General features: G+C 44.2%; 1 protein-coding gene across 1 annotated transcript; it reads right to left on the reverse strand.

Moving 5' to 3' along the window:
* Positions 1-6,376: 6,376 nt before the first annotated feature.
* On the reverse strand, positions 6,377-112,889 carry LOC126348386 (esterase FE4-like). The gene is made up of 6 exons (XM_050002354.1): positions 112,596-112,889; positions 98,680-98,943; positions 82,094-82,303; positions 53,125-53,477; positions 31,678-31,929; positions 6,377-6,749 (listed from the first exon to the last, which is right to left on the reverse strand). Exons 1-6 carry the CDS (start codon positions 112,887-112,889, stop codon positions 6,452-6,454), a joined length of 1,671 nt encoding a protein of 556 aa, XP_049858311.1. The 3' UTR covers positions 6,377-6,451.
* Between the last annotated feature and the right edge of the window lie 31,290 nt (positions 112,890-144,179).

Here is a 144,179-nt window from a genome sequence, read left to right on the forward strand (position 1 = left end):
CTTCGATTGCAGAAGGATGGGGAAGAATAAATGGTTCAAATGGCTCTGAGCACTATAGGACTTAACAGCTGAGGTCATCAGTCCCCTAGAACTTAGAACTACTTAAACCTAAGGACATCACACACATCCATGCCCGAGGCAGGATTCGAACCTGCGACCGTAGGAGTCGCGCTGTTCCAGACTGAAGCGCCTAGAACCGCTCGGCCACTCCGATCGGCGATGGGGAAGAAAACTGGCCGTGACCTTTCAAAGGAACCATTCCGGCATTCGTCTTAAACCTTAACTGTTGGGTTAGAGCATAAGTCAGCAAAATGCGAGCGGGCGTTACCGTCGAACAGCATTACTTCACGCTGTCTTCCTGGTCGTTATTACTGGATTGCGTCTGCAGACGTCTCAGTCGTTGACAATAAATGTCAGCAGTGATGGTAACACCTCAGGGAAGCAATTCGTAGTTCACTAGACCGTCGCTGTTCCACCAGATGCATAACATCATCTTTTGTGAATGCACGCAGGTCTTCGTACGGGGAACTGCTGCTTTGTTTGGCCTCGACCGCTACTTTCTTTTCCTTATGTTAGCATAAAGACGCCATTTATCGTCACCAGAGACGATATAGGATAGGAGCGGTTGATGTTCTCCACGAGCCAAATGATAACGAGCAAGCAGAGATGCACATATGGCCGCCCTCTGAATTTCGTGATTTTGATTTAGAGCATAAGGTACACATACACCCGATTTTTGAACCTTTCCCACTGCATGCAAATGTCACAGGATGTCGGAATGATCACAATTAATCACACTTGGCAGTTCTCGATTACGTCGACGTGAATCGTAGTGGATTAATGTGTTTCGACGTTTTTCATTCAAACCTCCGAAGGTATTTCTGGACGCGGACAGTCACTAACGTCAACATGATCCTTCTTGAAACGAGAAAATCATTTTGTTGCTCTGCTCTGTCAATGGAATTATCCCCACACACGGCTCAAATATTTGTGGATGCCTCCGCTGCTCTTACGCCTCCAATTAAGTCAAACAGAACAATATGTTGGAAATGTTCCGATTTCTCCACTTGGCACCCCATTTTCTAGAGCCCACAGCCCCACCCATTAACTCCAAATGACAAAGGACAATGTGTAAACTCACACTGCAATAGTGAACTACGTATAAAAATTGGCAATCGATAAATCACCTACATCTACATGATTACTCTGCAATTCACATTTAAGTGCTTGGCAGAGGGTTCATCGAACCACAATCATACTATCTCTCTACCATTCCACTCCCGAACAGCGCGAGAGAAAAACGAACACCTAAACCTTTCTGTTCGAGCTCTGATTTCTCTTATTTTATTTTGATGATAATTCCTACCTATGTAGGTTGGTTGTAACAAAATATTTTCGCATTCGGAAGAGAAAGTTGGTGACTGAAGTTTCGTAAATAGATCTCGCCGCGACGAAAAACGTCTTTGCTTTAATGACTTCCATCCCAACTCGCGTATCATATCTGCCACACTCTCTCCCCTATTATGTGATAATACAAAACGAGCTGCCCTTTTTTGCACCAGAATATCAACATGCACAGCAAAAACGCACTTCCTGGCAGATTAAAACTTTGTTTCGGCCCGAGACTGGAACTCGAGACGGTTGCCTTTTGCGGGCAAGTGCTTTACCAACTTCTTTATTTTTTTTCATTATGTTCGTTGTTGATCGTTGTGTTTGGTCGTTGCGGACGTCACATGAGATCCGTTTAAGTTCTTTGTTGATCCTTTCACTCAGTTCTTTTATTGCAGAGGCGAACCACCTCTCTGACCGAACACGCTGGGCTACCGTACCGGCGTCAACTGAGCTACCCAACCACGACTCACGCCCCGAACTCAGAGCCTTAATTCCGCCAGTACCTCGTCTCCGACCTTCCAAACGTCACAGAAGCTCTCCTGCGAAACTTGCAGAACTTCATTCTAAAAACTCTCTGAACTTACTCACCCAACCTAATATTTAGGGAGATCACGGAAAAACTGAATCTGCACTACCGGACGGAGATTTGAACTGCTGCCCTGACGATCATGACTTCAGCATCTTACTAGGTCTCTGCTATTTAAAGAAAGTGGAAGAGAGAGATAAATCGGTTAGCCGTGAGACGTAGAATTATAGACCATACAGTTTGTGGCTACATTGTTAGGAACTATCTACAAATCTTGTATCCTTATGACCGTCCTTGGAAATGTTTTTCTCTTTCTGCACCTCCATGTAGAAAGCGTTTGGTGTTATCAGAATGTTCTAGGAATTTCGACACTTTTGTCTGTAGTAATGTAACTGTAGTATCGTCATCTGCTTTACGTCGAATGAGGCTACATTTATCCCGTTATAGTGTGCTCCTTCCTCTTCTTTTTCCTCATACGAGTTCTGTTTAGCGAGGACGCTCACGATATTTTTCGATACGAATAGCTGATCGTACAGTATTGATGCATCGCACTAGTTCCTTGAAGTGAACAAACATAAGGTTATGACTGTTATATCAAGTACAGGTCATTAGATCCAGGGAGAAGCTACAGACTGAATTGAGCCCCCCTGAGACAGTGGCGCAGGACCGTGCCAACCTCGAGCACATACGTGACAGAGCTGCCACTCATCCAGCTAGGACTAAGACTACAGCACGGTGTCCCTAGAGTCGGGTGGACACGTTAGCACCTGAAATACAAAGGAAGATGTAGTCTAAGTTCCTTTCTACTGAAGATGGGCTAGAATCATCGGAGAGTTGCGGTGCGGCCTGGCACCACCGCATGACCCATACTCCGTCAGCGGGTCTGTTTTGGGCGGACCTCATGTTCAGAGGTCAGACAATGTCTCTCGTTATAGAAGACTGTACGAGTGGTGTGCAATATCTGGAGAGGATACTAGGTTTCACTGGAAGGGGATAATGATTTTGACTTGGCGAAGGAAGTGAACATGAATGTGAATTAAAGATGAAACACCGACAACGCTTTATACGTTGCTCGGGAAGGCAGACTGATTGGTTTTCAAAAAGGAACCCATATCCGAAAACGTACAGCTAGGTTTCTGGAAGTGCATCTTAGTCCTAGAACGAATGCTTCTGACTGTTCCGATTCGTTTTGGTGTGTTAGTACAGGAGGTATGGAACCCTTTAGCCATCTGTGTACTGTGAATGGGCGACATAAGCCTAATAACATTCCTCCGCATGCCCTGCATTCCTCCACACAGCCCTGCTGCGCACGCTACTGTGAACCTTGTGTGGTCTGTCAGCGCAAAAACGTTGTTGATAGCAGTGTGACAGGTACCAGTAAACAACTGCGGAAGTGACCATCAAGATGCTTGCATACGGCAAAGTGGGTTGCAATGGGAGAGTTGCTGCAAGATTATATGCGGAACGTTTGCCAAACAGATGCACCCCTCACCATTCCACATTCACGGACATCTAGCGACACCTCAGAGAAGCCGGAAAGCTACACGTAGGTATTTTCTGCCTGAGGAGTTTCCGTAGTATAGTAAAGAAGTAGCGCCTTGTGCTTGGTATTTGCGAATACTGTCCCCAGTCTACTGTCTGTCTCCCGGTAGGTGACTGAACTCTAACACTACAACTAGATGTGCTGAAGATGTCTGAAGAGGACACAGTCACCAGCACTCAGCAGATGGCACAAGTGCCGCACACTGGTAGAAGTGTCGTGTGGTGCGTTGTCCACGAATACCAGCTACATCCATATCATCTGCCATCTGCCGAAAGTTCAGGCATTACGGAAGGGGGACTACCCACGACGGGTACACTCTTCTCACTGGGATTTACAACAGTGTATATTTCATCCATAATTCCCAAGCTTGATGGCATATTCAACTTCCACAACATACATGTTTGGGCAGACAAAAGTCTGCGAGCACAGGTGATTCAAAATTATCAACACAGTATCGGTATTAGCATCTGGGTCCAGATAATTAGTGACTATGTCGTTGGGCCATGTCTACTGCCAAAAAGACTAACAGGACCACCTATCTTGTATTTCTTAGAGATATTTTGCCTACCCGACTGGATTTAGTACCACTAAATATTCGGATTAACATTGTGACTGCAACACACAGGAGTTCCAGCACACTTCGATGTCGACGTGCGGAATCACCTCAACGCTACATCTCCCAGATCTAACAGCTCTCAACTGTTTTTGTGAAGTATGAGGAGTATCGTGTATGGCACACCTGTAACGTCAGTAGAGGATCTCATTGCTCAAGTCCATGGAGCGATTGAAATACTGTAAAGGCAACCGCATATATCTGCTCATGTGCACAATCCTCAGCACAGCCGATGTAGGCTCTGCATTCCCGGCTAGTTAACGGGCCGTTCCTTTTCCGCCACTCTTCTACTGTCCCTTTCTCTGTCCTGTCTTCTTTTATATATATATATATATATATATATATATATATATATATATATATATATATATATATATATATATAAAAGCACAAAAGTCAAGCAATACCAACAAATCACGACAACCCATCTCCCAACAAACGTCATGCCAGAAGGAGAAGCGCCTTAAGGGCGCTAGAACTTCGAACACGGCAGAGGGTTCAACCCTCCACAATGTGCGCGGCGGCATTGACGTGTTAGGTGCACAGTTCCAAGGCACTTAGTAACGAAGACAGCGTGATGAGCTACTCACGCTGGGTTCATTGATGTAATGTGGAACGCACATCTGTCTCAGGCTTCGACGCTCTCCAGCGCCCAAGCCGTCTGTTTCCAGAGATGGGTTGCTTCTCCAAAAACGAAAAACTTATCAGTATGCCTTCCCACACAGCATACCAAAAGTTATTGGATCTTTTTTTCTTTTTGAGAGGAGGATACCCTTATAAGGGTGAACATTTGTAAAACCGAGAAACTGGACGACGGACTCCTGACTGGAAATGGAGGAAAAAGGTCCTATTAACATGTCTCCAGAAATGTATCGTTGCCACGGTAGACGGCGCTGACAAATAAAAGTTCCTTTGACTATGTACCGTGTTTTCCTTGCATGTTGCTATCTGTGTAACTGAAACAGAGCACTGTGAGCAGCAGACTGGTCCAGTATTCATGTCGCTAACAAGCCAAGATGGTATTTGAGTATGGCCAAGTAGATGTAAACAATGGAGGGAGAGCACAGCTATACCAAAACATCACACAACATTCCTAGCCCTTTTTCGGCGTTTGTGTGATCATGAGTCCTTTCACACAGACGAATATGCAGAGAGGCTGTAGACTGCTGATACACCAAATTTGGAGGACCGGATTCCACAGAATACTGAGACGAAGCATAGTACATGCTCCAGGCAAGTTTCTCGCCAACATGGTGTAAGCCCAAGTACGACTATGTTTCCTGCATGACAGATACTATCCCATCACTGTGATGAGTCCAAGAATTGTCAGCAGCAGATTTTCCTCTGCGGAAACGATATTGTCGGCGGCTATCACAATTGTAGGATTTCTTTAATCAGTTCTGTTTACTGACCACGCAACCTTTACCAGAACTGGCATCATCAGGCTACAGAGTCGTCATCTGTGGGCTACAAACAATCCTCAGGGAATGGTTGAGGCATCTAATCAGCATCGTTTCAGCATCAATGGGTGGACAGGTATTCTTGGTGACCACAGACTTGGACCAGTTATTATTTCACAACGCCTCGACGCAAGAATGTACCTGGACTCCCTCCGTAATACTCTTCCCAGGATGCTTGAGGACGTGCCTTTGGCAACAAGACAGGTAATATGGTTTCTGCATGATGGAGCACCACCTCATTTCCGCATTGCAGTGCACCGACACCTCAACATCTTCCCCAAAAGTTGGATTAAACGCAGAGGCCCTTTAGCATGGCAAGCTACATTGCCGGACTTAAGCCCTGGATTTTTACCTAGAGTTGTGTATGCTGAACCAGTCCCTGATATTCAAACTCTTCAACAAAATGTTCACGACACCTGTGATGCTATTGGGAGAGAGGCTGGAATGTGCCAAAGAATGCGGTAGTTAATAACGGGACTTGTGAACACCTGCATTGCATCCCATGGAGGCCACTTTGAAAATCTGTTGTGACGTGGATGCGATGCAGCTCTTTACTGTGCTCCGAGACGATCTGTTGTCGTTGCACGTATAGCATCCATTTCCTGACACACGTTCTTAGGAACTTTTTTCCTCCATTTTCAGTCAGGAATGTGTCCCTGCAGTACATCGGTTTTATTAATGAACACCCTGTATAGATTCGACTGATGATTAGCGGGATTTTACGCCACTCCCTACAAAAGAAGAGTTGTATTTCCTTGAGACACTCTGAAGAAGAGTCCAGTGTCTTACCACTGCGCCTCCTCGCCAGTTGCTGTTCTTTTCCTAATAATAGTGTGAAACTCTTTGTTGTGTCCGATCTGCACATTTATTAGTCAGGCGGGTAAGCGAAAGAATGTGGTAGGCGACCAGCGCGCCCATCACAGCTCCACCTTGTCGTCCTTCTCGCTGAAGCAGATGCTGTCCCAGAGGTGCATGCGCTTGAGGAAGGCCGGGGTGGCGGTCGTGAGGGTCACGTTGTCGCCGATGACGTAGAAGACGACGGAGCCGTCCCTGGGCAGCGGCCGCCACGGCTCGGGCAGGAGGTCGCTCTTGGTGGGCGTCGGGTTGCCCGTCGCCGCGAAGTTGGCCAGCATCAGGCCCAGCCGCTGCAGCGTCGTCATCGCGCCCTCGCTCGGCCGGTTGCCCGGGAACGGGATCTTCTGGCGCAGAACGTATCTGGTCGCGGCAGGTGAAAAAGCGTGGACAATTTATATCATCAAACATCACAAAGAGTGTTTACATTGATCTAAAACATGGCTCTGAGCACTATGCGACATCTGAGGTCATCAGTCCACTAGAACGTAGAACTACTTAAACCTAACTAACCTAAGGACATCACACACATCCATGCCCGAGGCAGGATTCGAACCTGCGACCGTAGCGGTCGCGCGGCTCCAGACTGTAGCGCTTAGAACCGCTTGGCCACGCCGGCCGGCTACATTGATCTAAGCTGTCAAAATTTCAAAAGAACTGCACATTCCATGTACATCCACATTTACAGGTTGTCCACTAAAGCACTTCCTGATTTCAAAATTAAGCGATACCAAAACAAAGAACGACAGAATGGCGCAACAAACGGTTACTATGAGAGCTGAGTTTCGTCTGACGTATACATTGATGACGTCATCAACAACCACCGATATTTCGACAGGAGCACACCTGCCATTTTTAAGGCATACCTCAGTAAGTAAGCGCTGTGCAAGAGAATTTAAAACCTCGGCTTTCAGAGAATCTCTAGAAAGATAACATTCACACACACTGTAAACAATAGCGCCATCACAAATAGAATAGCAACTGAAATCACTCAACAGAGCAAAGTCCACTGGACCTGACGGGATACCAATTCGATTCTACACAGAGTACGCGAAAGAACTTGCCCCTTTTCTAACAGCCGTGTACCGCAACTCTCCAGAGGAACGGAAGGTTCCAAATGATTGGAAAAGAGCACAGGTAGTTCCAATTTTCAAGAAGGATCGAAGAGCAGATGCGCAAAACTATAGGCCTATATCTCTGACATCGATCTGTTGTAGAATTTTAGAACATGATTTTGCTCGCGTATCATGTCATTTCTGGAAACCCAGAATCTACTCTGTAGGAATCAACATGGATTCCGGAAACAGCGATCGTGTGAGACCGATCGCGCTTTATTTGTTCATGGCAGACTCTGCAAGAGAGGCGCTCTGCATCGCGGTGTAGCTGGCTGTCCAGGTTTCGAGAGGGTGCGTTTCTGGATGAGGTATCGAATATATTGCTTCCCCCTACTTATACCTCCCGAGGAGATCACGAATGTAAAATTAGAGAGATTCGAGCGCGCACGGAGGCTTTCCGGCAGTCGTTCTTCCCGCGAACCATACGCGACTGGAACAGGAAAGGGAGGTAAATTCAGTGGCACGTGAAGTGCCCTCCGCCACACACCGTTGGGTGGCTTGCCGAGTATAAATGTAGATGTAGATGTAGATCAAAGATGGCCGACATCAGAATTTATCGATAGTGAAATTAATAATCTACGGGTGAGGTAGCATCAACTCTGTCCCTCTGTTTTTTGACAAGGGGGAGAGCAGAATTCCATGTAGAACTTAATCAAAATCCACCATCTCTACTTATACGGTAAACAGCTAATTTAATTTCAACAGCTTCCTTAATAACATTATCCCAACAGCTGGAAGTGCATGCAAGAATCTCCGTGTAGTTTTATTCCGCATGATAACCGATTCCAAGACAATGGTTTTCAATATCTGATTTGCTCGGCTTTTGTAAGCGTGGGTGCCGCATGTGCTCAGTACACCGGTCCTTCACAATCCTGACAGTCTGATCAATGTAAGTCAAGTCACAACCCCAACGAATACTGTAGCCACCCACCTTACGCAAACCAAGATCATAGTTTACGGAACCTAAGGGCTCGTTGGAGGTCGAAAAACACACTTCACGTCGTATTTCCGCAAAACAGACCAATCCTCTTCGAAATTCTCCCTATGTCAGGCAAAAAGCCCGTAGACTTTGGTGACACCTCGGTATTGTCATCACTCACCCGCTGCACAGTTTATCGATAGTGCAACCCACGTCTGATCTGTGTTTCCCTATAAACATTCTAACAAATGGTGACTTCGAGATGGCCTAACTCAGCTCGAAAAGCCTCAGGATGCGAGATGACCTGAAGCTTGTGAACCAGTTCACGGATTGAAACTTCCTGGAAGATTAAAACTGTGTGCTGGACCGAACTCGGGATTTTTGCCTGTCACGGGCAAGTGCTCTATCAACTGAGCAACCCAAGCACGACTCACGCCCAAAGCTCCCGAGTTCGAGTCTCGGTCCGGCACACAGTTTTAATCTGCCAGAAAGTTTCATATCAACGCACAATCGGCTGCAGAATGAAAATCTCATTATAATTCACGGATTACTCCTTCACGTTGAGCCGGATGGCGACAACTAACACCTTGCAGATACAAGTGGTATGAGTAGGATTCCTATAAACTGCATTTCCCAACTTTCTATCCACCTTCCTTGTGATCAACCCATCAGGGAAGGGAAGGCCGCCATCCTTTCCCACCTCGATCGTGAAACAATTTATTTGAACACTTGGTATGGTGACTGTGAAAGCTGTAAGATTTTTATTCAGGGGTTTCGAAATAGTAGTTACAAATTTACTGACAGACAGCTGACACACTGTGCAGCTCGTATCAGTGTGCAGAAACAAATTCATCGTCTGGAAGCGGTCTTTGCAGTCATATCAAAATCTTTCCCAAATGTCTGCCCTTCGTAATAGAGAGGTGCCACAAACGAACAATCGAATTTGCAGTCAATTTTTATGGTGTGTCAACGAAAATGGATTAGGTTGCCACACAGATCGACAATTCAACGTCGTTCAGCGTGGTGCGATATCGAATAAAACAACACGTTACTGTTACCAGCAACTGTTTATAAACGTCTAAAACGCGTTTCAAAGGTTTAAACCTCTATCATCAATCGCACTTTTGTTTATTAATTTGACACATGTGTATAGTGTTACAACTTTGCGGTAACCTGTGGCGCTGTCTAGTACAGAAACAAAACACTAATTCAGAACATCATTCTGCGAGCTCTTTGATTAAAGACTGAACATAAATGTAAATATCAAAGCCAAACTACTCAAATACAATACCTCTAGTGGTCACAGGGTTCTTTCTCTGTCGTAATACACCACATATAAAATGTCACACTCTGAAAACAAAGATTATGGTTAGAAATTAATATGCGGTTACAACGCTTAGAAAAACAGAACCAATACTTCAAAGTACAAATAACATATAGCAAAACAAAACAATTATTTCGGAGCAAGTCTTAAAGCCCAGTGGTTACCTTTGTTTGAGTAGGTGAACAGATATGTTACAATAAGTACTCCAGGTGGTACACAAATCCTTTTCTCTCAAGTTCGTATAATTTAAATGTTTTACTCATTTATGTAATCAGGTAAGAATTTGAAAATGTTAAGTGTTTATTATGTTACCAAGAGTGCCACAAATATACGTAAATAACAATTCAGGTTGGGATTCAGAGACAGAGAAAGAAAAAGTGACAGAAGAGAGCAAAGTTTTCGTTATGCCACATCTGTGGGACTTATAGGGTCACATCTGTTACATGTCGTAGATCAGTGAGACCTGAAGTAACACTTTGATGAAGATTCCAAGTATGCAGATATATATACTCTTGCTGGCCAGTGTGGCGGTTCTGGGCACTTCAGTCCGGAACCGCGCGACCGCTACGGTCGCAGGTTCGAATCCTGCCTCGGGCATGGATGTGTGTGATGTCCTTAGGTTAGTTACGTTTAAGTAGTTCTAAGTTCTAGGGGACTGATGACCTCAGAAGTTAAGTCCTACAGTACTCAGAGCCATTTGAACCATATATACTCTTAGTAACAAAACAGATACATATAACGCTGACACGAGTTACAGACTATTGGTTTCTGGGTAGATCTATTAGGTTCAGTGATATAGGAAATTCAATTTTTCACTTAGAAAAATTAAAGGAATATGTACATAACCAAACAGATTCGTGGTCAATAGGAAGGAGGCAATGTGTTTTTGAGTGGCGGGGATAGTTCCGGTAGACAGTAGTTTCCATTGTGTCCCAAAAAATTAGTCCATTCTTACGCCTGTAAATTTTGGATAATCTAGCTTAATGATTCTGTTCACGAAGAATGCCGTGAGAAAGCGGCTGCAATATGGTCCGGGCCCACTTTGGTTGGTCAGTCTTTCAACACTTGATGTGTGCCGACTAATTCGTTCAATATTGAAATATAACGTTCACTAGTTATTGATTCTTGCACGAAAAGGCTGGTAATTCCTCTGCTTGCTACCGCAACGGAAAGAGTAACTTTAGGAGGATAAAGTGGTTTCGATTCACATAAAAGACAATTTTCGAAATCCCAAAATCGTCGGTTCGCGAATCCTCTTATGCTGAAGTGTGCTTAATCTGTGAACAAGGTGCAGTGATTATCAAGATCTTCATTATCAATCTTTATGATACCCTAGTTCGGAATATCGGCCCTTTTTCGCAACGCGAGTTCGGGTACGACCTGGTGACTTTGGATTGTTTCTCATTATTCACAGCGTGCTGGAAAGTGCCAAGCCAGTCTCTGCTGCCATTCGTCGGACAGATATCCTCAGATCTTGCTGAATGAGTCGAAAAACTGAGGTGACATTTTCAGGAGAGGCTACAGTAGACCTGGGCCCAAAATTCCCCAGTAGATCATCAGCCACACTACCTGGCGAAGACCTAACGAAAGGTTTTCGCGTCGGATCCCGCTCGAACATTAAATCGCACTTTAAAACTGTGCTATGTAGCAGTAATACTGCCACGTGGAATACACGATTTAAACATCTTCATTCGGTACACTAAATTATCACGTTTCACGGTATTGCAGTGCCTGGGTTGACAATATTCCTTTGCATACGTTCTTCTTAACAACACGGACACTGTAATAACATAATTAATATAAGACAACGACTTTCAATTAAAGAATGTCCTCTCTTGCACGGTTATTACATGTGTGTGCGAGTACAGGCTGTCACGAAGGAACGACAACATATGGAAGTTTGGGTCTGGCTTTGAGTACTGCGTGAATAACCAAGCATTAAGGCGCCCTCTCAATAAAGCGGGAGTCCCAAAGTTACAACATCGTTATTCCCTTATACGGCTCATGGTTGTTCGTATTTGCTGCCGAGAATACATCTGACGTGTTTCAGGTTTCAACGGTGGAACTGATCGCTATGGGTTTCGGAGTACCACACTACTAGCCATTAAACCTGCTACACCAAGAAGAAATGCAGATGAGAAACGGGTATTCATTGGACAAATATATTATACTAGAACTGACCTGTGATTCGGATTTCGAGCAATTTGAGTGCGTAGATGCTGAGAAATCAGTACCCAAACAACCACCTCTTGCCGTAATAACGGTCTTGATACGCCTGGGCATTGAGTCAAACAGAGCTTGGATGGCGTGTACAGGTACACCTGCCATGCAGCTTGAACACGATACCACAGTTCATCAAGAGTAGTGACTGGCGTATTGTGACGAGCCAGTTGCTCGGCCACCATTGACAAGACGTTTTCAATTGGTAAGAGATCTGGAGAATGTGCTGACCAGAGCAGCAGTCGAACATTTTCTGTATCCAGAAAGGCCCGTACAGGACCTGCGACATGCGGTCGTGCATTATCCTGCTGAAATGTAGGATTTCGCAAGGATCGAATGAAGCGTAGAGCCACGGTCGTAACACATCTGAAATGTAACGTCCACTGTTCAAAGTACCGTCAATGCGAACAAGAGGTGACCGATACGTATAACCAATGGCACCCCATACCAAACACGCCGGGTGATACGCCACTATGGCGATAACGAATACACGCTTCCAATGTGCGTTCACAGCGATGTCACAAAACATGGATGCGACCATCATGATGCTGTAAACAGAACCTGGATTCGTCCGAGAAAATGATGTTTTGCCATCAGGGCACCCAGGTTCGTCGTTGAGTACACCAACGCAGGCGCTCCTGTCTGTAATGCAGCGTCAAGGGTAACCACAGCCATGGTCTCCGAGCTGATAGTCCTTGCTGCTGCGAACGTCGTCGAACTGTTCGTGCAGATGGTTGTTGTCTTTCAAACGTCCCCATCTGTTGACTCAGGGATCGAGACGTGGCTGCACGGACCGTTACAACCATGCGGATAAGATGACTGTCATCTCGACTGCTAGTGGTACGAGGCCATCGGGATCCAGCACGGCGTTCCGTATTACCCTCCTGAACCCACCGATTCCATATTCTGCTAACAGTCATTGGATGTCGACCAACGCGAGCAGCAATGTCGCGATACGATAAACCGCAATGGCTATAGGCTACAATCCGACCTTTATCAAAGTCGCAAACGTGATCGTACGCATTTCTTCTTCTTACAAGAGACAACACAACAACGTTGCACTAAGCAACGCCGGCCAATTGCTTTTGTGTATGAGAAATCGGTTGGAAACTTTCCTCGTGTCAGCAGGTTGTAGGTGTCGCCACCGGCCCCAACCTTGTGTGGACACTATGAAAAGCTAATCATCTGCATATCACAGCATCTTCTTCCTGTCGGCTGATAATCGCGTCTGTAGCGCGTCATCTTCGTCATGTAGCAAATTTAATTGCCAGTAGTGTAGCTTAGAAGTGCGCTTCTTCTGCGCTGACAGCGGCTGGAGCGTTTCCGTTACTGCCGCGAGCCTAACTGTTGTTTTCCCCCTGGGAAGAGTAGGTGATCTCGCTGCTTTCATGGCGTGTTGGTCCTGGAGCGCTGTCCAGCGCGCCCTCACTGTCCTCTGCTGCTTCCTGGAGTGGAGACAGCTTTGGGCTCGTCGCAGGTCAGGCTCTCCTGCTGTCAGTGTGTACGGGCGCGGACGTCGGAGCAGAGGGCCTTCTCGAGAGCATGCAGCGCAGGCCGGTTTACACGGCCCGGAACGTCGCGCGCTCAAGTAGCTCTCAACATCGATGCCTGCCACAGCTCTTTCACCTTGACGAGTGCGTTGCCGGTCGTAGCCACTGAGAGCTCGCGTGGTCGCCCGCGCACTTCACGCGTGTCTCGGAGAAAGGGCAGTGGCGTGTAATATGATCCTCCCTTTGGCAGCGAAAGCACTGAGGCGAACTTCTCTTACGCCTCAGGGGCTCAACGGTGACTGCTGCATTGGCCACCCACGTCACCTGCTACATTTTCCTGTTCTCCACTCTATATAGAGCGCAACGAGAAGAGACGGAGACCCCTGCTACTTGGGTGATTTGATGTGCACCATCGACCGCACATCAGATCCAAGTTTGTCAAATTCCTCTTTGATGTGGTCAGCTGCAGCACGGAGCGGATAGCGCTTAAACACCGCCTTAATCAGCTTTACCAGGACGGTCGCGTGGATGTAGAACGGCAGAGAGAGATGACCCATCTCTCGTCGTCTTTGACAAATTCTCGCATTTACCGATCTGACTAAAGCCCCTATGTACTTTGTTCTTACATAAAATCAGGAAGTGGTTCGAAATGATCTAGTCAGTCACTCTGTGACCGTAGTGGCACCGAAACGGAAAATGGCAGAGGCACAAATAATAAAATGTTCCGGGCTATTATCCCGTGTTCGAATGAATTTCGCCTTAAAACCCGACGTTTCGTCCCCATCTGTTGAGAACATTTTCAAGGGGGGTCGTAGCTTTGTTTAATGTCCTATTCACACTCTGGCTCGCTATTAGCAACAGCAAAATTCCGCTACCGCGAGCTTACGCGCAGTGGCGTGACGTCACAGGTTTGAATAAACGAGCACAATTGACCTTTGTCGACTTCCATTATCCGCTTTTGTTTCCATCCCATGGTGGAAGAGTGGTACACATTTTCTTCAGCATCGAACACGAAATGTCATTCAGATTCACGCCCTCCTTCTTCCTACTGAAATTCCTGGGGTGTTTTGCAATATCTATGGCCTCTTTATATAGCCTTTCATGATATCCACTTGTGGCTGCCAGTTCTTGAGCCTCATCAAAATTAATATGGTGGTCCCCTGGCTGAAAGGCATGTTCCGCGACAACTGATCTGTCACTCTTCCCTCTTCCGCAATTGCCCTTGTGCTCTTACAGTCACTTTTTGACAGATCTTTTTGTAGTAACCACGTACACCTCCGCACAACTACACAGAAACTTATAAATTCCAGTTTCTTCCAGCAGTAGGCGAGCTTCCTTGGCCGATTTCAGGTGACCTTGTATCTTCCATCTAGGTGTGTAGATTACCGCAATGTTCTGCTTATTCAGGATTTTTCTTATGCAGTCGGTCACGTTCTTAATGAATGGCAGGAAAACTTTCGATTCCACCGGCGCTTGAGCATCGCCATACCTCCTACGCGGTGGTCTTATAGCTCTTTTCACCTCAGCGAACGAATAACCATTCTTGAGCAATGCATTGGTGAGATGTTTTAATTCTGCGTCAAGCAGCTCTGGTTCGCAGGTTTTCCTTGTTCTATCCGCCAACGTTTTCATAATGCCTCGCTTTTGTTGTGGGTGATGGTTCGAATCTCGGTGTGGATAACTGTCTATGTGCGTGGGTTTCCAGTAAACAGTGTGCACCAAGCTACCATTTTCTTCCTTGAAAACTAATATGTCAACAAAATTTGGTCTTCCGTTTGCCTCCACCTACGTGGTAAACGGAATGTTCGAATTGATCCCGTTCAGGCGTTTGTGAAAGCCATACAGTTCCTCCCTGCCAAGCCACTGTGGAACAAACGTATCATCCACGTAACGGAACGAGATATGCGGTTTGTTCTTCGCAATTTCCAGTGCCGGCTTCCCGAATTTTTCCATAAAGAAGTTCGATATAACCGGGCTTAAGGGGCTACCCATAACAGTTCATCCGTCTGTTCATAGAACTCTTCGTTCCATTTGAAATACGTGGTTGTGAGATAACATTTAAACAGTTCCGCAACAGCGGAAAGGAAAATTCGATTCAGCTGTTGCAACACTTCATTGAGTGGAACCATAGTGAATAGCGACACCACATCGAAACTACCTAATACGTCCTCCTGTTGTACCATTATGCCGTCTAATGTACTGGTAAAATACGCCGAATTCTTGATATTCGAATCAAACCGGCCCACTTACGGTCGTAATAATGGTGAAACATCGGGTTTTAAGGTGAAATCCATTCGACCACGGCATAATAGCCCGGAAAATTTTATTAATTGTGATATTTACAGCCGTGAAAGTTTATATTTTGCAAATGACAGAGAAACGAGCGTAGTACTGAATTCGGTCTTCCGACATTGTTTGACCGCGGCAGATCGTAATACTCAAAAATGGCTCTGAGCACTATGAGACTTAACTTCTGAGGTCATCAGTCCCTTAGAACTTAGAACTACTTAAACCTAACCAACCTAAGGACATCACACACATCCATGCCCGAGGCAGGATTCGAACCTGCGAGCGTAGCGGTAGCGCGGTTCCAGACTGTAGCTCCTAGAACAGCTCGGCCACAAGGGCCGGCAGATCGTAATACTGTCCATTCTTTCAATCACCGCTTTGTAGTGGAGAGGCATCAGTACCACGTGAGGCATCTCTAAGATTTTATAGAGATTGTATGAAACAATTTGTTCCCCTTCTAGCAGCTGTTTGTCGTAGGTCGCTGGAGCAATCCCTAGCGACATTAAAATAGCTCAGTCATTCCCGTTTTCAAGAAGGGCCGTAGGAAAGGTGCACATAATTATAGGTTTCTATCGTTGATATCAGTCTGTTCTGTAATTATGGAATATACTTAATGCCCGTGTATTATGACTTTTTGCAGAATGAAAATCTCCTCTATACAAGTCAAAGTGGATTCCGTAAACTGAGATCTTGCGAAACTCAACTCGCTCTGTTCCTCCATAAAATCGAAAGCGATGGAGAAATCGCCACTCAGGTTGATGCCATGTTCCTATTATTTTGGAAGGCATTCCACACTGTCCCGCACTGTCGTTAGGTAAAAAATGAGTGAGCGTACCGACTATCGGAATAGATTTGTGATGTGATGCAAGACTTTCTTGCAGACAGAACTCAACACTTCGCTCGTAACGGAAAAAAATCAATAGATGTGTAGGTAACTTCGGGAGTAACGCAAGGAATTGTTACAGGACCGTTGTGGATTAAAATTCATGTATAAACGATTTAGTAGAACGAGTCGATGACTGTTTAAGGCTTTCGCAGATGATGTGATTGTCTATAAGAAGGTAGCGACGTCAGAACACAGCCTCAACTTGCAGCAGGACAAACGCAGGATCGATGAGTGGTGCAGGAATGGCAGCTGATCTTGAACGAAAATAAATTTAACATGAAACCCTGGTTCAGGGCTTCCGTAGCATCGGTGGTTTCATGCTAAAGCCACGGGTACTCAAAAACAAAATATATAAAATGATGAGTCTCGACAGAGACCATAGGGACCCAAAGGATAAAGAAAATTTAACAAATACGCTAAAGAAGTAGTTTACTTAGCACTTGCTAGATCGATTCTAGAGTGTTATTAATCAATCTGGAACCATTACCAGCTAGGAAGATAGAACAGAGAGAACAGATCCAACGAAGGGAGGCATGTTTCGTCACGGAATCGTTTAGCCCGCGCGGCAGCGTTGCAGATATGTTCAAAACAGCAGTGTCAGACGCTGCAAGAGAGACGTTGTGCACGACGGAGATATTCACTACTGAAATTTCTAGAGAATTCTTTCCGGAAAATGTCGACAATAAGGTGCTTCCTCGCACATACGTCTTGCGAAATAACCTCAAAGACACAATTCATGAAATTGGAGCTAACACAGAGGCTTACCAACAACACTCTTCCCACGCGCTAGTGGAACAAGGAAGGGAGGATCAGTTAGTGGTGCCAGAAGTACTCCTCATCACACACCGTCAGGTGACCTACGGAATATTGGTGCAGGTGCAGATGGACTCTCAACAGATGCTTCCCGCAGACGTCCCGGTGCAGAACGCGGTGGTCCAATGGTCGAGACACAGATGGAAGCCCTCACCTGACAGGCGACTGGCACCGGGCGGGAGCTCGCCCCTTTTATAGTGGCTGGAGGTGCGACCGTTCGTACGGCCTGCTTCTGTTCTTCTGTTACTGGTTGAAACCTGTTGGCGGTGGTAATTTCATTTGGGGTGGAAATTTGTTGAGGACGAGCCACGCGTTTCGGCGCAACGGTCGTCCAGGCACGGCGCACAACGCTGATGTGTGCTACAGATCTCTCCTGCCCTCCATTAGTTGTGACGGCTACCTGTGTCTTCTGTGACGAGCGGTAGCCGATCGTATGCCGAGTTTAGGTCCTCTACCGATTGTACTGTTCGTTGTCGAGTCTGAACAGTACCGCCTCCGCCCCCCAAAACTCCTCACCTCATCTCCTATCTGCGAGTAGCGACTCGGGGCGTTAGAAAAGCCCTCTACGTCGTCGCTCGCGCCTGTCGTGACCATCTCCATGCCCGCTTATGCTGACCATATCGCCGCACATGCGGACAGCGATCTGCCACTTTCTTCGCTGTCTCACGGCTATCTGCTCTCTGCGGAGCCTCAGTTCCTGGTTGACCTACATTAACATCTGACACTGTTCATGCCCCTTCTGTACTGTACAAGGCCTGGTAACAACACTTAACATGAGCTACCCAATGTACTCTGCTGCCCGCTGTACCTGTCACAGGGACTTGCAACTCCAATCATTTACGTACCCTCCGATGGTGTGGTGTACGTGAATAATGTTAGACTGAAATCAGACCATGTCTTCTGGGTGGTTCACTTTTTTTGTCAGGAAGCGTATATCATTGATCTTCCACCAAACACGATGGACGACAAAATGTTTTTCTCTTCGCAGAAGGCACAAGGTACTGTGAAACACGTGGAATGTAATATAAATGACGGAGCCAACAGGGTAATCAGTAACACCAAAACGTTGCTTGCAGAAAATATGTTAAAGCTAAACTGTAACAAAACGCAATGCAAACTAGTTTCTGACACAGAAATCTTGTAAAAGCTAAATTTCATTGTCAGAAGGCGGTCAAGTAAGTCAGTGACATCGATTATTTTAAATTCTTGGGCTTGAAACAAGGTGGAACTGTTATTTAGAATTTTCGCCTTCAAGATCTTGTGCAGAAAACAAATGCTGTATTTTTCACAATAAGAATGATCTCCTTTCACTCTGGCACTGAAATACGAAGGCTTGTTTACTTTGCTTACTTTCAGTCTATTATGTCGTATGATCCAGTGAACATTAGCGGAGAAATTATGTATACATGTGTAACACTTCCTTAAGCATTGTACTGGAAAGTGTGCACTATTCAGCAGGTTTTGTTTTAAATGGGCTTCCACAAAAACTAAAAAAAAATAGTGCTAACTCGTACGTACTCAAATCAAAGGTAAAAGATTTCCTGCCGGTCGGGGTGACTGAGCGGTTCTAGGCGCTACAGTCTGGAACCGCGCGACCGCTACGGTCGCAGGTTAGAATCCTGCCTCGGGCATGGATGTGTGTGATGTCCTTAGGTTAGTTACGTTTAAGTACCTTTAAGTTCTAGGGGACTGATGACCTCAGATGTTAGGTCCCATAGTGCTCAGAGCCATTTGAACCATTTGAAAGATTTCCTTGTAGTAGACTCTTTATATTCTGTAAAGGAGTTCCTCGCACTACTGGAAAACTTGACTCTGTAATGTGCCATTTATTTCTATAGTTTCGTTTAAGTGTTTTAGTAATTCGTCAATTCTTTGTTGAGAAATGTTGTAATCAGCTTTCAGTAAACTATGCACTGACTCGTTCCATAACCAAATAGCTTAGGCTTGATGCATCAATAAAATATGAAGTAATGTTGTGTCTCCCAATAAGACGACACTAGTGACATCGAATCGCTCCCGTCTCGTGATAATTGGAGGGTGGTAGCGTATCCCAGGAGCGCTTCTCACGAACACATGTCGAAAATAATTCTCAGCACAAAACTGCGTAATTCTCTTTATGTGGAGGGTCGTGGACCGCACAGAGCAACTTCTCAAAGCCAACGGTATACACCACAACAGAGACGTATGACGCTGAGGCTGTCGGAGGGGGGGGGGGGGGGGGGGCTGTACTGGTTAGGCGTCTAGGCGCACTTAATCCAAAATAACGACCTTCGAGCTGTGTTATAGAATGTGGCCGAATGTGCATGTACTTCTTTGTGTTTCCTCCTTCCTGGAATTTTCATCAGGGCTATGAAACGTCACCATTCGACTCATGGTTCACTTCGTACACCTCTAGTTCACTTCGTACTGGATTCCAATACGCCAGTGATCCAGAAAAACGGCATCGCTTTCTAATAAGTTTTCTACACTACTAGCCATTGAAGTTGCTACACCAAGAACAAATGCAGATGATAAACGGGTATTCATTGGACAAATATATTATACTAGAACTGACATGTGATTACATTTTCACGCAATTTGGGTGCATAGATCCCGAAAAACCTGAAAAATCAGTACCCAGAACAACCACTTCTGGCCATAACAACGGTCTCGATACGCCTGGGCATTGAGTCAGAGCGAGCTTGGATGGCATGTACATGTACAGCTGCTCATGCAGCTTCAACACGATACCACAGTTCATCAAGTGCAGTGACGCGTATTGTGACGAGCCAGTTGCTCGGCCACCATTGACCAGACGGTTTCAGTTGGTGAGAGATCTGGAGAATGTGCGGGCCAGGGCAGCAGTCGAACATTTTCTGTATCCAGAAAGGTCCGTACAGGATCTGCAACATGTGTTCGTGCATTATCCTACTGAAATGTAGGGTTTCGCAGGGATCGAATGAAGGGTAGAGCCAAGGATCGTAACACATCTGAAATGTAACGTACTCTGTTCAAAGTGCCGTCAATGCGAACAAGAGGTGACCGAGACGTGTAACCAATGGCACCCCATACCATCACGCTTTGTGATACGTCAGAGTGGCGATGACGAATACACGCTTCCAATGTGCGTTCACTGTGATGTCGCCAAAACGGATGCGACCATCATGGTGCTGTGACGATTTGCCATTCTTGCACCCAGGTTCGTCGTTGAGTACACCATCGCAGGCGTTCCTGTCTGTGATGCAGCGTCAAGGGTAACCGCAGCCATGGTCTACGAGCTGATAGTCCTTGCTGCTGCGAACGTCGTCGAACTGTTCGTGCAGATGGTTGTTGTCTTGCAAACGTCCCCATCTGTTGGCTCAGGGATCGAGACATGGCTGCACGATCCGTTACAGCCATGCGGATAAGATGCCTGTCATCTCGACTACCAGTGATACGAGGCCGTTGGGATCCAGCACGGCGTTCCGTATTACCCTCCTGAACCCACCGATATCATATTCTGCTAACAGTCATTGGATCACGACCAACGCGAGCAGCAATGTCGCGATACGATAAACCGCAATCGCGATAGGCTACAATCCGACCTTTATCAAAGTCCGAGACGTGATGGTATGCATTTCTCCTCCTTCCACGAGACACCACCACAACGTTTCACCAGGCAACGCCGGTCAACTGCTGTTTGTGTATGAGAAATCGGTTGGAAACTTTCCTCATGTCAGCAGGTTGTAGGTGTCGCCACCGGCGCCAACCTTGTGTGAATACACTGAAAAGCTAATAATTTGCGTAACACAGCATCTTCTTCCTGTTGGGTTAAATTTCGGGTCTGTAGCACGTCATCTTGGTGGTGTAGCAATTTTAATGGCCAGTAGTGTATCTCATCCCGTTTCGCATCCACTCATTACTAATTATTTTTACACATTTCATCCTTGCCACCGCAAAATTTGCTAGTTGCGTATTATGTTGGTATTATTATTTTTTTCTGTACACTGAATCATATACAAATCATGTATGGTTGAAAAGCCCCCAAGTGTTCCAGTGTTACGCAGAACTTGCACTAATATGTCCGCGTCTATACATGTAGATTCGACGTGAAACACGATGTGTAATATACTTTTTTTAGCACACGCGCTTATTGTATCCGACAAGATTTCTTGAGAGAAAAGTTCACGAATTTCACATAACACAATTAAAAGTTAAACGCACAACAGCACTGAATATCTGTGACAGTATAAAGATGGATACCTCCACGTGAAAGAAAATCTTTTATGAGAACAGCATGAAAAGTCTCGGGGTGCGTATTTCGTGACTAATGATGTTGCAATAAATTAAAAAACTTTCCTTATTTCTTCCCGGCCAGGTCTGAACTCATTCTCACAATTTTATCAAAGCTCGTTTATAACGTCAGGTTTATTTTGTAGTTTCCTCCCAACATTCTATACAACGCGGTACTCCGCCATTTCGAAACTTCATGTTCATTTCTGCGAACTGTTGCAAGTTTCATACTAATTTCAACATTGATTAATACCACAGTGTAACTAGTTGGTAAAACCCTTCTATTACAACAGGATCCGGTACGCAACGATTACCTAATATACTGGTTAATAGATTCGCACCGGCTGCCTCAGTGATTATCAGTGTCGCCCTTTGCCCAGCAGCGGACTTCAATTACGGTCTCGAAACTCTCACGTAATATTATATAGTTAGAGAGTATTCGTAATTTTGTGCACTGCTCTTAAAATTCTTGTCATTGGCAGCGTTTCTGCACAAAGTGCTATTCTGCACAGATTTAGGAGTAGTGACAAAAGTAAAGAGAACTCTTATAATTTCCTTCACTGCATCACTCCGAAACCAACTTCACCAACACTTTTTTCACGTTAGCCTCCTTTTCGAAGACTGCTGCAGTTTCTTAAATGTAACTCTTTGCTATAGATAATTGTGATGACTTATTGCGTTATTTCTTAAAACTAAGAGATTCATGACGGCATACAGGTTACTCCGTTCAATAAAATATATGTATCAACATTGTTTAAAAGAAAAATATCACTGAAAACATGAACTGGGGCATAGGTATGATTTTGTACGTACCAGGTGGTTGCAGTTAAACTGAAAGAGCTGGAGTGTGGGCTGTATACATCGCAGGACACTGAAGCACCGTAGGTATGCCCATTAATCACATGGCTCGCGGATTATGCTGGAGAAAATTATAATTCCACTTTTTACCACCAAGTGTATATGGCGCTGTGAGCAGTCAGAATATGGTGTCGGTGCAGGAAAAAGGGAGTAATGATCAAACACACGACAATGGTGGCACTTTTATTAGGATATGGTCTCAATTTACGTGTGTTCAGTATGGTGTCCAGACTCGGTAATATGCTGCGTCCGTAACACAGCACGGAAGACAGTTGCTCGCGGCATATCCGGTGTAACCGAAGTGATATGCCATCGTATGCTATCCTCCAGATGAGGAAAAGACCGGATGCATCCCTAATAGACACCGTCCTTCAGATATGCCGGCAACCAGAAGGCACATGGATTTAGGTCGGGGAATGTGGAAGACCACAGCTCTTGAAATTGCGTAGAGATGTACACGTAACAGGGCTGCGAGGAATCGTCTCCTTGAAGAAAAACGGACAGAGAATGAATGATGTCTTGAAACCACGCCACACAGTCACATAGGCCTTGTCCGTCCAAATAATATTCCCTGGCCACATCTTGTCCATTTCCATGTGAGTCAAAAACTGACGAGCAAAGTCACGGATTTGTAGCTCATCTTGGGGTTTCATATGGTGCACGTTCTGAATCTTGGAGGGATACCATTGCAAAATGCGCCGCAGAATCTTTTGAACTGTTGACCAGAGAAGCAAGAATTCCTGTGAGACAGCTCGAGCACTCGTTGCAGAATCTGAGGTGTGTCCTAGAGAGTCAGTTACAGCCACATCAACTTTTTCAGCAATTGCCATGGTTTAGGCCGCCCGTTCTCACTGGTGCGGCACATAGTTCACCTGTTTCTTCAAATTTCTTTATCATATTCTTTAGCTAATTTGTTGACAAATGGCCTCTCCGCCGCTGTTTCTGTCCGCGATATTCCCACAATGCAGTGGTACTATCGCTGCCGTTCGAGTAAAATAACTTCACCGCAGTGCACGGACTTTTTTCTGAATAGCCATTGAGTTTCGTACGAAAAACGTCATCCTCCTTAACCCTTTACACCAATAGTAGCTCTTTTTTCGATTTATTAGCTTTCTGGATGTGCCTATTCAGACATCTCAATAGTAATGTCAATTATGGCGATACGATCGTAGAGACCACATATCACCCTTCCCCTAGAGGAGGAAATCTCAACCCCGTAGGGAATCAAACCCGAACCCCTTCGCTTAGAAATCCGCCGCGATGACCGCGCAACTACTGAGGCAGACCCAACAGTCACATCACAAAAGAAAACATGCCTCGCCAGGCGACAAACAGCATACTGTGGTCAAAACAGGTAATATTTCACATTCTGACTGCATACTGAATAATATTTTCACCTGGTGGCAGAAAGAGGAGCTATTCATTTTCGCAGCACAATCCGAGAGTGCAACGATTAATGAACATACGTACGGAGTTTCAGCGTCCTGCGATATATATAGCCAGCACTGCAGCACTCGAAACACAGTCAGTTTAATTATAACCATCCGGTATTTGCTGAAATTAGTCACAGTTTTCTTTCCAATCCAGAAGCCAAATTTGTAAGGTTTTTGTCAGGCCTATTGGTTACAATGTGAAATCTAATGAATATCATCAAGAATACTTCAGCTTCAAATCATGGAAGACATTCTTTCCTAACAAACTAGGGGCTGTTAAAAATCGCTTATTGCCTTACAGCGTTCTGTAAAGCAATATACAGGGTGTTACAAAAAGGTACGGCCAAACGTTCAGGAAACATTCCTCACACACAAAGAAAGAAAATATGTTATGTGGACATGTGTCCGGAAACGCTTACTTTCCATGTTAGAGCTCATTTTATTATTTCTCTTCATATCACATTAATCATGGAATGGAAACACACAGCAACAGAACGTACCAGCGTGACTTCAAACACTTTGTTACAGGAAATGTTCAAAATGTCCTCTGTTAGTGAGGATACAAGCATCCACCCTCCGTCTCATGGAATCCCTGATGCGCTGATGCAGCCCTAGAGAATAGCTTATTGTATCACAGCCGTCCACAATACGAGCACGAAGAGTCTCTACATTTGGTACCGGGGTTGCGTAGACAATAGCTTTCAAATGCCCCATAAATGAAAGTCAAGAGGGTTGAGGCCAGGAGAGCGTGGAGGCCATGGAATTGGTCCACCTCTACCAATCCATCGGTCACCGAATCTGTCGTTGAGAAGCGTACGAACACTTTGACTGATATGTGCAGGAGCTCCATCGTGCATGAACCACATGTTGTGTCGTACTTGTAAAGGCACATGTTTTAGCAGCACAGGTAGAGTATCCCGTATGAAATCATGATAACGTGCTCCATTGAGCGTAGGTGGAAGAACATGGGGTCCAATCAAGACATCACCAACAATGCGTGCCCAAACGTTCAGACAAAATCTGTGTTGATGACGTGATTGCACCATTGCGTGCGGATTCTCGTCAGCCCACACATGTTGATTGTGAAAATTTACAAATTGATCATGTTGGAATGAAGCCTCATCCGTAAAGAGAACTTGTGCACTGAAGTGAGGATTGACACATTGTTGGATGAACCATTCGCAGAAGTGTATCCGTGGAGGCCAATCAGCTGCTGATAGTGCCTGCACACGCTGTACATGGTACGGAAACGACTGGTTCTCCCGTAGCACTCTCCATACAGTGACGTGGTCAACGTTACCTTGTACAGCAGCAACTTCTCTGACGCTGACATTAGGGTTATCGTCAACTGCACGAAGATTGCCTCGTCCATTGCAGGTGTTCTCGTCGTTCTAGGTCTTCCCCAGTTGCGAGCCATAGGCTGGAATGTTCCGTGCTCCCCAAGACGCCGATTAATTGCTTCGAACGTCTTCCTGTAGGGACACCTTCGTTCTGGAAATCTGTCTCGATGCAAAAGTACCGCGCCACGGCTATTGCCCATGCTAATCCATACATCAAATGGGCATCTGCCAACTCCGCATTTGTAAACATTGCACTGACTGAAAAACCACGTTCGTGATGCACACTAACCTGTTGAGGCTACGTACTGATGTGCTTGATGCTAGTGCTGTAGAGCAATGAGTCGCATGTCAACACAAGCACCGAAATCAACATTACTATTCATCAATTGGGCCAACTGGCGGTGAATCGAGGAAGTACAGTACATACTGACGAAACTAAAATGAGCTCTAACATGGGAATTAAGCGTTTCCGGACACCTGTCCACATAACATCTTTTCTTTATTTGTGTGTGAGGAATGTTTCTTGATAGTTTGGCAATACCTTTTTGTAACACCCTGTATACACATTCTATTATAATTCCGTTTTGCCATGAGACCTACGTGTAGTGCACGCCTGACCTATTCACGGGGACCCTACATTTCTCCACCCGATTGCGGAGGTCGAGAAATTTGCACCCCAGATCTCTGCAGAATCGTTTGAGCCTCTGGTTTAAGCCTTCTACTCGGCTCCAAACCAGAGGACCACGATCGGTTCTGGGACCGATACTACAAATAGTTAGCTCAGATTCCACCCCGCTAGCGAGGCTTTCCGCCTTCTTTTTGGCTTTGGATGACACGTTATTTACTTTCTATGCAGCAGTCTCAAATCACTTTTTCTACTGTTTCTTCCTCCGTGCTATTGTTTAGCGAACCTCAATTACCTCTCCTGCTAATCCTCATCTCTCTATTCCTTACTTCGTTTACTATTTATCTATTCCTATAAAAGCAACTTCATATACTTAATTTAGCAGTTGTTCTGAGCGCTCATACTTTTATTTTAAAATTCATGTGGCATCTGTACTTATTCCTTTTCTTTTTGTGTTCTTATCTTTCCATACACTTCTTTCCTTATGTCTTTGCCGGCCGCGGTGGTCTCGCGGTTCTAGGCGCGCAGTCCGGAACCGTGCGACTGCTACGGTCGCAGGTTCGAATCCTGCCTCGGGCATGGATGTGTGTGATGTCCTTAGGTTAGTTAGGTTTAAGTAGTTCTAAGTTCTAGGGGACTAATGACCACAGCAGTTGAGTCCCATAGTGCTCAGAGTCATTTGAACCAATTGAACCTTATGTCTTTGACTTTTAATCGAAATTCTGGTGTCAATAAGCTATAATACCTTCTCTCTGCTTTCACACGAAATTTTATTCCTCTTTACTGCTTGTATTACAAGTATTTGACTTTGTAAACATTGTAGATGACTCGTTTGTCACTTTTTCTCCCGAAGACCTTTTTTCCCACAGAACGCAGGAGACTTCCTCTTGATCCACAATGGTATCCTGCTTTTACTTATTTCTTTCTTGGGATGTCAAACATAAGTTTACAAGAACTTTGGGATACCTTTATCTCTTGGGAACGCCAATTATCTCCGTTTGGTCACCTACAGTATTTATGCCCATTTTGTGTTCATTGAGTGTAATAGTCGATTTTTCCCCCAAAACCATTCATGCGATCATTGCCTCCATTCTACCATCATACCTTCGGAAACAGTTTCAGAATTGACCGTGTTCGCGATCAGAGTACCCGGTATTACCCCTCAAGTCATTCCCCAGCTGCTACATCGGCGATAGCAACGCCTCCACTTTAAAAGCGCTATTCAGTTGAGCTAATTTCTCCATCTCATTGCACTTTATTATGCCAGTTGTGTTTTGTGGTGCACTATTTCATGAATTCGACGACTGCATAATCCTAGACTTCTGTAAAAACTGAATATGTCGCAGGAGTTTGAAAATATGGAGGATTTTGATATTAAGAATAGAATATTATTGAACGGAACAGCCTTAGAATATTACTACAAACCAGGGCTGAGACAGGAATTTAGTAACTGCAACAGTATTAACAGCTTGCGTCGGTAGCGGAGTTGTCGACGTATATGAGTGCCATGCGAGGAACCGCCATCCAGCGGAGAAAGGAAATTCCAAACTGTTGTACCCGTATGGCGAGATAACTTAAGCGTCATTGAACTCAATAGATCACCTGAGTCGGCTCTTATTCTGCTGGATATTAAAATTACAACATAAAGACATGGAACATACGTCAAATTTACATTAAAAGTGCTACATGATTAGATATAGAAATGATTACCACTTCAGAGCAATCGCACAAAGAGCATAGGAGGAAGGGTATCTGCAGTCCGTGCACAGGTTGTTTAAAAAATAATGACAGGGTTTCAAAATTTCATATTTATTGATAAAAACATATTACAAACACCGGATGTATTAAAAAATATTAGCGAAATACTAAATAAAGTCTTAGCTATGTTGACGAACTGTCTGTTGGCTTCCGTCTCGAATTCTTCGGCCGACGTTTTCTGACGATTTTTCCAACGTTTCTCCAGCACGAGTGGCTGGCATTGTCGAAGTTTCGCCCTCGATTGCTAGCGGTGGACTGGAGCCGAGCTCGCGGCCGCAACCTACCAGAAAATGAGGGTGAAACTGACAATGACAGCCACTCGTGCTGGTGTAACGTCAGAAAAATCATCAGAAAACGTCGGCCGAAGAATTCGAGAGAGAAGCAAACAGCCAGTTTGTCAAAAGTGCCCACAAAAGCGTCAAAATTTTGTCTTAGCTATGTAGTTAAAAATGACCTATCTGTCCACCAGCACCGGGTTCGATTCCAGGCGGGGTCAGGGATTTTCTCTGCCTCTTGATGGCTGGGTGTTGTGTGATGTCCTTAGGTTAGTTAGGTTTAAGTAGTTCTAAGTTCTAGGGGACTTATCACCATGGATGTTAAGTCCCATAGTGCTCAGAGCCATTTGAACTATTTTTTTTGTCCACCAGCAGCAGCACGAACAACATCTAGCCAATGGCTAATTCGTCATGAACTTAACAAAACATACCGTCTCTTGCAGAAGTTATGGCGGCTGTTCTTCTGTTCTTCTTTTCTTCTATGCCACGAGGTAAAAAGTGAAGATGAACACACCTCCCTTCACATCACGCTGGCCTATCTTCAAATGTTGTAGAACTGGCTTTCCCCACAACTTCCGGAGGAATCCGATAACTTCATTTTCCAACAGGAATAAGCTCCATCACAGTTGGCACAACAACTTATGGCAGTTTCTCAAAGACACTCTGCGTCAATAGTTGTTAGGGCGCATGGGACATCGAGACACTGCCCTGCATTCTTGGCCTCCACGATCGCCAGCATGACACCATACGATTTTTTCATGTGGGCGTATGTGAAGGGAAGTGTGTTCATCTCACCTTTACCTCGTGACGTAGAAGAATTGAAGAACGGAATGACAGCCGTCATAGCTTCTGTAAAAACAGATATATGGTGCAAAATTTATGACGAATTTAGCTTTCGTCTAGATGTGGTTCATTCTGTTGCTCGTAGCCACACAGACCATTTGTAATAGAACAGCTAAAACTTTAAGACTTTATGTGTATTTTGCAATACATTCCACGCTTGTAGTAGGTTTTTATCAGTGAATATGGAGTTTTGAAATTAGGTAATACATTTTGAAACCACCTTTATAATGTTTTTTTTTTTTCATCCAGAAATCACATTACAGTGTTGATTGTTTGAGAGACGATCGAGTTGTACCTCGTATAGAGACAGAGAGAGTCGTCTCCCAGAACATATCTGAACTGACAGTGGCAAGATCGAGCCTATTAAGACAGGGTTTTTTCGTTCCGAAACATTGCTGCTCCTGTGACTGGCAACTCACGACCTTTATGTATGAAATCTAGGGGTTCAGGGGACCTACAAGTAACACCACACAGAATCTGCATGGCTCCTGACAACAAGTGTTCCAGATGACAGACATATTGTTCGCTACCTACGCCTTGCACGGCGGGAGAGGGAGGATCGCCAGCCACGTGGCCGAGCGGTTCTAGGCGCTTCAGTCGGGAACCGCGCTGCTGCTACGGTCGCAGGTTCGAATCCTGCCTCGGGCATGAATGGGTGTGATGTCCTTAGGTTAATCAGGTTTAAGTAGTTGTAAGTCTTCGGGACTGATGGCCTCAAATGTTAAGTCCCATAGTGCTCAGAGCCATTTTTAAGTTCTGTAAGCCACACGCTAAGTAAATAAGACAGCTGATGCCACATACCTCCGCCAAATATCGCTGCTTTATTGCATTCTGAAAGTGGCCCAACATGTTATTAAATTAATATGGTGGTCATATTGTTTTGGCTCATGAGTGTATTAGGCACATCTACATCTACATTTATACTCGGCAAGCCACCCAACGGTGTGTGGTGGAGGGCACTTCACGTGCCACTGAATTTACCTCCCTGTTCCAGTCGCGTATGATTCGCGGCAAGAACGACTGCCGGAAAGCCTCCGTGCGCGCTCGAATCTCTCTAATTTTACATTCGTGACCTACTCGGGAGGTATAAGTAGGGGTAAGCAATATATTCGATACCTCATCCAGAAGCGCACCCTCTCGAAACTTGGACAGCAAGCGACACCGCGATGCAGAGCACGTCTCTTGCTGAGTCTGCCACTTGCGTTTGATAAACATCTCCGTAACACTATCACGCTTACCAGATAATGCTGTGACGAAACGCGCCGCTCTTCTTTGGATCTTCTCTATTTCCTCCGTCAACCCGACCTAGTACGGATCCCACACTGACGAACAATACTCAAGTATAGGTCGAACGAGTGTTTTGTAAGCCACCTCCTTTGTTGAAGGACTACATTTTCTAAGGACTCTCCCAATGAATCTCAATCTGGAACCCGCATTACCAACAATTACTTTTATATGATCATTCCATTTCAGATCGTTCCGTAAGCATACTCCGAGATATTTTACAGAAGTAACTGCTACCAGTGTTTGTTCCGCTATCATTTAATCATACAATAAAGAATCCTTCTTTCTATGTATTAGCAATACATTACATTTTTCTATGTTAAGGGTCAGTTATTCAATCTGTATATTGAGCAAGCAGTAAAGGAAGAAAAAGAAAATTTCGGAGTAGGTATTAAAATCCATGGAGAAGAAATAAAAAGTTTGAGGTTTGCCGATGACGTTGTAATTCTGTCAGAGACAGCAAAGGACTTGGAAGAGCAGTTAAACGGAATGGACAGTGTCTTGAAAGGAGGGTATAAGATGAACATCAACAAAAGCAAAACGAGGATAATGGAATGTAGTCAAATTAAATCGGGTGATGCTGAGGGAATTAGATTAGGAAATGAGGCACTTACAGTAGTAAAGGTGTTTTGCTATTTGGGGAGCACAATAACTGATGATGGTCGAAGTAGAGAGGATATAAAATGTAGACTGGCAATGGCAAGGAAAGCGTATCTGAAGAAGAGAAATTTGTTAACATCGAGTATAGATTTAAGTGTCAGGAAGTCGTTTCTGAAAGTATTTGTATGGAATGTAGCCATGTATGGAAGTGAAACATGGACGATGAATAGTTTAGACAAGAAGAGAATAGAAGCTTTCGAAATGTGGTGCTACAGAAGAATGCTGAAGATTAGATGGGTAGGTCATATAACTGATGAGGAGGTATTGGATAGAATTGGGGAGGAGTTTGTGGCACAATTTGACTAGAAGAAGGGATCGGTTCGTAGGACATGTCCTGAGGCATGAAGGAATCACCAATTTAGTACTGGAGGGCAGCATGGAGGGTAAAAATCGTAGAGGGAGACGAAGAGATGAATACACTAAGCAGATACAGAAGGATGTAGGCTGCAGTAGGTATTGGGAGATGAAGTAGGTTGCACAGGATAGAGTAGCATGGAGAGTTGCATCAAACCAGTCTCAGGACTGAAGACCACAACAACATCAACAAGGGCCAGTCGCCACTTCCTGCACAAAGTGCCTATCCGCTGCAGATCTTCCTGCATTTCGGTGCAATTTTCTAATGCTGCAACTTGTCTGTATACTACGGCATCATCCGCGAAGAGCGGAGACTGGGCCAAATTTTTATTTCAAATTTCTGACACCCCCTGGGTAAAAGTGCGAAAACAATGGGGTTGGCGGAGGGGCAGCGTCGTAATGCGCGAGTTGCCTACTGCACGGTGCCAAGTGTCAGTTGGCAGGCTGGAGAGCCGAGTGTCTTTTCGTATCGATGCCGATACTCGGACAGGATGGACAGTCCGAATCGCCGCGAGATAGTAAGGAAGTGGCTGCGACTGAGTAACGCGCCTTACCCCACGTCGTCGATGTGCCTGACGGAGGTGGCGTCGCCGCGGCCTGCGAAGCTGAAGACGTAGTAGTAGACGGGCCTTGGCGAGGAGGCGGCTAGCAGCCGCGCGGCGCGCGTCACGCCGTGCGTGTACATGCCGTCCGAGAACAGGTCGGCCAGCCCCTGGCGGTCCAGGCTGCCCGACGCGCCGCTGCCCAGGTAGAAGTCGCGCAGCCGCCGCAGCAGGTCGGACCGCAAGTGGTGCAGGTGCAGCGCCCTGCGCACACACACACCGCCGCCTCAGCACCACTCCACAGCCGCCCTGCACAAACAGCGACCGGCGGGCAAGTCTGCTCCGACAGCACTACTCCTTAGTGCGCCCGCAGCGTCTTAATACACCCTGTACTGAAAAGTCAACTGAAAGTTGTTGTGCGGTAACAGGGTGTGGACAAAAATACTGAAACACGAAAAACACAGTACATGATAATGCATAATACGGCGTAGAAAACCCGATGACGTTCAAAACAGATTGCAGTCGTATCAAATGGATAAATACAGGTCCGATATGGTTCCCAGATAAATGTTATACCATTCTTCCTGCAAAACAATTACTACACTCATGCTCATAAATTAAGGATAATTGCAGAATGTGGTGCCACACAACGTGGCACTACACAAAAATACCGCTAATAGCATAGCCACATAGGAAATACACACGACACAGATCTGTACGTCCACGGAATTGGTGATAAGTTGAAAAAACCGTGCCGGCCTTTGTGGCCGAGCGGTTCTAGACCGCTACGGTCGCAGGTTCGAATCCTGCCACGGGCCTGGATGTGTGTGATGTCGTTAGGTTACAAAATTGTTAAGACTTTCGTGGCCACTTGTTGACAAACTGCTTATTTGCTTCTGTCTCGGGTTCTTCGGCCGACGTTCGTGTGATGATTTTGCTGACGTTTCGCCAGCACGAGTGGCTGGCATTGTCAAAGCTTCACCCTCCATTGCCGGAGGTGAACTGGAGCCGGGCTCGCGGCCGCAGACTATATGTACCTTGCGCGCCAACGTCCGAGGGCTTCTCCGCGGTCATTTCCGCGGTCATTTCCGGTGCGTTTCTCCTCTTGCTACCTGCTACGGTCGTTCTCTGCAGTACGGGAAGCCAGGAGCCGTTTACCTTAAGGCTTTCTTCTTTCTTGTTGAAGCTGTTCCCGTGTTTGTGTATTTCTACAGCTTCTCTGTACAAGCGGGTGTGATAGTGCTTCTCTACAGCCAGAACTTCCGTGTCGGTGAATTTTATTACATGTACCTGGTCGGTCTCACTCAGTGCGTGTTCTGCCACGGCCGATTTTTCCACCTGTCCCAACCTGCAATGTCGCTTATGTTCTTTGATCCTGGTGTTGATTGATCTTCCAGTCATTCCGACATAAACTTTCCCGCATGTGCATGGTAAGCGGTATATTCCTGACATTGCAAGTGGGTCCCTTTTATCCTTTGTCGATCTAAGACATTCTTTGATCTTCCTTGTCGGTTTGAAAATTGTCTTTACGCCGTGCTTGTGTAATATACGGCCGATTCTGTCCGTCACTCTGGGAATGTATGGCAGAAAGGCCGTACCCGACATTTCTTTTTCTGGTTTCTTACTTCGCCGGTGGTTTGGCTCTGTTACACTTCTAATATCATTTGTGGAGTACCCATTGCTCCTCAGAACACTTTCCAGGTGTTGCATTTCGCGTTTAAGGTGCTGCGGCTCACATATTCGTGCTGCTCGCGTTACGAGCGTCTGAATCATGCCTCTTTTCTGGCTCGGGTGGTGGTTTGACAGTTTGTGCAGATATCGGTCCGTGTGCGTCGGTTTTCGGTACACGCTATGTCCCAGGTTTTGGCCATCCCTTGTGACCAGCACATCTAGAAATGGTAGTTTTTTGTCCTTTTCCACTTCCATGGTAAATTTTATGTTGGCGTGGAGGTTGTTCAAGTGTCTTAGGAAGTCACCGAGCTGTTCTTCACCATGGCTCCACACGACGAAAGTATCATCGACGTACCTGTACCACACCTTAGGTTTACAAGTCGCCGAGTCCAGTGCCTGTGCTTCGAAATGTTCCATGAAGAAGTTGGCCACCACTGGACTAAGAGGACTACCCATGGCAACGCCTTCCAGCTGTTCGTAGAAATTGCCATTCCACGTGAAATAGCTCGTGGTGAGACAGGCATGGAAGAGCTTCATGATGTCTTGCGGGAAAATGGAACCGATGTGCTCCAGAGCGTCACTGAGTGGCACTTTCGTAAACAAAGAAACAATATCAAAGCTGACCAGGATGTCGTTTGGTGCAAGTTTTAGTTTCTTCAGCTTCTCGATGAAATGTCCTGAGTCCTTTACGTACGTGTCGGTCTTCCCCACGTGCGGCTGGAGCAGAGAGGCCAAGTGTTTTGCCAGTTTATATGTCGGTGAGCCAGGAGCGCTAACAATCGGTCTTAATGGAACGTTGTTCTTATGGATCTTAGGTAATCCATACAGGCGAGGTGGTAGGGCTTCTGTGTTGCGCAGGTATCTCTGTATGTCCTCCGGAACAGAAGATGCCTTGATTAACCGATTCGTATTCCGTGTGATACGCTGCGTCGGATCTGCGCTTAGTTTTCGGTACGTCGTCGGATCTAATAGGTCTCGGATCTTTTGTTCATAATCTTCGGTCTTCATTACGACGGTCGCATTCCCCTTATCGGCAGGCAGTACCAATATACTCTTGTCAGCGTTAAGATTCTTAATAGCTTGTACTTCTTCTTTCTTCAGATTGCATGCTGGTGGTTTAGCTCGGCGCAGTATCCTGGCTGTTTCAGTGCGTATTTCCTCTGCCCTTTCACAAGGAAGGGTCCGAATGGCCGCTTCGGTGTTAGCAATGATGTCCTCCACAGGTATAGTTCTTGGGATGACAGCGAAATTCCCTCCTTTTTGAAGAACGGATACTTCCTCTTCGGTCAATTGTCGTTCAGTGAGGTTGACCACAGTGCGTGACATGTCGGGAATCGCCTTGTCAGTCTTCTTCCGGAATCCTTCAAACTTTTTCTTCTGTCGCTCTGTGCAGCGCTCGAGTTCATTCTGCATGCTCCTGTAAGTGATGCTGTCGATCTTGTCCCAGTCGTCTCGATGCATTCTGCTACTTAGTTGGTAGAACATGTCCAAAAGTTCCTGATCCGTTTTTGCCAAGTTTCTCCGTATTGTGTGAATTCGCTCACGAAGAAAAGCTCGTTCCATTCTGTTGTAGATACGATGAGCTTGGGCGGTGGTGAATAGGCGCTTACATTTCAAGAACTTCGGTGTAGCATCTTCATCTCTGCACCGCGAAAGGAAGGCGAGAGAGGACATCAATCGCGCTTTCTTCTTCCGTTGTTGGTCAAGGCGTCGGTACAATCTGCAAATTTCCTCCCCGTAGAGGCGCAATACAAAATTGTTAAGACTTTCGTGGCCACTTGTTGACAAACTGCTTATTTGCTTCTGTCTCGGGTTCTTCGGCCGACGTTCGTGTGATGATTTTGCTGACGTTTCGCCAGCACGAGTGGCTGGCATTGTCAAAGCTTCACCCTCCATTGCCGGAGGTGAACTGGAGCCGGGCTCGCGGCCGCAGACTATATGTACCTTGCGCGCCAACGTCCGAGGGCTTCTCCGCGGTCATTTCCGCGGTCATTTCCGGTGCGTTTCTCCTCTTGCTACCTGCTACGGTCGTTCTCTGCAGTACGGGAAGCCAGGAGCCGTTTACCTTAAGGCTTTCTTCTTTCTTGTTGAAGCTGTTCCCGTGTTTGTGTATTTCTACAGCTTCTCTGTACAAGCGGGTGTGATAGTGCTTCTCTACAGCCAGAACTTCCGTGTCGGTGAATTTTATTACATGTACCTGGTCGGTCTCACTCAGTGCGTGTTCTGCCACGGCCGATTTTTCCACCTGTCCCAACCTGCAATGTCGCTTATGTTCTTTGATCCTGGTGTTGATTGATCTTCCAGTCATTCCGACATAAACTTTCCCGCATGTGCATGGTAAGCGGTATATTCCTGACATTGCAAGTGGGTCCCTTTTATCCTTTGTCGATCTAAGACATTCTTTGATCTTCCTTGTCGGTTTGAAAATTGTCTTTACGCCGTGCTTGTGTAATATACGGCCGATTCTGTCCGTCACTCTGGGAATGTATGGCAGAAAGGCCGTACCCGACATTTCTTTTTCTGGTTTCTTACTTCGCCGGTGGTTTGGCTCTGTTACACTTCTAATATCATTTGTGGAGTACCCATTGCTCCTCAGAACACTTTCCAGGTGTTGCATTTCGCGTTTAAGGTGCTGCGGCTCACATATTCGTGCTGCTCGCGTTACGAGCGTCTGAATCATGCCTCTTTTCTGGCTCGGGTGGTGGTTTGACAGTTTGTGCAGATATCGGTCCGTGTGCGTCGGTTTTCGGTACACGCTATGTCCCAGGTTTTGGCCATCCCTTGTGACCAGCACATCTAGAAATGGTAGTTTTTTGTCCTTTTCCACTTCCATGGTAAATTTTATGTTGGCGTGGAGGTTGTTCAAGTGTCTTAGGAAGTCACCGAGCTGTTCTTCACCATGGCTCCACACGACGAAAGTATCATCGACGTACCTGTACCACACCTTAGGTTTACAAGTCGCCGAGTCCAGTGCCTGTGCTTCGAAATGTTCCATGAAGAAGTTGGCCACCACTGGACTAAGAGGACTACCCATGGCAACGCCTTCCAGCTGTTCGTAGAAATTGCCATTCCACGTGAAATAGCTCGTGGTGAGACAGGCATGGAAGAGCTTCATGATGTCTTGCGGGAAAATGGAACCGATGTGCTCCAGAGCGTCACTGAGTGGCACTTTCGTAAACAAAGAAACAATATCAAAGCTGACCAGGATGTCGTTTGGTGCAAGTTTTAGTTTCTTCAGCTTCTCGATGAAATGTCCTGAGTCCTTTACGTACGTGTCGGTCTTCCCCACGTGCGGCTGGAGCAGAGAGGCCAAGTGTTTTGCCAGTTTATATGTCGGTGAGCCAGGAGCGCTAACAATCGGTCTTAATGGAACGTTGTTCTTATGGATCTTAGGTAATCCATACAGGCGAGGTGGTAGGGCTTCTGTGTTGCGCAGGTATCTCTGTATGTCCTCCGGAACAGAAGATGCCTTGATTAACCGATTCGTATTCCGTGTGATACGCTGCGTCGGATCTGCGCTTAGTTTTCGGTACGTCGTCGGATCTAATAGGTCTCGGATCTTTTGTTCATAATCTTCGGTCTTCATTACGACGGTCGCATTCCCCTTATCGGCAGGCAGTACCAATATACTCTTGTCAGCGTTAAGATTCTTAATAGCTTGTACTTCTTCTTTCTTCAGATTGCATGCTGGTGGTTTAGCTCGGCGCAGTATCCTGGCTGTTTCAGTGCGTATTTCCTCTGCCCTTTCACAAGGAAGGGTCCGAATGGCCGCTTCGGTGTTAGCAATGATGTCCTCCACAGGTATAGTTCTTGGGATGACAGCGAAATTCCCTCCTTTTTGAAGAACGGATACTTCCTCTTCGGTCAACTGTCGTTCAGTGAGGTTGACCACAGTGCGTGACATGTCGGGAATCGCCTTGTCAGTCTTCTTCCGGAATCCTTCAAACTTTTTCTTCTGTCGCTCTGTGCAGCGCTCGAGTTCATTCTGCATGCTCCTGTAAGTGATGCTGCCGATCTTGTCCCAGTCGTCTCGATGCATTCTGCTACTTAGTTGGTAGAACATGTCCAAAAGTTCCTGATCCGTTTTTGCCAAGTTTCTCCGTATTGTGTGAATTCGCTCACGAAGAAAAGCTCGTTCCATTCTGTTGTAGATACGATGAGCTTGGGCGGTGGTGAATAGGCGCTTACATTTCAAGAACTTCGGTGTAGCATCTTCATCTCTGCACCGCGAAAGGAAACCTGGGACATAGCGTGTACCGAAAACCGACGCACACGGACCGATATCTGCACAAACTGTCAAACCACCACCCGAGCCAGAAAAGAGGCATGATTCAGACGCTCGTAACGCGAGCAGCACGAATATGTGAGCCGCAGCACCTTAAACGCGAAATGCAACACCTGGAAAGTGTTCTGAGGAGCAATGGGTACTCCACAAATGATATTAGAAGTGTAACAGAGCCAAACCACCGGCGAAGTAAGAAACCAGAAAAAGAAATGTCGGGTACGGCCTTTCTGCCATACATTCCCAGAGTGACGGACAGAATCGGCCGTATATTACACAAGCACGGCGTAAAGACAATTTTCAAACCGACAAGGAAGATCAAAGAATGTCTTAGATCGACAAAGGATAAAAGGGACCCACTTGCAATGTCAGGAATATACCGCTTACCATGCACATGCGGGAAAGTTTATGTCGGAATGACTGGAAGATCAATCAACACCAGGATCAAAGAACATAAGCGACATTGCAGGTTGGGACAGGTGGAAAAATCGGCCGTGGCAGAACACGCACTGAGTGAGACCGACCAGGTACATGTAATAAAATTCACCGACACGGAAGTTCTGGCTGTAGAGAAGCACTATCACACCCGCTTGTACAGAGAAGCTGTAGAAATACACAAACACGGGAACAGCTTCAACAAGAAAGAAGAAAGCCTTAAGGTAAACGGCTCCTGGCTTCCCGTACTGCAGAGAACGACCGTAGCAGGTAGCAAGAGGAGAAACGCACCGGAAATGACCGCGGAAATGACCGCGGAGAAGCCCTCGGACGTTGGCGCGCAAGGTACATATAGTCTGCGGCCGCGAGCCCGGCTCCAGTTCACCTCCGGCAATGGAGGGTGAAGCTTTGACAATGCCAGCCACTCGTGCTGGCGAAACGTCAGCAAAATCATCACACGAACGTCGGCCGAAGAACCCGAGACAGAAGCAAATAAGCAGTTTGTCAACAAGTGGCCACGAAAGTCTTAACAATTTTGTATTGCGCCTCTACGGGGAGGAAATTTGCAGATTGTACCGACGCCTTGACCAACAACGGAAGAAGAAAGCGCGATTGATGTCCTCTCTCGCCTTCCTTTCGCGGTGCAGAGATGAAGATGCTACACCGAAGTTCTTGAAATGTAAGCGCCTATTCACCACCGCCCAAGCTCATCGTATCTACAACAGAATGGAACGAGCTTTTCTTCGTGAGCGAATTCACACAATACGGAGAAACTTGGCAAAAACGGATCAGGAACTTTTGGACATGTTCTACCAACTAAGTAGCAGAATGCATCGAGACGACTGGGACAAGATCGACAGCATCACTTACAGGAGCATGCAGAATGAACTCGAGCGCTGCACAGAGCGACAGAAGAAAAAGTTTGAAGGATTCCGGAAGAAGACTGACAAGGCGATTCCCGACATGTCACGCACTGTGGTCAACCTCACTGAACGACAATTGACCGAAGAGGAAGTATCCGTTCTTCAAAAAGGAGGGAATTTCGCTGTCATCCCAAGAACTATACCTGTGGAGGACATCATTGCTAACACCGAAGCGGCCATTCGGACCCTTCCTTGTGAAAGGGCAGAGGAAATACGCACTGAAACAGCCAGGATACTGCGCCGAGCTAAACCACCAGCATGCAATCTGAAGAAAGAAGAAGTACAAGCTATTAAGAATCTTAACGCTGACAAGAGTATATTGGTACTGCCTGCCGATAAGGGGAATGCGACCGTCGTAATGAAGACCGAAGATTATGAACAAAAGATCCGAGACCTATTAGATCCGACGACGTACCGAAAACTAAGCGCAGATCCGACGCAGCGTATCACACGGAATACGAATCGGTTAATCAAGGCATCTTCTGTTCCGGAGGACATACAGAGATACCTGCGCAACACAGAAGCCCTACCACCTCGCCTGTATGGATTACCTAAGATCCATAAGAACAACGTTCCATTAAGACCGATTGTTAGCGCTCCTGGCTCACCGACATATAAACTGGCAAAACACTTGGCCTCTCTGCTCCAGCCGCACGTGGGGAAGACCGACACGTACGTAAAGGACTCAGGACATTTCATCGAGAAGCTGAAGAAACTAAAACTTGCACCAAACGTCATCCTGGTCTGCTTTGATACTGTTTCTTTGTTTACGAAAGTGCCTCTCAGTGACGCTCTGGAGCACATCGGTTCCATTTTCCCGCAAGACATCATGAAGCTCTTCCATGCCTGTCTCACCACGAGCTATTTCACGTGGAATGGCAATTTCTACGAACAGCTGGAAGGCGTTGCCATGGGTAGTCCTCTTAGTCCAGTGGTGGCCAACTTCTTCATGGAACATTTCGAAGCACAGGCACTGGACTCGGCGACTTGTAAACCTAAGGTGTGGTACAGGTACGTCGATGATACTTTCGTCGTGTGGAGCCATGGTGAAGAACAGCTCGGTGACTTCCTAAGACACTTGAACAACCTCCACGCCAACATAAAATTTACCATGGAAGTGGAAAAGGACAAAAAACTACCATTTCTAGATGTGCTGGTCACAAGGGATGGCCAAAACCTGGGACATAGCGTGTACCGAAAACCGACGCACACGGACCGATATCTGCACAAACTGTCAAACCACCACCCGAGCCAGAAAAGAGGCATGATTCAGACGCTCGTAACGCGAGCAGCACGAATATGTGAGCCGCAGCACCTTAAACGCGAAATGCAACACCTGGAAAGTGTTCTGAGGAGCAATGGGTACTCCACAAATGATATTAGAAGTGTAACAGAGCCAAACCACCGGCGAAGTAAGAAACCAGAAAAAGAAATGTCGGGTACGGCCTTTCTGCCATACATTCCCAGAGTGACGGACAGAATCGGCCGTATATTACACAAGCACGGCGTAAAGACAATTTTCAAACCGACAAGGAAGATCAAAGAATGTCTTAGATCGACAAAGGATAAAAGGGACCCACTTGCAATGTCAGGAATATACCGCTTACCATGCACATGCGGGAAAGTTTATGTCGGAATGACTGGAAGATCAATCAACACCAGGATCAAAGAACATAAGCGACATTGCAGGTTGGGACAGGTGGAAAAATCGGCCGTGGCAGAACACGCACTGAGTGAGACCGACCAGGTACATGTAATAAAATTCACCGACACGGAAGTTCTGGCTGTAGAGAAGCACTATCACACCCGCTTGTACAGAGAAGCTGTAGAAATACACAAACACGGGAACAGCTTCAACAAGAAAGAAGAAAGCCTTAAGGTAAACGGCTCCTGGCTTCCCGTACTGCAGAGAACGACCGTAGCAGGTAGCAAGAGGAGAAACGCACCGGAAATGACCGCGGAAATGACCGCGGAGAAGCCCTCGGACGTTGGCGCGCAAGGTACATATAGTCTGCGGCCGCGAGCCCGGCTCCAGTTCACCTCCGGCAATGGAGGGTGAAGCTTTGACAATGCCAGCCACTCGTGCTGGCGAAACGTCAGCAAAATCATCACACGAACGTCGGCCGAAGAACCCGAGACAGAAGCAAATAAGCAGTTTGTCAACAAGTGGCCACGAAAGTCTTAACAATTTTGTATTGCGCCTCTACGGGGAGGAAATTTGCAGATTGTACCGACGCCTTGACCAACAACGGAAGAAGAAAGCGCGATTGATGTCCTCTCTCGCCTTCCTTTCGCGGTGCAGAGATGAAGATGCTACACCGAAGTTCTTGAAATGTAAGCGCCTATTCACCACCGCCCAAGCTCATCGTATCTACAACAGAATGGAACGAGCTTTTCTTCGTGAGCGAATTCACACAATACGGAGAAACTTGGCAAAAACGGATCAGGAACTTTTGGACATGTTCTACCAACTAAGTAGCAGAATGCATCGAGACGACTGGGACAAGATCGACAGCATCACTTACAGGAGCATGCAGAATGAACTCGAGCGCTGCACAGAGCGACAGAAGAAAAAGTTTGAAGGATTCCGGAAGAAGACTGACAAGGCGATTCCCGACATGTCACGCACTGTGGTCAACCTCACTGAACGACAATTGACCGAAGAGGAAGTATCCGTTCTTCAAAAAGGAGGGAATTTCGCTGTCATCCCAAGAACTATACCTGTGGAGGACATCATTGCTAACACCGAAGCGGCCATTCGGACCCTTCCTTGTGAAAGGGCAGAGGAAATACGCACTGAAACAGCCAGGATACTGCGCCGAGCTAAACCACCAGCATGCAATCTGAAGAAAGAAGAAGTACAAGCTATTAAGAATCTTAACGCTGACAAGAGTATATTGGTACTGCCTGCCGATAAGGGGAATGCGACCGTCGTAATGAAGACCGAAGATTATGAACAAAAGATCCGAGACCTATTAGATCCGACGACGTACCGAAAACTAAGCGCAGATCCGACGCAGCGTATCACACGGAATACGAATCGGTTAATCAAGGCATCTTCTGTTCCGGAGGACATACAGAGATACCTGCGCAACACAGAAGCCCTACCACCTCGCCTGTATGGATTACCTAAGATCCATAAGAACAACGTTCCATTAAGACCGATTGTTAGCGCTCCTGGCTCACCGACATATAAACTGGCAAAACACTTGGCCTCTCTGCTCCAGCCGCACGTGGGGAAGACCGACACGTACGTAAAGGACTCAGGACATTTCATCGAGAAGCTGAAGAAACTAAAACTTGCACCAAACGACATCCTGGTCAGCTTTGATATTGTTTCTTTGTTTACGAAAGTGCCACTCAGTGACGCTCTGGAGCACATCGGTTCCATTTTCCCGCAAGACATCATGAAGCTCTTCCATGCCTGTCTCACCACGAGCTATTTCACGTGGAATGGCAATTTCTACGAACAGCTGGAAGGCGTTGCCATGGGTAGTCCTCTTAGTCCAGTGGTGGCCAACTTCTTCATGGAACATTTCGAAGCACAGGCACTGGACTCGGCGACTTGTAAACCTAAGGTGTGGTACAGGTACGTCGATGATACTTTCGTCGTGTGGAGCCATGGTGAAGAACAGCTCGGTGACTTCCTAAGACACTTGAACAACCTCCACGCCAACATAAAATTTACCATGGAAGTGGAAAAGGACAAAAAACTACCATTTCTAGATGTGCTGGTCACAAGGGATGGCCAAAACCTGGGACATAGCGTGTACCGAAAACCGACGCACACGGACCGATATCTGCACAAACTGTCAAACCACCACCCGAGCCAGAAAAGAGGCATGATTCAGACGCTCGTAACGCGAGCAGCACGAATATGTGAGCCGCAGCACCTTAAACGCGAAATGCAACACCTGGAAAGTGTTCTGAGGAGCAATGGGTACTCCACAAATGATATTAGAAGTGTAACAGAGCCAAACCACCGGCGAAGTAAGAAACCAGAAAAAGAAATGTCGGGTACGGCCTTTCTGCCATACATTCCCAGAGTGACGGACAGAATCGGCCGTATATTACACAAGCACGGCGTAAAGACAATTTTCAAACCGACAAGGAAGATCAAAGAATGTCTTAGATCGACAAAGGATAAAAGGGACCCACTTGCAATGTCAGGAATATACCGCTTACCATGCACATGCGGGAAAGTTTATGTCGGAATGACTGGAAGATCAATCAACACCAGGATCAAAGAACATAAGCGACATTGCAGGTTGGGACAGGTGGAAAAATCGGCCGTGGCAGAACACGCACTGAGTGAGACCGACCAGGTACATGTAATAAAATTCACCGACACGGAAGTTCTGGCTGTAGAGAAGCACTATCACACCCGCTTGTACAGAGAAGCTGTAGAAATACACAAACACGGGAACAGCTTCAACAAGAAAGAAGAAAGCCTTAAGGTAAACGGCTCCTGGCTTCCCGTACTGCAGAGAACGACCGTAGCAGGTAGCAAGAGGAGAAACGCACCGGAAATGACCGCGGAAATGACCGCGGAGAAGCCCTCGGACGTTGGCGCGCAAGGTACATATAGTCTGCGGCCGCGAGCCCGGCTCCAGTTCACCTCCGGCAATGGAGGGTGAAGCTTTGACAATGCCAGCCACTCGTGCTGGCGAAACGTCAGCAAAATCATCACACGAACGTCGGCCGAAGAACCCGAGACAGAAGCAAATAAGCAGTTTGTCAACAAGTGGCCACGAAAGTCTTAACAATTTTGTATTGCGCCTCTACGGGGAGGAAATTTGCAGATTGTACCGACGCCTTGACCAACAACGGAAGAAGAAAGCGCGATTGATGTCCTCTCTCGCCTTCCTTTCGCGGTGCAGAGATGAAGATGCTACACCGAAGTTCTTGAAATGTAAGCGCCTATTCACCACCGCCCAAGCTCATCGTATCTACAACAGAATGGAACGAGCTTTTCTTCGTGAGCGAATTCACACAATACGGAGAAACTTGGCAAAAACGGATCAGGAACTTTTGGACATGTTCTACCAACTAAGTAGCAGAATGCATCGAGACGACTGGGACAAGATCGACAGCATCACTTACAGGAGCATGCAGAATGAACTCGAGCGCTGCACAGAGCGACAGAAGAAAAAGTTTGAAGGATTCCGGAAGAAGACTGACAAGGCGATTCCCGACATGTCACGCACTGTGGTCAACCTCACTGAACGACAATTGACCGAAGAGGAAGTATCCGTTCTTCAAAAAGGAGGGAATTTCGCTGTCATCCCAAGAACTATACCTGTGGAGGACATCATTGCTAACACCGAAGCGGCCATTCGGACCCTTCCTTGTGAAAGGGCAGAGGAAATACGCACTGAAACAGCCAGGATACTGCGCCGAGCTAAACCACCAGCATGCAATCTGAAGAAAGAAGAAGTACAAGCTATTAAGAATCTTAACGCTGACAAGAGTATATTGGTACTGCCTGCCGATAAGGGGAATGCGACCGTCGTAATGAAGACCGAAGATTATGAACAAAAGATCCGAGACCTATTAGATCCGACGACGTACCGAAAACTAAGCGCAGATCCGACGCAGCGTATCACACGGAATACGAATCGGTTAATCAAGGCATCTTCTGTTCCGGAGGACATACAGAGATACCTGCGCAACACAGAAGCCCTACCACCTCGCCTGTATGGATTACCTAAGATCCATAAGAACAACGTTCCATTAAGACCGATTGTTAGCGCTCCTGGCTCACCGACATATAAACTGGCAAAACACTTGGCCTCTCTGCTCCAGCCGCACGTGGGGAAGACCGACACGTACGTAAAGGACTCAGGACATTTCATCGAGAAGCTGAAGAAACTAAAACTTGCACCAAACGACATCCTGGTCAGCTTTGATATTGTTTCTTTGTTTACGAAAGTGCCACACAGTGACGCTCTGGAGCACATCGGTTCCATTTTCCCGCAAGACATCATGAAGCTCTTCCATGCCTGTCTCACCACGAGCTATTTCACGTGGAATGGCAATTTCTACGAACGGCTGGAAGGCGTTGCCATGGGTAGTCCTCTTAGTCCAGTGGTGGCCAACTTCTTCATGGAACATTTCGAAGCACAGGCACTGGACTCGGCGACTTGTAAACCTAAGGTGTGGTACAGGTACGTCGATGATACTTTCGTCGTGTGGAGCCATGGTGAAGAACAGCTCGGTGACTTCCTAAGACACTTGAACAACCTCCACGCCAACATAAAATTTACCATGGAAGTGGAAAAGGACAAAAAACTACCATTTCTAGATGTGCTGGTCACAAGGGATGGCCAAAACCTGGGACATAGCGTGTACCGAAAACCGACGCACACGGACCGATATCTGCACAAACTGTCAAACCACCACCCGAGCCAGAAAAGAGGCATGATTCAGACGCTCGTAACGCGAGCAGCACGAATATGTGAGCCGCAGCACCTTAAACGCGAAATGCAACACCTGGAAAGTGTTCTGAGGAGCAATGGGTACTCCACAAATGATATTAGAAGTGTAACAGAGCCAAACCACCGGCGAAGTAAGAAACCAGAAAAAGAAATGTCGGGTACGGCCTTTCTGCCATACATTCCCAGAGTGACGGACAGAATCGGCCGTATATTACACAAGCACGGCGTAAAGACAATTTTCAAACCGACAAGGAAGATCAAAGAATGTCTTAGATCGACAAAGGATAAAAGGGACCCACTTGCAATGTCAGGAATATACCGCTTACCATGCACATGCGGGAAAGTTTATGTCGGAATGACTGGAAGATCAATCAACACCAGGATCAAAGAACATAAGCGACATTGCAGGTTGGGACAGGTGGAAAAATCGGCCGTGGCAGAACACGCACTGAGTGAGACCGACCAGGTACATGTAATAAAATTCACCGACACGGAAGTTCTGGCTGTAGAGAAGCACTATCACACCCGCTTGTACAGAGAAGCTGTAGAAATACACAAACACGGGAACAGCTTCAACAAGAAAGAAGAAAGCCTTAAGGTAAACGGCTCCTGGCTTCCCGTACTGCAGAGAACGACCGTAGCAGGTAGCAAGAGGAGAAACGCACCGGAAATGACCGCGGAAATGACCGCGGAGAAGCCCTCGGACGTTGGCGCGCAAGGTACATATAGTCTGCGGCCGCGAGCCCGGCTCCAGTTCACCTCCGGCAATGGAGGGTGAAGCTTTGACAATGCCAGCCACTCGTGCTGGCGAAACGTCAGCAAAATCATCACACGAACGTCGGCCGAAGAACCCGAGACAGAAGCAAATAAGCAGTTTGTCGTTAGGTTAGTTAGGTTTAAGTAGTTCTAAGCTCTAGGGGACAGATGTCCTCAGACGTTAGGTCCCATAGCGCTCAGAGCCATTTGAACCATTTTTTGAAAAAAACCGTCCCTAAGCACATGTGCTACAAAACGCCACTGTTTCCTGCACATGTACCCCGACATCAGTATGGGATATGATCCCCACGCACACATACACATGCAGCACAACGGGTTGGCATACTCTGGGTCAGGTGGTAGAGCTGCGGTATAGCCTCCACCCATTCTTGCATAGTGCCTGTCGGAGCTCCTAAAGAGTCCTAGGGGTTTGAAGACGTGCAGCGATATGTCGATCGAGAGCAACCCAGACTTGGTCGATGGGGTTTAGCTCTAGAGAACAGGCAGGCCACTCCATTCGCCTGACATCTTCTGTTTCTAGGTATTCCTCCACGATGGCAGCTCGGTGGGGCCGTGCGTTATCATCCATCAGGAGGGAGGCGGGACCCACTGCAACCCTGAAAAGGCGGACATACTGGTGCAAAATGACGTCTCGATATACCTGACCTGTTACAGTTCCTCTGTCAAAGATATGCAGGGGTGTACGTGCACCAATCATAATCCCACCCCACACCAACAAACCACGATCTGCACACAGATCCCTTTCAAGGGCATTAAGGGGTTGGTATCTGGTTCCTTGTTCACGCCACATGAAAACCCGGAGAGAATCAGTGTTTAGACTATACCTGGAGTTGTTCGTGAACATAACCTGGGACCACTGTTCCAATGACCATGTAGTGTGTTCTTGACACCAGGCCTTACGGGCTCTCCTGTGACCAGGGGATAGTGGAATGCACCTTGCAGGTCTCGGGGCGAATAAACCATGTCTTTTCAGTCGTCTGTAGACTGTGTGTCTTGAGGCAACTGTTCCAGTGGCTGCAGCAAGGTCCCGAGCAAGGCTACCTGCAGTACTTCGTGGGCGTTTGCGGGCACTAATGGTGAGATATCGGTCTTCTTGTGGTGTTGCACACTGTGGACGTACTGTAGCGTAGAACCTGGACACGTTTCATGTCTGCTGGAATCTTTGCCATGATCTTGAGGTCACACTTTCTGGCATATGCAGGGCCCATGCTAGGACGTGCTGTATTTCACCAGCCTCCAATCGCCCCAGTATTCTACCCCACACAACATCATCAATATGTGCTCTTTGAGCCATTTTCAACACACAGTCACCATTAGCACGTCTGAAAACGTCTGCACACTTACTCGCTGCACCGTACTCTGACATGCACCAACACACCTCTGCATATGTGGACTGCTGCCTGCGCCACCGTACGACGACCGCCGGTCAAATGCACCGCATTGTCATACCCCGAGGCGATTTAAAGCCGCAAACCTCCCACCAGCGCGTTGTTTCACCCTGTATCAGGATTATCCTTAATTTATGAGCATGAGTGTCGTTCAGATACTATGTTTGAGATGGATAGCAATCAGGCACACTTCTCTGCGAAGCAGACCACAAAGTCTCTATAATATTGTCATCTGCTGACTGTGGCGGCCAGGAAAGTTTAGACCACGTTGTGACTTAGTGCATCATATTTTTCAGCTTTCAGTGTATGTCGTATAAATCTTCGATATAGTCATTCTTGAAACACAAAACACTTTGGCTACCTTGCTTACGGAAGCTCCCACCATTCGAGCACAAACACTTTGCCCACACTTTGCACCCAGCTCCGATATAATGCACTCACAACTACAGAGCAAACTGTTTTGATCAAGACTGACACTTGCAAGGTATTGAGGACATTGCACCGGTGCCGTTCGTGTTCAAATACAACAGCGCCATCTGCGAGTTTGGCTAGCATCTACATTTATGCTCAGGCTTGCGTTTCTCACGGTGTTTTCGGTATTTTTGCCCATGCCTTGTACATTGTATGTTGGAAATGACGTCCGCGGATCGCTATACATATCTGAACTCGCATAGTTTCAACTGAAAACACTTTCTGCACATCTGATTGTGATATGAGTTTCGCGTATGCAATTATTTCAGGTTTTAAGTCACAGAGTACGTGATCGATTCCGATACACTAGAGATTTTGTTTCTCCCAAAATAAAAAAGTCTGGTGGAGTAAGGGCCGATGAGCCAGGCATCCTCAGGCTTATTTGAGATGACAAGTTCCTTAAAAAACTCTTCGCAAAACCAAAGTACTTTTAGCAGTGTGCGTAGAAGCGCGATCTTCGCGAAATCATGAGTAGTTCATTTCGCCGTCAACTGGTCAATGAAATCGTGGATCATTAAACAATAAAATTCATTGTTCATGGTTTCTTCGAAAATAAAGGTCCAACAATTGGTCTTATGGATATTGCTACCCACACTCCTACTATCTGAGCAGGCAACGGCGTTTTAAGAACAACACTAGGATTCTCCGTTACTATGATGGTGTGTTTTGTGTGTTTACATAAACAGAGAGGTGTAACCAGGTCTCGTCTGCATAGAAGATGACTTGGAGAATATTAATGGTATTCTTCTCAATAACAGATGTAAGCCATTTGCAGTAACGGATTCACTTTTCATAATCGGCACCTCTCAGTTCTTGTACTGCTTTCGCTTTATAGAGAAACAATTTCAATGTTTGCCTGACCGCTGTATGTGTGGTTGCCAGCGCGTTAACTTCTTCTTGTGCCAATTTGCGAAATGGTTTCGTTGGGCTCTGCTGTATAGAGTCAGAAATATCAAACAACTTTTGTTTGTTTACCTTAGGTGGTCTTCCAAGTAGTATGACGTTGAAGACAGAGACTATATCTCGAAATTTTCCAATAAATCGACGAACCGCATTACGATGATGTACGACTGTTTCTTGGAATTTTTCAGCTAATATCTCCTGTACTAAATCTTATCGAAGCACTTGTTTAACAAGGAAAATACGTTTCCCAATTGAAAGCACCAAGATTTAAAAAACGTAACACTACACGTCGCGTTCATTAACTGAACCAAACCGTTAAGTGTTACGAAACAGCAGAACGAACTAAAAAATAATCGCGTATCTACGAAAAAGCAGTTTTGTCAACTTACGTTCTGTCAAATTTGTTTCGAACATCCAACGTAATTTACAGAACGATCACAAAGTTACCTTAGCCCCTATCACGTGTCCACATATTCGTAGATGATCACATTATATTAATGTCGGATCATGGCAAAGGACACTTTGAGATAGTGTGAAAATTTTTTGTTATTTATTCCTCAGTGTCTTTGTGTATAGCACAGTTTTCGTAACACAATATGGATCTGCTACATGTATATGTGAAATTCCCTCAACACTGCTGGCGTAATAGCAGCAAATTCATGTCGAACAGCATTCTTCGGTTCTTCAGCTGTCTCGTAACGTGTGGCAGCAATCTTCTGTTTAATGAACCACCATAGCACATTGTCGCAAGATGATAGATCAGGACTTCGGAGTGGTCACTCCAAAGGTGGAGGAAAATGGGCAGTACTACGCCCAGGCTACTTATTATAAAATATCTCGTTGAGATATTCTGGCCGTTCTTGTCGATGTGGAATAAACCAATAAGATAACACGGTGAGATAAGCAATATGATTCACAGAACCGTCGAAGAAATATGAACCTATTAAGTAGGTTGTAAATATCGCAGCCCATATGTGGTGGACTGTGTTCAAAACCTTTATAAAAATTTAGGTTTTTCTTTGCTACAGAAATAAACTTCTCTCGCTTTTATGCTGCGCTATATTGCACACTCGTACGAGAAAACAATTTCCCCCTTTGAAGGAGAGTTGTAAAGATATCGAGCATTTGCCCACAAGTCTGATGACTTATTGCGCGTCATTAGCACTTAATTCGTTTACAGACAAACGTTTAAAAGCCTTTAACATCAAATCATTTATTTTTATAATGACGACGATCGCACTCCTAACTCCTGTGACCGCTTACGAATAGACTTTTCTGGTGAAACTTCGACAGACGCTGCAGCCTCCAAACATGTTTCCAGTCGTGTTGGTGGTCTTTTTATGATTCATTTCACACAGGACTTCGTGGTTCCAAAGCTGTAAAAAAAAAGTTCTAGACTGAATTCACTGTTTACCATTCATTGCCTCTTCACAATTACAATACTGGGCATTGATAATGTAATACTGAAAAGGGAGCATTCAACAGCATGAATATTACTGCGTACTTGGATATGCAAATGATTAGCATTTCAGAGCAACCGCACGTAGTGGGTAGGAGTAGCGCTGTCCGCAGTGTCTGTATACAAAGAATGATTACGCAGCGGGATTTTCATTAAGAAATTGTGTTTGGGTATTATTTTAATATGAGACTAATGTTATACCTCCTATAAGAAGGAGAAATATATACCAGCATGTGTCACACAGGATTGGGATCAATCGAGACTGAAGTTACCGTTCCACAATAAATCAAATCGCGTTAGTTGGCATCCTACGAGTGTCAGGTGACTGTGTATTGCTTGGTTCAGGAGGGCCACGTTCAACGCCATTCAAGATCTCAGCGGTTCCACGTTCCACGCGACTAGCGTCAAAGAGGACAGATGTGTTGTTTGGTCGATATAACAGTCACATCAGGCACCTGGAGCCAGTAAATGGGCTTGATTGCAGCAAGACAAATACGAGTATCCATACGGGTAGAATGATGTTGGGTTTGTGGATTTGTAACATTAAAACGTCGACCGGAATTCTCAATTGTTTATCGTTAATAGAGAGCTGGTGCCCTACTATTTAGATCTATCGATCATTACTGAATTCAGTCAATAGCGTTACCCCCCATTAGTTGATACAACTGCGAAGAAAACTACTCCTGAACAGGAGATGAGCCCTGCAATTGAAAGAGCGCTCTTAGACGCTGGTCGAAGCCTGTACTTGGGGATAGTACCCACCAGGACCATGAAATGGGTGCCCCCACAGGTCAGTCAAGTCTGTGTAACTTGCAAACAGTTTCTGTACAGTGAGCACTGCGCTGAACAGCAGCCTGTAGGAGGCTCAGATGTTGTTGGACAGCCCTGCTCATTATCGATCCCAGATTTCCTGAGACTTACCAGATTTTAGCCTAGTTACACCGTATCACCTGAATTATAGGCCATCGTTCTCAAGAATGCATTATTACTCGTGTTGGCATTATTTCTCTCACCACGTTTGATTATAAACCACTGAGGACGCTTACAGGTTGCTTCTAATCATCGTATTGGAAAAGGGAATTTCGACATCAGTGATTCCCAAGTGTAGCCTTACACCTCAGACGACTGTAACAACAGTTTCTCTACATCTCCCTTCTGAAGAACAAGGTGCCGATGATGGTATGGTTCCTCACGCTACTGGAGAAAGCTCGCTGTTCTAGGTCTTCAGACTGAGTAGTTCAGATAGTTTTGTAATCGAAAAGCGTACACTCTGCCAAATGACTACATTGTGACCACAAACGGTCTGAGATACTAATAAATCTCACTCCACCGTATGATCCTACACCTCAAATGGTTGCTCAAGAGTTTATCTCTTTTGGTTTGGTGTCTGGAAAGCCATATACTACTCGTGTTAGCATGATATTCTCGCTGTGTTTAACGAGTACCTGCTGAGGATGGTTGTGGGAACTTCTGTAGCTCATCTTAAGCTACACAGGACTCCTGATGTCCCACGATCCACGATCGCACAAGTAGGGTTCAGGTAGTACAAGATAATTTTTCTGGTACTCGCTGTGCTGTTTGAAAGGGATTGCCTCCTGGCCCCCTACTAGCACTTGTACAATTTGCGAATCCCACAGTAATTCGTGGCCCAGCTTCTCTGACGATAGCCCTGCCCGAATTAATCAGATGCTATTGCCAGGTTCAATGTATTCGAGATGTTCATAGGCCATACCTGCCCGCCAGGTGAAGATCCACTGATGACGCAGTGCATCTCCTGATTTGACTGACTACAGTACAGAAAAGCACTTACTGCTCAAAAAACAGCCATACTCTGGGGTCAGGATTCACATGTCTGGAGTGCCATGTACTGCCAGCATGTTGGTTACACTTGCAGCTTCCCTCGAAACAGCAGCAGAGAGAAGCGCGTCGACAGTGGTGCAGCCAAAGACAGTACTGGACAAAGAGGTGGCACCACGTCATATCGCCTGATGGATCCCAGTTTGGCGTACAATATCATGAAGGACATATACGATACACTGTGGAAAAAGAACATTGACAAACGCTTTCGCCACGATCACACGAACACAGCTTCCAATGTGATGGTACTGTAGTCCATTGGGAGCACAACACGATTAATTCTCTTTAGCATAGCCCATAATTTGGATATCAGGCGTTACTTTTCTGAAGTATTTGGGGAGGTGGCTGTGACCTATCTCCGAGGTTTCCGCGGTGTGGTCTTTCAACAACATAATGCAAGACCCAATGTTCTTGTACTGTCCTGATATGTCTCGATAGAGAAACTGTTCGACATTCGGCCTGGGCAGCACATTCTTCAGATCTCTCACCTACAGAAAATATGGTGGGCCATCACTCGCCACTGACTATTGTTTTGGGAGGCAGCATGTTATAATGTATCTTTTATCCAGGCTGACAAGCCGGTTCTATTCGATTCCCACCCGGGTTACAGTCATTGTTTCTGCAAGAGGTGGCAGCTCTGGGTACAAATTCCAGTCTCTGTATTCCCCCAGATCATCTAAAAATTTAATCATGTACTGTTTCTTCAATATTGATAACATCCAATAAACAAAGTTACAGTTAAAGTGGCCAGTTGTGTAATACTCCCGTTTTACGGAGTAGATCAGTTATAAAATTTCTGCTTCAAGAAGTCAGCTTTTGGGCGCAGGCAAACGGCGAGTGGCGTCGAGGTACGAACCTGCGGATGACGTCGTCGAAGTCGTTGAGCAGCTCGTTCTTGAGGTCCTGGCGCGACTCGACCAGCGTGGCGAGTGCGGCGTGCTCCTCGAGCGAGCTGCCGGCGATGAGCGGCACGTAGTTGACGCGGCCGTCGCGCAGCAGGTTCTCGGGCTCGGCGAGCAGGAAGGCCTTGCGGTCGCCCGCGGCCTCGACGACCGGCGCCCAGGGGATGGGGAAGCGCACGGCCCAGTGCGGGAAGTGGTACAGCGTGCGCACCAGCTGCTCGGCCGGCGCCGCCGACAGGCAGTGGCGAATCTGCAGCGAGGTCTCCCACGACGAGCAGCCCACCAACTGCGCCAGCTTCTGCGCGTTCTGCGGCACAACCAACGCCCCACACAGCGCTCGCGTCTCTTTGCTGAACAACTACAGGACAAGGAACTTCCTGGCAGATTAAAACTGTGTGCGCGGCCGAGACTCGAACTCGGGACCTTTGCCTTTCGCGGGCAAGTGCTCTACCATCTGAGCTACCCAAGCTCGAATCACGCCCGGTCCTCACAGCATTACTTCTGCCAGTACCTCGTCTCCTACCTTCCAAACTTTACAGAAGCTCTCCTGCGAACCTTGCAGAACTAGCACTTCTGAAAGAAAGGATACTGCGGAACATGGCTTAGCCACAGCCTGGGGAATGTTTCCAGAATGAGATTTTCACTCTGCAGCGGAGTGTGAGCTGGTACGAAACTTCCTGGCAGATTAAAACTGTGTGCCCGACTGAGACTCGAACTCGGGACCTTTGCCTTTCCCGGGCAAGTGCTCTACCATCTGAGCTACCGAAGCACGACTCTTCCGGCCGTTTTCAGTCTTCATGACAGGGAAAATTAGCTTTCCATTTGTCGATTTTCTTCCATTAAAACGACGTGTTGAGTTTTATCTACAAGGAAGCCTTGAATCCACTCGCATCTGGTCCAATACTCAATAAGCTCGTATTTTTTTTACCAAACGACAGTGCGAGACAGGGAACGACATCAATCTGAGCTCCGACGCCTACAACGCTGTAGAACTCGTTGAGGAACAGAACGAGGTGAGTTTCGGAATATCTCTGTTCGAGATATGTTGATTTTTATACAGGAGAGTTTCGTTCTCCAAATACGTCGTAATAAATTAACAGGAAACATTTACATAATTCTACAACAGGCTGACGTCAAAGACATAGACATATAACTATGTACATCTGTCCTACCAAAATTATCGGAAACGGGAATGAGCTTAATTTTTTTCCAGTCGCTAGGTACGCTTCGTTGCTCAGGCGACCTACGATTAACTGCTACTGGAAGGAGAGCAAGTTCTTCCGCAAAACCTCTGCAGAATCTTAAAAGTAACTTAGCGATTATAAACTGCTACACCTAGAGGGTTATTCAACGATAGAAAGAAGAATGCAAAAACTTATTTTTCACGAAGTACAATGGATAGAAGCACAATTCCAACGTTCCTAGACAGGAAGAGATTATGATTTAAAGGTTGAACCGATTATGCATTCCATGTGAGCACGATGTGTAGCACGGCAGACATCAAAATGGTAGCTCTGTTCAGAAACGACACATTGTTGTGCAACTTCACTTGCACTTCAGAAGTATTTATTGGCACACCAGTACTCGGGTATACAGCCCATTATCAATGGCATCTGACACAGAGAATAAGTAAGAAATATATGCTTACTTATCAATAAATACCTATGCATACAGGGTGTAACGGGTATAACTGCAGCCGCGCGGGAGTAGCCGAGTGGTCTGGGCGCTGCAGTCTTGGACTGTGCGGCTGGCCCCGGCGGAGGTTCGAGTCCTCCCTCGGGCATGGGTGTGTGTCTTTGTCAATAGGATAATTTAAATTAAGTAGTGTGTAAGCTTAGGGACTGATGACCTTGGCAGTTAAGTCCCATAAGATTTCACACACATTTGAAAATTTTTGATTTGGATAAGTGCAGATATTTTTATAAGTGGCGACTTAAATATGTACACACAGCAGTGTGTGGGCTGTCTTTTCTATCCGTCCAACAGTCTTACCACAAATACGTCACATAATTTGCTACCTGATGCTTTCTGCACTGTAATACAGGGTGACGCTTATTGAAATACATGAAATATACGTAAACTAGATACAAACTACGGCGTGCACACTCTTTATTCAACATGTAAACGTCACTACAGACATTCGGGCTTAGGTTATGACATATTCGACATGCCTGCCATCATTGGCGATGATATGGCGCAGACGAATAACGAAATTCTGCATGACTCGCCGAAGTGTCGTAGCATCGATGCTGTTGGTGACCTCCTGAATGGCTGTTTTCAGCTCGGCAATGGTTTTGGGATTATTGTTGTACACCTATTCTTTAATGCACCCTCACAAAAAGGAGACGATGGTGATCAGATCTGGAGAACATGGCGTTCAATCGAGGCCTATGCCAGTGGCATCTGGGTCCCCAGAGGCAGAGTGCGGTCTCCAGAGTGCTCCTCCAGGATATCAAACACACTCCTGCTTTGATGGGGTCGAGCTCCGTCTTACATGAACCCTATCTTCTCGAAATCGTGGTCACTTTGCATAATGGGGATTAAATCATCTTCCAAAACCTGTGCCATCTAGGAATATCGCGCCGGTTATTCCGTGACTGGAAACTGTATACCACACAGTCACCCGTTGAAGCTGAAGAGACTTCTCGATCGCGAAATGCGGATTCTCAGTCCACCAAATGCGCCAATTTTGCTTATTGACGAATCCATCCAAATGAAAGTGAGGTTCGTCGATAAACCAAACCATATCATGCGCATACTAATTCTCATCATGCCCCGTGGCCAATCGCCGGCCGGTGTGGCCGAGCGGTTCTAGGCGCTCAGTCCGGAGCCGCGCGACCGCTATGGTCGCAAGTTCGAATCCCGCCTCGGGCATGGATGTGTGTGATGTCCTTAGGTTAGTTAGGTTTAAGTAGTTCTAAGTTCTAGGGGACTGATGACCACAGATGTAAAGTCCCATAGTGCTCAGAGCCATTTGAACCAACCCGTGGCCAATCGTACTGTTTAAACGTCCAGGTGCAAACCGTTCAGACCTTATGACGATTTTATTTCATATAGTTCAATAATTGTCACCCTGTACTTGCTCCACTATGTAATATTACGTCTAGCCCTATAGACTGACCGTTTTGCGTCACTGCGTTCACACCTATCTCCAGTTACACCATGTATACAATACAAGAACATTTTCGATACATTGTAGCAGAAATATATCATTCCTTACACGCTGTACACGTCTACATAAAACAACGTATGTGTGAAATGTAAAATCTCTATGATGGTGTAAAATTACGTCGATCTATATTAATATTTTAAATAATCACAGGATTTCAATGTTTCCTAGGCCAACATAACTTTTGATCACCGTAAAAATTTCACTCTTGACAAACACCTCGTTTGATGTAGACGTGCAAAGTATTGAAGTAATCTTATGTTTCTACTTTAGTGTACGTAAGGCGTTATTTTGTTATCGTCGTAAGTTGCATACATTTCTTCTTTATTCCCTGTATCAGATGCCACTTATTATGGACTGTATGGTCGAATACGTGTCTCATAAATAAATCTCTTTGAAGCTCACGCCATGGCGTACAACAAGGTATCCTTTATCGAATAAGTACACGCTGTGGAGCACCCAGTGTGCAAGGTAGCTCATTTCTTGCCACACGCGAATCAGAGTAGCAGATAGATGGGAGAAACTGAACGTCTTTTACATACCCCCAGATATAAAAATTGCAGGGTTGGGTCTGATCGCCTGAGAGGCCATCGACGATAAAATTCAGCTTCAGCTACACCTCTTCGAATCTCATTTCTTGGAATGATGTTTCCCAGTTAACATCGGACGTGGTTGTAGAAGAGATCCGGAACGCCATCTTTCATGAAAATGAAGTTACAAGTACCACCTTGGACTTCGTAAAACAGACAGTTTTCTAGCATGTCTGGATAGTGGATTCCTGTGGCAGTGTTTTCAATAAAAAAACAACAATGGCATGGAAGACGTTAACATTCAGTGAGTCACTTTTCGTGTTGAATAAATACCGTAGGATTTTCACTCTGCAGAAATATGGCTTTATGGCGGCTACCTGTGCCAGAAACGTGAAAGGTGAATTAATCGGAAAAATTAATCGTCAGAAAGAATACCGTTCTCCATGTACCCTAAGGCTGATGTGCAAGAATCTTACTTTTTGGCGCAGCAATCTGGATACAACGCTTACAATTGCTACAGTTTGTACTGTTTTTGATGGAGATGATCTTTCAGTACTCGCCACGTCGTTGTTGATGGATTTTAAGTTCATTGCTTTCTCGTACTGTGGATTCCAACGGCTCCTTTTCGTATGTTGTACGGATACGCTGACTCATAAATGTTCATACGATGAGGCGGCTCTTCATGGAATTACGAGTGAAATTAATTTTGCACATCAACAACGGACTAATTGCAGGACACTAATCAAACAAGCAACTGGGCCACTGCTGGTTTGAAATGAACTTCTATGCTCTCTAGGACCATCGCAGCTATGTTTTTATCTTTTGTGGCTTCTGAGAGATAAGTTCTTTAAATCTCCTCCTTTTTGAATAACCCTGAACTTAATGCATAGAGATACACTGATAGGAACTGCAATGAATATAAAAAGAAAGTTTTAAATTTCTATTGTTGCGCAAGCACAATGAATTGGAAACCGACGTCGTTATGCAATAAAGACCTGTGGCAAACTTGAAAGTGTTGGCTACCGTACAGAAGCTATGCTGCGTGTTAGCATTAAAAAAATCTTATTCTGGCATCACAGTGCAGAGAGAATTTTGTCAGTGGTATAGCCAAGCACCTACAAATGCCAACGACGTTCGCAGACGTCGTCGGTAGTTTGAAGAAAAAGGATGTTTGTGCAGAAGAAAAAAAAAAAACACACACACCGGCCGCCACGTGTATCAGCACAAGACGTCTAAATAATTCTCCTATCGTCTGAAAGTAGTCCACGGAAATCGATGTACGAAAGCAGTAGGGAGCTTTAAAGGCCGACGAAAATCGGTTTGGGTGTCCTCAAAACTTAGACGAGCATGATACCGCTCTCAATTCAAAATTTACATGAAATGAAACAGGGAGACTCCGTCAATGAACTATGCTACGGCAATGCTGGGAACATAAATAGCGAGGTTAACCTGTGTGAAATTGGAATATGTGTTACAGAAAAGTCTGAAACTAATTATCAGCGTGACTCACTGAACATAAATGTTCTATGGGCGATGTCAGCACAAAATTTGAACGATACTTTTCCTTTATTGATCAAATCGTGTAAACAAACATTTACCTGGACGTGCTTTAGCAATGACTGATATCACAACCTGATACAGATTCCATGAAATCTTTCGGAAAGAGGGAGAATCTTCATACAGGAGTATGGAGGTTCGCAAATTTTTAAATCACTATCTTCCAAACACTGGCATCGGTCGTACTGGGCGTATAACGCTGTTCTCTGCTCTTGGTCTCCTAAGTCTGAAGGTCTGACACCGCTGGATTTCTTTTTGCGAATTTATATGTCAGACGTTTCGTATGTGCCTCCAGAGTAATTCCACAACTCAAAATGCACTTGCGTCAGTGACTTCACATATGTTTCAGAATGTTCACTAATGTGACAAAACTCATGGAAAAGCGATATGCACAGATAGCGGTAGTATTGCATAAACAAGGTATAAAAGGGCGTTGGATTAGGGTTGGTTCAAATGGCTTTGAGCACTATGGAACTTAACATATGACGTCATCAGTCCCCTAGAGCTTATAACTACTTAAACCTAACTAACCTAAGGACATCACACACATCCAAGCCCCAGGCAGGATTCGAAAGTGCGAACGTAGCAGTCACGCGGTTCCAGACTGAAGCGTCTAGAACCGCACGGCCACACCGGCCGGCTTGGATTAGGGCAGCCCACATTTGTACTCAGGTGATTGATATGAAAATGTTTTTGATGTGATTATGGCGGCTCGACGGGAATTAACAGACTCTGAACACAGAATGGTAGTTGGAGCTAGCCCTATGGGAAATTCCATTTCGGAAATCAGCATTCATAGATCTACAGTGTCAAGATTATGTCGGGAATAGCAAATTTCAGGCATTACCTACGACCATGGACAACGCAGTGGTCGAAGGCCTTAACATAATGACAGAGAGCATCGCCGTACATGTAGAGTTGTCAGTGCTAACAGAAAAGCAACACTGTGTGAAACAACCGCAGAAATCAGTGTGGGATGTACGACGAACGTATCCGTTAGGACAGTGCGACCAAATCTTGTTAAGGCAGCAGACGATCGATGCGAGTGCTTTTGCTAACAGCACGACATCGCCTGTGGCGTCTCGCCTCGGATTGTAACTACATAGTCATGAGACTACTCAAAACAGTGGTCTGGTCAGTAGAGTTCCGATATCAAATAGTAAGAGTTGATTGTAGGGTTCGAGTGTAGCGCAGACCCCACGAAGACATAGACCCAAGTTATCAACAAGGCATTGCGCAACTTACTGATCGCTCTATAATTTTGTGGGCTGTGTTTACACGGAATGGACTTGGTCCTCTGGTCCAACTGACACGTCATTGACCATCTGCAGCCATTTATGGACTTCATGTTTCCGAACGACAATGGAAGGTTAGTGGATGTCAATGCGCGGTCTCCACCAGACCACAATTGCTCGCGATTGGTTTGAAGAACGTCCTGCATTATTCGAGCAAATGATTTTGCCTACACGTCGCCTCTAAAATTTAATCGGAAGGCCAGTTGTTGCACAAAATCCTGCACCGGCAACACTTCCGCAGTCGTGGACGGCTATGGAGGCAGCATAGCTCCATATTTCTGCAGAGAACTTCCAACAACTTGTTAAGATCGTACCACGTCGAGTTACTTCACTACGTCAGGCAAAAGAAGATCTGACACAATATTAGGAGGTATCGCATATCAGTGTATGTTTTGAAACGGATTGGTTCAAATGGCTCTGAGCACTATGAGACTAAACTTCTAAGGTCATCAGTCCCCTAGAACTTAGAACTACTTAAACCTAACTAACCTAAGGACATCACACAGATCCATGCCCAAGGCAGGATCGAACCTGCGACCCTAGCGGTCGCGCGGTTCCCGACTGTAGCGCCTAGAACCGCTCGGTCACCCCGGACGGCTGAAACCGATTATGGCTCAAATGTTGTCCATGTGGCCAAGAGGAGTCAATCAGAACAACTATAGAATATATATATATATATATATATATATATATATATATATATATATATATATATATATAAATTTGAACATTCCTTTATATTCTCCGTAGTTCTTATCAATATATCACTAAGAATTAAACAGTTATAACGGTCTGTAATCAGTACATACATTTTCAATTGGCCTCAATCGCTGCGGAGTTGTTTAAGGCCCTTCCGTTTGTTCGTATTTCACTAAAAAGGATCGACTGAGAGGCAGTGAACGAGAAATTTCCCACATTCAAGTCGTTGTGCTTCCATAGAAGCCAAAAGCGACTGGCTATCTATGCAGCTTCAGCGACGTGGATTTGTTTTAATCCGTGGAAGCAGCTAGAGAAACGTCCAAGAACTTTAACGCAGCGGTGAAAGTAGGGTATGGCAACGAGGGGGTTGAGGGGAAGTGTCCTGGCAGGCTTTTCTGTGGCAACACAGTTTCGTAAAGGGAGAAAAAAATGAGGAAGCTCCAATCCAAACAGAAGGGTAACAGGCAAGATGAAACAAGAAGAAAAGAAGAAGAAGAAGGAGAGGAGGAGGAGGAGGGTTGGAGCGCACCGAAATGGAAAGGGGATATGAAAATAAATCATAAGGATATTCTGATTGCACGCTATTGAGTAAGAGTTAAATAAGAACTATTTTCCCCGATGCAGAGAGACCTTGTTTCTCGATGTCGACTACTATATGGATCTACTTCCACTATGCAAGTTGACCGACTGGAACTGAAGTGTAAAGAGTATTGATACACCTGCTTTGTTAGTTACATACTCTATACTGAATTATATCATACAAAAAATTATTGATATGTATACCTTTTAAACACTTATTTCCATCTCTTTAAGGAATTGCCCATTCCATTTTCATAATAGCTTCAAGTTTACCCCGGTATGTTGTTTCCGAGATTGGAATTGAAATTTTGTTGACTTCTTGTCGCTACACGAGTCGAAAGAGATTCAGAGGTAAAACTATTCTTGGTTGAAATCTAAAAATAAATGAAAGGCATATACATTTCGGTTTCACTATATTGAGCGTGTTAAAACAAAACAAACTAACAAGGGCAAATGGTATAAGAGACAGAGTGAGGAATTAACAAAAAGTGCGAGAAGGTCGGGAAGGAAACCAACATGAAGTAGTTTCCGTATTTCTGTAGGCGTCATGAAAATGTTATTAACGCGGTGTGTCTATATCATTCGTCCGATTCATCTGGAAAATGGACCATTAGAAGCGCGGTGGCTACGGTCTGTCTGACAAAATAAGTGAAACATTCAGGAGATATGGTGAGATGTCAAATTACTTCGTACGTGTTCACACAATCGGCGGAATTGTAAATGGTTAGAGTTACAGTTCCCTGTGCCAGCTAGAACTGCCACCAGACGGCGTTAATGTTGTTCATGTTTGGTTTTGTTACCAGGTCTGTTAGGGTGTATAAGGGGCGCGAGCAGCGTCAGTGGAGATGCAGCGTACACGTGTGAGACAGCGTTATCAGCACCTAACGGTTTGAAAGGAGTCTTATTTTGTGGCCTCCATTTGTCTGGCAGGTGGAACCATGCAGTATTCAGGTTTTTAGGGCATTCGGATCTGACTGTGATCCGTTATTGGACTGCATATGACGTGAGAGCAGGCATACTCACCAAGGTCAGGTCAACCATGTCTAATCACTGCAAGGTTCAAATGGCTCTGAGCACTATGGGACTTAACATCTGTGGTCATCAGTGGACTTAGAACTAATTGAACCTAACTAACCTAAGGACATCACACACATCCATTCCCGAGGCAGGATTCGAACCTGCGACCGTAGCAGTCTCGCGGTTCCGAACTGAGCGCTTGAACCGCTAGACCACCGCGGCCGGCTCACTGCAAGGAACGATGGTCGTATTGTGCACCTGGCACCTCAGCGCCTGACATCTGAGAACATGTAATGAACCCTGTGCAAGATTGACTGCAAAACGGCTGCATTTTTAGGTGTGCCGTGACCGGGAAGCATGGAAGGCTGGTGAAAAACGTTGAATTGCATACAGCAATGAATCGCGGTTCTGTACCACAACGAACGACCATCGTCGGCGAATATGACAGCGACGTATTCAGAGATCGCATCTTTGCTACGTTTTTGACAAGATGGTGTTACTCCCGGCGTCATGGTGAGGGAAGCCGTAGGGTATGACGTCAGGTCACGGCTGATAGTGATTGAGGCAACTCTAACACCACAGTGATACATGAAAAACATCCTTACCTTTGATAAGGCAATATCGTGTTGCCATTTTTCAATAGGACAACGCTCGTCCACACATTGTCTGTGACTCTGTGAACTGTATGCGTGATGTTGAGGTTCTCCGGCGGCCAGCAATATATATAGATCTGTCTCCGTTTGAACACGTGTTACGCCATTTCGGACATCAACTCCGCCCATTGCCAGTATCCGGGATATGGAGGACCAGTTACAACAGTAATGGGCCAACGTGCCTTAGGAGAGGATACAACGACCGTACGACACCTTTCCCACCGAACCAGTGCATTACTCAAGGCCGGAGATGGAACAATGCCATCGTGATCAGTGAGCTGACAGTGCATGTTCTATGTAAATTCGATTTTGTTATCATTCAAATGACATCAAATACCATCCCAACCTGTGACGTTTTATTTCGTTTTCTCCTCCCTTTACGGCTAGTTCACTTTTTCTGTCAGGTAGCCCAGTTTCATGCGCACACTTGTCGTAACACTAGGACGCAATTAAGTCAGAACACAGTCATACACTAATACGGTAGAAATACTTCCGTTGTAATCCGGCTTCTGCCCGCAGTTCGCAGTGTAGTCTGCTGTAAATCTCGGGGTTGGTGCTCTAGTGGCGAACTGCGTGCGTTGAAACGGAAAGGTCGCGGTATCGAATCGGTCGGACCACGGAATATTTCAGTCTGACTGGCCGGATTCCTGATTAAACTGCAGATTCTCTTTCCTCGGTAAGATCACTAGGGGAAGTTCAGGGACACGCATGTCGCCGAAGTGCCTTCCAATAGAAACACTAGCACTACGCTGTTGAGTCGAAAAAATTCCTATTATTATTTACTATCAGAAACAGTCTTGCTCACAATTTATTTATTACGATGACCGGTTTCGACCATTACCGTGGTCATCTTCAGACCAATGACTAAGAACCTCCTTCGCTGGAGAATCACTAGAGAGAATTCCTAGCTAACTCACTGATAAGTTAACAATCATGATACCTTTTATTTATTTTACTTTTTTATTGTTTGGATTTCAGCCAGCTCAGTGTGTGTTTTGAAGAGTAATTCAGACCTAAAATTCACAACCTGTAACGCTTAGACAACACAGACATGGTTTTGCAGATTCATAACTGAACATATTTCCCTCGCTCTGGAGCGATATTGATGGGATGGAATCATCTCTAGTGAGTCACCCTTTGAATAAAAGTTGAATATGGAGGTCGTTTACTGATCGACGCATTTCCCACATTTTCATAACTTGTGCCGGCCGCGGTTGTCTCGCGGTTCTAGGCGCGCAGTCCGGAGTCGTGCGACTGCTACGGTCGCAGGTTCGAATCCTGCCTCGGGCATGGATGTGTGTGATGTCCTTAGGTTAGTTAGGTTTAAGTAGTTCTAAGTTCTAGGGGACTAATGACCACAGCAGTTGAGTCCCACAGTGCTCAGAGCTATTTTTTTTTTAATAACTTGTGTTCAGACGATGGTAACTGCATTAAATCTGATTTACTAAGATCGAATTAACGTGTAATAACGTTTATGATATTCTCAATCAACAATGAAAATAAAGGATTTAAATGTCTAAAGAAGCCATTGATGAAAGCACCCAATGAAAATAATCAGAGCGAAAGGGTATGGGAGCCACATAAGAATCAGACGTAGTTGTACAAGGGATAAACGCTAACCGTGGTTACTAGCAGAGAAGATATGCTGTTGAAAAGCTAAATGTAACTATGGTGGGGGACTAACACGCCTATCAAGCAGTGACTCGTTACACAACTGGTTGCACAATAACCCATGTTAACAAAGACTTCTACGTGTAAATTGCTCCACTTCTTCTGACATGCCAATGGAGGAAGCTTTTTCACACAAATTTAGTCGTCATTCACCCAGTATCGTACAGTACGTCTTCTCTATCGTTTCAAGTGTGGTTGCAATTACATTTGCAATGTCCAGTACTGTCTGTATTCTTTCCCACTGTTACCATTTATGGTTGCGCTTTTGTGACGTCTTGGAACAACTTCATGATGAATTCAGTCACGTTCTAATTGAGTCGCACTGAAAATCAAGGGGCAGACAACTAACGAAAAGTTTAAATTGGCAACAAACAGCTAGAGAAAGAGTTAAAAAAGATAAGTTAAAAGGTAAAGTCTATACGCAAGCCCGTGATCGAAATATTGGCTTAAATGCAGCTCTCCTATCCGCCGCGGTACTTGGAAGGAAGGTGTGGCGAATCGCTCACCCCGACCCGCGATACGTGATATACCCGGTACTAACACTAACAGCTGCCGGAGCGGGTCTGGGGCCTTCATAGGGGGAATGGAACCGAGAAAAAAAAGGAAAGAATATTGAAGTTTAGCGTCCCGTTGAGATCGAGGACTTTAAGTGGGGAAAACGGAGAAAATACCCCTGCTCTACACACTTTACCAGCACTGCCCCTCACCTAAGACTGTACTAGTTTAAAAATACGGATACAGCACCTGACAACATAAAAAAGACAATATGTCATTGACATCAAAGTCATCTCAGTGCCACGCAGAGCACGTCTCGATGAGTATACACCGAGATGCCAACAGTCATGCAATTCCGATAAGCTCATATACAAATGGGTATACTATCAGGTACATAAGGTATAAAAGGCCAGTGCATTGGCTGAGTTGTCGTTTGAAGTTAGGCGATTCATGTAAAAAGGTTTCCGAGTGATTATGACCACACCACGGGAATTAATAGACTGAACGTGAATGGTAGTTGGAGCTAGACGCATGAGACATGCCATTTCGAAAAGCGTAAGGGAATTCAGTATTCCGACATCCACAGTGTCAAGAGTGTTCCGAGAACAATACATTTCAGGCATTATCTCTCACCACAGATAACGCTGCGGACGACCGCTTTCACTTACCGACCGACAGCAGCGGCCTATGCATTGAGTTGTCAGTGCTAGCAGACAAGCAAGACTGCGTGCTTTTGCTAACAGCACAACATCGCCTACAGCGCATGTCTTGGCCCTAGACGACAGAAAAACCGTGGCTTGGTCAAACAAGTCTGTAGAGGAAGACAGAGATTGGAATACATCTAGCAAATAATTAAGGATGTAGCTTGTAAGTGCTATTCTGGGATGAAGAAGTTAGCCCAGGAGAGAAAAATTTGGCGGGCCACATCAATCCAGATAAGACTGATAAAGAAAAAAACGAGCTACTGTTAGGGGTCGACAAAGCCATGAACCCAACTTACCAATAAGGCACTGTGCAAGTTGGTGTTGGCTGCATAATGGCGCCGGCCGAGGTGGCCGAGCGGTTGTAGACGCTACAGTCTGCAACCGCGCGACCGCTACGGTCGCAGGTTCGAATCCTGCCTTGGGCATGGACGTGTGTGATGTCCTTACGTGAGTTAGGTTTAAGTAGTTCTAAGTTCTAGGGGACTGATGACCTTAGAAGTTAAGTTCCATAGTGCTCAGAGCCATTCGAACAATTTTCATAATGGCGTGTGCTGTATTTACATGGAATGCACTGTTTTCTGTGGTCCAACTGGAGTTGTCGTTGACTGTAAATGGTCATTCTCGGCTACCAGGAGACCATTTGCAACCATTCATGGACTTCGTGTTCCCAAACAACAATGGAACTTTTGTGGCTGATATTCTGCGATGTCACTGGAACCCATTTATTTGCGATTGGTTTGAAGAACATTTCCGACAATTCGAACGAATAATTTAGCCGCCCAGATCGTCCGACATGAATTCCATCAATCATTTATGGGACATAATCGAGTGGTCAGATCATGCACAAAAGGCTTCATCGGCAACACTTTTGCAGTTGTGGAGGGCTGCCTCTGCAGCATGGCTCAATATTTCTGCAGGGGACATCCAACTATTTGGCGTGTTCTGTATTTACATGGAATGGACGGGTTTCTGTGGTCCAACTGAAGCTGTCATTGTTTGTAAATGGTCATTTTCGGCTACCAGGAGACACTGCACTACGCCGGGAAAATGGTGGTCCGACACGAGATTAGACGGTATGGCATGCCTTTTGTGTCCTCTGTGTATCTGTGGTATGGTTAATCTGACGCCACACTCCATATTCATTTTCGTTCCCGGAGATTTTGAGGATTGCTCACTTAGAGGCAGAGGAAGTAACTTGCTGTGTCAAGTAAGTAAATTCCTGTGGGTCTCCACAGCCAGCACGTGCGCTGCTGGTCGCGTGTTGCTGACGTCACGGCTCGCGGCGGCCATTCATCAGCGGCGAGCGATGCGGGCGGCAGCTACCGGCGCGCTGGCATGCGGGTCAAGCGCGAGGCGCTCCAGCACCACACACCCGCCCCTCCTCCTCCGCTGCCTGCAGCACGTGTGCCGCTCACACACGTGCTGTTTTCCGTTCTTTGCCCACTTTTTACTCTGTCCACCCCCTTGACAACGGCTACAGATGAATCCCATCATTAACATTACTTAGTTACACTACTGCCCATTAAAATTGCTACACCACGAAGATGACGTGCTACAAACGCAAAATTTAACCGATAGTAAGAAGGTGCTGTGATATGCAAATGATTAGCTTTCCAGAGCATTCACACAAGCTTGGCGCCGGTGACGACACCTACAACGTGCTGACATGAGGAATGTTTCCAACCGGTTTCTCATACACAAACAGCAGTTGACTGGCCTTGCCTGGTGAAACGTTCTTGCGATGCCTCGCGTAAGGAGGAGAAATGCGTACCATCACGTATCCGACTTTGATAAAGGTCGGATTGTAGCCTATCGCGATTGCGGTTTATCGTATCGCGAAATTGGTGCTCGTGTCGGTCGAGAACCAATTAGTGTTAGCAGAGTATGGAATCGGTGGGTTCCGGAGGGTAATACGGAACGACGTGCTGGATCCCAACGGCCTCGCATCACTAGCAGTCGAGATGACAGGCATCTTATCCGCCTGACTGTAACGGATCGTGCAACCACGTCTCGATCTCTGAGTCAACAGATATGGACGTTTGCAAGACAACAACCATCTGCACGAACAATTCGACGACGTTTGCAGCAGCATGGAATATAAGCTCGGAGACCATGGCTGCGTTTACTCTTGACGCTGCATCACAGACAGGAGCGCCTGCGATGGTGTACTCAACGACGAACCTCGGTGCACGAATGGCAAAACGTCATTTATTCGGATGAATCCGGTTCTGTTTACACCATCATGATAGTCACATCCGTGTTTGGCGACATCGCGGTGAACGCACATTGGAAGCGTGCATTCGTCATCGCCTTACTGGCGTATCACCTAGCGTGATGGTATGGGGTGCCATTGGTTACACGTCTCGGGCACCTCTTGTTCGCATTGACGGCCCTTTGAACAGTGGATGTTACATTTCCGATGTGTTACGACCCGTGGCTCTACCCTTCATTCGATCCCTACGAAACGCTACATTTCAGCAGGATAATGTACGACCGCATGTTGAAAGTCTCTCACCAACTGAAACCGTCTGGTCAATGGTGGCCGAGCAACTGGCTCGTCACAATACGCCAGTCACTACTCTTGAACTGTGGTATCGTGTTGAAGCCGCATGGGCAGCTGTACCTGTACACGCCATCCAAGCTCTGATTGACTCAATGCCCAGGCGTATCAATGCCGTTATTACGGCCAGAGGTGGTTGTTTTGGGTTCCGATTTCTCAGGATCTATGCACCCAAATTGTGTGAAAATGTAATCACGTGTCAGTTCTAGTATAATATATATTTCTCCAATGAATACCCGATTATCACCTGCATTTCTTCCTGGTGTAGCAATTTTAATGGCCAGTAGTGTAGATTATAGGCGTTCCAGCATGACTGATCCAGCACGCTGTCAGAAATGCACGACTAATGCCCGCAGTATACTGCGCTTCGAAAGGAAAAAAATTATCACGATAGTTTACACACTAATTTGTATCTATCTATCGCTGAAAGAATGTGATATTATAAAAGAAAACACACGGAGACTTCTTTTCACACAGAAAGGTTCGTACGTTTCAAAGAAAGGTAAATGGTGTAGGCTTATACATTTGATAATACGGAAATAGCTAGGTGACTCTTTTGTCTCGAATAACTCAGTGTTTCGTAGTGTGTTTTCTCTCCATCTTCCTTTTTTTTCTTACTCCTCCATTCAGTTTCTCCTATCGTTTTACTATAATTTTCACCATCAGAACAATCGAGAACCGTCACGTATTACTTTCTTGAGAAAAAAATTAACGTTAACCCACACCAAGTAGCCCATGCGAAACTTTCGCACTTTTGTTGTTTTAAATGATGACAATATTTGGAATAAATGTAGTCTTTGCGATGAGATTAGTTGTGAAAATGAAGAGAAAACATTTTTTAAAATGAACTGAACGACGGGAAATAATAATCGTGGATTTATAATACGGAGTGTTCAAAAAGTCTCTCTGCAGTGCCGTATGATTGTTAGCCGGTTATTTTCAACAAGATGGTGTAATCGCGCATACACCTCTCATTTCAATGTCACTGCTTATTGATGTTTTTGGTGATGGCATAATTTCATGGGGACTCTGGCCTCCACGATCGCCTGACTTAACACCACCTGACTTTTTCTTCTGGGGTGCAGCGGAAACACCATCCAAAATCCATCGATGTATTGAATACAGCAATATCCACTTTCATCGCTTCTGTTACAGAAGTTACAGAAGAAATGCTACAGTTTGTGTTTGGAAACATGATTAGACGAATTGAATTGTGTATTCAACAACAGGGGGGAGACTTTCAACATTTTACGTGAAAATTTGTAAGCAAAAATGAATATTCAATAAATAAATAACTTGTATTTCACTGAGTTTCATTTCGGCATATTCACTGCGGCGTACGGCACGCGCGGAGAGACTTTTTGAACACCCCGTACATATTTACAAATAAATTTCCATCTGTCCAAAAATGTATTTTGCTTTCGGAATGTTTGTCCCAGCTGGTACGTCGGACAGAGATCAGGCACTGTCAGCAGGGGCACATAACCTGCAACTTTAACTCGATAAACATTTTCAGTTACATCAAGCGCGTTACTCGTTAGGCCGTAGTAGCAATAGGTAAATCACAATTCAAGACGACGACGACAAACATATTCGTCGTTTCGGAAAGTAGATTCATTTAGAAAAGTCAATTTGTACGACGAGCAGAGATAACAGAATATCGCAGTGATCATGGTTATTATCTATGACAAAGCTGGATACAAATTATCCAATTAATTAAGCACTTTAAAAGAAACAAAATGGTTTTAGTAACAAGATAATACTGAAAGGAAGTCTCTTATTCGCGATTAATAAGTCATCTTCGTAAAATATGAAAAATGAAGCTGGGCATCCATGAGTCCCTTTTGCCAATGATTGTTAACTTACCCTTTATGTTAAATGTTTTCACAAACGGTACATCTAAACGCAAAGTCGGATAAAAATTATCTCTAACGGTCCCTCATTCTTCCTTGTGCGATTAGTATGTGTTGTGAAAAAAGAATGTTGAACATAGAAATAATACATATGATTAAGATAGTGAGCTTTGAATCGATCAATCGATCAAAATTTGCTAAAGAAGCAGTCATAGGTCACGGTGAAGCCACGGTCACAAAACGGCGGCCAGCCAAACATGAGTGTGCGGAACGGTGAAGAGCTGGTGCCAAGCATTTTTGAAGCCGCGGCAGACATTGTAAACTTGCCATCGATTTTCGAGAGGTTGTGCCTTCGGGAATTTCAACTTCGTATCGATTTAAGAAAATAACACTTTTCGAAATTTAATTTCTGTTTCCCTTAAGTTCATCTTGCTCTTAGTTCATCAGCAAATACTTAAACACGTGGCGTTTGGATTCCATTGTGAAAAACACTGCAACTTACAGCAATACAGGATAACTATATTACTGTAGTGCTGTTGCCGTAATACTGCTTACTGTTATCACAAGCTAATGTAGTTACTTCTAGCGCAGTTGCCTCTGTAGTCACGCTTTACTCAGTAAAAAGCACAGAATAAATAAACATAAAAAGGAATATAAAGTTAACCTAGCTTTGACTGTCCAACTGAAACAATTACCTTGAGCTACTTTACTTTTTAACATAACAGGTGTTAGTTGGAGGCAGCTACAACACAAACGCACTCTTCTGCGAGCTCGTCTCTGGTTAGCTGCGTTATATAGAAGTAGCTCCAGACTACAAAGCTATAGTTACCTCACAAACTTCGTTCATTGCGACGTCACCTACCATGCTCTGACATTTTTATCGTGTTTATCTGCATCATCTATCTGTCTGTATATGTAATAACATTCCGTTAGGTACCAATATTTACATAATTTACGTAACATGCGCCTTTACCTATCTAACGTTTTTACAGCAGGCTTGAGTTTCCAAATAATCTCTGTGCCTGCAATCATCCTTATAACCAAATACTGGTGCTTTTATGGAACCTCCAATATCATTAGACTTTTTGATAGTGAACTTTTTATTTGTAAATAATATCTCAGTTAAAATAATGCACATTTAAAGTAAGGTATGAGACACGAAAGCACCGTAGGCGAATGACAGGTTCACTACCTGTATTTCATTAGATGTATGCTTTTGCAATTGAATAACGCTTTTACACACTTCTTGGTGGGTATAATCTGACAGTTTTCCGTACATAGTCATTTAATTTTTTTGTGAATTCTATCTCCTCCGTTGCCAGGGAACAAATTTGGCCACTGTCTTCTGGTCACCGTCAGATTGCGTCTTTTCTGTACCCAATTTCGCTATGTAGGCCTAATGGTTGTGCATCAGATATGCATTTCAAGCTGCAGTTTAGACTTGCTCTTAGTACTAACCGTGTTATTACAGGCTCTCGCATATTCATTGACCCAGGCTGCACCGTAATGCCGGTAGCTTGTTTCATACGAACTACACGCAATCTAGCAGCACGATAACCTAACTTTTTGCCTAACTGCAGTACTGGGTAACTGGTGACAGCATCTACTTGTACAACTATATTAATCGATCTATTTTGCCGGTTTAACCATCGCCGTGTGGCTTTATCGCGGTACTAATGGCTGAAACGTTCTAGTTCCATGACGTTAATACTGCTCTCCATCAAAGCCAATAGTTAGCTATTTTACAACTACATTCTGTCAGAACGTGCAGAATAAATAAAATGTTCATATTAGCTGACTGTTTTCGCAAAAGTTATCTGGTAATCTCAGTTTTTCTCCTACTTATAGATATACTTCATCGCCAACTTTTGGCAACACACAAGAGAACTTTAAAGTGCTTCAAGCGTGTCCTTTTGTACCAACATATGCAGACTTAGAAGAATCAATGTGCCATAGTGTCAAAGAGCCGAGCGTTCTAGCTCGCTTTAACCATGGTGAGATTAGCGTACAATACCAACACTTAAAACGAGATTTACGTTCTTCCGTGCTTCCTTGTGATTCAACAACAGCCGTGGGCTCAAGTAAGACTCGTTTTCACTAAGTGCTTCTGAAGCAGAAAGTTGAGGACGGAATCACTCGGAGCACTTAACCGCGTTTCTGGTACTTAAAGGATTTCGGGCGACCGTGAGACACTGCTCAGGTCTCGACAAGAATGAAAAGAGCTTTACCGGCTCCTCGAGTTCTGTCATTCTTCTCTCGTCAAACAAAATATTCAAGATCTTCTCTGGAAGATATTGTTTGACGATTAAAAACATTATTTTAATAAAAGAAATTCAAGAAATTAAACCCGAACACTCGAAATATAATTTCTAGATTGAATTTACAATCTGCAGAGAAATGTGTGCTGATCTGAGTCTCCCTGGAAGATTAAAACACGAAACTTTTTCCTTTCGTGGGTAAGTATTCTACTGACGTAGCTATCTATCTTTTTGCTCTCTGTTTGCCGCTACTTCCGTGGCTTTACTGTCGGTGTCACTGATTATTTAATCGAGTAGCTATTAATTTTGTTCTCCAGAGTCTAAATGATTCACGTTCCAAATACACACACTGTAGAACGTCATGAGGTTGTCATCTGAAACTAAATCTGAAACATCCGACTCATTTATCAGTGATGCTAAGAACATGATCAGGGAGCGGTCAGCCAAAGAAGATAATTCTGCTAACAACAGTAAGATCTAATTACCATCTACAAATTTTTTACAGAATGCTCAAGTTTAGTACTACGTAGTCAAATTATTTCGCGCTCACATATTTATAAAACGTGCAGAGTACACTAAAATAATTGAAAGCGTCCATAATCTTTGTGTGTGAATCATTCGCTAAGGTGTTGCCAACACAAGCATCGTTCTTAAAAACTGAACCATCCTCTCTGTACCGTGCATGTCATCTTCAAATATCCATTATTCCATTTACCTGAAGCTACAAAAACTACAGTAGACTAAACTCCTTCAAAATCTCTTATGTTGTTCTTATTTATGCAGAAAACAGAAGGTTAGCGAAAAAAATGTGATTTCGATGAATATATGCTGATTAGCCGCAACTAAAGTTGTAAAATTAGCGTGGGCCGAAGACTACCCTAAGTACGCGTAGCCTACAGTAGCTTTCCTAGGAACTTTGGTCAGTTGCGCTCGTACCCGCGTTTCCCATACGATAGGCTTGTTGCATGGCTATCGAGCGTTACACCTTTACGATCTCTTTGTTAGCGTATACGAATCGTATCTTACGAGATTCTCCTAGAAAATAGAAGCAGTAAAGTGTTTGAGTGAGGATATACAAAGGCCTGCGTAACCTACATAACATTTTTGTTCTACAGAGTTGTTCTTCTGTCTGTTACTGAAAAATTAACAGCATTTATAGCAAAATTGAAACTATCAGTGTTTAATTCAGGATTTACTCGAAAATTTGGTGATCTTTAACGTGGGACAGAAGGGTGTTGTACTAAAAATAAAAAAAAAATACAGGTAGATCATATAGCTCCAGAAAACACAATTTAATAAAAAAAGATAAAATTTTAAAAAAAGTTGCAACAGAACAACATACAGACATCTCTTCAATACTTCGCAAACTTATATAAAATATGTTTCTGTTATTCTTAAGGGCTTTTCGCATTTATCAACAATAACAGAAAAGTTTTGCCTTTGATCATGATGGAAAGCGTTCTATAAATGACAATAATTATATATTTCTTATATTTGTGCAGATAAACTGTACTTGCATCAAAAGTAATTGTTTGGTTACATTAACGCGCAGTGGTTACGTGATCAGTTAATTTTTAATACACATTGCAATTTATAATTTGAAAGGATATAAAATACACAGCGGATTAACACTGAATGGTGTGCGGTTGTAATTATGTGTAAGGAAAACAACCAAACAATCAAAACAGTAAATAGGAGTCGTCGGCTCCCAGTTTCTCTCTTACACATTCATTTATGCTTCTTCCCTACCTGTGCTACCAATGTTACTGGTAATCGCACCATTTACTACGTCATTTACGCAGTGTACCAAAACTACCGAACTATAATAACATTAGCCACCACATTACGGTCGCTGCCCACCGTCAGAGTAAATGTCGCTTGGTGGCGCTGAGGGCAGCTGACGCGGTAAACATACGAGACTTGGAACTTTAATAGTGACAACTATTTATTTACAGCTCGTACAAAATAGGTACGTGCTTCAAAGTTTTACTGACCTTCAAAGTAGTCACCAGCATTGTATATAACCCGTTGCAGCACGTACAGTTTCCACTGTATGTGCTTGAGCATTGTCCTGCAATGTCCTGTCATGTCCTGTCATGTCCTGCAGAAAGTGTCATCACTTCTATCTCTATACTGTTAATTTTTGGAACACAACCTACGACCAGCTTAGAGACAAAAGAGACAACACTTTCTGCAGGAACTGACTATCATTTTGCAGGATAATGCTCAAGCACGTACAGTGCAAGCTGTTACTGATTTGTTTGACTGATGGGGCTGCTAAGTGCTACGCCACCTACAGCACTCCCCTGAGTTAGGCCCTCGTGAGTTCAACTAGATTTCTACACAGATGGAAACACTTCACGGCATTCGCTTCAGAACTGTTACAAATTCGGCGAGCAATAGACCGCGCCACTCGAACTGCCAGCCCAACTGGCACTGCTAAGAGGATCCAACGACTTCCACATCACTGGCAACGGGTTATGCACAATGCTGGTGACTACTTTGAAGGACAGTAAAACTTTGAAACACGTATCCATTTTGTAAGAGCTGTAAATAAATAGTTGCCACTATTAAAGTTCCAACCCTCGTATAAGCGCAGCAGAGACAACTGTGGAATCATTCTAGTGACGATACGGGCCGCAAGTAGAGAAACCGAATGACTTAAACGACTTTAACGAAGAGTAGAAGAGTACGATTAATCGCGTGGGAGCGAGAATCTCGACGGAAAATCTGGCCGGCTGCTCGTGTGCCAGCGTCGTGAGTATCTGTGAAAAGTGGTTGAAGGACGATGGAACCACGAGTGGACGACAAGTAGTTGGACGTGAGGGCGTCATCATAGAAGGCGTAGATTGAATGTTTGTCCGCTCCGCAAATAAGGACAGGTAATGATCTTTGGTAGATTTGACAACATAGCATGTGCAGACACAAGCATCTTGGAGCACACCGTTCAACGCACATTATTGAACATGGGGCCTCGCAGCAGACGACCCCTAAGTGTGCCAATGTTGAACCGATGACGTCGGCAATTACGGCTGCAGAGGGCACAGAGTCATCGAAATTAGACCACGTGTTAATAGATGTGGTGGTGGTGGTTAGTGTTTAACGTCCCGTCGACAACGAGGTCATTAGAGACGGAGAACAAGCTCGGGGTAGGGAAGGATTGGGAAGGAAATCGGCCGTGCCCTTTCAACGGAACCATCCCGTCATTTGCCTGAACGATTTAGGGAAATCACGGAAAACCTAAATCAGGATGGCCGGAGACGGGATTGAACCGTCGTCCTCCCGAATGCGAGTCCAGTGTGCGAACCACTGCGCCACCTCGCTCGGTACGTGTTAATAGAAACGTGTCGTCTGTTGGATTAAACACGTTTCATATTAGTGTATGTCGATGGCCATATCAGGATACAGCGTCATACAGGTGAACGGCTGCTAGAAACATATATCGCCCCACGATGGTAGTAATCGAAGGCACCTCACAGCTGCGGAATATCTGATCATGATTCAGGACCACTACATCCTTTCATCTCTGTTGACTTATCCAACGGCGATGGCGTCTTCCAGCAAGATAACAGTCAGTGTCACAAGGCCAGGAGTGTAATAGTGAGCTTAGCCATGAAATTCACGCGATCTGAACCCGATAGAACACATCTGGGACGATGTCGACCGCCAGCTATGGTCTTACAAACAACCGTCTCGTAATTTACGGGAATTGGGGAACCTGTAGTTATACGCCTGGTACCACATACCACTGGAAACCTACCAAAGACTTGATAACTGCACGCCACGCAGAATAGCTTTCGTATTACGTTCCAAAGGCAGACCACCAAGCTGTCAAGCAGGCGGCCATAATGTTTCGGCTCTTTAATGTATGTTGCAGTGTATCTCACAAGATTCAGTGCAGGGTCAGTTCTTTTTTCTGTTTTTCCTCCCAATGGCAGCGGAGTAGTTCGAGATTCGATCCATTACAAACCATTTCCTTTCCGATAAATACAAGGCGAGCTAGTTGTTGGACAGTGGAGATCACTGTTGGCAGTATTAGAGAGAGAATTTCCAATTCAGACATTTAGCTCACAAACAAGGGAAATTTCCCAGAAATTTTGTCGCGGTGGTGGGATTGGAGTTATCTTTAATTCATTTCAAGGACAGTAAGTCCAGAGAAATATGCGATAGTCTGCAGAGGTTCGCAGAAGAGGTTCTGTGAAGTTTGGAAAGTAGGAGACGAGGTACTGGCAGAACTGAAACTGCGACGACGGGTAGTGAGTCGTGCTTGGGTAGCTCAGGTGGTACAGCACCTGCCCGCGAAAGGCAAAGGTCCAGAGTTCGAGTCTCGGTCCGGCGCACAGTTTTAATCTGCCAGAAAGTTTCACTGTTAAATATGTTTGTCTAATTGTCGACGCATGTGGAACTCCACTTCAGTCTGTGTGCAAGGCATACAGACATCCCAGTGAGAACTACATAGCCATTGACTGACCTCATAAACTTATTAACAGTTTTCACCGAATGGACCCGGGACGCATTTGTCTCGTGTGTACAACAGAACACTTTCGCAACTGACAGGGACAGGCTATACATTTGGGTACACTTGAAGGCAATTCCATTGCAATATGTGACTCTGTTGCATATGAGGCTACACAGAATAGTCTGGTCTCTACAATTCGCTCTCTTTATTTTCATTATCCGTTATCAGTTGCAAGTGAATTTAACAACCCATGATGTAAAGAGGCTGTAAGCTATGAGCAACCGGAATAGCCGCTACTGTCTCTCCTGCTTTCGACTATGTTCTGCTAAAAGTGGGAACCTGCCTGATATCTTGCTACTCTGAGCGTGATACCAAGCAGCAGCATGATGTAGGTAAACCTAGATTTTATGCTGAATCACAACTTACACGATTAAAGCCACTCATAGATTTACAGAAGAGGAGAGCAGTTTGGAAAACTATTCAATGATGATCATATTTAGACTCGAATATAAAAGATATACTGCATTGCTATCTCCAAAAGCAAATACAAATAACTCGTACCTGTTTAATAATATTATCAGGAGCACTTGGCCGCGAAAGGCAAAGGTCCCGAGTTCGACCTCAGTCCAGCACGCAGTTTTAATCTGCCAGGAAATTTCATTATTGAAATAAGTCGTAAAGAGTGCTTAAATCATTGAATCTGAAAAATAAACAAAGTATGGCGAATATTTCTCGGGTAACTGCGTAATAAAAATCATAAGTAACAAAAAGTGTTAGATAAGAGAATAACAAGAGGGTGAGAGAGTGGTACTGTCATGACACAACCTTCGTAGAACATTTAGCGTTACCTGAGGTGCAGCAAAGGTGATCTCGTGGGTTTGTGCAGATGGGACACCCGGACTACCATCGGTAAATTAGTCAATGAGATATCGCGACTCATAAGTAAGGATCCGATCGGAATGATTTTTTGTCGAATTGGTAGCACTCTCTAAGCCTACAAAGCTCCAGCAGTCAGGAGAACTTCCGCCTAAATGGCGCCAAAACTGATGGTCCATGTGGATTGGCGGCTAACCAAACCGATCACGGATGCTCGTGTTATCCTTCGAAATCCAGCTAAAAATAAAGAGCAGCTGTTCTTCCTGTGTGTTATTTGAAAACTGCTACCAACACAAACACGGTTGATAACTGCCGTCAGACGATTTTTTGCATAATACAAAAGTGAATCTTTATTTAGCTCTTTCTGGAGAAATCACTGTTGGCTGCCTGGTGACCGGGCTATTTTGAATTTTTAGAGACACTTTTTCCTTGCTCTCGTGTTTCTGTGCGTTGACGGACGCGTTCACATACAAGGAATTTATTTTAGAGGAAATCGTAAACATGGTGATAATTTTTAATTTATTACAGCCACTAACGTCCTGCAAAAATCATTGACAATAACTCTACACCAGAGGAACGGTAGTATGTTAAATACATCATGTCTCTGTTGCCTCAGGAAGAAACATCAGTTCTATGTGAAGACAGAGAGAGAAGGAAAACGCCAATTTTAGATGTTGTGGTTCAATGAAAATCAGATGGATGGCACGACCACACTGTGCATTGCAAGCCGACGCGCACTGATCTGTATCACAGTGTACAGTGTTATCACCGCCATGTCGAGAAGACAGCTGTTTTAAGATATTAATATGAAGAGCTACAACTGTCTGTGACAAGGACCACCTGGCTTCTTTGATCAATCATTTGACGTACGCATTTCGAAAAACTGGTTATAGCGTTCGCGATATAAAGGTAGCGCTCTCCGAGAAACGAAAACGTGAAGACGTTGAACAAGTACGTGGCGATCTACTGTTACAGATCGCAGTGCAAAGCGCCAGAGAAACACAGAAATATCGATAACTTGAGAAATAAGTAGTTGATGAACAATCTCATTAATAAAGACAGAATAATGATTAATGAAGTTAAAACCTTGTCTCACTCTTGTACATACTCGGATTCTGTTACTAAAGGAGAAATAGAAGATAGGACCTGCGAGAATAATTTCAACCGGGACAGTGGCTGTAACCTCACTAGAGCATGCTAACCAACTCTCGATACTGAGAACACTCACTGAAATGCAGTGAACTGTGTACCTTCCTGCTACAGTGCTGGCTCTGCCAGTTCAGATATAGACACAGCTGCATGAAGTGATGATGACTTATACCGAGCAATCACAAGTCGTCTAGGAACTGTAAACGAACATAACAACAAAATTACTATAGCTATTAATAGGCAGCTCCTGTGGACTATATCCTTCTACGATTATCGTGGCCTACAATTGAAGTTTTTAAGTCAGTGGAATCAAGGCCTTTGAAGTCACTTATTTTGATACTCGCTAACTCACTCATATCAGCTATTGAGTAATTCTCGCTCACCTAGAGTCATGAAATTTTGGCAAGGAGCAAGATTTCACGTTACAAGTAAAGGAAAATTGTTAATCTGTATTTATATCACACGAGAAAAAATATTTGTTTCTCAAGTCTTATCCGACTGACTGTCCGCCTGATAAGACCCCGTTTTCTAAAGTATTACAGGAGCAAAAGTGAAATTACACAAAAAATTTGAACTTAAAATTGAAAATTAAAATATTCTCGAAAGACTAGAAATTCCTGGTATAGGTGTCTTGCCACTATCGATAACAATAAGAGGCAAAAACCTTTTAGGTTTCAGATTCCCGGGATGGATGAACTATCGATATACACAACTAACAAGTAGAGACCACGACGTTGGGATCATGGACTTACTTCAACTTTGTACACCTTAGTAGTAAGGTGCACTACTCTGGAAACTCTGAGAAAATCGCAACAGAAGTTTTACTAGTCTATTCTGGAACTGATGTACATTATACGTGTGAAGGCGCCAACCATGAGAAGTTATTGTGGTCAAAATCGTTCGCTCTGAGCGGGATAGTAGTGGTCCATACTTTTCTAAGTTTTTAATCTGTATTTTTTAACACTGGTCACATTATTTAATTTAGGTACCATTTGAGAGATGACATAATGAAAAATAACCTGACGTGCACTTTCATGAAGTTGTAGTGAATTTCACATTGTTATTTGGGTATTTATTATTTTTAATTAAATTTTCAAGGACGAGGGACAGGTCTGGAAAGCCCAAGACAGACCTCGATAAATAATGATGCAAATGACTTTATTCAGTAATAAAGTAAGTCAGAATGTGGCAGACCACAAGAGTAATGTACAATTACTCGTCAAATGTGCTCTCGACATTACACGTTGCGGGATGAAATTTGTTATGCAGACATGCTAAACATCAACTGAAACGCCATCTACTGCATCGAATGAATGCATGCTTCCCTCTCTGACAGGGAATGTTCAGAGTTTCTGAGGGAAAACGCACCGCGTTAACATTTTGAAAAATTTCCCTATCATCCAACAGTTTAATATAAATTAAAAATTAAGTTTTAGCGGTAATTGAACCGTAGCCTTATGCACGTTCGCCTTACGTAGATCGAACGCTAACCACTCTTTTTTGTTTTTTTCTTTTTTTTTGCATTTGTTCGTTAACGTTCGTTGCATTTGGTCGTGGCGGTCGTCACATGACACTCATTGAAGTTCGTCGTTGATCCCTTCACTCAGTCGTTTTTATTACATAGAACAGGCAGTTCTCTGAGCTAACACGCTGAGCTACCGTGCGGGCAAAAAGTTGGGGCACGAGGGAGATTTGTACACGGATGTCTCCCTCCAGAGTCCAACACCGTGACAATACATCCACGACACAGCTGCTACTTGAAAAACATGAAACTCTAAAGCTCCGGCACCTGCTAACAGATATAAAAGCCACATGAAAGACGCGTAAAATTGTTTTTATTTTCTCAGAATCGCAAGAGTTGTGCACGACTTGCACATTGCCGGCCGGTGTGGCGGAGGAGCGGTTCTAGGCGCTTCAGTCTGGACGTCCGCAGGTACGAATTCTGCTTCGGGCATGGATGTGTGTGATGTCCTCACGTTAGTTAAGATTTCAGTAGTTCTAAGTTCTAGGGGACTGATGACGACATAGTGCTCAGAGCCATTTGAACCATTTGAACTTGCACAATATGTTATTTTAATGGCCTACTAAAGGTCTAAAGGTGTACGAAGTTTGTAGTAAATCTGTGCCCCCACCCCTCCCCTCCCGTTGTACGTTTGTAGAGAGCCCTCAGACCGCCTTGTCCTACTCGCACTTGACAATATTATTTTATGTATTTTAAAACCGTTATGAAATATGTAAAACCTTCGGCTGAAGAGTGATTTTTTTCCGCTGCCAGGGCACTCATTTGTGAGGGATGGAAACAACAGTAAACAAATGAAGAGGACCAGACGCAACAGTCCGCTGTTGCTGACGGAGAAGATGGACGATTTCGTTGAAATCTCGCGATTTAACCCAGATCCGACGCGACAGGTTAAGTTAGGATGTTTTGTACAAGGATGTCGTCGCGAGAAACTTCCATCTCATACAATAGGTATTCAAATTCTAATAGCTGATCACTAATAAAGTTCTCTATAGTAATATTTCAGTTTTAAACACCCCTCCTGCTTAAGGGGGGAAGGACGTCAAACGGGCCGACTTGGAGCAGGAGAGGGACCACAGGACACTTTATTTTTCACTGTTTATACTTTTACAAATAAATTCATAGAACTTTGTCAGCATGACCAGGAAGGATTCAGAATTCACACTCATAGCAGTGGGAGTTCGAAAACATTACGAAGTAATTTTCTTTACATGTGAAATTTCATCATTTTTTCACTTACTAATGGCAGCATTTGTTGCTATAGGTACACTTTTCTTCATAAGTAAGAGAGATTCTTCGATGAATTTTGCACAGCATACAAACCATTCTTAAAGGTGTACGAAACGCTAGAATTTTCCTCATCTATTAAAAACTGTGGTAAAAATTGCGCTAATTAACTATAACATTTTTTCATAAAGTAAATAGATTGTAGAGTTTCATACACCTGTAAGGATGGTATGTATGCTGCGCAAAATTAATCGAAGAATCTCTCTAACTTATGAAAAAAAGTGTACCTATAGGAACAAAGGCAGCCATAAGTAAGCGAAAAAATGAAGAAATTTCACATGTAAAAAAAAATTACTTTGTTATGTTTTCGAACTTCCACTCCTATGAGCGTGAATTCTGAATCCTTCCTGGTCATGCTGACAAAGTTTTACGACTTTATTTGTAAAAGTATAGACACTGGGAGTTAAAATGTCCTGTGATGACTCTCCTGCTCCAAGTGGGCCCGTTTGACGTCCTACCCCACTTAATGGTCTGTATTAACTGATGATACCCTGGGTGTCGTCGGACTTCGTGGGTGCAGAATTAGAATGAGACCTCAGCGCCGTCACGTCCGCTTCGGCTGCGGTATGCTACGTGGTGCTGCGGTGGCGTACCCGGATGGGTTTGCGCTGCAGCGCCCAGGGGTTGAGCACGGAGCCGCTCTGCGCGATGACGCGGTGGAAGAGGCCGGCCGAGAGCGGGCTCAGCATGTGGTACTGCGCGCACGCCGCGCCCGACCCCGCGCCGTACAGCGTCACGCGCGACGGGTCGCCGCCGAACTCGGCCACGTTGCGCTGCACCCACTGCAGCGCCATCACCTGGTCCTGCGGCAAACCGACGCCTCACACGCTGGCAGTGCTTCGTCCGGAACCCGTCACAACCAGTTATAAATAAACACACAACGTAACTGCTGAGTGTTCCATTAATCTGATGACCGCCTGTGAGTAGTAGTAGATACCTTGGCAGCCAGCGCTCAGTTGCCAGGCCATCAGCTGCCGTGTCGCCCGTCTACTGCTGCGGTGCGGCTTAACTACATTTAAAATACACTCCTGGAAATCCAAAAAAGAACACATTGACACCGGTGTGTCAGACACACCATACTTGCTCCGGACATTGCGAGAGGGCTGTACAAGCAATGATCACACGCACGGCACAGCGGACACACCAGGAACCGCGGTGTTGGCCGTCGAATGGCGCTAGCAGCGCAGCATTTGTGCACCGCCGCCGTCAGTGTCAGCCACTTTGCCGTGGCATACGGAGCTCCATCGCAGTCTTTAACACTGGTAGCATGCCGCGACAGCGTGGACGTGAACCTTATGTGCAGTTGACGGACTTTGAGCGAGGGCGTATAGTGGGCATGCGGGAGGCCGGGTGGACGTACCGCCGAATTGCTCAACACGTGGGGCGTGAGGTCTCCATAGTACATCGATGTTGTCGCCAGTGGTCGGCGGAAGGTGCACGTGCCCGTCGACCTGGGACCGGACCGCAGCGACGCACGGATGCACGCCAAGACCGTAGGATCCTACGCAGTGCCGTAGGGGACCGCACCGCCACTTCCCAGCAAATTAGCTACACTGTTGCTCCCGGGGTATCGGCGAGGACCATTCGCAACCGTCTCCATGAAGCTGGGCTACGATCCCGCACACCGTTAGGCCGTCTTCCGCTCACGCCCCAACATCGTGCAGCCCGCCTCCAGTGGTGTCGCGACAGGCGTGAATGGAGGGACGAATGGAGACGTGTCGTCTTCAGCGATGAGAGTCGCTTCTGCCTTGGTGCCAATGATGGTCGTATGCGTGTTCGGCGCCGTGCAGGTGAGCGCCACAATCAGGACTGCATACGACCAAGTCACACAGGGCCAACACCCGGCATCATGGTGTGGGGAGCGATCTCCTACACTGGCCGTACACCTCTGGTGATCGTCGAGGTGACACTGAATAGTGCACGGTACATCCAAACCGTCATCGAACCCATCGTTCTACCATTCCTAGACCGGCAAGGGAACTTGCTGTTCCAACAGGACAATGCACGTCCGCATGTATCCCGTGCCACCCATCGTGCTCTAGAAGGTGTAAGTCAATTACCCTGGCCAGCAAGATCTCCGGATCTGTCCCCCATTGAGCATGTTTGGGACTGGATGAAGCGTCGTCTCACGCGGTCTGCACGTCCAGCACGATCGCTGGTCCAACTGAGGCGCCAGGTGGAAATGGCATGGCAAGCCGTTTCACAGGACTACATCCAGCATCTCTACGATCGTCTCCATGGGAGACAGCAGCCTGCATTGCTGCGAAAGTTGGATATACACTGTACTAGTGCCGACATTGTGCATGCTGTGTTGCCTGTGTCTATGTTCCTGTGGTTATGTCAGTGTGATCATGTGACGTATCTGACCCCAGGAATGTGTCAATAAAGTTTCCCCTTCCTGGGACAATGAATTCACGGTGTTCTTATTTCAATTTCCAGGAGTGTATAAGCAAATAAACTTTGTACTCACCCATGTCACGCAAGGAGATACCATTATTTCCCACGCATTTCTGACACCTACTCCAGAAATTATTAATCGCACGATGTAATTCCCTCTAAGAGGTTGAACTGATTGATTCACGGCTATTATCCTTGAGTTCGCAGGCCGGAGGGGCCGAGCGGTTCTAGGCGCTACAGTCTGAAACCGCGTGACTGCTACGGTCGCAGGTTCGAATCGTGCCTCGGGCATGGGGTGTGTGATGTCCTTAGGTTAGTTAGGTTTAAGTAGTTCTAACTTCTAGGGGATTGATGACCAAAGCAGTTAAGTCCCATAGTGCTCAGAGCCATTTATCCTTAAGTTCCTCTATCGCGTGATAGCGTACATTTTGTCCTTTAGTGCGCCCAACAAATAAAAATCGCACGAAGTTAAATCAGGACTTGTAGCGGCCCAGATATTCTTACTAATCATTCTTTCACTGAACACATCGTGAATTGCGTGCAAAGAAACAGTGGCCGTATGAGCCCTTGCCGAATCCTGTCGAAAAAATGCGAAGCTTCGTTCTCTTTCACCCAGTTCATTAAAAAACTGCTCTTACAATGTTTTGCACATATCTTTGACTTGTAACTGTGTCATTAAAAAAAAATTAGGCCTACCATTCTGGCACCACTAATTACGCAGCAGACCCCTATTTTCTGATCATGAATGAGTTCCTCACGAGGCAGAACAGGTCAGTGTGCGCGCTAATGTCGACAGTTTTGGGGATTAACACACCCGTGTAAATGGAACTCATCCTCGACTGAAAACACAATCACGTAAGGATCCGTTTCACCGTCAAGCACTTGTTTTAAAACCCGTTCGCAAAACTTAACCCTCTGCGCACGATCACCATGTCGAAGTGCTTGCACTACTTATACATCATAGAGCCTTAGCCTAAGCGGCGTAGCACCTTTCTGTACAGAGGTGCACGATTTTTGTGTTTGCTGCGAAAGGTGTCCAAGAGACATTTTAGTGGAATTTTCCAAGCAGGCGTCATGCAATGTCATCGAGATGAGCTTCTGTGGGCACTGTACGTCGTCGTTTACGCTTCTTCTCTTGCACACTTCCCGTTTCACGAAATTCATTCACTAATTTTGTGAACTGCATTACGACTCGGAACTCGAACACCTGGGAACTTCTGTTCAAACACTAGTCGAACAGTACGAGAGGACTTTGTACGCACTTAAGAACCCTAAATAAACACTCGTTGTGGACTCAAACAATTGTTCTTGCCGTTGTTGCGTTTACAGACTTCACTGTTACGCTCCTGATGCCTGTTCCGCTGCTCGAATGACACTGGCCGACAAGGCGCGTATGTCTATACGGCCTTCAGGCTGAAACTCTTCCACAAAAAGAGGGGGACATAGAGTGGTCCCGCTGCACCCATTCGACCTGCAGGCACAGCATCCGTGGCCGGCCTGCAACACCCGGGGCAAGGGGTCATAAGATAAATGGAACACCCAGTACTTACTAAGTGGTTTTTCAGTACGTTTTTCACACCGTTTCTCACAAGCAGCGTCCAATCAATTCGCTTGTCTATGGGGTATCGCTTATGTTGTGCGACTCGATTCGTGATTTCCTGTCAGAAAGGTCGCAGTTCATAGTAACCGATGGCAATCATCGAGTAAAACAGACGCGATATCTGCTGTTCCCCAACGAAGTCTTATAGGCCCTCTGCTGTTCCTAATCGACATAAATGACTTAGGAGATAATCTGAGCAAATCTCTTAGATAGCAGATGAAGCTATCATTTACCGTCTAGTAAAGCCGTGATAAGATCGAAACCAATTTGCAAAATAGCTTAGAAACGATATCTGTATGGTGCAAAATGTGGGGCAATTATCTCTCAGTAACGAGAAGTGTGAGAGGTTCCACATGAGTACGAAAATTTCGGTTACATGACACATCACAGAAATTTAAAGGCTGTCAATTCAACTAAATATCTAGGGATAACAGTTACGAACAACTTAAACCGGATCGATCACATAGAAAACGTTGTGGAGAAGGCGAACCAAAGACCACTGTATTGGCAGAAGATCAAGAGCTGCAACAAATCTACACCAGAGCCAGATACGGCATGCCAAACCTCACACGTGCCATGTGGGCGGCCCGCGTGTGATACGAGTCTCTGCCTGCCTCGGCTTTGCTTGTTCCTTTCCGAAAGCACTTGGTGCAGCGCAACGTTTCATTTAGTGCGATACTGTAATGTTTGTGTTGTTAAGAAGGACGAACAACCGTCGGCACAAATTTTCGTTTTCGTCATCCCCTTGTACAGCTAATGGTATTTCGTATACGCAACTGCGAATACATTTCATTTATATTTCATTTATATTATAATGTGGCATCTTTTGGTCGGCACAACTCTCTTCAGTTTGGCATAATCGTGGTGTCAGCGCTGTTTACACTATGTTATTTGTTCGTAGTATGAAGGATGTTAACGGGCCAGTCGCTGTTTCCACAAAAAAGAGGCAGTCCAGCGATCTATTGCCACAAGCTTAAAAATGAATGGAAATGTCAGAAGAAAGTGATGAGAATTTTCAATATCTATTATGCAGTAGTATAATCGACAGGCACTGCGAATTTGCTGTGAAACGGTATTACAATACCGCGGAGGAAGAATTTAAAGAATTAGCTGACAGTAAAAGACAAAAAATTAGAATGATCGACAGACAGTATTTATACTTCTGTATATCACGAAGCACTTCACGCTAAATTTGCAGGCATGGAGCACTTGAAGAAATTGGTGGTATCAATAACAAAATTTCTGAATTCACACACATTACTCCACCGTGATTTGCAGTAGTTTCCGGCGGAAAAAGAACGAAATCTATGAAGACTTCAAATATTACTTCAATGTACTTTAGTTAAATCAAGCGGCATGCGTGGCATGATTTTCCCATTAAAAAGCCGCTGTTATCGAATTTATGAAGCAACGAGGAGGGTAGGAATGAAAATTAGGACATTGAGAATGGATTGAATGCTTCGCATGTTAAGTGGAGTTGAATGCTCGCTGACCACAGTAAGCTGCTGTAAAGTGTGAAACAACTTATTTCTGATTTGATTTGGATGAATTTAAAAACAAAGTCGCATTTTAGAGGGGACCAACTTTGACGAACAAAGTTCAGTTCATTAAGCTCAATGACACTAAAGAAAACGCGAGATTTGAACAATTCATTGTGGCCTTGAAAAAATGACAAGGATCATTTCCTGAACTTTGAGGACACTGCCAATCTTACAGCTGTTTTAGAGCTATTTTTGAGACCGTTTGGCTGCTCAGTTTAAAGCGTTCCTATACTTGTATAGATGTAACTGACTGATCTGAAATTGTTTTAAAGGAGTTCAATAGAGGGACAGTTAATGCTGGTTGTGGGCGACGGTGCAATCACAGAAATATATAAATAAAGCCATTTCACAAAAAGCTGTTAATTTACTGAGTCTATTCAATGTAAGAGTTGCTATCTCCACCGACAATAAATTCTCTAATAAGTTGACCGATTAAGTTGCCTCAAAGGCATTCCTGACTGACATCAACTCAAAGGTAACTAACTCTCAAAGGTAACTAACGCTCACGACCGTTGCAGCGTCTATTTAAAGCAAACTTGATTTGCATCCTCATAGTGGTACTACCAGGGCCAACTTTCTTTTATAACGCGCAACTCCTTCCTTATATCGCGATTTTGTTCCGTCAGTGTAACTACGCTGCAGTAACAATTACATAATCAATCATCTTCGCCGAGGCTTATCAATGTCCTGAAATACGCCTGACACAAATCAAGATAATTAGAGGATTACCGGTGACAATTTGAAATTCTGCTGAATTTTGTTTCACATCGTCTTCTCCATCGTGTATATTATGTGGAGAAATGTCTTTCATTTTATGTGCAAGGTGCAAAACAAGTTATGTTTTAAGAATTCTTGTGTGGATTATGATTACTGTAATGATTTTGTACCCTAATAATTAGTTGTATACTATTTTACATTAACAAAATGCACGTATATGAAACGGTAACCTGAAAAAAATTTAAACGTAAAATAAAAATTTAAAACGTAAAACAAATACGAATAAAATAAATAATCAGAATAATAACGATTATTTAGATATTTTAATGAGGTATGTTGAAAATAATTCGACAGCATATTGTGTACAACTTAGTTGCCAAAAATGGTATTTCCCAAACTACCTTTATTACACATGGATACATATAGCTTGAAAGCTCCTTTGATTTATGTTGTAACAAGCGTTTTCGGTTTTCAAAGTTAATTAATGGTGGTGGGGTATTTTTAAAAATTTCAAATTATTACAGTACTTGATTATGCAGTTTTCAAGAACATTAGTTATAGATCAAATTTTATCTGAAAAACATTTTTTATGAGGAAACGTTTCGAAGATATTCCCTTCATACCTAACAGGCCAAATTACCTTTCAGGATACGTTTTACCCCTTCAAAGTGGAACTGGGCACAAACAAAAGAATACGTATTGCATTATTTTTTCCCCTCCGCCCAACCGCCAAGTTTCATCAAGATTATTTATTTACCCCTGGGAATGTTCCCTTGTCCACTGCCTTACTTCACTGCCTCATGAGACACAACAATGAGAACGGAATATCGTGGCTACAGATGAACAGAACTGCGATTTGTGAATCGTTCTTTTCAGCGGAACACCTCGTAAGAGGTAAAATTTAAATAAAACTCTTTAGCTTTTCCTAGAATAGCCATCGGAGACTGATCAAATTGTGAATACGCCTGTTTCTCAGCAGGAAGTAGCCCCCCATAAATTTCCATCATAGCTCGTCAGAACCGCAACCATAAGTTAAGGATACCGTGCGGTTAGTTTCCGTGATACTTGCGCTGCGAATTCACCTGAAATCAATGCCGTACACACATGTGCATAGGATTTGGTCAAGACCGTAGTGTACAGATTCAAACCACTGGTCTGCACTACGTATGCGAAGAGATTATGGAAATGACAGCAGCAGATCTGATCAACCGCCGTACTCCGTGTTAATGCGGGAATGTGACCTCTGCGCTTTGACTCGCGGGGCGATTATACTGGATACATATCACCGCATTATGTATGTTTCCTGTAACAAGCAAATTTTTCACATAAATGAGTTCTTGCCTGTGGAGTACCTGCGCTACCGATAGAGTCTACGTGGTCGTGCGGTAGCGTTCCCGCGCCCGGGTTCCCGGGTTCGATTCCCGGCGGGGTCAGGGATTTTCTCTGCCTCGTGATGACTGGATGTTGTGTGATGTCCTTAGGTTAGTTAAGTTTAAGTAGTTCTAAGTTCTAGAGGACTTATGACCATAGATGTTAAGTCCCATAGTGCTCAGAGCCATTTGAACCATTTTGATCGAGTCTAAACTGTCGTAAATTCATGGCGACTTGTTATGTTATAAATGTGCATGGTACACGTCGAAAATATAAGGTCTGCTCCTATTTCGAGGGACATGTTTAAGGACTATTAAACAATGAAACTTTGACAGACCTATTAACGACGTTTGTTCACTTTAAGCTCTCGTTACGTCTCGTTCCCATACCCCGCGTTTAGGTCTCCCAGTATTATCCAAGCCCTTGAATTTGAACGCCTGGATACGACTTAGCACTATTCGTCAGTTAGTGTCATCCATAACAAGAAGAATGGAAAATAACATCGTTACGTCGAGGACGAACACGATTTTTCACATCTGAAACCCTGTGAATATTTAAAACATAGACATCGTTGCAAAGACTTCGGTTAGTACGTCATCGAGATTTGATACTGAGCATTACAAGTATAAAAATTTCCATTTCTATTTATTTTCTCTCGGGTGCCTGGCGTAGTGTTTTCTCTTGAATTATTGCTAACCCATTATGACACTTTGGAGTTCAATTATTTAGTTAATTTATTTTTGTCATTAAATGCCATGGACATCAAATAAATTTGTCACAGGATAAAAATATCATTTTCAACATTAAAGGAGTAACTTTAATAATGCATTATGAAAACTTCTATTGTCGGAGAAATCAGTTGCAGTTGTTAGTGATGGATTAATTGTTTATCCGAGCAATGTTAAACGAGGATCACAACAAATTAGGGGCAATGCCTGCTGGCTGGAAATTCAGGCCTTGATGCAGAAATATTAATTGTAATTGGGATTTGCACAGAATGCAAATAACATATTGCATTAGGTAATGATTACCGTGTCGGCACATGTAATTGCTATTAGGCTGAACGGAAGTATTTGCTAGAAAAATTATTAAATGATACGTGCATTTTGTGAATATTCGTACTGAGTGAACACTGATATTGGAGTGCCGCTGATAGATGGAGACTCATGGTGCGTACTGTATTATGAATTTACATTGTAAGCTCGACAACTGTAAGTAATTCTGTGTACACAGTTTTGGCTTAAAATGGTTGTCTTTAAGTCTTTAAGGAAAGAAGAATTTTTCAGGACTGTGATACTGTGAGCATAAACTTTTCGAGAAGTTAATCGTTTTTTAAAAACGGTCATACGGAAAAAAATTCAATGTGGTGATACGAATACGAGTGTAATATGATTCTAACGCGTCTGAAGCTAGAAAGCATATACATACGTAATGTCGGAATTATATCATCCTGAATAACAAGATATTTATTAATCGAAAACTATCACAATTACTGTGCGTCCTAAAAAATATGTATGTTTATTTATATATTTATTTTCACTGATAATATTGAGATCTTCAGGCGTTGTCATACATCTAATCGGGCATGGTTAGAGATTCTATTTACAGTTAACTCTGCAGTGTACATAGTCCGTGGGTTACTATTACTGCTGCTACTAGTAATAATAATAATAATAATAATATTTGCTGCAATAAATAGGAATATTAACATAATGTCAGTTCTATGAACATTGTGTCAAGTTTATTTCCTGTCATACGAGAGTAACGACTTGCTGATGTAGTGGATTCCTAGCAATACTGAAACAACAGAATCCTCAGAAAAAATTAACTAGTCTGGTCTGAAAGAATAAGTTACAGCTAGCAGAAGAGAGAGAAGTAAGAAAGTCACGAGCTACACCGGTAATCACAATAAAAGTCCGTCTCTAATGACCTCGTTGTCGACGAGACGTTAAACACTAACCACCACCACCACCACAATAAAAGCATTTCTCAAGTCTATAATGTAGACGCGCCTTACTGAGTAAACTGCTCCAAATTGCTCCAAAACTGACCGGAACGGACGAGCTAGCCCCGCCGCTTCACGCGTCAGATCTTGTAAATCATAATGTCTTGTATTTAGACATAGCCCCTTTAGGTCAATCCAGGATTTTTTTCCTCCAGTGAGGAGGTTGTATTCCTCAAGCACTACTCCTGAACGTCTGCAATACACCTATCTACCATTCGTTAAACTTAAAAAATCTTTGCCAAGCAAACAGATCTTTAAATTTTTTAATAAAGGGAAGTTAGAGGTTTGTGCACAGGGGCGATATTGTACTTCAGATCCTTCCAGACTTATTTACGCTTAGAAAGAAACTCACTGGGGAAAATCCTTGTTGTATCCCAGAAAACACTGATCATTCCTGGTCTGGCTGTTCAAATCAAATTACACTCTCTTTCTATGCTCCACTGCTAACTTATATCGTTTATGTCTCAATCACAATAAAAAATTGGTTTACAACACTGATACTCTATAAAACAGCTCAAACTAATATCTTGAATCGGTGCGTTTAACCATTTGATATCGTTCTTTTTGTTGAACGACGGCCTTGCCGCAGTGGATACACCGGTTCCCGTGAGATCATCGAAGTTAAGCGCTGTCGGGGTGGTCGGCGCTTGTATGGGTGACCATCCAGGCCGCCATGCGCGTTTACCGTTTTTCGAGGTGCACTCAGCCTCGTGGTGCCAATTGAGGAGCTACTCGACCGAATAATAGCGGCTTCGGTCAATAATACCCTCATAACGACCGGGAGAGCGGTGTGCTGACCCCACGCCCCTGCTTTCCGCATTCTCCACCGAGGATGACGACCCGTATTGCGTTTCAGGTGATTTATATGCAGCTCACATAACGTGTCTTGCAAGTACTCTAATCGCGTTTCGGTATAGTTGCTTCACTATACAATACGGTTACCACATGACCTCTAGAAAATACTGTTCTGTATGGAAATTAACTCCAAGCATAAATTAACACCACCACACTACAAATATCAGGGAACACATGAGACAGTCCTTAAAACTCGTAAACTCAACTTTATTGCGAGAAGCGACATTTCTAAACTATTACCACTTTCGCTAGTACCTGACACAAATAATACCCGCAACTATGACAAATCAATCAGTCCGTAACCTTACTCAAAAGTACACTCTCTCGCGAATAAGAGATTTTCAAGAATATCTGGACTCTCAAATCTCTATGCTTACCAAAGTATTCCTAGCATAGGATTCAATGAACCACCTTCCACTCTCGTCTGGCGCGCTGGAAAAATTATCACTTATATTTTTCTGTGCGAGCCCTGATTTCTCTTATTTTGTCGTGATGATCATTTCTCCCTCTGTAGGTGGGTGCCAGAGGGATGTTTTCGCAATCAGAGGAGAAAACTGGTGACAAATTTCATGGGAAGATTCCACCGCAACGCCTTTGTTTTAATGATTGCCATTCCACTTCACGTTTCGTGTCTGTGTCCCCTGTTTCGCGATAATACAAAACTTCGTAGCCAGTGGTTCATGTACTTAGAGCCGAAACGCAGAGGGAACGATTTACGAGCTGTATTGTCGATTATCAAACACTTCCCATGGGAAACGCTGCAGGAGCGTCTTCATTGCCCCTGCAGAATGCGGCCGAGAATTGTCTTGAAGAAGGAAACGCGTGACAGTTACGTTATATGGGCTGCATAGCTTCAGGCGAAATTTCTCACCTGGCCCTTTGTGGGGGATACTATTGTTCTAGGCATCTTTATGTGCTCACTGTGTGTTCAGAACCCAAAAGAGCGACGTTACGCTATCGACAGGCGTACCAGAGACGCTGCTCAAGACAACTGTGCAAAGCTTCATCGAATTGTAATGTTGGTTTCCACTTCGCGACCGATCAGCCCTTACGATCATCCCTTACCTTCCAAATATGCCGCATATTTCTGTCTGACCGAGATTCCACCACAGCACTGATCAACATTGGTAATTCGCAATGTAGAGGCGAGGTGTAATACATTTTAGCCAGTATCAGTTAGCTAATCTCAACGAAAATGTCTGAACTGGATCGGGACAGGTATCTAGAATCAGTTGTCCCTGTTAACCAAACACGAAACATGTTACGTATGGTTTCATCCCCAAATAAAAAACTTGAAATGAGATAATGTATGTGTTGGATGACGATTCGAACACAACACCTACTCCGATTGTTATGTAAGCACAGTCATGTCCAGATATCGAATTTTCTCACCAGTAGTGAGATGTTTGGAACTGCAGTGACGAGGAAATTAACAACTTCTGGCTTCCCGGGATTCAATAGACATTACCTATGGGTTTCTTTCACCAGTAGCGATATGTGCGCAGTTTTGAACTAGAAATGACGTGACGAAGAGCACAGTGATGACTGGGAATCGGATCCCGCATATATCGTTGTCCACTGCACAAGAAGACACATTAATTATCAAATTTTGTTCCACAATTAGCTAGGAGCGGCAAGTTTGAACCTGAAACGATGTGACGAAAATATCTGTGTCTCTCTGGGTGTCGAACCGGTCGTATATCATTATCGACCATGAATATCCGCCCCCGGTAGCTGAGTGGTCAGCGTGACAGACTTTCAATCCTAAGGGCCCGTGTTCGATTCTCGGCTGGGTCGGAAATTTTCTCCGCTCAGGGACTGGGTGTTGTGTTGTCCTAATCATCATCATTTCATCCCCATCTACGCCCAGGTCGCCGAAGTGGCGTCAAATCGAAAGACCTGCACCAGGCGAACGGTCTACCCGACGGGAGGCCCCAGCCACACCACATTAAATCGACCATGAATGAAGAGACTTTAAAAATGAAAGTAAATTTCTATCAGCAGTTAGGTGTGCTCATGTTTTAGCCTGATAGGACATGGCGAAAGTTTTATTGCCCAGCCAGGATTCGAACCCCGACACGCGCCTTACGTGAAGAACTTGAGGCGTTTATAATCTTGAGCAAACAACGAATTGATGGCACTATATCTTCACGGAGAGGTCAAACCCCATTCAGTACCGAGCACGCCTTTTTTCGCTGCTTTATTCGGCTTCTGATTATGAAATTCTACTTATTGTTAACAATGTCTTTGTTTACGTTTTTCGGGCGTAGCCCGTGATCACGTAATCTTTTAAAATGATTTCATACACAGTTTTTGTTTTTATATCGGCACCTGCCGAAAAGAGATGATGAATAACGAAAATGGTTCAAATGGCTCTGAGCACTATGGGACTCAACTGCTGTGGTCATTAGTCCCCTAGAACTTAGAACTACTTAAACCTAACTAACCTAAGGACATCACACACATCCATGCCCGAGGCAGGATTCGAACCTGCGACCGTAGCAGTCGCACGGTTCCGGACTGCGCGCCTATAACCGCGAGACCACCGCGGCCGGCGGATGAATAACGAAATATGCGAAGTAAATTCAGTAATTGAAGAGAAAAAAAGGATGTGAAAAGGTAAAAGGTTGCAGAACCTTTTTAGTTTCAAGACTTTTGATTCTCATCACATGCATGTGCTGAGAACTACTGACGGATAAAAACTGTTTCGTTTATAACTCAACATTGCAAGTAACGAAGGCGTGGCCGCTTGAACTTTCCATATAAATTTCACAACGTTCAGTGATCCGTTACTTTGTTTGATGAAGGCGAAGAACAAGATAAAATCTGCTCTCGAATACTTTTATATTTTGTTGAAAGTGTACCACTCGCGGAAATGATTGTAAGTGGGCAGAAGAGTCCTGGCCCGTCACGAGACGTGTTAACTCATTTGCCTGAATCCAACACTGACGACATTATTCGTGAAGACCGACGTTTTACAGTTGAACATATATCATTCGTTGTTCGCTCAAGGTTTGAAACTCCTCAAGTTCTCCACTTACGGCGCGTGTCAGGGTTAGATCCTGGCTCGGCACAAAAACTTTCGTAATGTCCTTTCAGGCTCAAGCACGAGCAACCCTAGTGTTGATGGAAATTTAGTTTCATTTTATGTGTCTCTTTATTCATGGTCAATAATGATAGATGACGGGTTCGGCTCCCAGAGAGACACAGATCTTTTCGTCTCTTCGTTTCAAGTTCAAACTCGCCACTCCTAGCTAAAGGTGAAATAAATTTGATAGTTAATGTGTCTTCTTGTGTAGTGAACAACGATCCAATTCCCGGTCATCATTGTACTCCTTGTCACGTCATTTCAAGTTCAAAAATGCTAATGGCGAAAGAAAACTACGTCTATTCGTGTCTACAAAACAACGACTATAGGTGCTGGGTTCGAATCCTTGGGAAGGCAGAAGTTGTTAATTTTCTCGTCACTACTGCAATCCCAAACATCACGCTACTGGTGAGAAAATTCGGTATCCGTCATAACATTACATAATAATCGGACTAAGTGCTGTGTTCGCATCGCTATCCAACACATAAATTACCTCATTTCAAGTTTGTTATTTGGGAATGAAACAATGGTTAACATATTGCGTGTTTGGTTAGCAGACATCCGTTTCTAGATCGCTGTCCCGATTCACAAACATTTTCAGCAAAGAATTTAAAGTTCAGATTTGCTATCTGATACTAACTAAAAATGTATTGTATCATGTCTATTTAGGTTTAGTCAGCAATGACGTTTAGTGTTGTCTTCGAGCCGGCCGGAGCGGCCGAATTGTTCTAGGCGCTATAGTCTGGAAACGTGCGACCGATACGGTCGCAGGTGCGAATCCTGCCCGGGCATGGATGTGTGTGATGTCCTTTGGTTAGTTAGGTTTAAATAGTTTTAAGTTCTAGGGGACTGATGACCTCAGAAGTTAAGACCCACAGTGCTCAGGGCCATTTGAACCACTTATAAATTACTAGTGATACGTTGCTGACGACGAGTTTTCGACAGAACGCTTCACGCTTTTGATTGTGCCTGCTTAGTTCATTATTCGGTTTATATAAAAGCCCTCGCTTAGTGAACGACGGTTAACAGACGATGGGAAAATCTTTAGGAGTACAAAAGTTCAAGAATGATTGATGTGTTACAGTTACGGTCATTATTTGTGTCAGGTACTGATGAGAGTGTTAACACTTCACAAATGTAGCTTCTTGTAGTTAATTTGAGTTTACAAGACTTAAGGACTGTTTCGGGTATTACCTGAAAATTTTAGTTTCGTGATCCTAATTTATGCCTCTAGTTAACTGCCATACATAACAGTATTTTCTTGTTGTCACCATTTTGTATAACCAATGACTGCACCAAAACGAGATTGGAGGACCTGCAAGACACTTACGTTATGTGGAGTGCATGCAAATGAGCCGAAAAGCAATTCAGCTCCTTCGGATATTTCTGAGGATGATAGAATATCACATCTACCTTTTCCCAGCCCATTCGGATAATTCCTTCGTGGTGCCTCGGTTTTTTTCTTTTTTGTTTCTTTTTTTCTAAATAACGTATGCTATCTTTACACAAATGTCAACGTAGATGAGCAAATAAAAATTAGGTTTAATACTCGTATTATATGCAATTTTGTTATATGATGACACGATGGAGACCGTGGCTGTTGTTTGAAGACAAATGTTGACGATGTTGGGACAGCAAGCAGCCACAAATTTACTTTCAGTTCCTTTATTCAAAGGCTACCGTTACCTGTTTCGAATCGTGATTCATCCTCAGACGGTTTACACGTTTTCTTTATGACAAGTGGTGTGTTTTTTACAGATTAATTGTCCTAAAATATAAAGAAATAAATTGTCGTAAAATATAAATAATACATAATTATTAACACACCACACACAGATGGTTGCGTTACAGATTTTCGTTGCATGTGAATTACGTGAAATGTCGGTTTGGAGTGTTTGTTTTCATAACATTTGTCCAACAGATGTGAATACATTCCAACTGCATTCTTATTGTTGCACATGTAAATTTTTCACACGGAACACATCAAATTTGTCACTGAGAAGATTTCTACCACGCACCACTAAAAATGGTACATATAAAACGATGCTACTTCGAATTAAAAAAAGTACCTATGAGTGACACAGACCAACAAAATGAAATCAATATCATTAAAACAGTTGCTCATAATAATGGATATAAACCCACAATAACAGAAAAACTCCACAACAAAATGCAGTCAAAAACTACAAATCCACTTCACAGCAGTCACTCAAGTCAAAAGTGTGGCACAAAAGCCAAACCTAAATATGCTACTCTCCCACACATAGGCCCACTTTCATACCAAATAGCAAACTTATTTAAAAAGAAAAATATCGCAATTAGCTTTTCCACAAATAATAAATTACAACAAAAAGTAATCCATGATGTAAATACCTCCAAGAGTCCCTTCCGTAAATCAGGAATATACAAAGTCAAATGATATACATGCCCAAAATTCTACATTGGACAGACAGGCAGAAGTTTTGAAATTAGATACAAAGAACATATTGATGCTTTAAGACTTGGTAACTTGAACAAATTTGCATTTGCAGCCCATATTGCTGAAGAAAACCATTCAGTGGGAAACACTGAGGACAACTTAAAAATTTAACATCTAGCAGAAAAATGAGCCACTATGAATGTATTAGAAAAAAATAGAAATACACAAAACAGCACCCCAGACTATTTCCTTAATGAACAAACAGATTTAGCTAACACCCCTTTCCTGAAAAATTTCCAAAAATTATCTTCCAACTTCCAAAGCAAATAATATTAGTACGCCTAGCTGCAGATCAAGTAGCAAATTTATATGTTACTATAATTCTCATGATGCTAAATGTAATTAAATAATGTACTATTCTACCTATACAGTATATATATATATATATATATATAACAATATCAACTCAAAAAGTCAATGTCTCTGTACTAGTGTAAAAGGCATTACAGTTGCGTAAATGAATATATGATCCTTTCCAAATATAGGAAATCATCGTCAAATGTTACGATATATCATACTATCTTTGATACTCATATGTTTGTAAGCTCTTTGTATGTATCAAAGTATGTGGTGCGTGGTAGAAATCTTCTCAGTGACAAATCTAAAGTGATCAGTGGGAAAAATTTACGTGTGCAACAATAAGAATGCAGTGGGAATGTATTCACATCTATTGGACGAATGTTATGGAAACAAACACTCCAAACCGACATTTCACGAAGTCACATGCAACGAAAATCTGTAACGCAACCATCTGAGTGTGGCGTGTTTATAATTATGTATTATTTATAATTTAGGGCAATTAATCTGTAAAAAACACACCACATGTCATAAAGAAAAAGTGTAACCCGTCTGAGGACGAATCACAACGATTCGAAACCGGTAACGGTACCCTCTGAATAAAGGAACTGAAAGTAAATTTGTGGCTAGTTGCCGTCCCAACACCATCAATTCGTATGATAGCTTATGAGTGTTATGCCCTAAAATACCAGTTAGATAACTCTGACCCGAGAGAGCATTCTAAGCTCTTAGTTTTTAAAGGAAAGAAGCAGAGCTACGTTCAGCTAGCGGCGTGTCCACGACGGTGGGTGCACACCACGCCAGAGTCAGTGAGCCGTGGGGCGCGCACCTTGAGGCCGTAGTTTCCGGGCAGCTCTGCGTCGCCGGTGCTGAGGAAGCCGAGAACGCCGAGGCGGTGGTTGAGCGTGACGAGCACCAGGTTCTGGTCCATCAGGTACTCGGGCCCGTTCTCCTCGACGCCGCCGTCGCCCGCGTGGAAGCCGCCGCCGTGCAGCCACACCAGCACCGGCACCTTGTTCGCGTCCTTGTGCGTGTACACGTTCAGGTACAGGCAGTCCTCGTCGCCCGCGAACATGTCCGTCGTCACCAGCAGCTGCGGGCGATACGGAAAGCCATTAACGCTGCTACATTACGAGAAACAGGGCTTCAGCCGCCTAAAAGCATTGGGATAATTGGCGGAGGTTGAAGAACTGTGACATGCAAGTAGCGTCCCCACCATTAGCCCCACTGTTCATAGCATTCGCTAAGTCCCGTATATATATATATATATATATATATATATATATATATATATATATATATATGACGGTTGGAACTTAAATAGTGGCAATTATTTATTCACAACCGATACAAAAGAGTTACGTGTTTGTACCTGTTACTGGCCTTCAAAGCAGTCACCGGCGTTGTGTAGAGCCCCTTGCCAGCGATGTGGAAGGCGTGCGTAGTATACCGTTACCAGAGCCTGTTTACCGAATGGAGCGGTCTACTGCCTGTCGAATCTCTGGAACAATTCCGAAGCGAATGCCACGAAGTGGTTCCTTCATCTTCGGAATCAAATTAAAGTCACAAGGACTTAAGTCAGGGGAGTATGGTGGATGGTACAGTACTTCTCAGTCCCATCGACCGAACAGAGCAGCCACAGCTTGCGCTGTATGCGCCCGCGCATTGTCGTGCGAAATGATAGTTGGGTTGGGCAGAATCTGTCGCCGCGTCTTCAGCATAGCTGGTCGCAGGTGATGCTCCAAAAACAAACAGATTCTGTGCACTGACGGTCTGCCGTGGAGGAACGTAATGCGTTAGGATAACACCATCACAGTCGTCAACGAGAATCACCATAAATTTCACCGTACTGGGGCTCTCACGCAATTTCGGCTTTCGCGCCACCCATTATGACGCCATTCGTTGGATTGGCGTTACAGTTTTGACTCGTACGATGTGGACCGTGTTTCATCCAGTGTTACGATACGGTGTAAAAAAGTCTCTACTTCGCGCTCTTAGAGCTCTAAGCGTCGCAACGCATCCATTTCTGCATTTCCGTCAAGTCATGCGGAACCCATCGTGATGCAATATTTAGGATGCCCACGCTTTCCTTCAGGATGCGAAGCACAGTCGTATGTGCTAATCCGGTTTCGTGGTCGAGCTCACGAATCGTATGGCGGCGATCACTGTCCACTAACGCGGCAACAACATGCACTACTTCCTCAGAGACGCTAGGACGACCTGCCCGATGCATGTCTGCCACAGTTTGCCGACCTTCGTTGAAGGCTTTTACCCAACGTGCCACTGTTCTGTACAGCAATGCCGATTCCCCGCACGGCTCTTAAAGCCCTTGATGACACTGTCGTGCTGTACGCCCTCTGGCACATTCAATCTTGATCCAAGTCCGCAGCTCGTGGTCGTGCGGTAGCGTTCTCGCTTCCCGTGCCCGGGTTCCCGGGTTCGATTCCCGGCGGGGTCACGGATTTTCTATACGTCGTGATGACTGGGTGTTGTGTGATGTCCTTAGGTTCGTTAGGTTTAAGTACTTCTAAGTTCTAGGGGACTGATGACCATAGATGTTAAGTCCCATAGTGCTCAGTGCCATTTGAACCAATCTTGATCCAACTCCGTTGTTCCTGTTTCGAGAACGTAGTGACACCGTTCCGTTAGACCGCTCGCTCACAAATGACCGTTTCCCTCGATTGTGCACACGCTAGTAGTGGGATGGGCGAGTCCTTTTGCTCGGAGGTATGGTAGGTGTGTCAACAACGTGTGCTATCAGCGACAATAGTAGATTCCATTGCATAGTGTCTCCACAGCAGTGTTGTCACTATTTAAGTTCCAACTCTACGTATATATATACTATCAGTTATTTTGTGGCCATGTGTGACAGAAGAGGCACAACTGGTGTTTCAGCGGCCGTAAAAATACAATATTGCCAAAAGTATGACTTCAGCCGTCGACTGTCATTGGAATAAATCAGTGACGAAGGTTGAAATTTTTGCAGGACCGGGACTCGATCTTGGATTCCCCACTTCTCTTGAATGGATAGTTTAACCGCCTTTTTTATCTCATTTTGATCGTTCTGTTTGTTTGGGCAGGACAACCCATGCCACTTGTTCAAGTTAATCGTTCATCCACTAACTCACGCTGAGCTACCGTGCCGGCGCTCCTCGGCCATCTGGACGCGCTAGCTGGCCGATTCGAATTCTCGCCCTGCCATGTGTTGCCTGTTCTGCCCGACATGCCCGGCTCTAGGTACTTTCATTGCCGGTGCGCCGCATCTTCCGAACCACTGCGGGACTTAGCGAATGCTACGGCAGTGGTGTTAATGGAAGGGGTTGCCACTTGCGGGAAACAGATTGAGAACTAGGGTCAGCCGTGAAGAGGGTCCGAATGACGGAGGTGGTTAGGGTAACACTTCTAGAGAATCAGAGCAACCAGGTTCGAGTCGCGGTCCGACACACAATTTCAACCTTCACTACTTATTTATTCCAATGGTTGTAGGTGGCTGCAACACTGTTTCTCTTAATATTGTATCTTGTCAGGAAGAGAAGACAGATACAACGTTATTGCGCCTAATGCCTTTAGCATTTAAACTGCATTGGTTCACTGAATATGATCCCTCCAAATTCACATGAGAAGACGACACAAAAGTTCTACTTTGTCCATGGACGTTATTTTAAGTCGTGGATGTCGTATGAATGGGGAAGCACCTGTCATGGAACGTGCGTTGTAAAATCGCAAGGTGGCGCAGTGGTTAGCTCTCTGGACTCGCATTCGAGAGGACGACGGTTCAAACCCGTCTGCGGACATCCTGATTAGGTTTTCCGTGATTTCCCTAAATTGTCTCAGGCAAATGCTAGGATGGTTCCTTTGAAAGGGCACGGCAGATTTCCTTCCCAATCCTTCCCTTATCCGAGCTTGTCTCAATGACCTCGTTTTCGACGGGACGTTAAACACTAGCCTCCTCCTCCTCCTCCTCCTCCTCCTGTACAATCGCAATATGCAGAGGTTAATTAACACACATCCCTGAGCTACTTGCCTTATAACGGACAAGTTGAGTCGTAGACAGGAACAACAAAAAGGCTGCTTAACAAATAAGCTTTGGGCCATGAGACCTTCATCTTAAGTAGACATCATAAACACACACAAACGCAACTCACGCTTACATGACCACTGTCTGAAGCTGTTGAGGCCAGACCAACATCTCCGCTATGTGATGAGTAGCAAGCTGCCGTTTTCACAGTATTGTCAGTTGACATATATTGTGTGACGAGTTTAGCAAAGACGGGGTGACTTGTATACTCTTACTTGTATACCACTTACTTGAATCGCAGACAGCATGATTTTTATGACAACAAGCTTAATTAAAGCTTCCTATGTCTAATAAAGAAGCATTTTTTCAGGTTCCAGACAAAAATCGTGCTATAGTGAATTCGTAGTACTTCGTACTGCTCGCCGGACACTGCAGAAGCCAATAAATCCAGAGAGTTACTTCGGAATCTCTCAAATCATGCACGTAAAAGTAAGTGGGCTTCGTGTTAACATGAAGCCACTTTATAGATTCCTGCCATAAATTTTGTGGTGCTAATTGTGCCCTGTTCCGTTCTTTTTTTCTTTTTTTTTGGGTTCCATACCTCCACCGGTAAAAATGAAACGAACCCATATAAGAATATTTTATTGTCCGCCAGTCTATGTATCCGTCTGTTAAGACCCCTTTTCTTCAGGAACGGGTAGACGTCTCAAGTTGAAATTTATATGAAATGCTAGCCGACAGCGGTGGCCGAGCGGTTCTAGGAGCTCCAGATCGGAACCGTGCAACTGATACGGTCGCAGGTTCGAATCCTGCCTGGGGCATGGATGTGTGTGAAGTCCTTAGGTTAGTTACGTTTAAGTAGTTCTAAGTTCTAGGAGACTGATGACCTAAGATGTTAAGTCCCATAGTGCTCAGAGCCATTTGAATCATTTTATGTGAAATGCTAAGGTCTGCGCTCCCTTGGTGATAAGAAATAAGCTTCTCAGTCAATGTAATCAAAAGATACAACCATTTGTGTCCCATATTTTGATACGGATAGACTCATTGACCAAAACCTGTAGATTAACGATCCATACACATAATGAAGTTTGTACGGAACCCTCAAAGCGTGAGTCCTACCCCCATGTGTCCGGCTTCTTTTCTCGTTTTGTCCTTGGGTGACAGTTCTTCAGTGTTAGAAAGTTTCAAACAGAGTCCTCGTTTAACATATGAATTGTTAAACTTTTTATACCCTTCACGCCATATATCCCAGACATCAGTCTCATACCATACGGAGCACACTGATTGGTAGTATCAAACAGATATTTATTTGGATCGGTTTAACACAATGCCGATTCGGTGGTACGCTGCAAATATTTAAGCAGTGCAGAAGAAAATATTTAACAGAATTGTTCTACTCAATAGCAGTAGTCTGTGATATAATAAAGCAGGGCGGTCAGCACTAGTATTTACTTTGAGTACGTGTAGATGCTTATCGGCCTACAATCTATTTGTTCTTTACTGCAACTTTCCCATTTTTTTAAAAAGCTGACTTGTTAAGATGACTGTCGAAACGCCATCGTTGTCTTTTGTAAAATCATCAACAGAGCATAGTGATTAGAGACCTAGTTGTGTTACTGTAGCGTCCTCAATCCAAAATCTGGAGGCGACAGTATATTCCGATCAGAGGGTTAGCGCAGTACACCCTACTCCCTACTCAGACGCAAACTTTCGACCTGCTTAGGAGCTTACGAGCAGTTTAGCGGTATTTCGGTACACTCGTGCTTTTCTAATGGCGCTACGTGTAGGTGGTATTTAATTAATCCTACCTAGTTGGAACGTGCCTCCACTAACGGGGTAACTCCAACGACGAACCTAAATAATTCAGAATGTAGCTTAAAGGCCCAAGAAGATTCCGATATTCAAAACTGTATACACATCTTAATTCTCCTAACTGACTGGTAAAACACCCCGCGTCAAATCCCTCGTAGTACAGCGACGCATGAAATCACACAACCAATTTTAACGACATTCTCGACAACATGATGTGATTGTCGTACACCTGTACAGTGCTACTTCTTGCTGCGCCATACATCCCCATTCCGAATACTGTAAAAGCAAAAACCGAAGGTAAATGGCAATTACGAAAAGCAGCAAAATTTGCCCCCGGTGTGGCTTGCAGTACACGTTAGATTAACGGCCAATATTTGACTGCAAAGTGCAGTATACATCAGAGAAGACATTCATTTTTTATTTAATATCTGGCGATAGCGAATATTTATGAAAAATAATAGGAAATAACTGCTGGTAATTAACTAATTTCAAGGAAAATCATGAGTGGTTAAATTGGTAGAGAGTGGTTACAATGTGGCCAGTGTACGAAGGTATGGCTAGTGCTATTGGCATTCAGTATATTAACAAACATAAGTACACCAGGTTAGTTTCAATGAATTAACTTCGTAAACAAAAACTATTTTTATTTAGAATGTCACGAAAAGTTAACGTAATGTGCAAAAAGAAAAAAATTAGCCTAGGCAGGCCTTTGATAGCAGGTAAATCAGTGGTAGTGTAATAATATTTCCTAGAAAAACATTTATCAAATGGTTCAGATGGCTCTGAGCACTATGGGACTTAACATCTGAGGTCATCAGTTCCCTAGAACTTAGAACTACTTAAACCTAACTAACCTAAGGACAAACTGCCTATTGGCTTCTGTCTCGGGCTCTTCGGCCGACGTTCATCTAATGATTTTTCTGACGTTTCGCCAGCACAAGTGGCTGGCATTGTCAAAGCTTCACCCTCCATTGCCGGTGGTGGAGGGTGAAGGTTAGTTAGGTTTAAGTAGTTCTAAGTCTATGGGACTGATGACCTCAGAGGTTAAGTCCCATAGTGCTCAGAGCCATATGAACCATTTTTATTTCTTAACTTCCACAGCTTAACTTAACAGTAAAAATTTACAGATTATTTATATCTTAGGCAAGCAGTAGAATATTCATATTAGTGCAATATTTTATTATTAATTTTGAATGTAGAAGCTGTTTAAAAAAGCGACAGATTCCTGCAGGAGGTAGTACTGCTCAAAGATAGAAGAAAAGATTCTATAATTACGTGCTCAGAATCCAATCCCTGTTGGGATGTGGGACGTATCAAATGTGGCAAGTAATTTGTAGTATTTGGTGGTGTCAGTCGTCACAAGAGATGGCATAGCAAATTACCACAGTATCCACGTGTGAGCAGATGAAGATTCTCGAGCAATAATGGAGGTGAGCCACCAGTATCTTATCAAAATCAGTGTCTAGACAGAATTTGCTGGTGAGAGACTCATGGGGCCACATTCTTTACCAAACAGATTAATAGGTATTGTGTATCACCAATTTCTGAATGATGAATTACCAATGCTATTTGACAACGTTACACTTGTAGAAAGACAACTGCGGGTTTGCACCACGCAACACCATTCCATTTTCTAGCGGTCGTACGAGAGTACCTCACTGCAAAAATTACATGAGCAAAGGATTGGCCAAGGTGGTCTGGTAGCACGGCCTGCCCGTTTACGTGACCTGAATCTGTATTTCTACCCTTTGGGAGATTTAAAGGCGTTGGTGTATGCCCACCTCGTAGATAATGTGCATGTGTGTGTAAACAATGCATGATGTATCTGAAACAGTACATGATTCACTGCGAAGAAGAGGTGGATTAAAATTTTGTGCCGGACCGAGACTCGAACTCGGTACCTTTGCCTTTTAATCCGCCAGGAAGTTTCATATCAGCGCACACTCCGCTGCAGAGTGAAGATCTCATTCTGGAAACGTCCTCCAAGCTGTGGCTAAGCCATGTCTCCGAAATATCCTTTCTTTCAGGAGTGCTAGTTCTGCATGGTTCGCAGGAGAGCTTCTGTGAAGTTTGGAAGGTAGGAGACAGGATACTGGCAGGAGTAAAGCTGTGAGTACCGGGCGTGAGTCGTGCTTGGGTAGCTCAGTTGGTAGAACACTTGTCCACGAAAGGCAAAGGTCCTGAGTTCGAGTCGCGGTCGGGCACACAGTTTTAACCTGCCAGGAAGTTTCATATCAGCTAACACTCCGCTGCAGAGTGAAAATCTCATTCTGGAAACATCCCCCAGGCTGTGGCTAAGCCATGTCTCCGCAATATCCTTTCTTTCAGGAATGCTAGTTCTGCATGGTTCGCAGGAGAGCTTCTGTAAAGTTTGGAATGTAGGAGACAGAATACTGGCAGAAGTAAAGCTGTGAGGACGGGGCGTGAGATGTGCTTGGGTAGCTCAGTTGGTAGAGCACTTGCAGTAGAAAGGCAAGGGCCCGAGTTCGGGTCTCGGTCGGGCACACAATTTTAATGCGCCAGGAAGTTTCGTATTAAAAATAATTTCATTGTTAGCTCCACTGCAGTGGAGCGCATAGGAAGTGCCAGCACAAATGCCAAACCTTTCTTAATAAAGTATATCAACCCAAGCTGTCCTGTGCAGAGGGGAGGCCATGTCAGTCGACCCTCTCCACTACTAACCGCTCACAATCATGTATGGAATCGCAAGTCCCGCTGGAGTCACCCCACTGTACGCTGTAGCACCAATTCTGGATTCTTATGGGCCGCAGAAACCGCTATCAGCCCACTGGCCAACAGGAGCTTGTTAGCGGGACAAGAAGCTGTTCGGCGACCGCCGTAGTGAGGGAAGCCAACACATGAAGCTGGCCTCTGTGTAATAACTGGAGTCTGCCGGCCCAACTCTGCTGGGCCAGAGGGTGAGTCTCCTGGGGCACGTCTTCTACGTCAGCGAGAGCGCTGCAGAGAGCTGTTGTCCACCGGCGTGGTCCGTGCTGGCTACGACGCCTGAGGGAACCGGCCGGCTGTGACGTAACGGTGCCTCCTAATGCTGACGGGGCCTGCGCAAAACCTGCTGAGCTGCTAGAGCATTTGGAAGACCATCTGTATTATGAATAATAAACATGTCACTGTGAATGCCCCCTCACTGCACCCTGCTCGATGCAGTACTGACGAGTGTAGGGGTCATGGACTGGACCCTGTAGATATACTGAAACGTAACGTAATGCACGTCGCAAGGAAGGAATGGCTTGGTAGGAAAGAGAGATAGTGGCAACCAATGGGAAGTCAGTTTAAAGGATTAGTGGGGGAACGCTTTGAGGCTGTTGAGAGGAAAGGATGGGATAGGTTTTTTGACTCCAAAGGGTGAGGAGTTCTGTTTCCAGGACATTCGCTTGCAAAGTTTGCGTGATTTGAGTTGTGTGTGGCAAGTGGCTGTGGAGTGCAAACGTTGACATTTTAGTTATTTCGAGAGCCCGCCCATACAGAAAATTAGAATTTTTCTGTGAGTGAGACGGTATAAGACCATTAGAGCTTTCATGTAGAACATATTATGGACTTAACAGTTTGACTGATTATTCATGAACTGCAAGAGACACTGGGTCTGTTTCTTGTGAATTTGACTGCCTCCTTCAGTTACTGAAATAACCAGTGCCAGAAGACCTGTGTCGCAAATTAATGAGTAAACTACTGAATGTCACAGGCATTCCTTGTATTTGTAAGTTATCCCTTCAATGCAATCAACTGCAGATGCATTCATTTATTCATACAGTAGTTAACAAATCTGCGAAGAAATACTAAACTTGTAATTTTTTAAAACACAGGAACTGTTCTGTAGCAGTGTGTGATCGGTGCTTTGACGACAAGTGATGGGCCAAAATCAGTCGTATAAATACGATTCTGCATTCATGTTCCTTTGCTTTTTAGTCCCTTAACTCCCAGTCAACCATTTACGTTGCCCTCCCAAGACACATATATTTTTATAGGATGGTAGTTAGCAAAGTCGTGTAGTTCCTCATTTTGAGTGCACACTCAGCCGACCAGCCTCTTCTTCACCGACAGAAAGTAATAGGTCTCCTGCGGTTTCCAATCCGGACCGAAGGAAGGCTGATATCTCCCTCATCTTAGAATCGGAGAAGAGGCTGCCCAAATGGGATAATACTGGACAGCAGTTAACGTTTATGTAGAATCTGTAAATAAATTATTTCCTATATTCATACTGATCTTAATTTATTGCCTTTTGGAAAAATAACGTGTGTAGATAGAAAACTGCATATATAATTGAATAAATTTGGCAAAATGACATATGTAGGTAGAAATCTGCATACATAAATAAATAAGTCTATTACGCTACGGGGATGATTTCATATTGTATTTCTGTAAGAAAACATTCTGTTTTCTTCATTCAGGTAATTTATCTTGTTTGCGAATTCCTCCCGTAGGTTTCTAAAGTAACCCAGGAAATAGCTATCCACTCTTGATAATAGTGTAAAAAAAGAGGACAGATAATACTCTGCAGACTCTTCGTCCTAGGGGTACCCGCGTTATAAATGTATGTGTTTCACAGTGAGTGATGCTATCAAATACGTTTGCATACGCTCATTAACTCAGAGTCTTTCTATATGAATTACATTTTGATCCGTGTGATATATTATTTAATGTATCAGCAACTGTTTAGTTTGAATTGGTACCGTTACAGTGTGAAAGATAGTACATCTGACTTGTGACACAAGTGTTACTGTATAAAGTATGTCGAGCTTACTACGGAAACTTGAACCTTCATGTACGCTGCACGCCAATGTGGTCTAAGCACTTTTACAAAATTTTGCTTAAGAAACAGAATTCCGAAAAATGTAAAATAGCTCCAGTCTGGCTAATAATGATACAAAGTAGTTGTTTAGTCTTTTCGGGTCCTGACAACTGATTACTGACATTTCAGGACTATATCCGTTGGGAAAACGAGAGGAAAACGAGACGCAGTGCCCCTGCGGAAAGGCTTGTAGGAGACTCAGAAACCTGGTGCGTTAACAGAATAGTCTGTATAACACACAAAATTATTCGATCTCCACTGATATAAAAAGAAATTCATATAGTGGTCTAATAAGCTCAATCATTTGGTAAATAAGCACATCCGTTGTGATGGAATCTAAACATTTCAGGAATGTCAGCAGCAACTACATTTAGTGGAAGATGACTGCACAAAAGTCTGGATGTAGAAGACGTCACGACCCTACGACTTACCAAGAACAGATGTCTACATCAGTGACCCCCGTGAACGACGTCCGCCTGCAAGAACAGGAAGCCGTCGTCACAGCAGAATGGACTGCTTTTCGTACAACTCTTGTGCAGAGCCGCCCACAACTCACCACACCAGCAGAGATCCGTAAAATTATCCGGAAGACTCGGAATAACGCGACAGGCAACGACTTAATAAGCAACACCGATTTGAAACAAGTTGCGCAGGAAGAAAACTGTGCTCCTTACCCGAATTTTCAACAGCTGTCTCATTCGGGGATATTTTCCTACGGCATGGAAAACGGCTCGAATAGTTAAAATCCCAAAGCCAGGTAAAGACCTAGCAGAACCCTGCAGTTACCGGCCAACTAGCCTCTTTCGATCCTTGGCAAGGTGCTCGAGAGAGTGCTGTTGAAGAGGCTCCATGACACGCTTACAGCGCATGATGTTATACGACCCGAACAATTCGGTTTCAAGGACAAGTTATCTGCCGAACTTCAACTTCTACGGATCACCGAACGGATACAAGAAGGCTCCAACAAGCAGCACTTCACGATTGGTGTATTCCTTGACATCGAAAAAGCATACGACAAGGTGTGGCGGCCCAACCTTATCGTCAAACTACATCGCACTACCCCTATTGTGGATTGTTACATTGGACTCATAGACAACTTTCTGCAGAACGGGAAACCCTATGTCCGAGTCGACGATAAAAACTCCGAAATGAAACTGATCTCCACAGGAATTCCGCAGGGCTCTGTGATTTCACCTCTGCTTTTCAACTTATATATAAATGACATCCCAACAGTCTCCCTATTACGGCGAGTTGTTATGCGTATTAACGATCAACCCTACGAAGACGGCAGCTGTTACGTTCACAGGGAGGAAACCAGTTCTGAACGACAGACTCCAAATAGCTGATCAATTTATCCCGCGGTCGCCGGGAGTGAAGCACCTCGGTGTCTACCTTGACAAAAATTGCTCTTTACGCAGCATATTGACGAGAAGAAGACGGCAGCCTAGAAGATGGCCAGGTCATTGATTCCGTTCCTGAAGAGTAAGGACCTCAACCCTAAGACTAAACTAAGGCAACGGTGGAACCCAAAATGTTATATGGCTCCACCTCGTGGGGAACTACGTGCGCCTCCAACTACAAAAAACTCCAAACGGTGCAAAACATTTGCTACCGATGGATCACAGGAGCTCTATGATGGACAAGAAACGACGACACCCGCACCGCACTCGACGAGACCACTATACAAGAGAAGGTCCGTGACAAGGCCCTACGAGTTTGTGACAAACTCGATGCCCTTAAGGACGAAGTTCGACAATTAGAATCGGTAGGAGCGGTAAACCCTGCAAAACACGAGGAATCAGTCGCAGATAACAGCCTGGACAGCAGATAGACATCACCATACGTCCCATCCTAGAAGAATAAGTAATCAAGGATGATCTCTTCAGGCCCCACTACACAGTATATATATATATATATATATATATATATATATATATATATATATATATATATATATATATAACGTCACGACCAATCATTCTCGTCCTGTCAGTATCAATCTAGTTCTACACTTATTGGATCACTGTTTTAATCCACGACATGTCACAAATTGTTATATATTTGTTACTTTGCATCTGGACAAATTTTATTTGGACTCGTCAAGACGAGTGCTTTATACTCTGTGTACTGAGGCAGCAGACTTGACTAGCAGATAGATTATGCTGATAAAATATCTCCATATTTAGCAATTATATACAACCACTCGCTCACAGAAAGATACGTACCTAAAGACTGGAAAATTGCTCAAGCCACACCAATACGCAAAAAGGTAAGTAGGAGTAATCTTCTGAATTACAGGCCTATATCACTAACGTCGATTTGCAATAGGGTTTTAGAACATATACCGTGTTCGAACATTATGAAGTACCTCGAAGAAAACGATTTATTGACATATAGTCAGCACGGATTCAGAAAATATCGTTCTTGTCAAACACAGTTAGCTCTTTATACTCATGAAGTAATAAATGCTATCGACAGGGATGCCAAATTGATTGCATACTTTTAGATTTCGAGAAGGCATTCGACACCGTTCCTCACAAGCATCTTCTAATCAAACTGCGTGCCTACGGTGTATTGCCGCAGTTGTACGACTGGATTCGTGATTTCCTGCCAGAAAGGTCACAGTTCGTGGTAATAGGCGGAAAGTCATCGAGTAAAGCGGAAGTAATATCTGGCGTTCCCCAAGGAAGTGTTATAGGCCCTCTGTTGTCCCTGATCTATATTAACGACATAGGAGACAATCTGACTAGCCGTCTTAGATTGTTTGCAGATGATGCTGTCATTTACCATCTTGAAAAGTCGTCAGATGACCAAAACGATTTGCAAAATGATTTAGATAAGATATCTGTATGGTGCAACAATTGGCAATTGAACCTGAACAAAGAAAAGTGCGAAGTTATTCACGTGAGTATTAAAGGAAATCAGCTACATTTCGATTTCGCGATAAGTCACACAAATCTGAGGGATGTAAATTCAACTAAATACTTAGGGATTACAATCACAAATAACCTAAATTGGAACGATCATATAGATAATATTGTGGGTAGAGCAAACCAAACACTGCGATTCATTGCCAGAACACTTAGAAGGACTGCTTACACTACGCTTGTCCGCCCTATTCTTGAGTACGTAACTGTCACGCGTTTCCTTCTTCACGGCAATTTTTGGCCGCATTCTGCAGGGGCAATGAAGACGCTTCTGTTGCGATTCCGATGGGAAGTGTTTGATAATCTACAATACAGCTCGTATAATGGTTCCCTCTGCGTTTCATCTGTAAGTACATGAACTACTGGCTATGAAGGCAACATTTCGGCACAGACAACGAGCTGTAGACCAGCTTAGAGAATTGGCAGAAAGCATTGACAGCTGCTTTCTGTGACTATCTCGTCGGAACGTTTGTACGACGCTACGACAGATGTCTAAGTTGCATCGGCGACTATGTAGATAACTAGCTGGAAGTTATAGCTAAATTTTGCAAATAAAACATTTTTCATTTTCACCCTGGTTACCATTTCGCGACCGATCGGTCCTCACTTTCCGATACGCCTCATATTTTGCTTAGTTAGTACTGGGTCTCAATGCATATCTAGAACAAAACATTTCGTCGCGCCTTTTAAAATTCAAACATATGCACAACCCTTCTGGAGTATTTCTGTGCGGTGTGGGATCCGCATCAGGTGGGACTGACGGATGACATCGCAAAAGTACGAAGAAGGGCAGCTCGTTTTGTATAATCGCGAAACAGGGGAGATAGTGTCACAGACATGATACGTGAATTGGAGTGGCAATACTAAAACAAAGGCGTTTATCGTGGCGATGGGATCTTCTCATGAAATTTCAATCACCAGTTTTCTCCTCAGATTGCGAAAACATTCTGTTGGCACCGAACTACATGAGGAGAAATGATCATCACGATAAAATAAGAGAAATTAGGGCTCGCACGGAAAAATATAAGTGCTCGTTTTTTCGGCGTGCCGTTCGAGAGTGGAACGGTAGAGAGACAGCATGAAGGTGGTTCACTGAACCCTCTGCCAGGCACTTTATTGTGAATAGCAGAGTAATCACGCAGATGTAGACATGGATAGTGGCCGGCGGCGTGCAGGCGTACCTGCGGACAGACGGAGCCCTCGTACTTGGCGGAGCGGATGCCGGTCCAGGGCACGGGCGGCTCCGGCGGTCGGAAGCGTAGCACGCCGACGGGGGGTCGCGCGTACGGCACGCCGCGGAACGCGATGAAGAGCCGGCCGCCGAACGACGTCATCATGTGGCCGCGCAGCGCGCCCTCCGACGTCTGCACCACGGTGAGGTCCAGCTCGGCGCCCGCGGCGGGCTCCGGCCACAGGCACAGCGACAGCGCGAGCGCCGCCGCCGCCGCCGCCGCCGCCGCCGGCGACAGCCGCATGGCGCGCTGCCGGCACCGACAATACCTTACGTCGTATAACAACTTTACCGTACTCCTGTAGCCTGCAGCATGGCCACAAGCACTTACGAAAGTTTTAAATAAACAACCATCACATATACGAGGGACATTTATTAAGTAACGCAACACATTCTTTCCTCGGCCAATTTCGGTTGAAAAACATGCCGAATTTGTTGTGGAACATCGGGGAATATTCCCGCTTCTGTCCTTGTGGTTTCATGAGGTTCAGACAGGTGGCTCCGTTACACGTAGCCTTCAAAATGGCGACTGCAACCGCGGTGCGTTTCAAGCAGACACCCTTCACTTAGTTTGTTTGGGCCGTACACCAGAGCATAATAGGCGTTTGATGAATGTCTACGGGAGCCTAGCAGTGAACAAAAACATGGTGAGTGGTCATCATCTCAACAAGGACGCACAAAACTGTCGGAATTTTACTGACGCAGCAAGAACTTACCTACATCCTAGGCATTCTCGTCCGTAGCCTTATTTGGGTATATTACGGCTCCCTTCTGATGTGTGTTGGCAGTGTGGTTTTGGCAGCGGATGACGCAGCTCTATTTCTTGGGCCCGGAATAGAGATGTGTTTTCCTTATGCTGCTGCAACACTTCTGTCGTCGAACGTCGTCTGGGTTGGGCAGCAATCTAGCACCTCTACCAGCCTCATTGTGCTGGCTCAAGTTAAATAAATTCGATCGTTTGATACGTGCCACGGCGGAGTGTCACCAGTTAATCGGGAACACTTGATCTATGTAATATTGCGAATTCAGTAAGTACTTACGCTTTGAAGCGTGTTCTGCAAGCCCGAAGTTGCTCTTCACTATACTTGCTCTTTAACTACTTGTTTAAACCTTGCACCCTTATTGTTACTTCAGGAGCATGTTAAGTTTTAAAACCTTTTACTTATAAATATGATCTGTTGAGTGTTTCCTTTCTATCAACTGTTATTAGCTAACTCCTCTCTTTGAAAAACTTCCCTGCTTGTTGCCTGTTCGCTGTGATAGCCTCCTGCTGTACTTGCCAGCTTATTTTATATTTTGGGGGCTTTTATATTTAAGGGCCATTGTCAACGTCTCTGCCAGTGTGTACCAAATGGGAGTCACATTTAAATTGCATGTCATTGTTAAGAGCTTTCCAGCAACCACAACCAGTGGCGTGACTTGTTATCTTACTCTATTTTGGGTGGGTGTTGTATATTGTTTGAGGTGTTGTCCATGCTTGGTAACCGTTAGTACATTTAGTGGCAGCCGCTTGTAATTCATTTCACCGGTAAAACTCAGTTTGTTGAATTCGCTTCCAGCCACACCCAGTTTGGGTGACTTCTTACTTGTACTTGGGGCCTGTATATTCCTGGTTTCAAGCCCTGATCTTAATACACACAGCAAAAAAAGTTTTGCTTCACCTCGGTTCCGAGAGTTCCGGAACCGGCACAGAAAATTGGAATAGAGATCAACATAAACAGCATTTCGGCCCTTTTTATTGCACTGATGCATGTCTGTATTCGTCGTGGCATACTATCCACAAGTTCATCAGATTGTCCCACTCCTCAACGGAGATTCGGCGTAGATCACTCAGAGTGGTTGGTGGGTCACGTCGTCCATAAACAGCCCTTTTCAATCTATCCCAGACATGTTCGATAGGGTTCATGTCGGGAGAACATGCTTATGAAAATTTGAAACAAGTAAATTACTAATGCGAGTAAAAGGACTGAAAACAATAAATCTGAGATATCCTGAAAATTAGTAGCTCCACAGCTACACAGATGTTTCGTTAAAGGAAAACGAAGGAAACTTTGAAATAGCAAGATACAGCAAAATTTGCACTCTCTATCAAACCATAGGACTATATCATTCAATTTTGAGGGTGAAGTTGAAGCCAGCTCAATTGCAAAAGATCAGTTCAATTAACTATCTGCACGCATTCGACAAAACAGTCATATTTTATGGTTATAGATCAGCAATAAAGAAGCAATTAAGTATATACAACAGAACAACAAGACAACTGCAGTTCAATCGATACCATCTGACTGTATCTTAATGAAAAAAAAATGATTTTGTAACCATAACGGGTTATACTTTGCAGTGAAACGTATTTTGAACAACAAATTTCAAGAATAATTAAAACAATGCAATAAAAATTCATTTGAAGGAAAGACCTGAAAATCCTCATGAACGACTCGGTGCTGAATGAAGGACCAAGAAGACAAGCAGTAGCCATATTCCGCCTGACAATAGGAAATGACTGTTTGGCCGCCAAAATCTACAATATCTCCACCCTGCTATCTCCAGAATGTGTTCTGTTTCACAAAATGGTTCGATGATGTACAAACAACGGTTGAAAGAGTGTCCAGAATTAAGTGTATGTAATTCAGACTTAACAGCATTGTATTGGGAAGCTCGAAGGCGAATGACAGTAAGTCAAGCGCCGGAACATTAAAATAATAATAATAATTGATAATCTTCCTGCTGAAGAGAAGCATAACTAAATCGATCTTCAGGCCTATGTTAAATATCCAACTAGTGAGACTAAATTTGATAAAATAAAATATTCGATACCTCTCTGTTCAATAGGAAAAGGAACGGAAAAACGGAAAAGGATGTACCATGTTTTCCATGTCATTACTGTAAGAACCGCACTATTAACAGTAACCACGGAGGACCATGCTCATAATGATCGGCAAAAATGTACTGGAAGCATTGACAGCGCGGTGGTATGTTCAGAAAATTCTGTAACGTCTTTCAGTTCATACATCGGGTCCACAACCAGTTTTTTTTCCCAGTGATGTTTAGTAAGAGTGTCTACACTGTTTAGAACGTCTTTAGAACTAACATTAATCTCGATAACAAAAACTGAAACCGTGTAAAAAAAAAAGAGGTTCTTACAGTTGGTACATCTATTTCATCAGAATACAAACGGAAATTTTAGTACTTAAACCATCTGCTACAAAAAAGTGATTTCTACCTTAAACAGTGTTAAAATACGAGAAATTAACGTCTTCTGGGTTAACGACACCTTCGGTAAAAATAAATATGACCTCTTTTCCAACTGGGCTGTTAATTTAAACGAACACTTCATTAAACACTGCGATCCGTAGCTCATTTTTAACTTCACAGATATATGAGGACCCATGCGGCATTAGCAACATTCGGCAAAAATATTTACACAACATATTTTTCACAGTGGATCTAGAACGTATTATTCCCATGCAACTGAAAGAAGCGTGGTAAAGGTGGGAAGGACAAATGTTCTACAACTCGTAATCAGATTTTAGACAGAAGTTTACTAACGCACGGTCATGCGCTGTTGACAAGCATAAAATCAAGAATAAAAACTGTTGTTGCAAATACTGGACAAAATATGCAACGCACTTCCACTACGGCCAGATTTCGGTGCAGAAGAGCCACAGTGGGAAATCATTGAGAAGTTTGTAGCGGATATGGAAATCAAGGAAATTATTCGAGAACCATACTGCTCTTTTCTCTGAAACTAACGAAGTTCTGAACAAACAACAGTTGGACAGCAAACAAACACACAATCGCCCTAAGGGATTGATTTAGATTCTTCTTTGGTATTCGTGTGCAACAAAATGCAAAATAACAGGCATAGTAAACACATCTCCAGTCCTCAGTGCCAAAAGTAAATAACAGAAAACCGTTAAAATGTCTCTAAAAAAGAAACGGAGCTCTTTCCTAGAACCTTCGTAATATAAATAGTCATCATAAATAGCGGAAACAGAAATTAGCAGCTAATGAGACTGCTGGAGAAATACAGAGCAGACAGCAATAACTTACATGATCCAGCAACAGGTTAGTCCCAACAGCTTGCGATGACAGCTTCCTTCACTTGACAATTTTTCAACTTTCTGTTAGAATGATGCTCTTTGTTTCCGACTTAAAACTGACGTCAAACGTAATATCAGAGATAATACTTTTACTAGAACTGCGTATCATCGCAGTGGGTAATAAATGAACATCGGCGTACTCGTATTTATTCTGAACACACAACCTTACGAGAGCTACTGACTTAGCAATGTGTTCTCAGTGCTGTTGTGATATATCCTCTGTGAAATTTGAATGATGGGGGATTAAATAATTTATTTTTGCTATCGAAGCAATTTCTTACAATCATAAAACTGTTGATGACGTTAGCGACGCTATTTCCGTAGATATTTCGATATAGATAATAGCCGTTATTTTTTTTCTTTTACTTGATCATCCTAAACGAAAAGAGAAAGCGAAAACTTCACACAGTAAAACCCGACAATATTTAAGTTGTAACTATGGTAACATTTTGATTCTGATGGCTATTTATAACAGTCATATGGTGCTAAACTAACATCATCCATGATTTAAGACCGCCACTGGTAGGATTTAACTTTAACTGTTAATATGTAATATTAAATGAACTATTCAAAACAATGTCATAAAACAAAAAATCGAATCTATGGAACAATACGACAATTTAATGTTTTTTAGGGTTATTCGATGAAATTGTGCTCGAAGGAACGGTGCAATATATCCATCAAAATCGACAGAAACAACTGAAAACTCAGGAAGTATAATTCCGGAGAATGCGAGAAATATGTCTTTGCTTCGCATTAATGTTTTACACAATAGTATGGAATCGGTAAACCGATACATAATACATGTTGAAGAAAACTAACAAATTCTGGAATAGAATGGGAGTTGAGATGCCGCAATAGTTTAGCTTTCCTATATATACCGACCTCATGGCAACAAGACATACTGTAGCAAACAGTATACTCGATAGAATCAGTACGCCTAAACGTATTCGTGTACACATCTAAAAAGTCAATTTTTTAAGCTAAATATAGCGCCTAACGCTTCTTTGAATCAAGACATGGGATTCATAAGTGTGTGTGTGTGTGTGTGTGTGTGTTGTGTGTGTGTGTGTGTGTGTGTGTGTGTGTGTGTCATCAAGTAGCCCCGTTTCCATTGTTCACAAATTGAGCAACTATTTGTACGTGAAATTACGTGGTGCAATGAAGAGGTTTGCAGCAGGAAATTTGCACCAACGACCAAAAATTATTACCCCATTTCCTTATTAGACCTGTCTAGAGAGACGCGATTGTACAAAAAAAAGATATAGCAGATTAAAATCTGACTATATATTGCGTAAATTCTAGTTAAAATTCAGGTTTTTATTAATGTACATTTCTACGTTTTTTGAGAAAGTGGCTTGCTACATGGAACGACGTTTTGTAATCGGTTATGTCACGATAAAGTAAACAGAAATTACTGTGTCTTGATACTTCCTTTTTACGCCTGGGGATGTTTCTGATACCTCTAGAAGTCTAACAGATTTTTAACATGTCGTCAATGTTCTATAATCTGCTGATAATTATAATTACGCTACGGACTATAGAAATATTTGCGCATACATTTAAAAATGCGCCTCGAAACGCTAGTAGTGTGTAGGCCGAAATTCTAATTTGGAAACCGAAATGTTACTACGTTAATAGTATCCCTCTTCCACGTATACGAGCATATCTCCATAACATAAAGATCGCGTGGATAAACCGCGTCACGGTAGTAAAATTGCAGTGGTAATAAAGGTAAATAAAATGTGATATTCTGCAAAGTAGACTGCCATCAATGATCTTCCAAGGACATAAAGACTGCTAGAATACTACCACTGGTAATTCATAGTAAAGAAATAAAAAGCGAAATACGTTGATTTCCGTTGCGCAACAAGAAGAAATGGAATCAACTCTTTCTGAAGCGATAAAGAATCTCACTTCGCCGTGTTTTGTGTTAGGTATTATTTCTTGTTCTGTTGATATACTGACAAAAATTCTAATTTGTTTTGTAACTTTCACGAATAAAGTAAGAAAAAACTGAACATGTGCGAGCATGACTCACGCTCTGAGGGTTTAATAAAAATTTAATTATGTATGTAGATAATTCTTCTACATATTTTTATGAGTAAGTTTGCTGTTATGAAAATATGTGACACAAATGGCCGTATCTTTTGACTGCATTGACTCAGGCGATTAAACTTCCTTGCACCACCAAGGGACCGTAGACCATAATATTTGACATAAATTTCTACTTGATGCCTTACTTGTTCCTGGGAATAACGGGTCTTAATAGACGGACAACAAAGTGATCCCATACCGGCGCCGTTTCTACCAAACTGAGGCACGGAACCCCAAAAATATGTATTCTCCAGAACTAATAATTAAAGTTATTATACAAATTTGATAAGGGTACGTCGAGAAAAAGGCACTTCACTAATCTTTGGATTCTTTCTCACGCTTCTTGATATAGCTTCTTGTAACGGTTTTCAAACCAGCAATAAAGACCAATTTCAGTTTAAGTGTGGTTCACACATCCACTACACAGAAATAATTTTATGTGAGCTGTGGCTTCTTCCCTTAGGTTCAGGATGTTGCTATATATTTCGGTCTATATATTTATAAATGTCTTACAGATCTGAGACAAAAAAATTAGTAACGTCTGAAAAATCGAAAGAAAACGTTTCACGTCAGTTAGCCATTGCTTCTAGATGTTAATTACTTGATTCTCTTAACTTGTGGACTGAAACTCCTTTATATTATCTTGATAAACAGCTATTTTATTTTTAAATACATACCAATTCGTGTAGAATGTAAGTGACTGTGGTTTACCTAGCTATCAGTGTACCTGTATGGGTAGTTAGCAAAAAGTCCAAGATGAACAGCAACTACTTAGTGTAAATGAATAAGCAGAATCGTTTGCCACAGAAGCGCCTTCCCTGTTAAGTTTATTGATTTTTTTTTTATCTGTACAAGACATAGGAAATATCAAATTAATGGTTCATAGTTATTAATGCAGCTCACATAATTTGTTACACCTACTCCTTAATTTTAAGCTTGGACAATTGCTTGTGCTTTGACGAATGAATGACTGCATGGACAGGAGCAGGGCGTAAGCCAGTTCTTGAGAATTACTTCTGTATATAGTCTTATGAGTACAAGAAACTCTTCGTACTAATAGTGGACAACACAAGTTTGTGCGTGAGCACTACAGAGCGGGACTGAAAAGATGCTCGACCTGAGCTAAGGAACAGAGAATGGCCCGTGAAATGAGAGCAAATCAAGAATGAAAGTGCTTTCATTGGCCAGTTCCGCTGAAAAATGTATCACCGCTTTTCCGCTCACAGCTTAACTTCCTTCCGCTTTCCATGCAGAAACGAACCACCCTGCAAGGAAAGAACGGCATCAACATAAAAGATTGCCATGATTTTAGATACAAGAGGGATACACCGTTTCACCGAAAACGATTCGCCACTTGTTGTCAGCAGCGAAATGGTAGCTCCTGCACCTAGCTAAACCTATATAGGGTGGTCCATTGATAGTGACCGGGCCAAATATCTCACGAAATAAACATCAAACGAAAAAACTACAAAGAACGAAACTCGGCTAGCTTGAAGGAGGAAATTAAATGGCGCTATGGTTGGCCCGCTAGATGGCGGTGCCATAGGTCAAACTGATATCAACTGCGTTTTTTTTAAAATAGGAACCCCCATTTTTATTATATATTCTTGTAGTACGTAAAGAAATATGAATGTTTAGTTGGACCATTTTTTTCGCTTTGTGATGGATGTCTCTGTAATAGTCACAAACGTTTGTGTACGTAGTATCATGTAATATTCCGCCAGTGCGGACAGTATTTGCTTCGTGATACATTACCCGTGTTAAAATGGACCGTTTACCAATTGCGGAAAAGGTTGATATCGCGTTGATGTGTGGCTATTGTGATCTGAATGCCCACTGGGCGTGTGCTATGTATGCTGCTCGGTATTCTGGACGACATGTGTGCTATGTATGCTGCTCGGCATCCTGGGTGACATCATCCGACCGTTCGCCGGGTAGTTACGTTATTTAAGGAAACAGGAAGTGTTCAGCCACATATGGGACGTCAACCACGACCTGCAACAAACGATGATGCCCAAGTAGGTGTTTTAGCTGCTGTCACGTCTAATCCGCACATCAGTAGCAGACATATGTCACGAGAATCGGGAATCTCAGGTCGGTGTTGTAAATGCTACATCAACATCAATTGCACCTGTGCCATATTTCTATGTAGCAGGAATTGCATGGCGACGACTTTGAACGTGGTGTACAGTTCTCCCACAGGGCACAAGAGAAATTACGGGACAATGACAGATTGTTTTGCACGCATTCTATTTAGCGACGAAGCGTCATTGTCCAGCACCTGTAACGTAAACCGGCATAATGTGCGCTACTGGGCAAGGGAAAATCCACGATGGCTGCGACAAGTGGAACATCAGCGACCTTGGCGTGTTAATGTATGGTGCGGCATTATGGGAGGAAGGATAATTGGCCCCCATTTTATTGATGGCAATCTAAATGGTGCACTGTATGCTGATTTCCTACGTAATGTTCTAGCGATGTTACTACAAGATGTTTCACTGTATGGCAGAATGGCGATGTACTTCCTAACACGATGGGGGTCCGGCACACAGCTCGCGTACGGTTGAAGCGGTACTGAATAGCATATTTCATGACAGGTGGATTGGTCGTCGAAGCACCATGGTATGGCCCGCACGTTCACCGGATCTGACGTCGCCGGATTTCTTTCTGTGGGGAAACTTGAAGGATATTTGCTATCGTGATCCACTGACAACGCCTGACAACATGCGTCAGCGCATTATCAATGCATGTGCGAACATTAAGGAAGGCGAACTACTCACCGTTGAGAGGAATGTCGTTACACGTATTGCCAAATGAATTGAGATGGACGGACTTCATTTTGAGCATTTATTGTATTAATGTGGTATTTACAGGTAATCATGCAGTAACAGCATGCGTTCTCAGAAATGATAAGTTCACAAAAGTACATGTATCACATTGGAAAAACCGAAATAAAATGTTCAAACGTTCTGTATTGTAATTTAAAAAACCTACCTTTTACCAACTGTTCATCTGAAATTGTGAGCCATATATATGTGACTATTACAGCTATTACAGCGAAAAAGTGGTCGAATAAAAACATTCATATTTCTTTACGTACTACACGAAGAATTGGGGGTTCCTATTTAAAACAACACAGTTGATATCCGTTTGACCTATGGCAGCGCCATCTAGAGGGCCAACCATGGCGCCATCTGGTAACCTCATTCAGTTAGATAAGTTTCGTTCTTTGTAGTTTGTAGTTTGACGCCTATTTCGTGAGATATTGAGCCCGGTCACGATCAATGGACCAGCCTGTATAACACACTAAGTGCGGATGTTTAAATATTCTTCCTAGATTAAGAAGCGAGACTCATTAGATTGTGGTGGAATTAAAACGGTAGGTATGGTGCAGAGGAGTTCTCCTCAGTCCTGTTACAACTAATCTAAGCTGCTCGGGATCTTTAATGGAACATCCACAGCCTGATTCGAAGGACATCTTAAGTTGCTAGGTTCTGCAATTTATTTTTACACGTAAAACAGTGGCTAGCAGTAGTATTATTTAGCACTGCTGCGTCGTTTGGAGCTTCCAGATTTTTTTTTTACTCTGTTACCCAACTAAAGAACCACATAATATCAGATTACCCGCTATTTAAGGAGTTCGGTTACATTACTTGGGTAAACTTGATGCAAATACCGTTTCGCTTATTAAATACTCTAAATAGTTAAAATGACGCTTTTTAATCACGAGGAGTTTATCTTCGTTTTACGCATGCAGCAGTGTCCAAGTGCTGGCCGCTGTGTTCTCCGGCTCGCATCAACAGGTTCCCATTTCCGGCTGCTCTCGAGCGGGGCCGGAGTCTGCGCCGTTAATGAAGCTGTCTGCTGCCTCTGCCGCCTGCCTGCTCCGGCGGCGCACGGCCGAACCTGGCGATGCCCGATAGCGACACCATTTCCGAGCGCGCGCGAAGGTGAAATTTTTCAGAGAATTGTTTCACTGTGACTTGAAACACTCTTTAAAATTCCGAAGATAACACTTATAAAATACACGGAGCGTAGGTTTATCCACAACTTGTTAAAAAAAACAAGCTGCAATTAAGTCACAAGAGATCCAAAGAAAGCAGTGGTGGAGAAGAGAATAAAACAGTTTTGTAGCCTTTCCCGATGTTAGTCAGTCTGTATAGTGAGCAAGCTGTGACGGAAACCACGGAGGAATTTGCTAAGGGAATCAAAGTTCAGGGAAAATCAATTAAGCTTCGAGGTTTGGAGATGACTTTGTATTTCTATCAGAGACTACAAAGGACTTGGAGCAGCTATTGAACTGAATGGATATTGTCATGAAAAGACATTACAAGATGAACATCAACAAAAGGAAAACGAGGATAATGGAGTGTAGTCAAATTAAATCAGATTATGCTGATGCAGTTAGATTATAGAATGAGGCACTAACTACACTCCTGGAAATGGAAAAAAGAACACATTGACACCGGTGTGTCAGACCCACCATACTTGCTCCGGACACTGCGAGACGGCTGTACAAGCAATGATCACACGCACGGCACAGCGGACACACCAGGAACCGCGATGTTGGCCGTCGAATGGCGCTAGCTGCGCAGCATTTGTGCACCGTCGCCGTCAGTGTCAGCCAGTTTGTCGTGGCATACGGAGCTCCATCGCAGTCTTTAACACTGGTAGCATGCCGCGACAGCGTGGACGTGAACCGTATGTGCAGTTGACGGACTTTGAGAGAGGGCGTATAGTGGGCATACGGGAGGCCGGGTGGACGTACCGCCGAATTGCTCAACACGTGGGGCGTGAGGTCTCCACAGTACATCGATGTTGTCGCCAGTGGTCGGCGGAAGGTGCACGTGCCCGTCGACCTGGGACCGGACCGCAACGACGCAATGATGCACGCCAAGACCGTAGGATCCTACGCAGTGCCGTAGGGGACCGCACCGCCACTTCCCAGCAAATTAGGGACACTGTTGCTCCTTGGGTATCGGCGAGGACCATTCGCAACCGTCTCCATGAAGCTGGGCTACGGTCCCGTACACCGTTAGGCCGTCTTCCGCTCACGCCCCAACATCGTGCAGCCCACCTCCAGTGGTGTCGCGACAGGCGTGAATGGAGGGACGAATGGAGACGTGTCGTCTTCAGCGATGAGAGTCTCTTCTGCCTTGGTGCCAATGATGGTCGTATGCGTGTTTGGCGCCGTGCAGGTGAGCGCCACAATCAGGACTGCATACGATCGAGGCACACAGGGCCAACACCCGGCATCTTGGTGTGGGGAGCGATCTCCTACACTGGCCGTACGCCTCTGGTGATCGTCGAGGGGACACTGAATAGTGCACGGTATATCCAAACCGTCATCGAACCCATCGTTCTACCATTCCTAGACCGGCAAGGGAACTTGCTGTTCCAACAGGACAATGCACGTCCGCATGTATCCCGTGCCACCCAACGTGCTTTAGAAGGTGTAAGTCAACTACCCTGGCCAGCAAGATCTCCGGATCTGTCCCCCATTGAGCATGTTTGGGACTGGATGAAGCGTCGTCTCACGCGGTCTGCACGTCCAGCACGAACGCTGGTCCAACTGAGGCGCCAGGTGGAAATGGCATGGCAAGCCGTTCCCCAGGACTACATCCAGCATCTCTACGATCGTCTCCATGGGAGAATAGCAGCCTGCATTGCTGCGAAAGGTGGATATACACTGTACTAGTGCCGACATTGTGCATGCTCTGTTGCTTGTGTCTATGTGGCTGTGGTTCTGTCAGTGTGATCATGTGATGTATCTGACCCCAGGAATGTGTCAATAAAGTTTCCCCTTCCTGGGACAATGAATTCACGGTGTTCTTATTTCAATTTCCAGGAGTGTAACAGATGAGGTTTGCTAAATAGCAAAAAAACTGGCAAAGGCTGAATCAGAGAGGATGTAATATGCACAATGGCAACAGCGATACAAGCGTTTTTGAAAAAGATATAATTGTTTACGGTTAATACAGCTTTAAGCGTTTGGAGATTTTTTGTGAAGGTATTTGTCTAGAGTGCAGCATTGTGTTGAAGTGAAACGTTATCGTCAAACTGTTCACACAAAAACACAATAGAAGCTTTTGAAACTTGGTGGTGTAGCGTAGTGCTGGTAGTTAGATGGGTAGATAGGATAACTAATGAGAAGATAATGTGTCAAAAGATGGAAAGGAGACATTTGTGGCACAACTTGAGCAAAAGAAGGAATAGGGTTCACAGGAAACACATCGAGGCATCAAGAAATCATCAGTTTCATACTGGAGGAAAGTGAGGGTGGTAAAAATTGAAGGGGAGACCAAGGCTTGCCCAGAGTAAGCAGATTCAAAATTATGCAGGTTGTAATATTTACACAGGAAGAAAGAGGCTTGCACACCACAGACTGTCGTGGAGAACTGCAACAAACTAGTCTTCAATGTCAAAACCACAACGACATTATTTTTATTCACAGCACGTGTTACCGGAAAACGGAAAGAAGTATACAGTTTACCGTGACACAGACGTAGAGGCTACTGGTAGAGGACAGAACGTTCATATTCAAACGTTTCGTCCACATCCACATAGTCAGAGATGGGGCGTTAGTTCCGCTGGATGAAGACAGTACGCCAGAGCTCACGTGGAGTAGGCATTTGAAGAAGTGTTTGTTCTGTCCCGCGCACTGATAGTTTGTAGTTACTCTTTTGATGTGCCATTCTTCGTGCACAACGTCGGTAAAGCAGAAGCAGACTACAACTATCTTATGGGCTTTTAGATGTCAGAGCTCAATTGGTTTATAACATTCCAGCAAATCTTGACGTTGTAAATATTTGCCGCGTCGGACCTAGTCGCTTCATTACCGTACATGGCTGCGGGCAGTTTCCAGAGCTCAGATATAAAGCTGTAAATTCACGTATTAAGACAGATAGAGAAAGAGAGAGAGAGAGAGAGAGAGAGAGAGATACAAATGTTTATTCACATCGTCTGCTCTCCAGAGTGAACAAGAAGAACGTCGCCCTAACACCGTCTGGAGTATTACCTCTCTGCTCTCGCTAAAGCAGTGAAGGTTTCCAGACAGATGATTTAATTGAACTAATTTTTCCCCCTATATTGTGATTTCATTCCCCTGCCTCAAATAGGCAGGGTAGGGCTGGCAGCGGCACAATCCGCTGCTCTTTAGCCGAGTGACATGACAGCTAATAAAAGGAGAAAATTATACGTATAAAGGCGATAAAAAGAGGGACAGAAAAAAAGAGTAAGACGAGACAATGGAGGGAAAATATGCACTGACACGGAGACGTTCATGAGGGGGCAATTAAGTGAACTAAGTTAAACGACATGTATGTAACAGATGCAAACAACAGTCACCACGAGAAGACAGCATTTCATTTGACAACGATTCGTGATTCTCATATCATACAGAATCCGTGCTTCGAAAACAAAGTACGAGGGGCGTAGGTGCGTTCATTAAGTAATACATCACTTTTTTCTCGCTCAATTTCGACAAAAAAACTTGTTGGACATCGTGGAATATTCCTGCTTCAGTCCCTATGGTTTCATAAAGAAACGACACGTGGCGGCGCTATACCTAACTTTCAAAATGCCGTCTGTAGCCGAGGTGCACTCCAAGCAGAGAGCTGTCGTTGAGTTTCTTTTGGCGATAAATTAGAGCATCGCAGATATTAATATACGCTTGCAGAATGTCTATGGAGATCTGGCAGTAAACAAAAGCCCGATGACTCTTTGGGCAAGACGTCTGTCGTAATAGAAAAATGGTCATGGAAACCTGTCAGACTTCCCGCGTGCCAGCCGGCCGCACACGGCTCCGACTCCTGCAATGCTGGAACGTATGAATAGTCTCATTCGAAGTGATAGGCTGATCAGAATCAAACACCTCGCTACTCTATTGGACATCTCCGTTGGTAGTGCTGACACTCTCGCCCACTAGTTGGGGCACTCTGAGGTGTGTGCCCACTTAGTTTCTCACCGCCTAGCAGAAGACCGTGCAGAGCAATGGAGGGCCATCTTTGTGGAACTGCTTGCGCGCTACGAGGCCAATCGGGACAAGTTTTTGTCGAACGTCGTCACGGGCGATAGAACATGGGCTCATCACTTCGAAATGGAAACAAAACGGCAATCCATGGAGTGGCGCCACACCACCTCTCCTCCGAAGAAAAAGTTCAAAGCCACACCCTCGGCCGGTGCAGTCGTGTCGACAGTCATCTGGGATTATGAAGGGGTTATTCTGTTTGTTGTGCTCGCTCTTTGTGTAACGTGAACACTCTAAAGTATATTGTGCTTAAGTCAGCGCCTCCAAGAGGAGATTAAAAAAAAGAAAAAAAAAGAAAACTTCATTAGACTGTTCTCCTTTACCCACCCTACAGCCCGTGTTTTGCATCTTCCGATTTCCATCTGTTTGACCCAATGAAGGATGCATTCCGAGGGGACGCAGCAATACATGGATAAATTAGAGGTTATTGATGCAGTAACACGTTGGCTCTGGTGTCGATCAATAGAATGGTACCATGCAGGCATACAGGCTCTCCCAGGAAGGGGGCGTACGGTCGTTGCATTGAACGGTGATTGCGTTGAAAAACGGCGTTTTATAGCCAAAAATGTGTGGAAAGTTTTGGAATCCTGAACTCCCTGCAGAAATAAGATGAATCGCCTTCTTTACTGAACGTCCCTTGTAGTACAGAGTGGTGTACGAAAAGACTAAACCTTTTTTTCTATCATCTTTGATTAAAAACAAATAGTACAACGGGGCTGATAGGAATTGACGATCGACAACGTTATTCAAAATGGCTCTGAGCACTTGGGACTTAACTTCTGAGGTTTTCAGTCCCCTAGGACTTAGAACTACTTACACCTAACTAACGTAGGGACATCACACACATCCATGCCCGAGGCAGAATTTGACAACGTTATTGATTAGAGACCAATGACCAAATCGCTTTTAGCATAACTTAGGCAAAAATTACTGCATAATTGTGGATAATGTACCTCACAGTCACTTTGTATTTTCTTCAAAGAGAAATGAAGACCGAAAACGGTATGTATTCTGTAATTAAGTCTCCCAACGATTCGTTGCCGACTTCGCTGTTCCAGCAGTTGAAGGTTCTGAAAAATAGTGAATGCATACACATGCGTATTCCTAGGAAAGAAAGGTACTCTATAAATGACATCAGTAGATTAGGGCGTACACATGTTTGATCTCATTTAAAGCCATCGGAAGAATACATATCTGGACAAACACTTACAGAATAACTCTACTCTGCAGCGTGTAAGGTGGAAGACAAGAAAGAAGTGAGCTAGCGCTCAAAAAATAAAAAGAATTACCGTTACATTTTCTTGTTTTAGCAAACGAGTAATCCATGTCTCTGAGTGTCTAGAAAGTTCTGATTTGAAATACAGATCACTGGTATCTTTCATAGAACATCGTCGGTTTGCAGCATTGATTAAAACGAAATTTGTGTATATGTAATTAAAAAAGGAGAGATGCATGTACGCCTCTGCCCTTGATCTCAATAAGAAAAACCTGTTTATTCTGTAAAGAGATAGCTCATGTCTCCATTCGACAACCGGATCACCATCAACGATGTCACACTCCCTCAGCACATGTAACAGACTCCAGAAAGATTGGCGTACAATATGATGATGAAAAACTGTACGCCACCACCTCGCCTCCACTTGGTAGCCAAACACTAGTCATCAAAATGCATTTCACAATGGAGATTCGAAGAAGGTATTGCTGAGTCGAGCGCCACTTTACAGTGTAGTAACGGTCTCATCTGCAAAATGGATGCTATCTCGATATGGATGTCCTGAAGGGTTTCTCTCGGTTTCTTGAAAATTATGTTAATAGTAAGGACATCAAAATCGGGTGGTACATGACTATCTTGTGAAAAGCTTCCCATTTTAAGTCTGTTGTAGTTGCATCCCATAATCAGTAACTCATAGGCATCTCTTGGTCGAGGGAGAGGCCGCGATGTACAGAAAGCCAACTACAAAAACCGATCCATCCATAACAAACTGTTCCAGTGTTGGAGATGCTCCACGTGGCTGGTATTTATGCTCAAAAAGGGATCTGCAATCCTACAAGCATCTGGGTACATAATCCCGTGAAGAAATGCCGACTTGTTTCCTCGTTTTATTCCAGGAAATTAGTTCCGTAAAGCAAACGATGTCTCGTGCTTCCGACCAACTCTAATATGCGGATGGTATAGTTGGTCTGACATTTTACGATTTACGCAAAGTGTAGTGTTCTATTAGGCCGATCCGATTATCCTCCTCTGTTTACTGAAATTGCTACATTTAGAAATGAGATTTGCCTCTCTGAGCAACAAAGTCACGTCCAAGTGGAGATATTAAAATCTTCTACCGAGATTGCATTTGTGTTTCTTAAATACGTCTGAATATTTCTTATCAAGATCCGCGCCAGGGAGCAGGCCGTGAAATATGAAGCAATATCCGTCCATTACACGGATGCAGCCGATGCGACGCGAGGCGGCGCGGCGCGCGCGTGCCAATAAAGCCGGGTCAGCCGCGCCGCCACGGGCAGAGCGGAGGCGCCGTCCCCAGACACCGCCCACTCAAACACACCGAAGGGAGTTTTTTTTCTTTTTCCTCTTTGTCGGGGTTAACGTCCTGTGGCACTGATCTTCTAAGAGAAGGGGGTCACTGTGGAATTGAGGTAACAAACATTTGCAGTTGAAAGACCCACTTGTGTATTTTACCATCATAAAAAAGCTTTTAGGCGTTGACTCTTTATGTGTAGATAAATGTAACCAGGGAATTCATCTTTGCTCAGTGGAACTGAGAAGATAATCCAAAAAGAAAGTTCTTCTTTGCCTTTCCTTTTTTCTTGTAAATACAGAACACCGTTTATTTTCTACACAAAGCCATTAAAATTATTGCACCGCGAAGATGACGTGCAACAGACGCGAAATTCAACCGACAGGAGGAAGATGCTTTGATGTGCAAATCGTTGGCTTTTATGAGCATTCACACAAGGTTCGAGCCTGTGGCGACACCTGCAGCGTGCTGACATGAGGAAAGGTTCCAACCGATCTCTCATACACAGACAGCAGTTGAGCGGCGTTGCCTGGTGAAACGTTCTTGTGATGCCTCGTGTAAGGAGGAGAAATGCGTACCATCACGTATCCGACTTTGATAAAGGTCGGATTGTAGCCTATCGCGATTGCGGTTTATCGTATCGCGACATTGCTGCTCGCGTTGGTCGAGATCCAATGACTGTTAGCAGAATACGGAATCGGTGGGTTCAAGAGGGTAATACGGAACGCCGTGCTGGATCCCAGCGGCCTCGCATCACTAGAAGTCGAGATGACAGGCATCTTATCCGCATGGCTGTAACGGATCGAGTAGCCACATGTCGATCCCTGAGTCAACAGATCGGGACGTTTGCAAGACAACAACCATCTGCACGAACAGTTCGACGACGTTTGCAGCAGCATGGACTATCAGCTCGGAGACCATGGCTGCGGTTACCCTTGACGCTGCATCACAGACAGGAGCGCCTGCGGTGGTGTACTCACGACGAACCTGGATACACGAGTGGCAAAACGTAATTCTTTCGGAAGAATCCAAGTTCTGTTTACAGCAATCATGATGGTCGCATCCGTGTTGGGCGACATCGCGGTGAATGCAAATTAGAAGCGCGTATTCGTCATCGCCATATTGGCGTAGCACCCGGCGTGAAGGTATGGGGTGCCATTGGTTACACGTCTCGGTCACTTCATGTTCGCACTTACGGCACTTTGAACAGTAGGCGTTACATTTCCGATGTGTTACGACCCGTGGCTCTACCCTTCATTCGATGCCTACGAAACGCTACATTTCAGCAGGATAATGTACGACCGCATGTTGAAAGTCCTGTACGGGCCTTTCTCGGAACAGAAAATGTTCGACTGCTGCCCTGATCAGCACATTCTCCAGATCTCTTACCAATTGAAAACGTCTGGTCAATGGTGGCCGAGCAACTGCCTCGTCACAATACGCCAGTCACTACTCTTGATGAACTGTGGTATCGTGTTGAAGCCGCATGGGCAGCTGTACCTGTACACGCCAGCCAAGCTCTGTTTGACTCAATGCCCAGGCGCATCAAGGCCGTTATTACGGCCAGAGGTGATTGTTCTGGGTAATGATTTCTCAGGATCTATACAACCAAATTGCGTGAAAATGTAATCACATGTCAGTTCTAGTATAACATATTTGTCCAATGACGACCCGTTTATCATCTGCATTTCTCGTTGGTGTAGCAATTTTAATGCCCAGTAGTGTATAAGAGACAGCCGAAAAACAGAGATAGAGAGAGAGAGAGAGAGAAAGAAAGAGGGAGGGATGGGAGGGGGGAGGGAGAGGGAGAGAGCAAGTAGGTCTGCGCTCTGACAGTTCCGTATAAACTTAATTAGAATGACGCAAAATATCGCAATACCAAAAAACAATTAATATGCTGTAATGGTATTTCGGGGATACATTTAAGTGATTAACCGGCAAAATCACAAGTTAATGTAAGCGCGAGAAATGAGTCGCCGAGATTATGTAAAACAGTATAACTGTAATTTTAATTAACTCTACCAAATTGATTAGAATTCGAAACTCTGTATTTAATAAGTCGTTGTTTGAATTTCTGTTGCGCAGTTCAGTGAAGTGCTATAAAGCGTGACGTCACAATACGTTACTTGTAGTCCCACTACACTAAGTTAACAGAATGAGAAATGCTGCACAAAATTACTAATTGAATTTTGAAAGAATGAATCGCCAAAAATGCTTCCCTAAAAATGCCGTGTGTATTTTGGTAAGCAATCCGGATGACAAACTGCTTGGGCACTGAATAATACATATCACGCAACACCGTGACAAAATAAAACTTCCCTCATAAGAAGTCTGAACTTATTTTACCTAAATTCATTCGGTAAGAAATTTTGAAATGTAAAACTGACTGTAAATGATTTCATCGTGTTCTGACTAGTGTAAGACTGGCCCTAAAATTTTTTGTATGATTTATCTGTGGAGACGAGAACTTGAACTGCTCGAAGTTCAATAAATATGAAATGATTAGGACAACACAAACACCCAGTCCGGAGGTGGGGAAAATCTCCGACCCGGTCGAATATCGAACCTGGGATCCCGTGATCCAGCCGCAGCAACGCTACCCACATTTCATTTTTCAAGTATTGTTCGTTGTGTTTGGTCTGAGCGGACGTCACAGTTTTTTTATTTTTTTATTACAGAGGGCATCCAGTCCTCTGACCAAACACGCTGATCTACGATAGACCAAGAGCTGTGGCCAATGGAATAAAAAGTACAGCATGCTTATAATTAAACTTTCGCTACCTGAGCCAACTGAAAACGACGAGGGTTGCGCGGAAAGTAATCGACCGCAATTTTTTTTTTCATCTGAAAACAATACTGCGAATGCGAAACGTTACGTACGTATTATTTGAAATCTCCTGAGAGAGCGCGCTAAGTTCCCGCTACTTCCGACAGATAGTTTCAAAATGGCGTCTGTAGGTGACATCCGTTACAAACAACGTTCCGTCTTTGACTTTCTCACTACAGAGAAAGAAACTGTGGGGAACATTCACAAACGCTTGTGCAAAACCTATGGGCTTCTGCTGTCGGAAGAAGTACAGTTGGTAGCTGGGAACAAATGATTAGGTCATCAGAAGGCGGTTTCGCGGAGCTCCAAGATTTGCAGCGGTCTGAGTGACCATCCACGGTTGTCACACGTGGCATGTTGTAGCGAACTGATGTTTCCATACGCGAAGACAGACGCATTACGACTCGGCAGTTAGTGCTGCATCTATCAATCAGCAAAGGATATTCAAAAGTGTGTGCGAGATGGGTCCCACAGCGTCTAACGGTAAATCACCAATCGCACAGAAAAAAAAAAACATTTGTCTTGAATTGTTGCAACGTTTTGAAGTTGAGGAAGCCTTCTTGTACCGGATTGTGACAGGTGATGAAACTTGGGTTCACCATTTTGAGCTCAAAACAAAACGACACTCGATGGAATGGCGCCATTCCCACTCCCCACAGATGAAAAAAAATTCAAAGCTACTTCTTCCGCCGGTAAGGTCTGGATCACCGTGTTCCGGGAATGTGAAGATGCGGTTCTCATTTATGTGATGCCAAAAGGCGGCACCATTAAATGAGAAACCACAGCAACCCAGGAGATGTTTTGCTGCAACACGATAAAGCTCGGCTCCACACAAGTCTGAGGACAACTGAACGCGACACAAAACAAGGTTGGACAGTGATGAGTTCTTATAGGGTTATCAGCCGAGTGGTGGCGTCGTCTTGTCGCAACGTTTCGATGAGTTTAGTACCAATTATATTCTGGCGACTTTGCCAGAATATGATGGGTACGAAACTCACCGAAACGTTGCGACAAGACGATGCCACCACTCGGCTGATAACCCTATAAGAGTTCATAATTGTAATACGCCGAGAAAGACTACAATTGCAGGGTTGGACAGTGTTACGCCATTCTCCCTACATCCTTGATGTAGCCCCTCGGACTTCCACTTGTTTGGGCCATTAAAAGATGCCATTCGTGGGAGACAATGTGCGGAATATGAGGATGTGATTCACACAGTGAAGCAGTGGCTCTACCACCACAGCAGGGATTGGTACCGACAGAGCGTACACGCCTTTGTTTCGTGCCGGAGGAAGGCCATAGAACGGGATGTGGAGTACGTGGAAAAATAGAGTGCGTACATAAAACACCATTCTTTGGTGTGTATAATTCCCATTATGTTCAATAAAGAATTGTTGAAAAAAAGTGTGGTGAATTATTTTCTGGGCAACCCCTGTAAATACCGTAGTACGGTAGCCAACTTGACAGGTGCGATGAACAGACTGTGCGCTGCAGGATTTGCGTTATTTCTAGTACGATGACGAAATGTTGAAACACAGGCGTCAGTTTCAGACAGTCAACATGGTTCTGGACAGAGTGAACAGGGCTTTCCTCGTAAAGCTGTTTTAACAGAACAACAGCAATAGCGCTGCTCCTCCTAGCGAATATCTACGCTTTGCTCGTTAAGTTACTAATCAATGGCCGATCGTCCAAAATTACGTGACCATCAAGATCATCAGATTTTTAACCCGTGTTATTTCTGCCTGTGGGACTATCTGAAGGACAGAGATTATCAACGGGACACTAACTTATGTTGGAAGAGAATACCGAGGGAAGTAGCCAATGTTGCACCTGTGATGTTTCGGGGAGCCAGTCTCCAGCGCGGTTCCGGATTGTCGTGGATGCAGATTGTCGTGACATTGAGCAATGTCTCTAACCTGTTTCGTAAACATGGTACGCATTTATCAAATACTACCCTCTCATACGGATTAAAATGTGTTTCTTTCAATGGTTTATTCGTTCTCTTCCATATGTCCTTACAAATTTTTGCTTTTCAGGCGGGTCCTATCAAGTAGCGAAAGTTTAAATAGAACTAAACTGAAGTTGGTAAGGTTTACAAAATCATTTTAGTTAACATGTTGGTTCAATACCACAGGCGTCAATCCCAACAACAGACCGAATTTCACAGATGAAATATGCTCCGCTGGAAACATCCATGCCCTGATGGCCTTAACAATCTAATGGTTATGTACTATCGAGCCACTGTGGTACGTACTCGAAAATCAATTAAGGACTCTTTTATGCACCTGCAGTATTCCCAAGAAACAGTGAGAGACTGTATCAAATGACACTGACAACCGTTTAGCATGTATATTCATGACTCTCCAGCAGTAAAGAAGCAGTTTTGGAATCCGAAGGCTGACCTTCGTTAAATTAGATGTAGTTCAGAAGCCTTCTCGAGCCGCTGTATATTTCCATGACACTATAACATGCTGCGTCACGTAAATCTCTCTATCCTCCTATCACTTACAATAATAATAATTGGTAAAACAGCTGGATGGTTACTCCATTTCATAATTCGCAAAATGATCGTATATGGTTCATCATAAATTGGCTTTTATAACCAACAGTCTGTCGCTCGGCCTAATTGTGCTAGACAGTAGTTCATAAGAAATCATGAGAGGCAGTTGCTCAATCAGACTGGACTTCATTACACGTAGAGCAATTTCGCTGATATGTGGAAGTGGTATCGCGAAGTAAGGCTGTGTCTTAGTTCTTGGAACCTGTGTAGGGCGAAGGTCCTATTTCTGTAATGTTTTTCACTGTATTCCTTGTAACACGCTTATGAACATCAGCAGCCTGTCCACAATTGAAAGGCTAACCCTGGAAAATTCCTTATGTTTGTAATCCAACAAGAGCACCGCAATTTCTTCCTCTTTTACGGAACGCTATCCAGGAGCTCAGTAACGAGCTTGCGGATGCCCGACTCGTGCGACGGTCTTTGGGTGACCGTGCATTCACTGCACTTCTCACCTGCCACTACGAGAAGAGTGCACACTAAGTACCTCGACTTGGAGGAACTCGCCGTAGCCGTCCGCTGTGGACAAACTATTCTAGGAGCTTCAGTCCGGAACTGCGTGGCTGCTACGGTCGCAGGTTCGAATGCTGCCTCGGGCATGGACATGTGTGATGTCCTTAGGCTAGTTATGTTTAAGCAGTTCTAAGTCTAGGGGACTGATGATATCAGATGTTAAGTTCCATAGTGCCCAGAGCCATCTGAACCCGCCGTTTCCAGAAGCAACAGTGGATTGCGAAAAATGTCGCCGTCGACACTCGAGATTTGCAACAGCAGCTAGGTGGATTACAGCACAGCAAATCAGCCACAGCCTCACATTCGTATATCTGTTCTTCGCAGATCGTTTTGCACTTCGATGAGCTTTGATATAGGAATGCCGCCATCCGATGCTCGAAGTTCAGTAAAAGGCAGCCCGGACTGATCAGCCGGAGTATCCATTTGTTCATACTGTAACAAGAATGAGGGGAAGCATCGTTCTTGATCTCAGGAGGCGTTTCAGGCAACTAGCGGAGATCGGCTGGTGTGACGGATGTTAATATATAATGACAGTGGTTCACCGATACGTCTGCTATCGTTATTTATCGGTGAATGACTGAGGATCCTATTGCCAGTTCATGAGTATCTCTTATCCTACAACAACTCGAGCGCAATTCATACGCTCAGTAAGACACTGTACCAGCCACTCGCTCCCTAATTGTATCAGGTTGGATTCGAGAATACTCCACGGACAAGAGGATGCTTGTGAGCCAACCCCCCCCCCCCCCCCACTTCCGTCCCCGCCCCCTCTCCCTCCAATAGCCAACTCTCACTGAGAAGATTTATGACATCATCTGGGAAGACGTGTGAGCATTGTACCAATATGCAGGAATTCAGCTGTCATGGATCAGGGTTGTCCGATGATAGGGAACTCTGAACACTTACTAGATATCTCTCAACCGATTATTCATGGATATAATACGCCAGTCTAAATAGACTGGGCTTAAGGACTATACTTAGAAATTATTTTGTACATGGCTGTAATTTTAAGCAACTGTCATACACATTTTTCAGAGTAAAATTTAGCCGTCAAATGGTTAAAATGGCTCTAAGTACTATTGGACTTAACATCTGCCGGCCGGGGTGGCCGAGCGGTTCTAGGTGCCAGGATCTGGAACCGCGCCACCGCTACGGTCGCAGGTTCGAATCCTGCCTCGGGCATGGATGTGTGTGATGTCCTTAGGTTAGTTACGTTTAAGTAGATATAAGTTCTAGGGGACTGATGACCTTAGAAGTTTAGTCCCATAGTGCTCAGAGCCATTTGAACCATTTTTGAACTTAATATCTAAGGTCATCAGTTCCCTAGATTTAAAACTACTTAAACCTAACTAAGCTAAGGACATCACACACATCCATGCCCGAGGCAGGATTCGAACCTGCGACCGTAGCAGCCACGTGGTTCCGGACTGAAGCGCATAGAACCGTTCTGCCACGACGGCTGGCTAATTGTCAGTTACAAACATATTTTGATTATGCTTTACCGGTTTTGGCAAATTAATTTCTTATCTTCAGAAGCCTACAAAAGATTTATACAGAGATTACAAAAGTCATGAGATACCACCTCAGATCTTGCTGGACCTCTTTTTGCCCGGCGTAGTGCACCAACTGGACGTAGCATGGACTCAACAAGTCGTTGGAAGTATCCTGCAGAAGTATTGAGGCATGCTGCCTCTATAGTCGTCCATCACTGCGAAAGTGTTGCCGGTGCCGGATCTTGTGCACTAACTGATCTCTCGATTATGTCCTATGGTTGATGGAATTCACGTTGGGCGATCTGCGTGTCCAGAATGTTCTTCAAATGAATCGGTAATAATTGTGGCTCAATAACATGGCACATTGTCATCCATAAGAATTCCATTGTTATCTGGGAACATGACGTCGATGAATGGTTGCAAATGGTGTCCAAGGAACGGCCTATAACCATTTACAGTCAATGGTGGATTCAGATCAACCATAGGACCTGGTCTGTTCCATATAAACATAGCCTACACTATTATAGAGTCACCAACAGCTTGTACAGTGCCACGTTGACAACTGTGGTCCATGGCTTCGTGGCGTCTAAGCCACAATCGAACCCAGACATCAGCTCTTACCAGCCGAAATTGGGACTCATCTGACCTGACCACGATCTTCCAGTCGTCTAGGGTCCAACTGATATGGTCACGAGCTCAGGAGAGGCGTTGTAGGCGATATCATGCGGTTAGCGTCCCACATTGGTTTTTGTGGTTGTCTCACGTCTGTTAGCACTGGCAACTCTACGCAAACGCCCCTGCTCTCGTTCGTCAATAGGAGATCGTCTGCCACTACGTTGTCCATGTCCTGTAATTTGATATGCCGGCCGGGGTGGCCAAGCGGTTCTAGGCGCTACAGTCTCGAACCACGCGACCGCTACGGTCGCAGGTTCGAATCCTCCCTCGGGCATGGATGTGTGTGATGTCCTTAGGTTAGTTAGGTTTAAGTAGTTCTAAGTCCTAGGCAACTGATGACCTCAGATGTTAAGTCCCATAGTGCTCAGAGCCATTTGAATTTGAATTTGACATTCTCGGCAACTCTTGACACTGTGAATCTCGGAATATTGAACTCCCGAGTGATTTCCACAACGGAATGTCCTATGTGTCTAGCTTCAACTACCATTCCACGTCCAAAAGTCTGTTAATTCTCGCCCTACGGCCATAATCACGCCGGAAACCTTTTTACAAGGCTTACCTAAGTACAAATAACAGCTCCTACTATGCACTGGCCCTTTATATGATGTGTACGCGATACTACCACCAGGTGTATATGTGCATATCGCTATCCCATCGCTTACGTCACCTCACAGTATAACATCCCTAATTTTGTAAGCTTCTGAAGATAAAAAATTAATTTGTCGAGACAGGTAAAGCATAATAAAGAAAAATATATTAGCAACTGTCGACAAAATTTTATTTGGAAAAAAAATTAGAAATTACCTGAAAGCTGTTACAGGATACAACGTATTTTGGCGACCACTGTAAACTCACTTGTTATTTTTATGATAGGCAACTCATGTACATTTTCGAGTCTTGATTCGCCCTGCCGGAGTACTGTATGTAAATAACAGAATTAAGCAACTGGATGCGAAAATTGTTTCACATGCCATACGTTTGCCATCTGTAGTTATAACACACTAAATAGTCAGATAGTTTCAAACAAGCATATGTATAATAATTATATAGGATTTACAGTTTATTAATGCCAAATGTCATCAAAAACATTTGTTTTCTTTCTATTTCGTTCAATTTCGTTTGCTCTGTCACTTGCTCTCTGTGGTACATCCATTATTAAGTAGATGAGTATTTATATAACAATATCTTTACAAGAACGACCAAAATCTGGAAGAAATCGCAATGTAGAAAAGTCTAAAAACCTTATCAAACGCACTCAATCAAACAACGTACTTTTAAGGAAATCATAGAAGCATTTCCATGTTCCACGAATCTCCTTACTATGCGTGAAAATCAGTTACATGCGAGATTTCAGGAAAATAGTGCTTATAAACTTGAGCAACCAATGTGTACGTATTTGCTTGGTAGCATATGAAGCCTTTAGATCAAAATTGGTTTAACGTAAGATAATTCCTCCCTCCGGTATTTGTGTTGCATTTCCTTTACGCGGCAGCAAGGTAATCTTGACTAAAGCCCAGAAGAGAACAGAATCTCGTGTATTTTCCCGGGTAGAGAAAATGAAGAGCTCACTCAGACAGCGTGTACGGCAGGTGGAATCCTTGCGGAACTTGATATTAAATTTGTGTTTGCTCGGTGCAGATAACTGAGAGCGGCATTCGCAAACGAGCGACGCGCATGAATTTTTTAGGACCATGGCATCTGGGCCGGTGGCATGCGAGACCGCTACCACTGGCAATTCTGGTATCATCTCGCCTGTACGCAGTCTCATAAGCTGCCAACAACCATTGCATATGCGTCGAATAAGGATCCTTATGATTTAACAGCTCTTCAAGGCCATTAAAGATAGAACATTAGGTCGACTGGACAAAGATGGACAAGAAAATCGGTGGTTATCTTACTGAAACAGCTTAAGAAAACATGGGAAACCTTAATCAATATGGAGGAATGAGAACTGGAATTTTGTTCTGCCGAAAATGAATGCAATTTATAAGCACTGTGGTGCCTTGTTCGAGCCACTATTTGTTTTTATCTTATTTATTGTATGACATATAGAGATCACAGCAGTATTTACATAATAAAGCACTAAAGGAATATGGAAGAGCTCTGGTCTCATTTGACCTTACAGAGTGATGTTGAGAGTCTAGCGATTCCAGTGTTGTTGAAGAGGCATTGGTGGTGATATCCTTCCAGTCTCCACTGAAACATCTCTCGGGACATTCCTATACAATACGGTCAATGATCAGCTCTGAAGCTTCACAGTCACACAATGGGGAATCTGAGAGTCACTATTTGTATACAAAGCACTCAGTTCACCATGTCCAGGTTGAGTTCTGTTCAGCTGACACCATCTTCTCCAAGGCAGTTGCAGGTCTGATACACGCGTAGGGTCTTCGATGCCCAGGTGCTTTATGTTGGTGTTGTTTTTTCATGTCTGTTTCCATCCATTTTCAGTCTAGAGTGATTGGATCACATAAACTGCCCAGAATGGTCTCCTCGACTTGATACCCATGCTTGGTAGACAGTTATTAATCTTTTCCCATTCACGGGCCACTGTATCTTATCGTCTGAAATGTGACGGAGCAATGTTACTCAGAGCAGACGATTCTCATAAGGAACCACTTATCTCAGTGCCAGTCAACATAAATAACACCACTATGAAACTGTCTGTGAAGGACAACAAAGCTTCTGAGATTGCCGTATCTCCCGAATTGCAATAACACGCCATTATTAATAAACAAGTTTGAACAATAAACAAATTATGCTTAAAGTTAGGCGTTGTTGTGGGAACCTTTGTAATAACGTAACCGGCAACAACGTCTACTCTGCATTAGGTTACTATGGCGTTTTTGAATGAAAGGACGTAGCAGCTCTGGGCACCCACGCGTCTGCCCCCTTTTTTTTTTTTTTTTTTTTTTTTTTTAAAGGAGCATGATGTATTACGACGTCGTGTGGCCCTAGTGGAATATTGTTGCTGCGATCAGTATTTATTTCAGTGAAGGACTACATATTCCTTAGGTTTCTTGCAGACGAAACATAGTGAATAAACTTCAGTTGTTAATTTTTGCTCACCGGCCGCTGTGGCCAAGCGGTTCTAGGCGCTTCAGTCCGGAACCGCGCTACTGCTACGGTGGCACCATGTCACCTCGGATGTGTGTGATGTCCTTAGGTTGGTTAGGTTTGGGTAGTTCTAAGTCCACAGGACTGATGACCTCAGGTGTTAAGTTCCATAGCGCTTGGAGCCATTTGAACCATTTTCTTCTCGATTTTCACAATTTTAGAAATAGTTGATAAAATTTTGTCGTGTTGACAGCCGAGTCAACGCGTTGTTCTTCGGCAACGTTTCAGCAAGTTTGTTACTTGTCATCTTCAGGCATATTCGCCTGAAGATGGAAGTAAGAAACTTGATGAAATGTTGCCGGAGAACAACGCACTGACTCGGCTGTCAATCCGAGAAGATTTTATCATCGAGATTCGCCGAGAAAGCCTGGATTCTCATTTAGAGACAGTTATTAAATTCCTGTCCTGCAACGCTTGTAGTAGCTGTAAATGGTTTTGTCGTGTCATAAGCTGTCCGTTTACAAATCTGACATTAAGACCACAACATGAGGAAGAGCAACAAAAAAGAAATGTTACTTATTGTGCACATTTTGTATATCAGAAATAATACATGATTAAATCAGTAGATGATTGGGGGTGTACAGGTTACGAAATCCATACCTGCTCCAAAACTCGTTCTAAACCCACTGGATCTATTTCAACCAACTTTGATACATATGTCACTTCCTGTCTGGTAAGAAACTCTGTGAGGATACTAATAACCTCTCTCTCAAATCGTGGATTTGTGGTGAACAATTTGTGTAGCTCACGACACCCAAATAGCCAGGCTACATCCACCCAGTAACTGACAATGAGAGCACTTGCTATAAACATAACACCTGATTTCAAACCTTCACGAGGATCTTCGTCGTTTACATCACCTACAAAATGATGAAAGGTCAAAAGTTTATCGCTTACTATACTTTTGCTGTTTTTGCAGGAAAACTGCCACATTATGGGTTGGGTTGTTTTGGGGAAGGAGACCAGACAGCGAGGTCAGCGGTCTCATTGGATTAAGGAAGGACGGAGTTGGAAATCGGCCGTGCCCTTTCAAAGGAACCATCCCGGCATTTGCCTGGAGCGATTTAGGGAAATCACGGAAAACCTAAGTCAGGATGGCCGGACGCGGGATTGAACCGTCGTCCTCCCGAATGCGAGTCCAGTGGCCACATTATGCATGGCATTTTAGTTTATTAGTCATTTACTTCTAGCTCTTGTAGCAACACATTTCACAGATAGTAGCCACATATGCCACTGGATGTACCTGCACAAGCATGTCATTGTACGACATATCATTGAGGAGCTATAGCATTAAACATGATGAGCTGCCTGTAACCAAAGCTGCAGGAAGAAATTCGCTAGAGATACAGGTGAAATTTCAGTACACATATGTGCGAAGCATGTGAAATATATATGAAATATTTGTGACTCGGGCGTACGCGGCCAAATCCACAGGTAAAAAGCTACCCCTAAACCCTTGTTGGATCGATTTCAGCCAAACTAGATGCACATATTCTTTATTATCTGGAAAGAAATACTGTGGGGGTGACACCCATTAAATGCGGCATCTTTTGAACGTACTGTCTGATTCAGCATGTTGTAGGATCGGTGCTCACCCCACAAAATGTATTGAGACAAAGACTAACAGCCTCCTGAAGAAAGTTCCTAATCGCAGAAGACTATCAAGAATCTTAATTGTTACTGTGTTGTTCACTCTATGTTGTATGGCCTCCCTAACGTCCTCAAGGAGTGGAATCCTCTTCATATGACTGTAACATTGGTGCTCCGACACGTCGTGTAGCAAAACCTCTTGTTGCTCTGTTGAGCACTGTAGTAGGCAGGTGTGAGCACCACGTTAAGAAATCGGAGGATTTGAGGGAATGTGTTTTAGTGACTCTGATAATCTAGTAAGTTTCGATGTGGTCTCTCTCTTCATTCGTGTTTCTTTGTCTGATTTGTTACGGCTGATTGAGGTTATGTTTGGTACTGAATTAACGAACTTTTTTCGACATGTGTTGACTTCCACTTACTTTTTATTCAGTGACCAGTGACAGAAGGAGTTGCGATGGAAAACCCGTTGTCATCAGTTACGTGCAATTTGTTTATGGAATAATAATCATGAGCGTATGGCCACTACGGCGACTTGCGAGTGAATGAGGATGAAACAATGAAGAAGGACACACAACAACCAGTCATCTCGAGGCAGAGAAAATCCCTGACCCCGCCGGGAATCGAACCTTGGACCCTCTGCGTGGGAAGCGAAAATGCTACCCCAAGACCACGAGCCGCGGACTGTTTATGGAAGATTTAGAGGAACGTGTGTTGGAGCCGGTGTCTTTGAAACCTGTGTTTTTTTTTTCTTCACATATTTAGACGATAGTTTTGTTGTTTGGCCGCATGGCAGAGAGAACTTAAACGACTTTTAGAACACTTGACTTTGATGGAAAAGGATGGCTGTCTTCTCTTCTTTGATGTGTTGGTTAGCAGGAAGGCGGATGGTGTTGGGAGACGTCGTCTATAGGAAGCCTATTCATACTGACTTGTATCTGCAGGTTTGTAATTGTCACCATCCGGATCAACGTGAAGGGGTACTTCATACCTTGATTCACAGGGTCCACGTCAGTTGTGAGTTTGTCAGCTTAGTTAGTCCACCTCGAAGTCACCTTTCGTCAGAATGGTTATGGTGAAAGAAGAAATCAGACGTGCGTTGCGCTACCGACCAATTGTGCACAGGGTGTGCGATGGTAATAAACAGGTGCCACCCAACTCTGCGGCCTTTTTGTCTTGCGCAGGGACATTTCGAACAGGATTGATTGTATTTTGCGGAAATACTCGTATTTTGTGAACTATGTTCTTCGACCACCATCTAAGTTCAAGGTCATTTTAGGTTCCGTAACGGATGATCTTAGTCTGTGTAAGCTGGGTGTCTCTCGCATTCCATGCAGTTGTGTCATGTCATATGTTGGTCGGTCTATCAGAACTGTGGAGGACCGGTGGACTGAGCACATGCGGCACACACGCTTACAACAGCCGAGAATATCCGCCGTTGCAGCACTGGTCATCCAATGGAATATAGCAACACGGCATCTGGCATCGACTTGCACCTTCTCTAATAGTGTTGTTAAGGAAGCTGTTGAAATTAATTTAGCAAGTAATCTTATATATAGAGATGGTGGTTTTTCGTTTAAATTCTGCATGGTCTCCTGCTTTGTCCCTTGTCAAAAACAGGCGGACAGAGTTTATGCTATCACACCCTTTGGTTATCAATTTTACTATCGATAACTTCTGACGTCGGTCATCTTTGGTTTTTAATGGCGCTGTTGTTTACGGTGTGTGAGAGTGTTATCTTTACGGAGTATCTCTGAAAACTGACTTTTTAAATACCCTTGCACAGCTCTTACTTGCCGCATTTTTGCCTTGTTAAATGGCGAAACTTGCTCCTGTCGTAATATGTGCGGTTGTCGAAGACGCCACCCGGCTGCATTTCAGTAAGTTATTTGAATTAATAAAAAGGTTTAATAAGTAATCAATAAGTTCGTTGTGTAAAATATAGGAACAAAGCTGGGCATCCATGATGCCCTTTTGCCTATGATAGTTAAAGGTCTCTTTTATGCTAAGTTTT

Source organism: Schistocerca gregaria, chromosome 1 (assembly GCF_023897955.1).
Source record: "Schistocerca gregaria isolate iqSchGreg1 chromosome 1, iqSchGreg1.2, whole genome shotgun sequence".
Lineage (NCBI taxonomy): Eukaryota > Metazoa > Arthropoda > Insecta > Orthoptera > Acrididae > Schistocerca > Schistocerca gregaria.

What these genes read in the sequence shown, in the direction of transcription:
- LOC126348386 (XM_050002354.1), bottom strand. Translation starts at nt 112,889, where the DNA reads ATGCGGCTGTCGCCGGCGGCGGCGGCGGCGGCGGCGGCGGCGCTCGCG. An exon ending in TTCGACGACGTCATCCGCAG is followed by an intron (nt 31,930 to 53,124) that starts GTTCGTACCTCG and finishes GTGTGTGCGCAG; the next exon opens with GGCGCTGCACCTGCACCACT. An exon ending in AGGCACATCGACGACGTGGG is followed by an intron (nt 6,750 to 31,677) that starts GTAAGGCGCGTT and finishes TGCCGCGACCAG; the next exon opens with ATACGTTCTGCGCCAGAAGA.